Consider the following 110,221-nt stretch of genomic DNA (forward strand, 5'->3'; position numbering starts at 1 on the left):
TGTGCTTTCCTTTACATTACAGAAATATTTCTGGAAGTGTCAGATGAAAACTGATCTTTATCAACACTCAAATCATATTATAAACAAATGTGTTTCCCTTTGTAATATTCATAATCGTACTCTCATTAAACTGTTTAGATTTGCAAGTCAGCATCAGGGTTTTCTTAAAACGGGGCTCACCTAGAGGTTCACACATTGCTCACTTGAGGGGTTTTCCACGGTCAAGCATGGGCCTGAAAAGAGACAAGGATAGGCTCAAAATCATCAGAACAGGGTTTGATTTGCTTATGGAGTGAATTACACAGAAACGACCTTGGACATGGTTTTCTGTTTGAGTTGAAGCACAGATTGTTAATAACCCATCTCACTGTTTAGGGTAGAGTCTTTTAGCTTTGTGCCCCCAAATTACAAATCAAGCCAGTCTTGAGTGGCTAGTAACTCTTGTTTAGTCACTCTGGTTATAGTTTCAAGCTCCTGAGCCACAAACCTTCTTTGTGGAACTCCATGTGGCCTGACCTTCCCACCCCTTCTCCAGGGGGAATGAACCTCTCATAGTGCCACAGTGGGGCCTCCCACCACCCCCAGGCACACACGCACTCCCAGTTTAGTGTTATGGAGATGAGGACATAAGAGGGAATGTGGGGGAGGAGAGGCAGGGACAGACCCTCTATAACCACAGCTTTAAGGAAAGAATTACATTTTACCAAATGTAATTCATTTAGAAAAAGTTAATTTCTATGTTTACCTTTTCTCGGTCTGCCCCCAAGATTCTGGCCATCTTTTAGCAGCCCAAGAGCACTGGGAGGCATATTTCTCTTCCACATCATATCTAGCCCATACGACTTCTCCAGGAAAATGCAGCACTTAAGGGTGGAAACAAATCCTCCACATAGAAAAAGCGAGTCACACTCCAGAGGCTACCTCTGAGTTTGCAATCACACCTTGAGGCCAAGAAGGTCTCAGGCTCTATTTTAATGACCATTGAATTAGTGCTCTCTCAGGATTAAGCATCCAGGAATTTCACCAGAAGGCTGTTTATGCTCACAGCTCACTCAGTTGCCCCAGAACCTCCAAATGATGACGTACAACTATTAAAGCACCAGTTTTCATGCATTTTCCACCAAAGTGTTATAATCTGGTTTTATTAAGAGCAGGAAACCCTTCACGTGCATGCTGTTCTGGTTATTGACCACTAATAAAACCCTTCAGCTGTTCTAAGTATTCCAATATCCTCGGCTATAAAGCAAGCTGAGTTGGCCCATGATACTAAGCAAAGTAGAAATAGATGGGGTAGAAGAATTTGACCTATGAAAACATACAAGGTCTACAGAATACCAAAGTAGCCAGTCTAGTCCAGCACTTCAATTAAGCACCAACAGTGGAGAGCTGCAACCGGTTCCACCAGCTCCCGCGAACCCATTACGTGAGCACATTTCTCCCCATGCCATTCAGTGACATCACATTGATAGCTTGAAACCAGCCACAGGGGGAGTATTTACATTACAGAAATCAGCAAACTCTACAAATCTGGGCATGAACACAAGACACCAACACGTGCTTTACAAGCACACATACAAACAACAACACAAAAAGGTATACAGGAGTGCGAGAGGGAAAAGAGAGTGGGGTATAAAAATAAAAGGACAGGGCTGGGCGGGGTGGCTCACACCTGTAATCCTAGCACTTTGGGAGGCCAAGGCAAGTGGATCACCTAGGTCAGGAGTTCAAGACCAGCCTGACCAACATGGAGAAACCCCATCTCTACTAAAAATACAAAATTAGCCAGGTGTGGTGGCACATGCCTCTAATCCCAGCTACTCAAGAGGCTGAGGCAGGAGAATCGCTTGAACCCAGGAGGCAGAGATTGCGGTGAGCAGAGATCATGCCATTGGACTCCAGCCCAGACAAGAGTGAAACTTCATCTCAGAATGAATGAATAAATAAATTAAATAAATAAAAGGACATACACACCTATATACCCCAGAGAAGGGCCTTACATGGGCCCATGAAGATATGCTGGGGACCAAGGCACATAATTAACTCAACTGTCGGGGAAATTTTTTAAATGAGTGGGGGCAGAGTGTGTGCGACATATACGAACACATACATGCACACGCACACATGCACAAGTTTTTTTTCCTTCATTGAACTAGCCCATTGATGGCACATAATAGCCCTGAGAAATAGCAACTGAGTAATTGACTGAAACACCCTCCTACCCCTCTGTCTCAATGGAGCTGCTTTTCTGTTCTCTCTACAGAATAAATTCTGTAGAGAATAAATTCTGTAGACTCTATTGGCTGGGATTTGAAAACCGTTTCACGCACACAACAATGTACTTATAACAGATACACAGGCTCTCAACTAGGCCAACTGACTTGCCTCCAGAACTTACTGCCTGTAGCCTCCTCCCAAAACACATGTGTAGGGTTCAGGAAAAGAACTTTTCAGAGTGGTGCATGGCATCTAGCCCTCAGCATTCCATCATTTTATGAGCAATAACTTCAAGCCTCTTTTGCAAACAGTCTTCTGCAACCATCCTTTCCTTACAGAGCCTTTGTTATTCAGACATTTAAACTATGTAATGTTCTCAGGTGAGGAGCAGGTAGATGGATGGTAGATTGGTTCTCAAACTCGAGTATGTATCGGAATCACCTGGAGACCTTATTTAACACAGGTTAGTGGGCCCTATTCCAAGACTATCAGTCAGTAGACCTGAGGCAGGGCCTGAGCATTTCCTTTTCTAACAAATTCTCCACAGATGTTGATGTTGTGGGTCTAGGAACCCATACTTTATGAGACAGACTTAGAAATAGGATGCTGCGGAATAGGAACAGCTCCAGTCTCCAACTCCCAGCGTGAGCAACACAGAAGACCGGTGATTTCTGCATTTTCAACTGAGGTACTGGGGTCATCTCACTAGGGAGTGCCGGACAATCGGTGCTGGTCAGCTGCTGCAGCCCGACCAGCGAGAGCTGAAGCAGGGCGAGGCATCGCCTCACCTGGAAGCGCAAGGGGGAAGGGAATCCGTTTTCCTAGTCAGGGGAACTGAGATACACAACACCTGGAAAATTGGGTAACTCCCACCCCAATACTGTGCTTTAAGCAAATAGGCACACCAGGAGAATACATCCCACACCTGGCCGGGAGGGTCCCACGCCCATGGAGCCTCCCTCACTGCTAACACAGCAGTCTGCGGCGATCTATCCGCAAGGCAGCAGCGAGGCTGGGGGAGGGGCGCCCGCCATTGCTGAGTCTTAAGTAGGTAAACAAAGCCGCTGGGAAGCTCAAACTGGGTGGAGCTCACAGCAGCTCAAGGAAGCCTGCCTGTCTCTGTAGACTCCACCTCTGGGGACAGCGCACAGCTGAAGACCAATAGGGGAAGCAGCGGGGGCCGGTGCAGACGCGAACGACTCTGTCTGACAGCTTTGGGGAGAGCCGTGGATCTCCCAACGCGGAGATTGAGAACTGAGAACGGACAGACTGCCTGCTCAGGTGGGTCCCTGACCCCTGAGTAGCCTAACTGGGAGACATCCCCCACTAGGGGCAGTCTGACACCCCACACCTCACACGGTGGAGTACACCCCTGAGAGGAAACTTCCAAAGGAAGAATCAGACAGGTACACTCGCTGTTCAGCAATATTCTATCTTCGGCAACCTCTGCTGCTGATACCCAGGCAAACAGGGTCTGGAGTGGACCTCAAGCAATCTCCAACAGACCAACAGACAGTCCTTCTGACTGTCAGAAGGAAAACTATCAAACAGGAAGGACACCTATACCAAAACCCCATCAGTACGTCACCATCATCAAAGACCAGAGACAGATAAAACCACAAAGATGGGGAAGAAGCAGGGCAGAAAAGCTGGAAATTCAAAAAATAAGAGCACATATCCCCCTGCAAAGGAGCACAGCCCATCGCCAGCAACGGATCAAAGCTGGTCAGAGAATGACTTTGATGAGATCAGAGAAGAAGGCTTCAGTCCATCAAACTTCTCAGAGCTAAAGGAGGAATTACGTACCCAGCACAAAGAAACTAAAAATCTTGAAAAAAGAGTGGAAGAATTGATAGCTAGAATAATTAATGCAGAGAAGATCATAAACGAAATGACAGAGATGAAAACCATGACACGAGAAATACGTGACAAATGCAGAAGCTTCAGTAACCAACTCGATCAACTGGAAGAAAGAGTATCAGCGATTGAAGATCAAATGAATGAAATGAAGCGAGAAGAGAAACCAAAAGAAAAAAGAAGAAAAAGAAATGAACAAAGCCTGCAAGAAGTATGGGATTACGTAAAAAGACCAAATCTACGTCTGATTGGGGTGCCTGAAAGTGAGGGGGAAAATGGAACCAAGTTGGAAAACACTCTTCAGGATATCATCCAGGAGAACTTCCCCAACCTAGCAGGGCAGGCCAACATTCAAATTCAGGAAATACAGAGAACGCCACAAAGATACTCCTCGAGAAGAGCAACTCCAAGACACATAATTGCCAGATTCACCAAAGTTGAAATGAAGGAAAAAATCTTAAGGGCAGCCAGAGAGAAAGGTCGGGTTACCCACAAAGGGAAGCCCATCAGACTAACAGCAGATCTCTCGGCAGAAACTCTACAAGCCAGAAGAGAGTGGGGGCCAATATTCAACATTCTTAAAGAAAAGAATTTTCAACCCAGAATTTCATATCCAGCCAAACTAAGTTTCATAAGTGAAGGAGAAATAAAATCCTTTACAGATAAGCAAATGCTTAGAGATTTTGTCACCACCAGGCCTGCCTTACAAGAGACCCTGAAGGAAGCCCTAAACATGGAAAGGAACAACCGGTACCAGCCATTGCAAAAACATGCCAAAATGTAAAGACCATCGAGGCTAGGAAGAAACTGCATCAACTAACCAGCAAAATAACCAGTTAATATCATAATGGCAGGATCAAGTTCACACATAACAATATTAACCTTAAATGTAAATGGACTAAATGCTCCAATTAAAAGACACAGACTGGCAAACTGGATAAAGAGTCAAGACCCATCAGTCTGCTGTATTCAGGAGACCCATCTCACATGCAGAGACATACATAGGCTCAAAATAAAGGGATGGAGGAAGATCTACCAAGCAAATGGAGAACAAAAAAAAGCAGGGGTTGCAATCCTAGTCTCTGATAAAACAGACTTTAAACCATCAAAGATCAAAAGAGACAAAGAAGGCCATTACATAATGGTAAAGGGATCAATTCAACAGGAAGAGCTAACTCTCCTAAATATATATGCACCCAATACAGGAGCACCCAGATTCATAAAGCAAGTCCTTAGAGACTTACAAAGAGACTTAGACTCCCATACAATAATAATGGGAGACTTCAACACTCCACTGTCAACATTAGACAGATCAACGAGACAGAAAGTTAACAAGGATATCCAGGAATTGAACTCATCTCTGCACCAAGCGGACCTAATAGACATCTATAGAACTCTCCACCCCAAATCAACAGAATATACATTCTTCTCAGCACCACATCGCACTTATTCCAAAATTGACCACATAATTGGAAGTAAAGCACTCCTCAGCAAATGTACAAGAACAGAAATTATAACAAACTGTCTCTCAGACCACAGTGCAATCAAACTAGAACTCAGGACTAAGAAACTCAATCAAAACCGCTCAACTACATGGAAACTGAACAACCTGCTCCTGAATGACTACTGGGTACATAACGAAATGAAAGCAGAAATAAAGATGTTCTTTGAAACCAATGAGAACAAAGATACAACATACCAGAATCTCTGGGACACATTTAAAGCAGTGTGTAGAGGGAAATTTATAGCACTAAATGCCCACAAGAGAAAGCAGGAAAGATCTAAAATTGACACTCTAACATCACAATTAAAAGAACTAGAGAGGCAAGAGCAAACACATTCAAAAGCTAGCAGAAGGCAAGAAATAACTAAGATCAGAGCCGAACTGAAGGAGATAGAGACACAAAAAACCCTCCAAAAAATCAATGAATCCAGGAGTTGGTTTTTTGAAAAGATCAACAAAATTGACAGACCGCTAGCAAGGCTAATAAAGAAGAAAAGAGAGAGGAATCAAATAGACGCAATAAAAAATGATAAAGGGGATATCACCACTGACCCCACAGAAATACAAACAACCATCAGAGAATACTATAAACGCCTCTACGCAAATAAACTAGAAAATCTAGAAGAAATGGATAATTTCCTGGACACTTATAATCCAGCATATAAACAGAACCAAAGACTCTCCCAAGGCTAAACCAGGAAGAAGTTGAATCCCTGAATAGACCAATAGCAGGCTCTGAAATTGAGGCAACAATTAATAGCCTACCCACCAAAAAAAGTCCAGGACCAGATGGATTCACAGCTGAATTCTACCAGAGGTACAAGGAGGAGCTGGTACCATTCCTTCTGAAACTATTCCAATCAATAGAAAAAGAGGGAATCCTCCCTAACTCATTTTATGAGGCCAACATCATCCTGATACCAAAGCCTGGCAGAGACACAACAAAAAAAGAGAATTTTAGACCAATATCCCTGATGAACATCGATGCAAAAATTCTCAATAAAATACTGGCAAACCGGATTCAGCAGCACATCAAAAAGCTTATCCACCATGATCAAGTGGGCTTCATCCCTGGGATGCAAGGCTGGTTCAACATTCGCAAATCAATAAACGTAATCCAGCATATAAACAGAACCAAAGACAAGAACCACATGATTATCTCAATAGATGCAGAAAAGGCTTTTGACAAAATTCAACAGCCCTTCATGCTAAAAACGCTCAATAAATTCGGTATTGATGGAACGTACCTCAAAATAATAAGAGCTATTTATGACAAACCCACAGCTAATATCATAACTGAATGGGCAAAAACTGGAAAAATTCCCTTTGAAAACTGGCACAAGACAGGGATGCCCTCTCTCACCACTCCTATTCAACATAGTGTTGGAAGTTCTGGCTAGGGCAATCAGGCAAGAGAAAGAAATCAAGGGTATCCAGTTAGGAAAAGAAGAAGTCAAATTGTCCCTATTTGCAGATGACATGATTGTATATTTAGAAAACCCCATTGTCTCAGCCCAAAATCTCCTTAAGCTGATAAGCAACTTCAGCAAAGTCTCAGGATACAAAATTAATGTGCAAAAATCACAAGCATTCTTATACACCAGTAACAGACAAGCAGAGAGCCAAATCAGGAATGAACTTCCATTCACAATTGCTTCAAAGAGAATAAAATACCTAGGAATCCAACTTACAAGAGATGTCAAGGACCTCTTCAAGGAGAACTACAAAACACTGCTCAGTGAAATAAAAGAGGACACTAACAAATGGAAGAACATACCATGCTCATGGATAGGAAGAATCAATATCGTGAAAATGGCCATACTGCCCAAGGTTATTTATAGATTCAATGCCATCCCCATCAAGCTACCAATGAGTTTCTTCACAGAATTGGAAAAAACTGCTTTAAAGTTCATATGGAACCAAAAAAGAGCCTGCATTGCCAAGACAATCCTAAGTCAAAAGGACAAAGCTGGAGGCGTCATGCTACCTGACTTCAAACTATACTACAAGGCTACAGTAACCAAAACAGCATGGTACTGGTACCAAAACAGAGCTATAGACCAATGGAACAGAACAGAGTCCTCAGAAATAATACCACACATCTACAGCCATCTGATCTTTGACAAACCTGAGAGAAACAAGAAATGGGGAAAGGATTCCCTATTTAATCAATGGTGCTGGGAAAATTGGCTAGCCATAAGTAGAAAGCTGAAACTGGATCCTTTCCTCACCCCTTATACGAAGATTAATTCAAGATGGATTAGAGACTTAAATGTTAGACCTAATACCATCAAAACCCTAGAAGAAAATCTAGGTAGTACCATTCAGGACATAGGCATGGGCAAGGACTTCATGTCTAAAACACCAAAAGCAACGGCAGCAAAAGCCAAAATTGACAAATGGGATCTCATTAAACTAAAGAGCTTCTGCACAGCAAAAGAAACTACCATCAGAGTGAACAGGCAACCGACAGAATGGGAGAAAATTTTTGCAACCTACTCATCTGACAAAGGGCTAATATCCAGAATCTACAAAGAACTCAAACAAATATACAAGAAAAAAACAAACAACCCCATCAAAAAGTGGGGAAAGGATATAAACAGACATTTCTCAAAAGAAGACATTCATACAGCCAACAGACACATGAAAAAATGCTCATCATCACTCGCCATCAGAGAAATGCAAATCAAAACCACAATGAGATACCATCTCACACCAGTTAGAATGGCAATCATTAAGAAGTCAGGAAACAACAGGTGTTGGAGAGGATGTGGAGAAATAGGAACACTTTTACACTGTTGGTGGGATTGTAAACTAGTTCAACCATTATGGAAAACAGTATGGCAATTCCTTAAGGATCTAGAACTAGATGTACCATATGACCCAGCCATCCCACTACTGGGTATATACCCAAAGGATTATAAATTATTCTACTACAAAGACACATGCACACGTATGTTTATTGCGGCACTATTCACAATAGCAAAGTCTTGGAATCAACCCAAATGTCCATCTGTGACAGACTGGATTAAGAAAATGTGGCACATATACACCATGGAATACTATGCAGCCATAAAAAAGGATGAGTTTGCATCCTTTGTAGGGACATGGATGCAGCTGGAAACCATCATTCTTAGCAAACTATCACAAGAAGAGAAAACCAAACACCACATGTTCTCACTCATAGGTGGGAACTGATCAATGAGATCACTTGGATTTGGAAAGGGGAACATCACACACTGGGGCCTATCATGGGGAGGGGGGAGGAGGGAGGGATTGCACTGGGGAGTTATACATGATATAAATGATGAATTGATGGGTGCTGACGAGTTGATGGGTGCAGCACACCAACATGGCATAAGTATACATATGTAACAAACCTGCACGTTATGCACATGTACCCTAGAACTTAAATAAAAAAAAAAAAAAAAGAAGAAGAAGAAATAGGATGCTGCCTCCACTGATTTCCCTTTCATTGCATATTGTAATTCACTGGTTACAAATCTAAGAATAGACGCACTGGTTGTGCATCTAAGAATCATCTGCAAGGCTTATTAAAACACAAATCCGGCCGGGCGCGGTGGCTCAAGCCTGTAATCCCAGCACTTTGGGTGGCCGAGACGGGCGGATCACGAGGTCAGGAGATCGAGACCATCCTGGCTAACACGGTGAAACCCCGTCTCTACTAAAAAAACTATAAAAAACTAGCCGGGCGACGTGGCGGCGCCTGTAGTCCCAGCTACCCGGGAGGCTGAGGCAGGAGAATGGCGTGAACCCAGGAGGCAGAGCTTGCAGTGAGCTGAGATCCGGCCACAGCACTCCAGCCAGGGTGACAGAGCAAGACTCCGTCTCAAAAAATAAAATAAAATAAAAAATAAAAAAAAAAAACACAAATCCCTGGGCCTCAACCTCAAAGATTTGGATTCACTAGATCTAGGTGGAACCAAAAATCTGTGCTTCTAACAAACTCTCAGCTTATACAGATGTGGCTGGATCCAAGTCCAGAGATCATTGCACAGGTTCTTACTCTTGGCTAGATTAGGATCCTCTGATTCTGATGCCAGGCCCTACCTCAGGCCAATTAAGCCAGCAATGGGCCTGGGCACAGGTAATTTTTTAAAGCTCCTGGGGTGATTCTAACATGCAGCTGGGACGGGGAAACAACTGTGCTGCCTATTTCTTGGGCCCCAACTGTTTCTAATTTGAGTCACTCTTCAGCCCTTTGTTAACCCCCAGTCCCCATCCTCAGTCCCCAGGTGGGTTTGGACCTACCATGGGATGCAGTGAGAAGCACTGGGCACTGAGGCAGGAGGAGCACAGACAGCACAGAGAATCCTCTAAAGTGAAGTTTGTCTCTTTCTCACTGTTGTTGGGGGCTCACCCTGCACCCCAAAGAAGACTAGATAAAAAAAAACCACTAACCAGTAACATCCGGCTCAGTTTGCTGAGCACAAAAGCAAGGTTTTGCTTTGGCCCTAGAAGCCTGCTGAGTGAGTGCCTCCACCCAAAAAAGAGGAGCAGGGGATTGTCCGGAGTTCCTCCGACCATGCTGCTCTCGGTCAGACAGCACAGGCACCCGCAGAGCTGGCTGGAAGTCAGAGGCGTGGCCCCAGTGAGAAGCAGCAGGTGTGCCCTAGCAGGTAGGATGGGGTTAAGGGCTGGCCTGGAATGAGGGCAGAAGGTGGAAGTTGGGGGGAATGGTGATGACAGCAGTTGTTGCAAGGGGGCAAGCCGGCGGGCAGGCAGTGGGCGTAGAAAAGCATCTCCATTGAGACAAGTATACAGGGAGCCCTGTGCAGGCAGACATCTGCAGTCAGGGGTTAAGGAGGTGGAGAAAAGCAGAACATGGAGCCATGTAGAGAGCAGGTACTAGTGGCCAGCTGGTACTGTAACAGGAAGAGGGCAAAAAAAAAAAAAAAATTAGCAGTTTTGGTGGTGGGGGGAGGCTCCACCCCTCTGTGAACTGCCTGGTGGGGCCAGCGCTGGGCTGGGACAGGGATGGGGTAGCTCTCAATCCTTCCCCCAGTACTTGCTTCTGGAGGGGTCAGTCTGGGTCGCTAGGATCCACCTGTCACTTACAGCATGGCCTGAGCAGTAGTTGTAAGGGGTGTCATGGGGTGGGGAGATGGGCAAGTCAGGCAGCAGAGCATTACAAATCCTGGTGCCCAGGCAACAGCCCAGACCAGCTCTATCAGAACCTTAGGGGTGGCCCAGGCCTGGGTGGTTTCCAAAGCTCCTCAGGGGGCCCCCTCAGTAGAAGGTGTGGGGGGCACTGGGTGCTGTGCTGCACTATGCAGGGCTGCAGGGAGAAGATTCTCTAAACAGCTCTCAAGTGGGAGGAGCCCCAGGCAGCATGATTTTGTCAAGTGGAGATTGTCTCTGTCCCTGGGGTCGGAGGAGGCCTGCAACCATGCAGTTCTTAACCTCTGGATCTGGACAAATGTAAGCTCTGCTCTTGGCCCCTCTAAAGACCTGTGAATCCTATTCTGCTCATCTGTGTGTCGTTCTTGTTTTTAAGCTTCCAGAGAGACACTGATGCTTAGCTAGTTTCTAACCCTAGCATACAGCAAGATGGAAAGCTCAGGACACAAGATTAAAGTGACAATCTGGAGGGCAGGACAGGGACTCTGGGCTGTGGCTGGAGGTGGGCCACAAGCCGCCTTCAGGGGCTGACTTCCTGTTCTGCCAGGCCCCACCGTGGCTCCTTGGCCTTAGCCCCAGGTTCTCAGCATGAACAGACTGTGAGCTCCTTGTGAACAGGGATGAATTTTGTACATTCGCCTAACTGGGGCCTCTCTCCCCAGGGGCAGTGAATGAGTGAGTGAGTGACAGACACAGTTATCCTAAAGTAGGTCCTCCAAATTATGTCCAGCAAAAAAGAGGCATTGCCTTCTCTGTTGTTATCTGTCCTCCCATCAGTGTCTCACAAGTCTTAATAGCTTTTGAACAAGTGGACCCATATTTACATTTTGTACTGGGCCCCATGAATTACGTAGCTGGTCCTGCACTGAGCTCCTGGTGGCAACTGGAGCCTGCTCTCCCATGGCTGCAGCATCATAGATCCCCGTGGGCTAGTTCTCTGCTTTCAAGCTCCTTCCTCACTCATGACAGCATGAGAGAGCAACGCAGAACCGCAATACACACAGAGCCTCGCTTGTGAGGTACTCACTTGACAAGCATCCCAGGGAGCAAAGGAAGTGCACCTTCCACCCTGAAGACCCAGCACACCCAGGCTCCATGGTACAGGGACTGGAACAAACCAGAATGGCACCCAGCAACCAAAATATTTGTGGATTTTCCAGCTGGAGCAAAGGAAAGACCCAGACGGACCCCTACTCATAATCAGCTCGTGAAACGCCCTACTGGAGAAAGGCAGAAAGAGCAGCCGGACTTTTCTCCATCCCTGCATACCACCCTGGGGGCTCTTTGAATCAATATTTAGCTGGATTTCACCCAATCACAAGCATGTGTGAGCACGGAGTACCACCATGACTTGGCTTCCTGCCCAACACATCACACCACAACCTGTTGAGTAACCCATCTTCCCCACCACGTTATAATCTCTGAGGGGACAGATTATGTATCTTCATGGCCCCCATCTCCAGGCCTGGCATGCAGCAAATGCTTGATACATATTGACTGACAGATGGATCCCTACTTCAGCATCCCTGTAAACCTGGAACTGATTCCAGGAGGTGTGTACTAAGCGAGGTAACGTTTAACCGAAATGCAGATTCTAGCACCTCCCCTGAACCCCAAGATAATGGGATTCAGTAAGTGATGGGGTATCTGCATTTTTACCTGCATCGCAGTGACTTAAGGCCAATTCTCCTGACTGTCTGAAGAACTGAAGGAGGCAGGTAGAGAGAGGGGGCCTCAGCACAGGAATTTGAGTAGAATTCACGTAGAAGCCCAGGACACAATTGCATGAGTGGCCATGGGTCAGTGGGCAGCTAGCAAATCCAGTCATTGTAAGGCCTTATCCTAGGAAGGCCCTGACGGGGACTGGGGATGGGGGGGTAGGGTCAAGGCAGGTGGCTACCATCTGCCAAGAGCAGCAGCAGACCTGCGGCTGGCTCCATGGCCTCTGTGGTCCATGCCCACCCTCCCTCCTTACCATCACAGCAGTCGCCCAAATGGCCCAGAGAGGAGCTCGTGGGAACCACACTTACTGTTGACACTGGGAGAAAAGAATGGAAATATGATTTGGCATAACTTGAGGGACATATAGTTTGTGCCTTTCACACCCGAAAAACCTCAGTTTACCTCCCTTATGAATGTCTTAGTAGCTTCTGTATTCTTTAAGAAAACTCTGGTTTTTACATAAAATTTAATCTTGACCATATACTTCAACATGTAATTTTATGTTATCTGGTATCATCTGTCACCTGGGTGAAGGGTTTTATCTGCTTAGCAATTTGGGAAACTCTAAGGTCAAAGACCTCATCTTATAATTACTTGAACACAACATATTTTGGAGACCAAACACATTACTGAGCACAGGATATCCTTGCTGCTTGATTCACTCACTATTTGAACTCCTGGTTCTGAGACTGTTATCCGAGAAGAATAAAAGGATGCTGGATGTGCTTCCATGGAGAGACGAAACTGTCTGAGTTTTCTAAGGGCTAAGGCTAGGGAGGAGACAACTCTTCTTCTGAAAGTTTCATAGCTTTAGTTCTTATATTTAGGTCTCTGATCCACTTTGAGTTAATTTTTGTGTATGGTAGTAGAGTCCTCAATCTTCTGCAACTGGATATTCAGTTGTCCCAGCACTATTTATTGAAAATACTATTCTTTTTTGCATATGGGATTGTTTTTCAGAATCTGGAAAAATCTTTAGTTCTCATTCCTCTTGCTCTAAGGTAGTATTTCGGTAACTCATCAGTCAAGGATCTTAATAAATACATATCCAAAAGAAAAAATTTTAAATAAGAAAAAGTCATATGATCCAAGGAGATCCACATACATTAAGCCAAATAAAGTTAAACATCTTTCATACCATTGGCTTCTCAAAGACTTTAATGCCAGTGTGCTTTTAATGAATCACTTATCCTTCTTTTACCAGAGAAGGCTGTGTGTGTATGTGTGTGTGTGTGTGTGCGTGTGTGTGTGTGTCCACATATTAACATCACTAGGAGAATACTTCCAAACACCTCAAGTTTTGGAATCTTCCTTTTGCAAGAATAGACTTACTGACTTGAACACTATTGGGTTGTTTTAATTTCATCTTGGAGAGTTAGGCTAACAGGATGGTTGGGGTGTGTGTGTTTTGTAGAGTTGTCGCTTTTATCTTTAACTTAACCAGGGCAGAGCAGAAATAACACAATAAACTATGAATTCCTCTGGGGTTTTATTTAGAAACTGAATGTAGAAGCCACAATTTTAGTTTGTTTCTGAAGTGCCATTTTTCTTAAACTTAAATATTAACGAGTGTGTTGTTTTGTTTTGCTTTTTGAAAGTGTGGTCCAAGAACCAACTCAATCAGAATCCCTTGGGTGTAGTTAAAAAGCGCAGGTCCCTAAGGCCCCTTCAGACCTAATACTCAGAAACACTGGGGCTGCAGCCCAGACTGCACCCCTCCACCCCAGGATCCCTGGTGATTCCTGTGCACATCGAAGTTTGAAAAGCATGCTTTTCCTTGAAATTAAGAGACAGTGAACCCAGTTATCTGCAAAGAGATAGGGGACAGAGACTGACATGCACCTAGGACCAAGATGGCTCTTTCTGTACCTTTGTTCCTTCCCTTCCTCATCTGCACTGCCCACCTTCTGTGCCCTTTTGCATGCTCACACATCCTCCCTTATGATCAATGGACTTGAGCACACTGCTCACTCCTTGGCTTATGAAACCTTCACGGTGTCAGCAGAGGGCGCCAGAGCCCCTCCAAAAGCCATGGAAGATTCCATTTGCTCCTTGCCCTCCTTTTGCATTCCAGGCTTTTGCATTCTATTCTAGGCATCTAGTTTTCCAGGCTTAGGCCTGTCTCCTGCCTCACTGATTTTCAAAGGGACATTGGAGCTCAGGAGAGTGCACAGCTGCTAAGAAACGCACTGATTATGGGGTCTGGTAATTTATTTACTGCCTCTGAGCCCAAATTTCACATCCTAACAAGGAACTAATTTATTAGCCTGTTATTGTAATTGTAATTCTTTTAATGGTTAAATGAGGTAACAGGTGAATGTGCCCACGAAGATCAGCAGCCCTGTGACTGCCAGCACCCTGCCCCTGCGACCAATGGTGCAAGTGTAAGCATAGACACTGGTAACCCTGCTCCCACCTGCACCCTGCCACAGGTACAAGTGCACACAGGAATGCAGCAGCTCTACTTCTGCTGGTACCCCATAAGCACCCGGCCATGCTGCCACAGGTGCTAGAACACGTGAGTGAGCACAGATCCTGCTGCCACCACCCCAAAGAAGCACTTTGTCTGGCACCACTCATCAGAGGGTTGTGGCCAGTGGACTAGGAACACCTTGACCCCTCTGATGCAGCAGGTTCCCAATCTCAGGGGGCCAGATAACAAAGCTGGGGTCCTGGTACCAGCTCCCCAGAGTTAGAGTCCACCAGGAGTGCTGAGCTGAGCTGTGCCCCTAAAATCTTCCAGAAATGAACCCAGTCAACTGAACCCACCTTATACCACAACAAAACCCCCAAGGGTTTCATAAGAGAAGAGAAAAGGAAAAAAAGAAAAGACAAACAAAAAAACAAAAACGGATTGAACAGACAGCAACTTCAGAGGTTGAAGGGACATCAGCCCACACAGATAAGAAGGGATCAGCACAAGAACTCTGGCAACTCAAAATGCCAGAATGTCTTCTTACCTCCAAATGACCACACAAGTTCCCCAGCAATGGGGCCTAACTGGGCTGAAATGGCTGAAATAACAGAAAAAGAATTCAGATTATGGATAGGAACAGAGGTCACTGACATCCAGGAGAAAGCTGAAACCCAATCCAAAGAATCTAAGGAATATAATAAAACAATACAGGAGATAACATATGAAATGGCATTTTGAGGAGGAACCAAACTGATCTGATAGACATGAAAAACTCACTTCAAGAATTTCATAATATAATCACAAATATTAACAACAGAGTCAACCAAGCTAAGAAAAGAATCTCAGAGCTTGAAGACCAGTTCTACAAAATGGACAAAAATAAAAAACAATAAAGAAGAATAAATAAAACCTCCAAGAAATATGGGATTATGTAAAGAGATCAAATATGCAACTCCCTGGCATCCCTGAAAGAGAGAGAGAGAGACAGCGAGAGAGTGAGAGCGAGCACAGAGCACAAGCAACTTGGAAAACATTTGAGGATATCATCCATGAATATTTTCCCAACCTCACTAGAGAGGCCAACATTCAAATTCAGGAAATGCAGAGAACCCTTGCAAGATACTATACAAGATGACCATCCCTAAGATACAATAGTCATCAGATTCTTCAAGGTCAAAATAAAAAACAAAATGTTAAAGGCAGCTAGAAAGAAGGGGCAGGTCACCTACAAAGGGAATCCCACTAGGCTAACAGTGGCTCTTTCAGCAGAAGCTCTACAAGCCAGAAGCAACTGGGGAGCCTGTATTCAGCATTCTTAAAGAAAATAAATTCCAATCAAGAATTTTACATGCAGTCTAACTAAACTTCATAGGCAAAGGAAAAATAATATCCTTTTAGACAGGCAAATGCTCTTGGAATTCATTACCACCAGACCTGCCTCACAAGAGATCCTTAAGGGAATGCTGAATGTGGAAAGGCCATTACTGGCAACTGCAAAAACACACTTAGGTACTTAGACCATTGACACCATAAAGCAACCACACAATCAAGTCTGCATAATAATCAGCTAATAACAGAATGCCAGGATCAAATCCACACATATCAATATTAATCTTGAATGTAAATAGGCTAAATGTCCCAATTAAAAGGCATAGAGTGGCAAGCTGGATAAAGAAGTAAGACCCAAATATATGCTGTCTTCAAGAGACCCATCTCACATGCAATGGCATTCATAGGTTCAAAGTAAAGGGATAGACAAAAATCTACCAAGCAAACAGAAAATAGAAAAAAGCAGAGGTTGCTATTCTAATTTCAGATAAAATAGTCTTAAAATCAAAACAAATTTTAAAAACACAAAAAACATTACATGATAGTAAAGGGGTTTAATTCAACAAGAAGACCTAACTATCCTAAATAGACATGCACCCAACACAACCACCTAGATTCATAAAGCAAGTTTTTAGAGACCTATGAAGAGACTTAAATAGCTACACAATAATAGTGGGAGACTTCAACATCCCACTGAAAGTATTAGACATACCATCAAGGAAGAAAATGAACAAAGACATTCAGGACCCAATCTCGATACTTGACCAAATGGGCCTAACAGACATCTACAGAACTCTCCACCTCAAAATAACAGAATATGCATTCTCATCTGCACATGGCACATACTCTAAAATCAATCACACAACCAACCATGAAACAATCCTCATCAAATTCAAAAAAATCCAAAATCATACCAAACACATCCTGAGATCACAGAGCAATAAAATAAAAGTCAATAGTAAGGGGCTGGGTGCAGTGGCTTACACCTGTAATCCCAGCACTTTGGGAGGCTGAAGCAGGTGGATCACCAGAGGTCAGGAGTTCAATACCAGCCTGGCCAACATGGTGAAACCCTATCTCTACTACAAATACAAAAATTAGCTGTGTGTGGTGGCACATGCCTGTAGTCCCAGCTACTCAGGAGGCTGAGGCAGGAGAATCACTTGAACCCAGGAGGCAGAGGTTGCAGTGAGCTGAGATCGTGCCACTGCACTCCAGCCTGGGTGACAGAGCAAGACTCCATTTCAAAAATAAATGAACCTACTAAGGAAATTGCTCAAAACCATACAATTACATGAAAATTAAACAACCTGCTCCTAAATGACTAGAGTACACAATAAAATTGAGGCAGAAATCAAGAAATTATTTGAAATTAATGAGAACAAAGATACAACATACCAGAATTTCTGGGACACACCTAAAACAGTGTTAAGAGGAAATTTTATAGCGTTATCCTACATCAAAAAGTTAGATCTCAAATTAACAACCTAATTCACATCTAGAAGGACTAGAGAAACAAGAGCAAACCAAACCCAAATTTACAGAAGACAAGAAATAACTAAAATTAGAGCTGAAATGAAGTAAACTGAGATGTAAAAAACCATACAAAAGGTCAACAAATCCAGGAGTTAGTTATTTGAAAGAATAAATAAGATTAATAGCCTGCTAGCTAGATGAATTAAAAAAAAAGAGAGAAGATCCAAATAAACACAATCAGAAATAACAAAGGGAGATTACCACTGACCCCACAGAAATGCAAAAATAAAACCCTGCAGCAATGGAGGGTTATAAACACTTCTATGCACACAAACTATAAAACATAAAAGAAATGGATAAATCCCTGGAAACATACCACCTCCCAAGATTGAAACAAGAAGAAACTGAATCTCTGAAGAGAACAATAGCAAGTTCTGAAATTGAATCAGTAATAAGAAGCCTGCCAACCAGAAAAAGCCCAGGAACAGAAGGATTCACTGCTGAATTCTACCAGATGTACATAAAAAAGAGCGGGTATCATTCCTACTGAAACTATTCCACAAAAATAAGGAGGAGGGACTCCTCCACAACTCATTCAATGAGGCCAGCATCTTCCTGATAGCAAAACCTGGCAGAGACACAATAAAAAGAGGAAATTTCCAGCCAATATCTTTGATGAACATAAATGCAAAAATACTCAACAAAATACTAGCAAACTGAATCCACCAGCACATCAAAAGGCTAATCCACCATGATCAAGCAGGCTTTATCCCTGAGATGCAAGGTTGGTTCAATATATGCAAATCAATAAATGTGATTCATCACATAAACAGAACTAAAAACAAAATGATCATCTCAATAGATGCAGAAGTCTTTCAATAAAATCCATTATCTCTTCATGTTTAAAATCCTCAACAAACTAAGCATTAAAGAAACTTACCTCAAAATAATAAGAGCCATCTATGACAAACCCACAGCCAACATCATACTAAATAAGCAAAAGCTGGAATAATTCCTTTTGAGAAACAGAGCAAGACAGGGATGCTTCTCACTACTCCTATTCAGCATAGTACTGGAAGTCCTAGCCAGAGCAAATAGGCAAGAAAAAGAAAAGGCATTAATAGAAAAAGAGAAGAATTCAAACTATCTCTGTTTGCAGATGGTATGATTTTATACCTAGAAAACTCCATGGTTGCTGTCCAAAACCTCCTAGATTTGATTTAAAAAAAAAAAAAAAAACTTCAGCAAAGTTTCAGGATACAAAATTTATGTACCAAAGTAGCATTTCTATAAACCAACAATGTCCAAGCCGAGAGCCAAATCAATAATGCAATCCCATTTGCAATAACCACAAAAAGAATAAAATACCTAGGAATACAGTTAACAAGGGAGGTGAAAGATCCTATAGTGAGAATCAAAAACACTCCTCAAAGAAAGCAGAGACGACACAACCAAATGGAAAAATTTTCCGTGCTCATGGATAGGAAGAATCAATATTGTTAGAATTACCATACTGTTCAAAGCAATGTATAGACTCAGTGCTTGTATTTATCTATTCTCACATTTGCTATAAAGAAATACCTGGCCGGGCGTGGTGGCTCAAGCCTGTAATCCCAGCACTTTGGGAGGCCAAGACAGGCGGATCACGAGGTCAGGAGATCGAGACCATCCTGGCTAACACTGTGAAACCCCGTCTCTACTAAAAAATACAAAAACCTAGCCGGGCGAGGTGGTGGGCACCTGTAGTCCCAGCTACTTGGGAGGCTGAGGCAGGAGAATGGCATGAACCCGGGAGGCGGAGCTTGCAGTGAGCTGAGATCCGGCCACTGCACTCCAGCCCGGGCGACAGAGTGAGACTCCGTCTCAAAAAAAAAAAAAAAAAGAAAAGAAATACCTAAGACTGGGTAATTTCTAAAGATAAAAGGGTTTAACTGGCTCACAGTTCTGCAGGCTATACAGGAGGCATGGCAGCATCAGCTTCTGGGTAGGTGTCAAGGAGATTTTACTCATGGCAGAAGGCAAAGCAGGAGCAGACATCTTACATGGCAGAATAAGGACCGAGAGAGAGAGAGAGTGGGGAGGTGTCATGCACTTTTAAACAATCAGATCTCATGAGAACTCACTATTGTGATGACAGCTCCAAGGAGGATGGTATTAAACCATGAGAAACCACCCTCATGATCCAATCACCTTCCACCAGGCCCCACCTCCAACACTGGGGATTACATGTTGAATCATGAGAGTTGGACAGGGACACAGATCCAAATCATATCATTCCATCCCTGGCCCCTCCCAAACCTCATATCCTTCTCATGTTGCAAAACCCCATCATGCCTTCCCAACATTCCTGCAAAGTCTTATTCCAGCATTAACTCAAAAGTCCAAAGTCTCATCTGAGACAAGGCTAGTCCCTTCTGCCTATTAGCCTGGAAATGAAAAACAAATTAGTTACTTCCAAGATACAATGGATATATAGGCATTGGGTAAATATTCCCATTCCAAAAGAGGGAGATCAGTCAAAAGAAAGACGGAATAGGCCTCATGCAATTCTAAAACCCAGCAGGGCAGTCATGGGAAGATTCATCCCTGTGGGCTCACGAGGCAGGTTTATCCCTGTGGATTTGCAGGGTTCAGCCTGCAAGACTGCTCTTAAGGGCTGGTGTTGAGTGCTTGCAGCTTTTCCAGGTACACAGTGCAAGCCTTTGGTGGGTCTACCATTCTGGGGTCTGGAGGATCCTCTTCTCACAGCTTGACTAGGCAGTGCCCCAGGGGGGTCTATGTTGGTGGGGGGGTCCAGCCCCACATTTCCATTCCACACTGCCCTAGCATAGGTTCTCCATGAGGTCTCTGCCCCTGCAACAGGCTTTTCCATACATCTTCTGAAATCTAGGTGGAGGCTCTCAAGCCTCAGCTCTTGCTCTCTGTGCACCCATCACATGTGAAGGCTTAACATCACATGGAAGTCACCAAGGCTTCTGGCTTGTACCCTCTGAAGCAGTGGCCCAAGGTGTACCTGGAGTAGCTGAGATACAGGGTCCAGTGTCCCAAGACTGTGCAGGGCAGCAGGGCCCTGGGACTGGCCCATGAAACCATTCTTTCCTTCTAGGCCTCTGGGCCTGTGATGGGAGGGTCTGCTGCAAAGTTCTCTGAAATGCCTTTGAGGCCTTTTCCCCCATTGTCTTGGCTGTTATCATTTGGTTCCATTTTACTTACGCAAATTTCTGCAGGCTGTTTGAATTCTTCCCCATCAAAATGGGTTTTTCTTTCCTACCACATTGCCAGGCTGAAAATTTTGTGAACTTTTACACTCAGCTTCCCTTTTAAAATATAAGTTCCAGTTTCAGATCATTTATTTGCTCACACATTGAGCATAGGTTATTAGAAGCAGCCAGGCTACTTCTTGAATGCTTTACTACTTGGAAATGTCGTCCCCCAGATAACCTAAATCATCACTCTCAAGTTCAAAGTTTCATAGATCCCTAGAGAAGGATCAAAATGCACCCAGGCTCTTTGCTAAAGCATAGCAAAAGTGACCTTTACTCCAATTGCCAATAAGTTCCTCATTTCCATCTGAGACCTCGGCAGCCTGGACTTCATTGTCCATATCACTCTTAGCATTTCAGTCACAACAATTTAACGAGTCTCTAGAAATTTTCCCTTGTCTTCCTGTCTTCTTTTGAGCCCTCCACACTCTTCCAACCTCTGCCCATTACCCAGTTCCAAAGTCACTTCCACATTTTGAGATATCTTTATAGCAATGCCCCAGTCCTCGGTATCAATTTTCTGGATTAGTTTATTTTCACATTGCAATAAAGAAACACTTGAGACTGGTTAATCTATAAGAAAAGAAGATTAATTGTCTCATGATTCTACAGGCTGTAAAGGAAGCATGGTGGCATCTCCTTCTGAGGAGGCCTCGGGGAGCTTTTACTCATGGCAGAAGGCAAAGTGGGAGCAGATGTCTTACACGGTAGTAGCAGGACCAAGAGAGAGAGAAGGGGAGGTGCCACATAAACAACCAGATCTCATGAAAACTCACTCTCATGATGATGGCACCAGGAGGGGATGGTGTTAAACCATAAGAAACTGCTCCCATGATGCAATCATCTCCCACGAGGCCCCACCTCCAACATTGGGGATTATATTTTAACATGTAAGATGTTGAGATAGGGACACAGATCCAAACCATATGAATGTTATCCCTATCAAACTACCAATGACATTCTTCATAGAATTAGAAAAAAAAGAAACTATTTTAAAACTCGTAAGAACAAAAAAGAGCCCAAATAGCCAAGACAATCCTAAGCAAAAAGAACAAAGCTGGAGACACTGCATTACCCTACTTCAAATACTTTGACCAACTAGCCTTTGGTTACAAGGCTATAGTAACCAAAACAGCATGGTACTGGTACAAAAACAGACACATAGATTGGTGGAAGAGAATAGAGAGCCCAGAAATAATGCTTCACACATACACCATCTGGTCTTTGACAAAAGCCAAAAGTTGACAAAAACAAGAAATGGAGAAAGGACTCCCTATTCAATAAATGGTACTAGGATAAGTAGCTACATGCAGAAGATTGAAACTGGGCCCCTTCCTTTACCGTGTACAAAAATCAATTCAAGATGGATCAAAGACTTAAACGTAAAACCTAAAACTATAAAAACCCTGGAAGATAACCTAGGAAATACCCTTCTGGAAGTAGGCCCTAACAAAGATTTTATGAAAAAGGTGTCAAAAGCAATTGCGACAAAAACAAAAGTTGACAAGTAGGACCTAATTAAACTAAAGATCTTCTGCACAGCAAAAGAAATTACCAAAAGAATAAACAGACAACCCACAGAATGGGAGAAAATATTTGCAAACTATACATCAGACAAAGATCTAATATCCAGAATACATAAGAAACTTAAAAAAATTAACAAGCAAAAAACAACTCTAATAAAAAGTGGGCAAAGGATATGAAGAGACAATTTTCAAAAGACGACCTACACATGACCAACAAGCGTATGAAAAAATGCTCAACATCATTAATCATTAGAGAAATGCACATCAAAACTACAAGAAAATGCTATCTCCCACCAGTCACAATGGCTATTATTAAGTCAAAAAGTAACAGATGCAGGCAGGGTTGCAGGAAAAAGGGAACACCTATACACTGCTGATGGGAATGTAAATTAGCTCAGCCACTGTGGAAAGCAGCAAGGCAATTTCTCAAAAAACTTAAAAAAGAATTACCATTGGACCCAGAAATTCCATTATTGTATACCCAAAAGAATATAAATTATTCTACCAAAAAGACACGTGCACAAATACGTTCATCACTGTACTATACACAACAGCAAACACATGGAATCAATCTAAATGCCCATCAATAGTTGACTGGATAAAGATAATGTGGTGCATATATGCAATGGAATACTATGCAGTCATAAAAAGAAATAAGATCATATCCTTTGCAGCAACATGTATGAAGCTAGAGGCCATTATCTTTCTTTTATTTTTATTTTGAGATGGAGTTTCACTCTTTTTGCCTAGGCTGGAGTCCAATGGCACAATCTCGGCTCACGGCAACCTCTGCCTCCCAGGTTCAAGCAATTCTACTGCCTCAGCCTCCCTAGTAGCTGGGATTACAGGCATGTGCTACCACGCCTGGCTAATTTTTGTATTTTTAGCAGAGACAGGGTTTTCTCCATGTTGGTCAGGCTGGTCTCGAACTCCCAACCTCAGGTGGCCTCAGCCTCCCAGAGTGCTGGGATTACAGGTGTGAGCCACCATGCCCGGCCACTAGAGGCCATTATCTTAAGCAAACCAACACAGGAACAGAAAACCAAATGCTGCATGTTCTCACTTATAAGTGGGAGCTAACCATTGAGTACACATAGACATAAAGAAGAGAACAGACAATGGGGCCTTCTTGAAGGTGGAGAGTGGGAGAAGAGAGAAGATCAAAAAACTACCTACCAAGTACTATGCTTATTACCTGGGTGACAAAATAATCTGTACACCAAACCCCTGTGACACACAATTTACCTATGTAACCTGTACATGTATCCCTGAACCTGAAATAAATTAGAATTTTTTAAAAAATGAGATAACAGAGGTGAAGCTCTTTGATCAGCTCCTGTTACTTTACCATGAGGCAATTATTTGCATTTCTAGAAAACCAGAAACCTTGAATTACAAAAATAATGTTGCAATTTTGTAATTTAAAATAAATTTTAAATTTTATCATTAACAAATTATTAACAAGTCTAAGTTCAGTTATGGCTGTCTTTCATCCATGTACTCAGAATCCTTCCATTTCCTCCATAATTTTTGGTCTTAACCTTGTAATTTTGCTGGCAGCACTAATGGTGAGCAGAAGAGTGCAGGTTACAAAAGAGAGGTCTCCCTCCAACAGATCAGCTCCATTCTCGTGCTTTACGCTCCACTCACTCAGCTTCCTTTCTCTACGTTATGCTCATCCATTTTTAAAGATGTGTAGTTAAAATTTTGTTCCCTGGCCAGGCATGATGGCTCATGGCTATAATCCCAGCACTTTGGGAGGCCAAGGCAGGCGATCACCTGAGGTCAGGAGTTTGAGACCAGCCTGGCCAACATGATAAACCCTGTCTCTACTAAAAATACAAAAAATTAGCTGGGTGTGGTGGCAGGTGCCTGTAGTCCCAGCTACTCAGGGGGCTGAGGCAGGAGAATGGCATGAACCCAGCAGGCGGAGCTTGCAGTGAGCAGAGATCGCGCCACTGCACTCCAGCCTGGGTGACAGAGCGAGACTCCGTCTCAAAAAAAAAAAAAAGTAGCCAGGTGTGGTAGTGGGCGCCTGTAATCCCAGCTACTCAAGAGGCTGAGGCACAAGAATGACTTGAACCTGGAAGGTAGGGGTTGCAGTGAGCCGAGATTGCACCACTTCACTTCAGCCTGGGCAAGAGAGTGAGACTATGTCTCAATAAATAAATAAATAAATGTGTTCCCTAATTAATTGTGCTGTAATTAACACTATGAAAATTTATTCTGTGAAGACAATTATTGTAACAGGTACACTGGTGATGATGGTGGAGGTGGAGCTGGTGGTGGAATTGATGGTGATGGTGGAGTTGGTGGTGGCATTTGTGGTGGTGAAGCTGGTGGTGGCACTGGTAGTGGTGATGGTAGTGGTGATGGAGGTGGTGGTGCTGGAGGTGATAGATTTTCCTACTTAGCATCCCTTAGAGGTTCTACCTGTCTGAAGGATAAAGCCCAAACTCCTGAGCTTGACAGACAAGGTACTTCATGCCCCAGCTGTTGCTTATCTCTTTAGACTCACTTCTCCCCATACACACACACACTCAATCTCACTCACACTTACTCACTAAGCTCTTCCACATTAAATTACTCTCTGAGCCTCAGACCCAATGCATCTTAATTTTATCGTCTTTGTTCATGCTATTCCTGCCATCCCGTTCTTCCCTTTTCCACCAGAAACACACCTATTCAGTCCTTAATACCCAGTTCAAATGTCACCAGCATCTTTTGTAGGGACTTCTCTGATCAAGGCAAAGTTAAGTTTTCTTCCTCAACACTTATGTACACTTCATCTCTAATATTTCTGATCTGGCTCTTAAGAGGCTGGTGAGGTCTCTCTTCTCACCAGAGGTGGCCTTTCGATTGACCTCTCCACTGACCCCTCTAGACTGATCTGAGAACTCTGGCCTACTGCCATCAGGGTAAGCCAGCAGTCACTCCACTACAGGATCGCACACATACTATGAGGTCGAGCAGCAGTACAGGATGTGCTCTGGGCTCAGAAAGCCTGTAACAAGTTGTTTGGTTTTTTATGTTTTTCTTAAAGTATAACATCTATCCAGAAAAGTGAGCAAATCATAAATGTACCACTTAATCAATGAATTTCCCATAAATGAACACACCAATGTAACCAGCATGCAGGTCAAGAAACAGAATATTACCAGCATCCACAAGATTCTCAACAATTATACACAAAAATGCATTTTAACTATTTAAACTTATTGTTAAAAGTTATCAAATTTCAAATACACAAGCAGTTACTAGCTTTTTGAAGACATTTTAGAAGTTACAGAAGCCAAAATGCCACTGAGGAAGTCACTCTAAGGGTCTGGAGATACTGTGTTCCATTCCAAAGAAAAACTCAAGCCCTCAAGTCACCTGAGCCTTGGAGCTGAGCCAGGTGCAGGAGAGGCAGGTACATTATCTAACTGAGTGAAGTTGTTACTGAAACACCAGGGGTTCAGTCTAGGTCCTACTGCTCACCCCACAGAAAGCCAATGACTGAGATGATGTTGCCAAAGAAGAAGGGTTTAATCAGGTGCTGCAGCCAATGCGATGGGAGCTCCATCTCAAATCCATCTCCCACACTGACTAAAAGTAGGGATTTACATAGCAGAAAAGAAATTTAACAATGTGTAAGAAAACAGGAACTAGGGAGCAGCAAGGAAGCAATTATGATAAACAAGGGATTTGACATCTCATTGTCTGGATGCAGCAATCTGTTCCAGAGTTTCAGTTTTTTATACTTTTTCGAGAGACCTGAAGGTCATTTCCTAAAAAAGGAACTCAGATAAAACAAATGTAAGTTTCAATTTTTAAGACAAGGGTCCATTTCTGTTTATCCAAAAAATAAAAATTAAAAAATAACATCTATGTGACGGCTGGGTCAGTTTCAAAACAACTAGAGATGTCTGGAGAACAAGATGACTTCAACTATGAGGACATTCCAAGCAAGGGATAAGGAAAGTGAGGTGGAGAACAACTGTGATTGCCTGCCAACTCTATACTGGTCTCTCTAATAAGGACTTCACGTATGCCATCTCACTGATACCACTGAGAGGGTCGTCCCCCTTTTAAAGAAAAGAGAGAGGTACCAGGACTTGTCCCAAATCTACATATTATGATACTCAGAAGCCCCCAAACCAGGATCTCAATCCATTTGGCTCCCAGTGCATCTTCCTAGAAAGAACAGCACAGGCAAAGACCTGGGATGGGAATAAGGACAATTTGTCCTGGGGCACTTCCCCTGTGAAGGAACTGACACCCTCATGCAACATCCCATTGAGGAGTAATGAGAGTTAAGGATGGAGGGGCGAAGTAATGCCCCATTACATAGGGAGGGTCCTGAAAACAGGTAGAGGAGCTTGATGAAGGGCATCTCTCACTGGCCCCAACCTGCTACTTCACCCTTCCTACCCCTCCATGTGTGATGGTTGAGAAGACTTTGCACATGTATGTGAGATCTTGAGTGTAGTTTTTCTTCTGCATTTCTTCTGCAGATGTCTCGATGTTTCATGTGGGTGTGTTTGGTAGTCCCCCACAGCCCTGGGATTTTCTATGACAGAAAATGTGCTGGCTCTGCTATTGACACATCACCCTGGCCCCCAGCAATACACAGGAGTTTGGAGTGGCACCCTGACCTCCTAGCCTGATGTGCTTACAGGAAAAGCACAAGCCCAGCAGCCCACACGAGGCAGTGGGAAAACAAGCCTGTGTCACTGCTGTGTGTGCACATGGATTCCAACACATTCCTCCTTTATCCCGAGAGGTCCTGTACTCCAGGCAGTAGTGCAGAGCAGCATGTTGCTCACCAGCCCCTCGGCTGAGCTTCAGGGCCCTTCTGTGAGGCCAGCTGACCTGCCCAGGGTCTGCCCCTGCTGTTGAGAGCTGCAGTGTCAGAGGCACCGCATACCGTGAAGTGTGCGGGAGGCTGAACACTTTCCATCACTCCGCGTCTCACCAGCCCTGGACAGCTCACCTCGCCAACCCTGTTTCCTCAGCTTGTAAAAGATGATGCCACATGAAACGATGACGAAGCATCTGCCCGACCCCATTAAAACGGAAGTCCTAAAGGACAGAAATCATAGCTGGCAGAACGAAGCGCAGGGACCTACTGGGGGAAAATGCTGAACATGTCCCGGATGAACAGCTCTGCGCACTCCTCATCCTCCTGCCTTTAACAGCTAACTGGATCTAGTTGCTTCTAGCTGGCTCCAACTGCTTCTAGCTGGTTCTAACTGCTCCCCTATGCCCATGCTCTCACCTTCCCTGTCACTTCTGTGTAAACGATCCCCAAATTCAGTGTCTCCAGCCCTGGATTCTTGCCCAGACCAGAGTCCCACATCTCCAACTGCATCCTGGCCATGTCCACCTGTCTGCCCAGACATCTCAAACTTTGCCACAGAATGGACTCCCTTTGCTCCACTTCCTATTTTCATTTTAACATTGTTATTAAAGCATGATAGATTTAAAGTGCACACATCACAAGTAAACAGCTTGATGAACCTTCATGAATGGACACACTCAGGTAACAAGCACCAGATCAAGCAGCAGAACATTATCAGCATCCCAGAAGTCCCCCAGGGCTCTCTTACAGGGGTGACCAATGGCCTGACTTCTGTCTGTTTTTGAACTTTGTATAAATGACATTATACAGTCTGTTCTCTTCCATGTATGGCTTCTTTTGGTCAACATTGTGAGATTCACTCATACCATTGCATGGAGGTGTGAACCACCCATTCTCTTGCTGTGCAAGTACAGTATTACTTACCCAATCTACTGCTGATGGCAATCAGATTGCTTCCCTTTGGGGGTTATGAGAAGTCCTGCTGTATTGAACTTGATGGTGCATATCTTTTCTTGTGACTATACATATGCATTTCTTTTGTGTAGAGTCCCAAGAAGGAACTGCAGGGCCGTGGAGTATGCATATCTGCTCTCATAGATGCTGCCAGCAGCTTTTTTTGTTTGTTTCTTTTTTTTGAGATGGAGTCTCACTCTGTCACCCAGGCTGGAGTTCAGTGGCGTGATATTGGCTTACTGCAACCTCCACCTCCCTGGTTCAAGTGACTGTCCCGCCTCCGCCTCCCAGGTAGCTGGGATTACAGGCGCCCACCACCACACCCGGCTACTTTTTCTTTTATTTTTAGTAGAGACAGAGTTTCACCATGTTGGCTGGGCTGGTCTCAAACACCTGACTTCAGGTGATCCGCCTGCCCCAGCCTCCCAAAGTGCTGGGATAAGCCACCACGCCTAGCCGGTGCCAGCAGTTTCAAAGTGACCGTATCAATGTACATTTCTACTAGCAGTGTGGGTAACATTTGGCAACTCCACTTCCCTGCCAACACTTGATGCCATTTTTGATTCACCCTTCCATCACCCCCATGCCTAAGGTATTTCTTTTTCCTCCAGAATGATCTCATATTTTCAGCCCTTTCCTCTCAGTACTGTCCTGCTTCAGGAGAGCTCACAGTGAGGCTCCCTGGCAGTGGCCCTCAGGCCACCCCATGGACGGCTCCCAGATAAGCTCCCTAAGTGCTGCTTTCATCCTCACACTGTTCTGTCCACAGAACTTCAATCCCTCCTGTTCTCCAATTACTTCAGAGCTATCTCTGTTCGTCTGGGTTTTGACACTCTGCAAACCCAGTCAATGATCAGGAAGACCTCATCTTTCCTTCGGGCTTCATAATTCCCACGTATCATGTTCCAACGTCATAATCTCTCTTCCAGTAAGTCTCCAGCATCAGCTTGCTTGGCAGGAAAACTGTCTTCTTTGTTAGCAGTTCTGTAAGGAACACCCCCTCCCCTCTAGCTGGAGAGGGTAGTGGTGGCAAAGCCTCAGAGAACTTGTTCCAACACCCTTGTTTTCAGAGAAGCCCCAAGTTGTAAAGAACTTTTTAAAAAATCCTAATGACTTGGCAGGTTTTCATAACTTTCTTAAAGTGGCAACCACCACTTCTTATTTGTTGGTATACTTTATTTGATCTGAAAGCAGGCAGAACTTTGGAGCTACAGTTATCAAGCATCTGCCGCATTCAGGGAGGTTTTATTTTCATTTATTTATTTTGAGATGGAGTCTCGCTCTATTGCCCAGGCTGGAATGCAATGGCACAATCTCGGCTCACTGCAACCTCCACTTCCTAGGTTCAAGCAATTCTCCTGCGTCAGTCCCCTGAGTAGCTGGGATTACAGGTGCCCACCACCATGCCTGGCTAATTTTTGTATTTTTAGTAGAGATGGGGTTTCACCATGTTGGCCAGGCTGGTCTCGAACTCTGGACCTCAGGTGATCCACCTGTCTCGGTCTCCCAAAGCACTGGGATTACAGACGTGAGCTACCGTGCCTGGCCAAGAGAGGTTTTAGACCAGCAGAAAGTGTTTGAAACCTTCCATCATTACAGAGAATCATAGAAATGCATGGAAAATAGAGAGCAGGGAAATGGTGCTTATTTCTCCCATGTTAAGAAGAAAAATCAGACTGCTCTGTGTTTAATGTTTGCTTACAGTTTATTGTAGTTATTATTGACTGTTATATAGTTATTAGAATGTTATGTAGTTATATATAACATGTTATATATTGAATGTTATAACATAGAATGTTGTTATAGTTATTACTTGACTCCTACTTTATATAGGAAACCCCAATGCATTCTAGTTCATATGGCCCATATTATAGAACATAGAGCATAATTTTGCTATTTTAAATGGCATAGGGGTTCATAGTTGCATCTTGTCTTTGATAATGTAGTATTTTTCTTGCCTGTACTTTATTTGATGCTGAGTCCTTTGGTAGGGGCAGTAGGGGCTCCATGCCTGGTCATTATGTCATACAACATGAGGAAGGGAATGTCAGAAGATGCTATCAGTTCTGATGCCTTAGGCAAACAAAAAGGAGCAGTGCTTTTCTTGTGGACATAAGTGGGGACTAGATTTGTAGGCCATGACTGACAACACACACCTTCTAGTCTGATCACAGTCTGTTTACAGCCTCTAAAACAAGCCATGCTTCTCTCGGCTTTTCCTTAAGTCTCTCCCCTGAAGGCTTTTCTCTCTTTTCCTGCCTTCGCTAAATGCTACTCAAATATTAAGGGCCTTATTAGGCTGATCTCTTTAGTAAAGTTCCCTCTGCTTAGACTCTACTGATATTACCCAAACTCTCTTAATCCTAAATCGTGTCTGCCCACAATTTAGCACTTAATTGCATGTCACATAGTATCATTTAGGGGAGACTTAAAATCTGGCAGTTCTTGATTGAACTTGACGGTCATCCTGTCCCTCCCTGGAAGACCACATAATGGGTTCCCTTTTAGCTAATGATACTACAAACCCCTTGTGTGCTAAGGAAGAAGCATTATTCTGCCCCAAGGTCACCACTGATCTTATGCAGCCTTGACTTTCACTGATGCTCCCTGTGTCTTATTGCTGCCCAAGGTGCGAGAACTATCTCACACTTCACACCATTCCCTGGAGTCCTGAGGACTTACCCAGATACTCAGCAGGATGAGAAACTAGGGGTGAACAAATGACAGTTAATTGGAAGGGCATGGCCTGCAGCCTGAGAGAAGGTGCTGAGTTTGGAGAGTAGGAAGGTGGTAAACTGGCCAACCAAGGGATCATGAATTTACAGCTTGTGACCACAATGTAAAGGAGGACCGGTCCCATTCCGCACCTGATCCTTAGGGACCTCAGACCCCTGGGTTTGGCAGCTGGGATTGGGATTGTCCTGTGTCATCCACAATGATCTCTCCCAAAGAGGTCTTGAAGATACAGGCTTCCTTCCTGCTTGCCATCCTCAGAATGCCTCGGGTGTCCCCGGAACTGACCAATCTATGCACTTAGAGCTGAGGCTTGACACTCCCCAGGTTCAGGGCAGTCCTAGAAGCAAGCAAAAGCCTCTCCCCTTGGGGCAGATCTGCAAGGCTGGCATCTTGAGAGCTTCATGCATAAGGCTGATTCACCAGCCACAGGAGCTTTAAGATCCATGTGTGTCCCCAGTAGCAAGGGCATTGACCCTGGGCTACCTGTCCCAGTCATCATTCTGGAGCCCTGATCTGAGGGCTATATTTAGAGGAATTCTACCCCAACTTCCCTGCCAACCTAGAGACACACACACCCTATCTCAGGACCTTACAGGAACTCATCCTAGTCTTCAAAAGTGTCAGAGTCGTTCACCCATTTATTCATCCATATACTCAACAAATAACTATTGTGAATCTTCATGAGCCAGACACTGAACCTGAGGCTCCAGTAGTAAACAAGACCATCCCAGACTCTGCCCTCAGGAAGCTAGCCAGTAAGTGCAGAAGCTCTATAAAGCAAACTCTTGCAAAATCCTGTAATTATGGTGAGAGGAAAGAGAAATATTATGGGAGATGCATGCCAATGGCTGTGGCCTGAAGTTTGACCTTTCCTCCAACAGGGAGTCATAATGGAAGATGCTTACCCACCCTTGTCCTGGGGTAGGAAGGCTAGCAGATGGGATGGCAGTGTCATTTAGAAAATTGCCTTCAATATGTCTATATAATACAGGTTATAGAAAGTATAGTTACACACAGTGTTTTATTTTTTGGCCTTTTGGACAAAGAAGTTTTATGTATACTGGGGTGGCATGGGAGAGAATTATTGCAGGGTCCTGGAATTTACAAAGGTCAAGGAATCCAAGGTGGAAAAACCAGGGCATGGGGCCCACCAAGAAAATGCTTCAAGAAGTTCCCTGAGACCCTGGGATGGGGATTGCTCCTGCAATGCGGTGGGTGTCAGTCCTGTGGGTAGGCAGGATGCAGAGGCCTCTGGCTAGACCACTGGAGGTGTTGCCAGGCTCCGAGGGCTGGAGGAAGTCCTGCCCCTGTGTGTGACAGCATCACCCTCCCATGACATGTGATGATCTCTCATGATAACTGATGGCCTCAAGGCGCCCACCAAACCTATGTGAAGCAACCAGCACCACGCAGAAGGCAGGACCTGATGAAGACTTGATGGAGTTTAATGGGATGACAAGGCTTGGCCTAGAGTGTTGCCTTCCTTTGGTGTGGCCCAGCATGCAACAGCACCCTCCCTGCTGCCAGCTGGAATGCCACCATGACTCACTTGGACTCACCATGGCATCTCCAAACAAGACATTGGAATTTGTAAACTGTCCCCACTCCAGGGGCTGAATTCATGCCTCGTCACCTAAGTCTCAAGGACAGGGATGCTTTAGAGCAGTGCTTTCCAAACAGTAACGTGCACGCAAATCCCCTGGGGACCTACTGAATACAAATTCTGATTCTGAAGGTCTGGGTGGAGCTGAGATGTCTCTAAACAAGTTCCAGGGGATGTCAATGCTGCCAATCCGGGGACCACACTCTGAGTGGCAAGACCTGAAAACATTCACCAAAGTGAGTGAAATTTAACCTGCACTTCTCCTTCCCAAGGGAGGATGATTGGCTCCTCCATCTAGTGCTCACTCAGCAAGCAGTTGTTGAGCCCAGGAACTGAGATAATGGTAACACCATTGATGGAAATCGTGAAGTCAGATACAGGAACTGTTTTAGGAGAAATAATAATAATAATAACTTTTGCTTGAATGCCTGACCTGTTCTATGATCTTGTTTGATACTTACATTTGGAAGGTAGGTATTATTAATCTTCATTAATTTCATAGTGGAATTAGGTTCAAAAAGGTGAAGTGATTTTCCCTGAGGTGTTATTGCTGGCTGGAAATTGAACCTGGTCTATTACACTCCAAAATCTATCTGATCCCACTGTGAAGCTATTCCTTGTTTTGGAGAGTGGGGAATTAGGGTTAAGTAGATTCAACATAGTGGTTCTCAACCTTGCCTGCACATTAGAATCACCAAGAACAATTTAAAACCCTCCACACCCCAAACTCATTACAATAGACTCCTAGGGGAGAGATGCTCTATCCACAATTTTTACAGCTCTCCAGATAGTTCCAATGTTCAGACAAGCCTAAGAATCACTGAGTTAGCCCAACTCTTCTCCTAAGAAGTGAGCAATTGAGAAGCCAATAAATGAAATGGCAACCTTGTCAGAACTAGTATCTCTCCATTCCTTCTCCAGGACTCTTTCCAATAAACTGGCTGAACATAACATGCTGTAGCGAGATGAAGCAGAATGGGAAAGAAAGTAGGATGCAGGAATTTGCCAGGGGAAAATACATAAGGAGCCGAGAATCCAAGCCAACACTGGAGGCAACACACATTTAGGAGCTGAGGAGAAGATTGCAAAAGAGAATTTCACCAAACTAAAATCCTTAACATCAAGAGCAACACTTCTTCATTTAGGAGTCCTCCTGTGCTTGGCATCTCTTACACAATGGATGGATGAGTGAATGGAGGGAATGAGAAAGGTGGTGTAGCTCTAATGGACAAGAAAGTTCAGAAGCCAAGTTGAGTAGGAAACGGGTGTCATACTGGGATTCAGGAAAGGGATGATAACAGGAGAGATGTCTTTACCCAGTGTGAATCTACCGAAGTAAGGAGTACAAGAGTGAATGGCCTCCATGAGGAAGCCATATTGTAAGGTTTTCTGATTAGGATGATTTTTAAATAATAGGATGGAATACACCAAGTAGAGAAATAAATGGAACAATCTGTTTGAAGCAAAAATAAATAAATAAATAAAATGCTTCAGACTACTCTAGTGACCATAATACACCATCTCTTGCCATAATCAAGAGGAAAGGTCAGAGGCCCTACCATCTCCTCAAAGAGAAATCTCAGATAAACAGAACAAAGCTCTGGGTACTACACTGACCGACCACTGGGATGCCCCTGGGTAACTCTTCATCCTTCAAGACTGTCACACATGTTAATTTAAAGTGAATTTCTCCTTTTTTTTTTTGAGATGGAGTCTTGCTCTGTCACCCAGGCTGGAGTGCAGTGGTGGGATCTCGACTCACTGCAACCTCTGCCTCCCAGGTTCATGCCATTCTCCTGCCTCAGCCTCCCGAGTAGCTGGGACTACAGGTGCCTGCCACTACGCCTGGCTAATTTTTTTGTATTTTTAGTAGAGATGGGGTTTCACCACGTTAGCCAGGATGGTCTCGATCTCCTGACCTTGTGATCCACCCGCCTTGGCCTCCCAAAGTGCTGGGATTATAGGCGTGAGTCACATGAATTTCTCCTTTTTAAACATTGAGGATAAAAAGCTATTGAGGACCAAGTGTGGTCCTCGCCCATAATCCCAGCAATTTTGGAGGCTGAGGTGGGAGAGTTGCTTGAGGCCAGGAGTTCAAGATCAGCTTGGGCAACCTAGCAAGACCCCTTGATTGCAAAAAATAAAAATAAAAATAAAGCTATTGAGCAATTGGTTGTGAGACTTACATGGCAGTCAAGTCTCACGGAGGTTCTTTTGACCCCAGGTTTTATAAAAATGTGAGTCAGAAGGAGCCAAAATGCTAAGTGACGTTGGGCATTAGAAGTCCACACAGGGATATTGTTTTACACATCATATCACAATGTGTGTTTAAGTTTCTGCCTGGAATTTTCTATCTCACTCAGCAATGTTTAATTCATTGCCCATGTCGATGTGGGTTTGATTATGAGATCACAGACACATGTCTTCAAAGATGACATCTCCCGAATCATGCCTTAGGTACTCTTCTGTGTGCAGGAAGGACATTTCCTCACCCATCCTTGCTCCCCTGGCCCGCTTTCAGACCCCCACTGACACTTTGGGACTGGCTGGCTGATGTGCCAGTGTGTCATGCTGCTGGGGGCTAGAGAGCTAAGTGACCTACCCAGGAATAAACTCTTTGACTTCACTCACATCAGCACATCCCAGCCACAATGGGCCACAGGACAAAACTAAATATTAGCCCCCAATTTAAATATGTCCCTTGGTCCAGGTGTTGGGAGAAAATAATCAGCAACCTCAGCTGAGTGAGAAAAAGACGGCAGGTAGGGAAAATGGATAAACAATGGGAAACCTGTCTCTCTGTCTATGCCCTATTGCTTCCCACATTGCTATTTCTCCAGGACCCAGAACTGACACCTCAGTTGGGAGAAGGCTCCACCGGTCCCAAGAAGCTGAATTAAAACCTGGCTTCTTGCAGTAGCAGTAACAGAAACAAAGTCAATGCAAACACTTCTCCAACTAAGAGTTACAACAGTGTTCAGAGTTGCCATCTTTTGTTTAAAAGCAGGGGTTTGTGATTAATCAGGAACCCTGCTTTTAGTTCTATCATCATTTATTCATCTGAATTTTGAATGAGAAATGGAAAATGTTGTATTTTTCCAATGCGATACAGAAAGGATAATGGTGCTGTAATGCCTAGCTGATTTTTTTTTTTTAAGTACTAATAAGAGATGTTGCATCCAAAATAAATAAATAAAGTCTTCACTACTGGGTTTTAATCTTGCTTTTCAAGAAAACTTGGAGTCAGGTTTATTCTTTAACAACAGGATACCATGTTAGAGGTACAGGGATTCCCCTCTATGTCTGTAGCATCCCTACAAACTACATTTCTTAGGCCAATGCTATTATAGTGAGAGTTGCCAAGGCTGTGCTCAGTTAAATCATAATACTTCAGTTTACCAGCTCAAGAAGTTGAGGATGCAGTGTGGTCTAGTTTCAAGTCAACTGATGGGACAGGTCATTGAATAGTTTGCCCAGTTTGCCCTTACATTTCTTCTGCCTTTGCCCCACATCCCAGCCTCAGTGATACCAAGAGAAAATAAAGTAGAGGCCAGGGGAATGGGAGGAGGTGTCAGGGCCAAGGGACTTTGAATCACTCTCCAGCTCTTGGCCACCAATTGGTGTAAGGCAGGGAAACAGTAACAGGGAGGATTCCTAACAACCCCCAAAGGTCATTAAATCAGGCTGAGCAGACAAAACTGTGCAGCTGGCAGATACTCAGTCTCCAGTTGAGACAAATGATGAGGAAGGGGCCTGAGCCAGCTGCCACCTCCCCAGTTGCAGAGAGCAGATACACTTTAACACACCTGCCCCAACCCAGCCAGGCCCCTGGTGAGTAACTCAGATCCTGATCTACGCATGGGCAGTTTAATGTTACACATAATTTTCACCTCAAGGGTATGTAATTGGAAAGCACCCACACTCAGGAATTCTACAAGTCATTCTCAAGCTTCTCTGTCCCCTCACCCTCAACAAAGAGAATGGCAAGGACTGCAAGTCAGGAACAGAACATTCCTGTGCAGTGTGTTTTGAGCCCACTGGTGTTTTGGTTTGGTAAATCTTCAGACAAAAAGGTAGTAGATCGATCTGGGTGCCCAGCGAGTCCCATTCGCAATGGTGATGCCAGGCCATCCCACCTCCTCTTCCTGGCCCAATTATCACATCGAGCTCAACTTTCTGAGCTTGCAGCCAGCTTTCCCGTATCTTTCACAGTGAGAGAACAATCCGATCCGTGTGGTTTACCCTCAGCTGAGGGCCTAAGGAAATGCGGCCATGCCAGTCCCCACCCCTCATTTTTCCCAACACTTTACTCTCTCATCTGAGCCTAAAAAGATTGACAAGATTCTCCTACCTGTTTCCCTATTGTTCCTCATTGGGAAATGACTTTTTTGTTAATCTTGAAGAAGCAAAAGGCGCAAGCCTGGGAGGGTGGATGATGCCCCACGTAGTTTAGTGGATGGGATTTGGCATGCTCACCACCATGTCCCTGGTTTTATTCCTGGTCAGGGAAGCCTTTCTTCCTGCCAGGAGTGGTGGCTCATGCCTGTAATCCCAGCACTTTGGGAGGCTGAGGCGGACGGATCACTTGAGGTCAGGAGCTTGAGACCAGCCTGGCCAACATGGTGAAACCCTGTCTCTACTAAAAATACAAAATCAGCCGGGCATGGTGGTGCATGCCTGTAATCTCAGCTACTCAGGAGGCTGAGGCAGGAGAATCCCTTGAACCTGGGAGGTGGAGTTTGCAGTGAGCTAAGATTACACCACTGCACTCCAGCCTGGGCAACAGAGCAAGACTCTATCTTTAAAAAAAAAAAAAAAGAAGAAGAAGAAGAAACAAAAGCTAGCTTCTCAGTGTTCAAAAAAAAAAAAACAAAAATGAAAATTTTTAAAAGCTAAAGGTATTGCTAGACAATATGGCTCCTTGCACAGACACACTAGCACCCTTTTTCTCAAGACATTTTAGTGCCATCTGTAAGAACTTTGTTGCAATAAACACATAAATGTCTAGGACACTAATGGTGACCCCCTTAGGCGTGATGCATTTGTGCAGTGCACAACCTGCACACTCTTACACATTGGCCCATGACACCAGAGACAACATTATGAGCCTTACACTGGTATGATTTTAATTTAAAAGCTGGAAAGGTGACAGGTGGGCATCTGATGAAAGTTGTAGGTAGGGATGGAGACTACCTGGACCCTCTGCTTTGTGAAGGAGGAACAACATCTTTGGATGCTCCCAGCTATTGATCCCCTTTTACTCCTAAAATGGATGGAATAATTTCAGGACTGCATTTAAAGGGAGCTAAAAACTTAGGGACCTCAGTGCCTCCTTTCATCACCCATCATTGTGTTCCCCCAGCAACGGCAGGCGGTGGAGGTTTGAGTGAGACATTTGCATTCTGCGCTGGCTTGGCCCTTGGCTTCACTCTAGGGAATGCCTACCACAAAACGTCCCCTCCAAGTGTCGTTCTGGAAGTTTTGGCTCTCGTCTGGCACCTTTTTGTCTGACTGTTTACCAAACCAAAGAAGTCGGTGGGCTCAGAACACACTGCAAAGGAACATCCTGTTCCAGACTTGCAGTCCTTGCCACTCTCCTTGAGGGGGGTGAGGGGACATAAAAGCATGAGAATGTCTTGTAGAATTCCTCAGTGTGGGCACTACCCAATTACATACTCTTGAGGTGCCAATGATTTGTAACGTTAAACTGCCTATGCGTAGATCAGTATCAAGCAGTAATCAAGTGAAACAGTGCTATAATTTCAGATTAAAACAACACAAATTTAGAAATACCTACGAATGGAAGGTATTGTAGAAAAAAATATGAAAATTGTGTTTTATCCGTAGTTGCATTCTCCTTTCTCCATTTTGTCACCTAGTCCTTATGTCCTCTTACATATATTTGATGAACTGCCTCAAAATCTTTCTGGAAAGAGAGAGGTCCGTTATGAATAAAGAGAGCTACTGGATCCTGACTTCAACATCCTGTACTTTCTGGCTCAGATGGGACTGTGCATCGTAAGGTATATTCAAAACAATAAAATAAAAGACAGTACCAGAACTGTTGCAGAGCTGGGGGGCATGATTTCATGCCCAGTGAGGAATAGAGATGAAAACTGCTTTAAGTGCACAGAAGCCCACTGGGAAATCCAAATAGATTTGGGCAGAGCATGGGGAGGGGGAGGAGAGAGAAAACATCCTAGGGGCAGAAACTCCAAGGAGAAAGTCGTAGAGGAGAGCAGCTTTATGTATGTTCATTTGTGATTGTTCCAGGCAGCGAGATGGAAGGTGCATTCACTTGGTATGGGAACAGAGAGGGGCACCCAAAGAGAAGATAAAAGACCAAAAAAAGGTCTTGGTTTATGTTAGGGCATAAACACTCAGCAAATGACTCTCTGGAAATAATAAAGGAGCTGCTGTAGAAAGAACAGGGAAAAGGTCATTGTATGAAAAATTAGGCTGCTTAAAAGCACCGAGAACACATATATGCATGCAATGAGTACTCAGTTGTCTACAGCAACAGGGTGGCACCAGACCCTGGCATCTCAGGATCCTGCAGTATGAGAATTTGGCAAGCCTTGCATCAGAAAGTTACCTAGTTCACAGTTCTTGAATGAAGTGAATGGTTTCCTCTGTACTCATAACTGCACCCCTTCTGATATCAAAGCAGAGAGCAGCGTGTCCCCTTATTCAAGCCAGGAGGAAGGTTCCATTTGGAAATCCCCAAGGAAAACCAGTGCTGACTGAGAGGGGCAGACATCAGAATGGTGGCACCTCTACATGTTCAGCATGGTGCTTTAAAGATGTCATCCCTCATCACAACATTATAAAGGAAGTAAAGTTACCCCAATTTACACTGAGGAATTTGAGGCTCAGAAACAGTGAGTAACATGCCTAAGGTCATACAGCTTGACAGAGAAAAGCCAGTATTCAAACTCAGGTTTATCTGACTTGGAATTCCATGTGACTTGCGCTGCCTTGTGCATACAATATGGCAAGGCTATATTTCATGACCCCCGCTTAAGGTGTGGCTTTACAAGGACCAGGAAAAAGGCCAGGGAGGGTGGGTGAGTACAGAAGGAGGTGGTTTTTCCAAGAAGACCTGAGACTCACTACACACCCTCAGCCCTGACCAGTGCCACTGAGGCAGAAGGCTGCATGGGTGTCATGTAGAGGCAGCTTCAGGATGAGGTTCATAAATATGCATCATGGCCAAGTTGAGTGAAGGAATTAATGAAAAGCAAACATCCAGGCAGAAGTTGGAAATATTGGACAGCACTAGAGTGGTTAAAAGTACAAAATTTGAAAAAAAAGTATAAAATTTGAGTCAGACTTTGAGCAAGTTATTTAAACTCTGAGCCTCAGTTTGCTCATCTACAAAATGGGGACAATAGTATAATACAGGATTTTTGCGAATGCTCACCCATTTGTGGCAGTTATGATTCTCATTACTATCATTATCATGATTATCTCTATCAGGGACAGTGGCCCATTCACATAAGGAAGTCATGGAGACACTAGTATATTCCTTTCATTCCCAAAACAGGCCACTCACACTGTCTCCTGGTGATTCATTTTTCTCCTTCAGGGAAACCCTAGGAGCTTATTTTCTCCTTATTTTACCAAGGAAAAAATGTTGGAAGGAGACTTGCCTGAACCTCAAAACTCTTATTATAAACCTAGACCTATACACACTCTGCCTGAGCTGCTCAGGAGGCACTTGGAGGAAGGATGTCCCAAGCAGACAAGAACCCTGCGGTCTGGCGGGTGTCCAGCGGGTGGAGCCAGAGAGCTCCCAGCCACGGGCCACCTTGCCCAAGGCTGATAAGTATTATCTGCACATCCAAGCAGGCGGGAGACCCAGACGAAAGAAGACCTATGGCATCTGCATGACTGGTTGCGGGATTATACATATATACGTACATTTTAAATTCTGTGCTCATAAAAGTACATATGAGTTAGACTTTTTGCCATAACAGAACAAGCCACAAAATTGAAATTTAAAAAGAAGGGGTAAGGAGGAGATATTTTAATTCAGTTTTCGATTTCCCTGCTACGGAATGTTTGCTTCCCGACTTTTAAAGAGGCAGCAGAGTATGTCCAAGAATTCTTACCTGGGAAGAGGGATATTCCAGGGAAACACAGACATTTTTGTTTTCTCCTCACTGCGAAAAAGGGCAGCTGACTTTCAGAAAACAACTTGCATGTACCTTGTCTTCCCCACCCTCCCAACAGCCCCTCAGGCCCTTGCTGGAGTCTTACATCTGTGTGGAAGTTGTGTCAAGTCTAAGAAAATTTCACCCCAGGAGCAGTCGCTTAGCTTCCGAGTCCACACAGCAGCAACCTGCCCCGTGGTTTTTAGTTTGACACTGTGTTGATCCTTTCCAGTTGTAAATATTTCCAAAAATATGAGTAGGGGCCAGAGGAAACAGAAGAAAAAGATGTATTTTTGTAGGATTATTGCTGGTCAAAGACCTTGGAATGCTGTGGAAACAGTGGCAAAGCAGTTGGCACCATGTCAAGAACAGAGAGGGGGACATCAGTTACTGAAGCCAGGGGACCAGTTCCTTAGTGTTGCTTTGGCATTGATGCCTGAAGTGGGAGGAGAAAGCCGAGCCTACAAACACACAGAGCAGAGCGGGGCTCTGGGTACATAACTGTTAGGTGCCTCCCTTCAGCACCATCTCCTGAGAAGCACTCTCCCTTGTTGTGGAGCCAGGCAAATCTTTATCAGCCACTGCCTTCTGCTGCTGGGAAGCCATCTAGAGTGGTGTAAGTACCCATCCTCATTTCTCTTCATTTCCAACTATTCATCATTTGGGGCTTGTCTTCACAGTTCTAAGTCTTGCTCTTTTTCTCTTTTTCTTTAGAAGAAAATGTTTTATATCACCAGAATTGATGAGAAGCAGCAAAATCAGAGTTCTGGTAGACTAGAAAGCAATTTACCAAAGCCACAGCTTCTTCCTGGAAGCTCAAAGGCATGCCTTTATTCGTGATTTCTGAAGCGAGGTGCATGCAGCACCTGAGTTGATGTGGAAGCAGGTTTGCAGCGAGGTGTCCACCCAATGTGCTCAATGAGTTTGAGTTAATCAACACCATTAGGAGTTTCAGGCTGTGTTCTTGAAATCATAATTCAGGCTGTGTTCTTGAAATCATAATTCAGGCTGTGTTCTTGAAATAAGTTTGAGACAAGTGTCTATGTGACTCAGAAGAAAAAAGTGGGCCACTGGGAATGGCCCTTTCCAGTGATGGATTTATGTACTCCTCTGCATGTGCTGTCATGCTGAAGGGAATGTTCTTGTGCACCCATCGGGAGAATGAGTCAGTCACAACTGAAGCCACGAATTTGGCAGCTTCCTTGCAGCTGCACTCTCTGGTGTCTGCATTCAAGACTTCTGGGAGTAGTGTTTTCTGAGGAGGGAAGAGTTTTAATCAGGATACAGGAATATCTGACAGCATTTTCTTTGTTTCCAATTACAGCTTTAAAGAAAATTGGGCATCTCCTGCTACTTAAAATCAAAAACTACATAAAATAAAGATTAGAGTAAGTACCAAATAAGTGTCAATGCTGAAAGTCTCTTTATTATGCTAGAGCATGAGTGTTTAAATGCTTTCTTCTATATCCATATCCAATACTTCATATTTTTAAAATAGCTGAAGCATGGAAAATTGAAGACTTCAGGTCTCTCCAATTGCACAAATTTCTAGTACGTGCTGGCAATAGAATGTATTTCATTTTGTGTAATAAAATAGAGGATATTAGTTGAATTGAAATCTTGATATTGCCTTGTATTAAAAATGCTAAGCACTGCTTCATTTTACTAGTGACCAGGGACATGAAAAGTGCTTTTTGACTTCTGCTGGAAAGCTCTTCAGGTGCAGCTTCCAGGATATTCTTGGGATGTTAACTTCAGCACACACAAGCCTTGCTGTAGACGTGTCAGCTTTGAGGCACAGGGAGACATTTGTCAGAGAGTAACCACTTCTGACAAGAGCATAGAGTGAAACTGGGGATAGCAGAGCTCTTTGTGGTTGTTCAACCCCCACCTCAAGATGAGTTCAAAGTGACCGTGAAGACAGTCTGTGCCCACCACATCGCTGAGTCCTAGCCCCCACTGCATACTCCAGCACACAGAAACTGCTGCATCACTTGTTTGTCGACTTGAACAGAACCTTGGGTGGCATTAATGTGCCTGGCTCGACTGAAAAATTGAGAACCAGAGCTGACCTATTCTGTAAGACCCACTCTGCCTGCCATGTGCTGAGTGAATCTGGATGGTGCCCACTCTGAACCTCGGTTTTCTCTTATATAAAATGAAGGTTTGAACTATGTAGTCTCTAAAATCCTACCTAGCTCTCAAATTTCCCTATCTCTTGGTTCTAGGAAAATATTGATGTGGACCTCAAGGAAGGGGTTCTCCAAGGTGTGTGATATTGGTGGTAGGGGAAAGGCAGGAGCCAGGCAGGGGCAGAAGGGGGAAGGCGTCTACACTGAGAGAATGTGACAACCCCTGTTTGTCTCTTTTTTCACTTCTTCATTCTTTCTTATTTCTTTGTTTTTAGCTTTATATAACATGAGATCCCTACCACTGGGTTTCTTAACCATTTGTTCTTTATCAAATAAAAATATTCATAATGCAACATGCAGGCACATCAGTGTGGTGCAGAACTAGCCAGCTAGTTCACCATAGGTAAATACACACACATGCATGTACATACACAATTTTTACCTGAGACATGTCAGAAGTATTTCCCAAAACTGGATTTTTCCAAGTCACTCTGGTAAAGGGTAGGTTTTCAGGTTTCAGGCCAAGTCAGTAGAAGAAAGTAAAAATAGAATAAACAACAGGGGGAGAAAAAGAGAAATACCACACACACAACTGTTTTGGAACTTCTGGAAAAAGAGTGATATTCTTGGATGCAATGGAAGTTTTAAAAAGGAAAAAGAATATTTATAAAAAGCTGCCACACTTGTGGAATTCAACTAAAAACTGTTTATTATTAACAAAGTGATGTTCAAAATGTAAGAGTTCTTGGCCTGGCATGATGACTTATGCCTATAATCCCAGTGCTTTGGGAGGCTGAGGTGGGAGGATCGCTTCAGGCCACGAATTCAAAACCAGCCTGGACAATACAATGAGACTTTGTCTCTGCAAAAAGGAAAATAAAATAAAATAAAATAAATTGGATGTGGTAGCACAGAAAAAGAACAAAAAAAAAAAAACACCATTTAAGAGTCTCTTAAAGTAGGCTTGTGAATGCATACAAAGCGTGGCTATTATCTTACTACAGAAAACAGAGCCCACATCATGTATCCTTCCCACATTTCATAAACAAGGCCAGGGGAACCTGCTGTGGGACAACCTGTTGCTTTGGTGTTGGTCCTCAAGATGCAGCCCTCACAATCTGCCCCCAAACATGCCAGAACGTGAACCCCCTCCTCCCCCTCTGGAAGAGGCGGCTTCAGATCCAACAGCAGAGACACGCAGCAGAACAAAATCTGGTCATTGGTCCCTGTGTAGGATGACTTCCTTTTTTTTTTTTTTAAGCAAAGTAAATGAACATTTAATTTCCATAGTCAGCTGGTTGTGTCTCCGCCCACTGAGAGCACTTTGGTGAAAGCAAAGTCCTCCTTCTCTGTTAGAGGTCTCCCGTGTGGGGTCACATCTTCCTTCACCAGGAACCCACTGGGCACGCTCCAGCCCCGCTCAGCTTGCCTTTTGCGTGGTCGTTAGAGCTAGGGCACACGTCATGCTGATTCACATATTTTTGCCCTTTGTCATGTATTGAGAAAAAATAAGGATGAATGGACGGTCTTTGATTGGCGGCGCTGGTGACGCCCGTCATGGTCCTGTTTGGAAGGACCCTTTTGGAACTAAAGCTGGCGAAGCAGCGCGCAGAGGCATCACCCGGCTAAACTTGGCCCTGGCAGATGGGTCGCAGGAACAGGTACGCTTCCTTCGTGCAGCCTCTGGCTCGGGGGACCCGGGAGCCTGCTCCAAAGTCTGCTGTATCTTTTCTGGGCAGATCCTGGGAATTGGGTTTGGCTGTGAGCTGAGTCAAAGGCACAGGGATCTTGGTCCAAAAAGTCCGACAGTGCTCACCTTGATTTAGAGACTGTACCATTGAGGCGAGTTTTGACAGCCAAGGAAAAGCTGGGGGAGAAGTCACCTGGAGTTTTACATTTACCCTGCGTCTATTTTATTAGAGTGCCTTTTATTTATTGTCCCTTTTTCTTAGTTGAAATTAATGGCCTACTTCACTGGGGCTAAGATGTTTGAATATCAGCAGAAGGTCCTGGCTCCATAGCCTTGCCTTGTCTTTCCAGTTAGGATGTGTGGACTCTTAAAGTTCCCTAAGAAATGCAAATATTCTAGCATGGCAAAATTCTAGGGCAAACTACAACTGTAAGTTATGGATTTCTCCTAAGTGGTGCTCACTCCTGACTTCTGGAGCAAGTAGTCAGGGCTCCTAGGGGTTCCAGAAGGGTTAAGCAGTTCAGAATAAATGGTTCCTGGGGACTCCAAAATAGCAGCAACTGTCTGCTCAGGTCATGAGAAGAACCCTCTCTGCAGAACATCCTAGCCCTACAACCCATCCCAATTATGTTGAAATTAGTTTCACAAATGGCAATAAGTCTCCCATATGTTGGGCTGTCGATTTGGAGAAAACTAGTTTAATCTTTACTTAACTTTGGGTGGCTCAACAGGAGACTCAGGCCATTCAGGTTCTCAATCACGTCTAGCCAGTTATATTATCAGGTTTCAAATCTGTATCTCCAAAATCTGAGATGATGGGATATTTCAAGCCCTCTAGAACAAATATATGCTGAGAATTTTGAGAACATGAATTTGTTTATTCTGAAATAGCCCATGTTCCTGCTTTGGGAGTTGATGGAAAATGCTGCTTGTTTTCATTTGATGCCACCACCTTAGGGTTTTATAGATTCAGTTCCAGAAACTCAAGGCAGTTATATCTTTGGGCTGCTTGTCCTTGCCTGAGCTGAAGCCTAATGCCTCCCATAAGTTGGTATGGCTTTGAAAATGGGTCACTGCAGTGTTTCTTTGGTCATGTCTTATGTGCCTGTGGCTTCAACATTCCACAATTATGCCTTCCAGGCTCTGATGATTTTGGCATTTCCCTGCTTCCCAATTGACCTGGCTGTGCTGTTGACTGTTCTTGCACACTCAAGGTGGTTTTGCCATTGGCTTCCTCCCTCAGCCTGCCTCTGGGATTATGCCACTGGTATTCTTGTGTATCTACCATCAGCACAATGAAATCATTTTTGTCTTCAAGGTACCAAATTCTGGTGATATTGGTGCTTTCTTGCAGATACTTACCATGACAAGTGAATGGTCCCATAGTGAACACAGTCATGGTTATAGTGTTCATATGTTCCAGAGACATGTTTCCTATAATTATGCCCTGTACATTTTTCTATCATACAATCCTTAGATTACAACTCCTTGGTTTTCAACAGCTTTGTCCAATTCCATCTTTCCCAGTTTCTCTATCTTGGTGAAATATCCTTCTTGCCTGGTTTTACACATTTAAATAACAAATTCCAAAAGTAAAGAGTATCTGAGACAGTCACATGACATAAGGACAAATTCAAGCAATCTTGGACTTGCAGAGGGTTGACATGAGGCCATGTCAACTCACACAATTTTTAAACATTCTTCCCTTTCAATATTTTAAAAACAAAACTTTTTTGTAAAATAAAAATTTAAAAAGGCTACCTGTCTTGGCAAGTAGCTGATCAGCCCGCATTCGTGAGCAGGCCATTCTATAACCTGATTTCTTACTCCTTAAATGACAGCATGGAGCTAAGCACTTAATTTTAGCTCTTTCTACATGATTTGACTCATTCTGTTGACATTAACTGTTTTTCAGTCTTCTCAACTAGACTGAGCTCCTTAAGTGCAGGAAATACATGCTCAGTAAATGTTTATTGGACCAGACACTGAACCTTATGAAATTAAAGACCAGAACATTTCCATGGTAGCATTAGAGACACTGATGGCAAAGGTACAGTGGGATTTGGGTTTGGATAATAAGCTCTGTGGTGGTGTTTCAGGAGGAAAACGGTGCTCTCTTAGTTCTATGGAACACAGTGGTCCAGATCTTCTACTGTAACCAGGCCCAAGGCTGGCTAATCCAGAGGGTTCTGCCTTAGGGATACTTATAAGCTCTGTCCTTCCTTCAAGGAGCCAGAGGAAGAGACGGCCATGGAGGACAGCCCCACTATGGTTAGAGTGGACAGGGGTGAAAACCAGGTTTCACTATGTCAAGGGAGAAGGTGCTTCCCCAAAGCTCTTGGCTACGTCACCGGCGATATGAAAGAACTTGCCAACTGGCTTAAAGGTATTTATCCTTTCATCTTTTGGAGAGGCAGGAGAAGTAGCTTTGGGGAAAATGGTTTCCTGGTACTTCTACTTCTATCTTTAGTCATATTCTCCAACTTTTTATAGATCTCTTTACTCACCATATTTTTTTTACTTTTTATCTTTTAACCTGCAAACCTCTCCACCTTTTTTTTATTCTTATGGAGAGAGTAGCCAGGGCCCAGCTCATATTAGAAGACACCTGGCTTCATCTTGTAGTTTCAGTACTTAAAACTTAAATTTTACTATTGGTAATTCATTCCTTTGGCTTCAGAGTTTGTGCCTATAAGCATGATAAATAAGTGCATTAGATGCTTTCAGGAGCTTAGATTCTAGGAGGGGCAGTGTGGGTCGAACATACAGTAGACAGATGCTTTCAGGGATCTGGGTGCCACTAAAGTGACAATGGGTTCAGAGAGAAATATTAAAGAAATATCAAAAATGTTTCACTTCCAGGAGGTTTTGCCGATTTTGCTCAGGGTGGGCCTGTGGTTGAGGAGTATCACTTGGCTGCTTCGTTAGCTCTGCTTTACCTCATCCCTTCCAGACAAACCTGTGGTACTCCAGTTCATTGACTGGATTCTTCGGGGCATATCCCAAGTGGTGTTCGTCAACAACCCCATCAGTGGAATCCTGATTCTGGTGGGACTTCTTTTTCAGAACCCCTGGTGGGCTCTCACTGGCTGGCTGGGAACAGTGGTCTCCACTCTGATGGCCCTCTTGCTCAGCCAGGACAGGTAGGTATACCCTTTCAAGCCTTCTCAGCTCCCTTCTAAGACACAGGGGCTGACAAGTTACTATGGGCAGCAGTGATAAAATCACATCCTTCCCAGAAGAAACAACCTTTAGTCCACAGAACTCTTTATATTTGTTTTTAGTCAGAGGTCAGGGAATCAGTTACAGTCTCTTACTCTTGATATCTGAATAAGTGGCTGGTCTAAATGATGCCAGATTCTTGTGGCATTACATCCTAACCAGGACTAAGCTGTAAGTAATTCCCTGGAGAGGAAGAGACGGCCATGGAGGACAGCCCCACTATGGTTAGAGTGGACAGGGGTGAAAACCAGGTTTCACCATGTCAAGGGAGAAGGTGCTTCCCCATAGCTCTTGGCTATGTCACCGGCGATATGAAAGAACTTGCCAACTGGCTTAAAGGTATTTATCCTTTCATCTTTTGGAGAGGCAGGAGAAGTAGCTTTGGGGGAAATGGTTTCCTGGTACTTCTACTTCTATCTTTAGTCATATTCTCCAACTTTTTATAGATCTCTTTACTCACTATTTTTTTTTACTTTTTTTTTTTTTTTTTTTTTTTTTTTGAGACGGAGTCTCGCTCTGTCGCCCGGGCTGGAGTGCAGTGGCCGGATCTCAGCTCACTGCAAGCTCCGCCTCCCAGGTTTATGCCATTCTCCTGCCTCAGCCTCCCGAGTAGCTGGGACTACAGACGCCTGCCACCTCGCCCGGCTAGCTTTTTGTATTTTTCAGTAGAGACGGGGTTTCACCGTGTTAGCCAGGATGGTCTCGATCTCCTGACCTCGTGATCTGCCCGTCTCGGCCTCCCAAAGTGCTGGGATTACAGGCTTGAGCCACCGTGCCCGGCCTACTTTTTATCTTTTAACCTGCAAACCTCTCTACCTTTTTTTTTTCTTATGGAGACAGTAGGGATCTTTTTAAAGAAGATCTGAAGGGATCTTCTTTAATGATTGATAAAATTATTTGTCATCAGCATTCTATTTGGGGAAAAAGTGCATATGAATTCAGGAAAAGTTTTAGTGGCTTAATAACACCTTTATATCTTGCTGCCATGATGAGTTTAGCAAACTCATTCTTCATAGACAGTGCAAAGGTCAGCTCAGCTCCTGGAGAAAAGAATTACCAAAGATCACCTCAGCTCCTGGAGGAAAGACTTACCATAAATTCCAATTAAGTGGATTCTGACTTAAGAAGCCTTAGTGGGTGTTCTGATATATTCATTAGATTAGAAATAGCATGTATTTTATTAATTGATCTGTCATTGAAGAAGTGATGAGCTGACTCTCACCAGGGTAGCAGACAGCTCCCCACTGACCAGTTCCTTCGGGGAGGGAACCAGTATTCTAGGTGTCTGGGATCAATGCATACTCCCAAGGGTGGTCATTACACAACTAAGCTCTTGTAACACTCACTGCAAATTGCCTAAAGAGGTCCATGGGGAGAGAGTTAGCAAATGCTCCACTTTTCCATCAATTTCAGAGTCTGATTTGCTCCCCGTAGAAGAGGATTTTATAGCCTAGGTTAAACTCTATTCCAATGCTTGCCAAGAAAGTCTTCTCAGTTTGGGGAAAGAGTCTAGAATTGGGCCATATTGAATATTCCTTTATTATTTTGCTCCAATGCAATATGATCAACTCATTTTTTATCTGATATCATTTAGAAGACAAGTCATATTTTATATGTGTTAGTTTCAAATGTTTTACTTTCCTTGGTCTGAAAAGACTGCATTAAAATGGCAATCCTCTGTTTTAAGTAAATATATATCTTCCTGTGGCTTTAACTATGGCATTCCACAACTTGTAGATGTGGCCATTAATTTTCCACTGATCAAACTCAAGCATTAACATCTCCAAGTCAGTTGTTGAGAGGACAAGTCTGCATAGCTCTCCATTGTCATGTGTAGTCCCAGTTTCTGGGTTGCACCATTGCAAATTGCATCACCTCCCATTTGCCCTCAAGGATTATTTAAGGGAGACAAAGAACTTTTGAATAGGGAATCCCACCTCTAATGTTCATCCGATTAATGTATGTGACATCCTCTTGCCTGTTGCAATGGTGCCTCCTGGCCCAGTTAGAAACAAGTCAAGAAGCAGCTGTCATGCTATCCCTTACCAGCCCCTGCAGTGTGGCTCATTGGCTGTAGCACCTCCTGTTCAAGCCCAGCATTAGGCCTCACCCACTCACTTCACCATCTTTACTCCCCTGTCCCCCTATAGACATCACCCTTGAGTAACAGGCCCTTGGGAAGTGGATCCTGTGCCTTTCATGGTGCCAGACACTGCCAACTCTGAGTTGTAGGAGTCCTGGTGTGTCAGGTCAATCAATGTAGGTACCCATCAACAGTGGATTATATAAAGAATATGTGGTACATATACACCATGAACTACTACATAGCCATAAAAACGATTGAAATCATGTCCTTTGCAGCAACGTGGGTGCATCTGGAGGCCAATATCCTAAGTGAATTAACGTAGTAACAGAAAATCAAATACTGCACATTTTCACTTATAATTAGGAGCTAAACACTGGGTAAACATGGACACAGAAATAGTAGACAACTGGGACTCCAACAGAGGAGAGGATGGGAAACAAGAGTTGAAAAGCTACCTATCAGGTACTTTGTTCACTATTTGGGTGACGGATTCAATAGAAGCCCAAACCTCAGTCAGCATCATGCAATATATCTGTGTAACAAACCTGCACATGTACCCCTTCAATCTAAAGAAGGAGAAGATGGGAAAGAAATGAGATTGAATACTAAGCAAAAAGTACCCTCAGAAAGAATTGGGTGCTCAACAAGCACATAATTAAATGGGGGTACTTCTCCAAGTAAGAGAAAAGCAATCATTCTTCTTTGCAATAACTTTGAAATGTATGTTTGGAGACAACAAAATAGAAGTATCAGAACACAAAAATGTATACTAAGCTGGAAGATTAATGTTAAGATCAAAGACACTAGAAAGTGAATTTACATTTCGGGAATCTCTCTCACCAAGAAATCAAACTTAGGCAACAGTTTCATATGCTAAAAGTGCTATTCAAGTTAGAGGCTCTTGATTTAAAAGAATAACTTTCCAAAGGAAAGGCTAAAATAGAGCAGATTGCCTTGCTAAACTCCCCTTTCCTCTCAGCCGCTGTAGACCTGTCTTTAACCGTGACACCTGTAGAGGGAGTCATTCTCTATCATGGGTCCCCAACCCCTGCACTGGAGACAGGTACCAGTCTGTGGCCTGTCTGTGGGAACTGGGCCGCACAGCAGGTGAGCGGTGGGTGAGGAGCATTACCACCTGAGCTCTGCCTCCTGTCAGATCAGCAGCAGCATTAGATTCTCATAGGAGTGTGAACCCCATTATGAACTGCGCATGCAAGGGATCTAGGTTGCTCACTCCTTATAAGAATCTAATGCCTGATAATCTGAGGTGGAACAGTTTCATCCTGAAATCATCCCCTATTCCCCATCCATGGAAAATGGTCTTCCATGAAACCTGTCCCTGGGGCCAATAAGGTTGGGGACCGCTGATCTAAATGCACATTTATATTTTTATCTATGTATATTTCACTTCATGTCTTTAATAGTTTTTGTACGATGCTTACATAGACTTTGAGATACATTTCCAAATATAATCTCATGTCTTAATATGAATATAATCTGGAAGTTACTAGTGTTATGTATGTGCAAGTGCAACCGAAGCCCACCCAGGAAATGTCCATGCTGTGTCTCTTGCCCCGCAGGTCATTAATAGCATCTGGGCTCTATGGCTACAATGCCACCCTGGTGGGAATACTCATGGCTCTCTTTTCGGACAGGGGAGACTATTTCTGGTGGCTGTTACTCCCTGTATGTGCTATGTCCATGACTTGGTAAGTTACCATTGGTTTTCAAAATGCCTTTTTAAAAAAACATGGCAGGAGGAGGGAATGGGATTTGTTATATGGGCATAGAGTTTCAGTTTTGCAAGATAAACAATATTCTCTGAATGGATCGTGGTGATGGTTGCACAACAATGTGATTGTCCTTACTGTCACTGAGCTGCACACTTAAAAATGGTTAGCCAGGTGCAGTGGTTCTTGCTTGTCATCCAAACTATTCAGAAGGCTGAGGGGGAAGGATCACTTGAACCCAGGAGTTAGGTGCTGCAGTAAGCTATGATTACATCACTGCACTCCAGTTCCTAGAACCTCCTTGCTTGGGCTAAGTAAAAAGAAAGAGGAGGAGGAGGAGGAGGAGGAGAAGGAGCAGCAGCATCAGGAGGGAGAGCGGGAGGGGGAGGAGGGGAAGGGGGAGGGGGGAGGGGGAGAAGGGGGAGGGGGAGGGGAAGGGGAGGGGGGAGGAGAAGGGGAAGAGGGGGAGGGGAAGAGGGGGAGGGGAAGAGGGGGAGGGGAAGAGGGGGAGGGGAAGAGGGGGAGGGGGAGGGGGAAGGGGAAGGGGCAGGGGGAGGGGGGAGTGGGGTGGGGGAGGGGCCAGTGAGAGGAGGGGAGGGGGAGGGGGGAGGAGGGGTGGGGGAGGACTCGGGAGGGGAGGGGGCAGGGGAAGGAGGGGGGGGCAGGGGAGGAGGGGGAGGGGCAGGGGAGGAGGGGAGGGGCAGGGGAGGAGGGGGAGGAGGGGGAGGAGGAATAGCAGGAGGAGGAAGAGAAGGAAGAGGAGCAGGAGAAGGATAAACAGTAAAACTGTAAATTTAAAATTGGATTCCAGTAGATTCTGTCTATTGGAAATAGAAACAACCATTTTAAAAGATGTATATTTCCTTACAACCAGTTATTTGGCCTTTTTTATGATCTGGCTACATATCCACCAATATCTCTCAACCAGAGGTTCTCAACCATGGCTGCACATTGACACTTCTGTGGGGAGCGGAAAACAGTGCTGCAATGAACATAAAAATGCAGGTGTCTTTTTGGTAGAAACACACTGATGCACATGGCCCCCATACACCTGACTCCTCCCTCCCAAGACTCTACTGTAGCTCCCTTCTACAATCCAGGAAAATGGGAGTTCTGGTGTTTAAGTGATGGCTCTTTGATTGGGTCAAGTGAGAACCTACGAGGGACCTGGAGACCATGCAGCCCAGTCCCCCAGTTTATAGGCTCAGAGACTGAGGAGATGCACCTTGCCTAGGTCATGCAATTTATCAACAGCTCAAGGACGCACACTCTGCCCCTCCGACTGTGAGATCCTTTTCCTCCAGCTCACACTACCTGCATCCTTGAACGATGGTTTTTTCCAAAAATAAGTATATTAAAGAAATGATATATGCCAAATTAGGATCACGGTCGCCTCTAGTGGGGAGGGAGTGACATAAGAGCAAGCAGAGGGACGAAGGGGACTTCAACTATGTAGACAATATTTTATTTTGTATATCATTAGTACTTCAAAAATATTTTTTAAATCTCAATATATAGCTCACTCTGAGCAACCCCAGAGTAGAATTTTTCAAAGGCCAAATAAGCTGAGAGTTGACTTTTTTACTTTATGTAGTATTTACTGTCTCTATAATAGAATTTATCCCAAGTTTTCTTTCTGTGGCAAATTTGCCAACACAACATGTAAGGGGCCTATTGGCAGGTGAAATAAAGCCCCTCCAGAATATAGTGATTCCATGTATCAGCCTGATTTGTCACATACACATTCTTCTGCTCTGTTCTTTTTTTAGCCCAATTTTCTCAAGCGCATTGAATTCCATGCTCAGCAAATGGGACCTCCCTGTCTTCACCCTCCCTTTCAACATGGCGTTGTCAATGTACCTTTCAGCCACAGGACATTACAATCCGTTCTTTCCAGGCAAATTGGTCACACCTGTAACTACAGCTCCAAATATCTCCTGGTCTGACCTCAGTGCCCTGGAGGTAAGACACTGGCTTCTCATATTCCCCCTGGCTCTGCAAGATACGCAATGGCCTCTGGTCAATTGTCCACAGGTGTCAGAGTCCCCTAGATGCTCAGGACTATGGTGGCCTTTCTGCCTTCATCTTGCCATTTAAAGCATTTGTTCTACTCCAGAACATTAGGGTCTAAGGGATTTTTTTAAATTACTATTTAGCCAAGCTAATTTTTCTGCCTTTTCCCCTAAACATCTATAGTGCTAACCCCAGAGTACAGTTCCACTGGGAGTCACTCCATCGTAAGCTTGGAGGTGGGTGATGGGAGCCAGCCCTTAAGGCATGTGGCCTCCAGCCTGGTTTTAAATCTTCCACAGTCTACTCCCTCCAATCAAAAAACTGGATGCTTACTCTTAGAGTTTATGACAGAACCTCTCTATTCTGCTTTTCCTTATGGCATAGCTCATAGAACATCTACAATAATTTAGGGTTCCCAAGCTTTGGTAGGCATCAGAATCACCTGGGGAGTTCTCAATACCCAAACAGGCTTCATCTCAGACGCTCTAAATCATAATTTCTAAGGGTGGGGACTGGAACCTGTTTTAACAAACTCCCCAAATTGTGATGCGGGCCAGAGTTTGAGAACCTCTGTATTAACGGATGAATCCTATGTATCTCTTTCAAGATGACCATAAAGAGATCTCGTATTTTTTAAAACCTGACTAACCCAAATCAAATTCCAGCTCTTCCTGTTGGTGTGTAATAAATATGTTTAAGGTTTCTGGACTATCAAGAACAAGAGAACACCTGAAATTAGAAGAAAACCAAAGAAACAAACAAAAAAACAAAGCACATTACCTTTTTAATGTGCTCTCCCACTGTCAGGTTATGAAACGCCCTTTTCTGTCTTCTTTGTTGAGTGATCAAAACACATGAGGAGCTCAAGTCACCTTCTCTTTAGCTTCTTGCCAGAAAATTAAAGGAAGCACTTGGAAATAATTCAGAAGGAAAAATCAAAGATTCATTAGAACTACCCATGAAAAATAACAGTATAAAATAGCATTAATCTATCTAGAACTGCACGAACACAGGAGCCACTAGCCCCACGTGGCTATATAAATTTAGATATAGTATCGTTAAAAATTGAGTTCCTCAACCTCTCTAGCCACATCTCAAGTGACTGATAGCCACATGTGGCTAGGACCGTGTTAAACATCACAGATACAGACTATTCCATCATCTCAGAAAGTTCTCCTGCACAGTGCTGATCTGGGGCAGGAGAAGCCTTGTCCTTCTCCTCACCCTGAATGACCAGTCCATCATCAGCACCAACCCCAACCCTATGGCTACCGGACAGAGAGTTCTGCAGTCAAATCCGGAAAAACAAATAAAAAGGGTATGCTGTCTTTGCCAAGTTCCCTGGTCTAGAAATAGCAAAATGTTTAGACATGAAGACCCAGCATGGGCTAGAAGAATTGAGTCCATGTTAGGGTAGAGTCCAACTCACACTATGGTCTGGTGCCCAACCAGAAGTTCAGCTGTAAAGAATGATCATTTGTTAGGTTCAGTCAAATCTTATTCACTCCTGAGAACTGCAATTCTGTGAACAGAATAACTAAATTCAGGCCTCAGCCAGAAAGTAGAATTGTGACTTTTCCATGTATTTTTGTGTTTTGAGACCCGCTTGACAGTTGTTCATAACTAGAATAAGCTAAAGATACCTTGGTTTAAATGAATACATGTTCCACTTAATGACAGAAAAGAAAATTCACAAACTTGCTAATAATTGCTTCTAAATTGTGGATAAGACAACCTGAGTTTGGGTCTCTGGCCTTAGCATAAGCATCCAAATTGTATAGTGATAATCTCTCTATTGAACAAAGGGATGCATGAATAGATTAGATCACCCTCAGCACTGGTGGACATTTGAAAGCAAAAGAAGTATCAGCTGTGGTTCCTGCCATCCCCAGTGGGAGCATGGCAGATCCTCACAGCCAGGAGCAGTGAGTGCCACCACACTGAGACCTTATCAGTGACCCAGGCCAAGTGTCAGTGCAAGCAGGAGAGCCCATGAGCACAGGGGGATCTTTGAGAAGGCATGTGTGGCATGCACCAGGGAAGGGCTGGTGTGTCTCTGGGGATAAAGCTGAAGAATGACTGGGATTTTTCTGTAATCAAGGAGAGGGAATTTTAAAAGGTAGTAACACTGTTCTTGAAAGAGATAAGGTATATCCAGTGTAAAATTATATTGGAGTTTGTGGGTGTCCTGTGGGTTTCTGTTCAGTTGTTTTGGTGGCATTTTAAAAAAAAAAATTTCTTTTGCAGTTATTGAAATCTATACCAGTGGGAGTTGGTCAGATATATGGCTGTGATAATCCATGGACAGGGGGCATTTTCCTGGGAGCCATCCTACTCTCCTCCCCACTCATGTGCCTGCATGCTGCAATCGGATCATTGCTGGGCATAGCAGCAGGTGAGCACAAGAGCCCTTACCAAACATTGAGTACCTCCCCCATCCCGTGCATTGCCTCAGGCATCTTCTGTGCTCCAGATGTTTCTTGAGATCCTGGCTTCCTAGGGACCAATGTGAGTTCCTGGGATGCTTCCTGCTAACCTCCAATCCCACCCTCAGTCTCCTTCCAAACATCCTGCCTTTAGTCCCGAGCTCTGACCCCTCCTGTCTTGTCTAACAGGACTCAGTCTTTCAGCCCCATTTGAGGACATCTACTTTGGACTCTGGGGTTTCAACAGCTCTCTGGCCTGCATTGCAATGGGAGGAATGTTCATGGCGCTCACCTGGCAAACCCACCTCCTGGCTCTTGGCTGCGGTGAGTCTCCCACACCCCTGGGGGAGGGCTGCTCATGACTACAGGATCTCATTCAAGGACAAGCAGTAAAAACGGACTGCGTGAAAACTCAGGGCCAGGGTTCTGGCTTGAGCCCACTTGCTAAATGTGTGAACAGGAAAAGTGACGTCCCCTGAGAGCATTAAAGTCACATCTGCCTACCTCTCTGATGACTGTGAAGGCAGGAGCCTATTGAGACATATTAACATCCTAAAATACGGATGCTTGGGAGGATAGAAAAAAAAATCCCAGTTATTCCTCAGCTTTATCCCCAGAGATACACCAGCCCTTCCCTGACGCATGTCACACATGCCTTCTCAAAGCTCCCCCATGCTCATGAGCTCTCCTGCTTGCACTGACACTTGGCCTTGGCCACTGATAAGCTCCCAGCGTCGTGCCACTCTCTGCTTCTGGCTGTGAGGATCTGCCATGCCTCCCACTGGGGATGGCAGGGACCACAGCTGACACTACTTTTGCTTTCAACTGACTTGTCCTGCGTTCTTCAAACTAGTTATTTGACCCAAGAAACTAAAGGGAAAAAACTCCAGCTAAATACAAAGCAATGTCCCCTGGTGAATCAGGGTTGATTACATTTACCCCTTTGAACATCACAGTAACCCAGCCATTCTAAGACTTGAGAATGCATCAGAATCACCTGAAAGACTTGTTAAAACACAAATCACTGGGCCCCCCCTCCTCAGTCTGATTCACTGTTAGAGGTAGGGGAAAGAATTTTTTTTTAATTTTTCTGAAAAAGTCTCATTCTGAGCCAAGATAGCGCCACTGCACTTCAGACTGGGCAACAGAGCAAAACTTCATCTAAAAAACAAAAACGGGTCTCATTATGTTGCCCAGGCTGGAGTGCAGTGTTGTGAACACAGCTCACTGCAGCCTCAGCCTCCCAAGTAAAGTAGCTAGGACCACAGGCATGCCACCATGCCTGGTTAATTTTTTGTTTTTTACAGAAACGGGGTCTCCCTATGTTGCCCAGACTGATCTCAAATTCCTGGGCTCAAGCAATCCTCCCACCTCCACCTTCCAAAGTGCTGGGATTACAGGAGTGAGCCACCACTCCGGCAGAATTTCCACTTCTAACAAGTTCTCAGGAGGTGCTAATGCTGTTGCTCTCGAGACCACATTTCAAGAACTGCTGTATTAATCCTTTCTGACTCCCGGTGTTCTAGCCAGACTCAGCCTGTCAGAGGAAGAAGGCATCCTGAGACCTCCACTCCATCCTTCTTACTTTACTGTTGGGGTCCCGAGGCCAGAGAGACTAAGGAATGTGCTGCAGGGAATCTGGACAGTGATGGGTAAATCCACACCCAGAACCCACACTTACCATCCACTTCCAGAGTTATCCCACTGCACGCCTCTGCTTCCCTTTTGTAGCATTCAGGCCCTCATGGCAATCTCTTAGGTGAAAACAGATTGCATGTGATTTGAATCTGAAAAGCTAATAGATGTCCCAGGTGGATTGTGAGTGGCAGCTCACTCACCTATAGCCTCTGGCATCCCTAATTCAATCAAAGTGTAAGCATTTAAGATAATGTTCTAGAGTGGAGAGAATGAGATTCACTTGGGAACAAAGAGGAGGAGGGACAGTGTAATATGGAGAAATTATTTCTAATCTAGTGGAAATATATGTCTAGAGTCAGTTTATCACCAATCAAGCCAGGATATTTAAACAGTTATGAAAACGGTGGGCCACGTATAAGGCAGGGTTTAGAATAGATTTCTGCACGGGCAGAAAATGGGATGGTACCAAGGGTTTCTAAAGACCCATTCCATTTTGATTTGATGCTATAGCAAGAGTATATACATAACTCAGGTTGCTGGGTGTAGCCATATAGATGTCACTTTTGTCAAGTTATTTACTATTACTCAGCTATTTAACCTAACAGTTATGTTGAAATGTTGTGCTCCTTCTCTGAATTTGTTCACGAGCTTAGGATAAAGGAGAGGGTTACGGACAGGTGCTGTAGCCATCTGAGTTCAGCTGTGTTAGAATGTTTCTCTTACAACCTTTCAGCTTTATTCTGAGATTGATTAGGAGTTTCCACCTGAGTTCAGCTGGGTTAGACTGTTTATCCTACAACCTTTCAGCTTTACTCTGAGATTGGTTAGGGGTTTCAAACCTTTATTTGGGATGCATACCTTTACTTTTCTGGAGGCAGTAGCCATAAATATGTATTAAACACACATGATACAATTAAGACAGTACCAGGAAGAGCAAGGAGTTTAGAAGCTTTAGGATCCATGCAGTTCCTGCACACAGAGTGTTACAGTAGAGGGCAGAAGCCAGGCAAGAGAGGGAGCCCAAGAGGACCATGCAATCTGTGTGGGAGAAGAAGGAGAAGTCCACAGTACAGGATTCTCCAGGGGGCCATTTTCATTCAGAATTATCACAAAGTGCCTCCTGGAGAAGGGGGTTTTTCCATAAATGCTAGAAAATAAGAGGAGGAATTCTGTTTGGTGGAAAGGGTGGTGCAGGCCAGCATGGGGACAGCCTGAGCACGTCCTTCAAGATCAAGGAGAAGGCATTTTGAGAGCTCAGGAGATGGCAATGAGATTTTTGTTTTTCCAGGTTTTTTTTGTTCTTGTTGTTGTTGTTTGTCTTGTTTTGTTTTTTGTGTTTTTTTTTTTTTTTTTTTTTTTTAGACAGAGTCTCGCTCTGTCACCAGGCTGGAATGCAGTGGCACAATCTTGGCCCACTGCAACCTCCAACACCCTAGTTTAAGCGATTCTCCTGTCTCAGCCTCCCAAGTAGCTGGGCTTACAGGCACGCACCACTATGCCCAGCTAAATTTTGTATTTTTGGTAGAGATGGGGTTTCACCATGTTGGCCAGGATGATCTCGATCTTCTGACCTCGTGATTTGTCCACCTCGGCCTCCCAAAGTGCTGGGATTACAGGCATGAGCCACCGCACCTGGCGGGTGCTGAGTTTTTTTTGTTTTATGCTGTTGTTGTTGTTGTTGTTGTTTGAGATGGATTCTTCCTCTGTAGCCCAGGCTGGCATGCAATGGCATGATCTCAGCTCACTGCAACCTCTGCCTCCCGGGTCCTGGTTCAAGCAATTCTCCTGCCTCAGCCTCCCAAGTAGCTGGGATTACAGGCACGCACCACCATACCTAGTTAAATTTTTTTGTATTTTTAGTAGAGGTGGGGTTTCACCATGTTGGCCAGGCTGGTCTTGAACTCCTGACCTCATGATCTGCCTGCCTTGGCCTCCCAAAGTGCTGGGATTACAGGCATGAGCCACCGCGCCAGGCTGGTGATGAGGTTTTGACAGACCATGGAGAAGGATGAAGCCAAAGTTCTCGACATGTGTTTCCCCAAAGTGGGAATATCTTTGATATTTTCTCAATTATAGAAGCAGCACAGGTTTATTGTATAAAACAAAACAAAAATGTAATCTGTATAGAAATGTATGAAACAGAAAGTGGAAATACTCCATTTTACTCCCTAGAGAGGGCTTTTTTGCCCGCTTCTTGTAAGGACCCTTGTGATTACACTGAGTCCATTCAGTAGTCTAGGAAACTCTCTCCATCTCAAGGTCTTTAACTTAATCACAGCTGCTACTAATTCCCTTTTGCCATGTGAGGTCACATATTCTCAGGTTCTGAGGTTTAAGATGTGGACATCTTTGGAAACCATTATTCTTCCTACCACACTCACTTTCCTTTGGATAGATACTCTTTTTTTTTCACTGGTGTAGCATAATGGTTGAGGCAGTCTACTGAGCTAGTTATGGAGCTCAGACTCTGGTGCCAGACAGCCTGGATTCAATTCCAGCAGCTCTGCTACTTACTAGCATATTTATTTGCTTATGAATGTAAGCAAATTATAAGTAATTTGCTTTTCTATGCCTCAGTTTCCTCATCTTAGAAAATGGAAGTTACCATATTTAATTCATACAATTGTTCTGATGATTAAATTAGTTAATGCATGTCCGAAACTCATAGAACAAATAGCGTCTAGCACTCGGTAAGCGCTATTTAAAAGTCTGGAAAAAAGTTTTTCTGGTGGCTTTGCATAACTTATTAAGAATCAGGCTTGTTTATTTTCTCCTGTCAATTTCTTAAGTTTATTAACACCTGTATCTTCTCCCCAAATATGACGGATACACGAACCTGCCTTTACTTCCTCTGAGAAGGCCCACCCCTAACAACTAGTAAAACCATTGATACTATATAGAATTTTTATTTTGGATTCATTGTAAGTATAAGTTTTTGTTTTGGGTACTTGCTTATTTAGGCAACTGTAAACTTTATTAACTGCTTATTCACTCTGACTTAGTTCATATTAACCTTCTGTACTTTTTTTTTTTTTTTAAGAAAAAAGTCTCACTCTGTTCCCAGACTGGAGTGCAGTGGCACAATCTCAGCTCACTGCAGCCTCCACCTCCTGGGTTCAAGCAATTCCTATGCCTCAGACTCCCAAGTAGTTGGGATTACAGACATGCGCCACCATGCCCAGCTGATTTTTTGTATTTTTTGTAGTGACAGGTTTTTGCAATATTGGCCAGGCTGGTTTCGAACTCCTGACCTCAAGTGATCTTCCTACCTCGGCCTCCCAAAGTGCTGGGATTACTGCTGGATTACTTCTTCAGAGATGGTTTGCAAAGAGAGTTTTGTTTTCTTTAAAGAGGGTTTGCAAAGAGATCTTGTATGCTGGAGAACATCTTCATTTTACCTTCATTTAAATTTTAGTTTAGCTGGCTACAAACTCAAGATTTAACATTTTTTTCTCAATATTTTGAAAATTGTCTTCAAAGACTACTCCATTGTCTTCTTATACCCAAAACTGCTACTAAGATGTCTGAAAAGAAACTAATTCTTGTTAAAGTTGATTTCATTTTTTCTCTCTGGACTCTCTGAATTTTCTCTTTGCATATGAGATATATATGTGGTTTTATTTCACTATTATCTGTCTAGATGTAGCTTTTTTTTTTTTTTATGCTACTAGGTACTCAAATCCTCTCAATGTGAGCCCTCATCTCTTCCTTTAATTCTGAGAACATCATCATTTTTTACTTTGTCAAATCTTTTCCATTTTTCCCCTCTCCTTCTGTAATTTCTAGTATTTGAGTGTAATACTTTATGCTATTTTTTCATAACTCTTGACTTTTTCTTAATATTTTCCATCTCTTTATCTTTTCATGAGGCCCTCAGTTCAGTTGATTGGCCTGATCATTCTTTGGCTCTGTACATTGTGCTGATCACATCATTCATTGAGTTCTTCATTTCTGGTTTATTAATTAAGTTTTATTGGCTGGGCGTGGTGGCTCACACCTGTAATCCCAGTACTTTGGGAGGCCAAGGGGGGCAGATCACAAGGTCAAGAGATTGAGACCATCCTGGCTAACATGGTGAAACCCCATCTCTACTAAAAATACAAAAATTAGCTGGGTATGGTGGCACACACCTGTAGTCCCAACTACTCAGGAGACTGAGGCAGGAGAATCGCTTGAAACCGGGAGGTGGAGGTTGCAGTAAGCCGAGATCGCGCCACTGCACTCCAGCCTGGGTGACAGAGCGAGACTCTGTCTCAAAAAAAAAAAAAAAAAAAAAAAAATATATATATATATATATATATATCGACTGTAGGTTGTTCAGTTTGTCGTCCTTCTTTTATGGTATTGCTCTCCTGGGATGTCCCCTTTCCTTGTCCTGGGAGCTCATGTTTCCCTCAGGATATCAGCTGTTTGGGTGAGTCTCTGGGCAGAGATGGAAGCCCAGGCTGGAGCTGCATTTTTCCTGGTGCATCTAATGAAAAAGGGGGGCCCATGCTGCAGGGTATAGAACCTCCACTGCTCAAGGCCATGGAGATGGTGACTGTGTAGACACTTTATATGATAAGTGCCCTCTTGCTGGGGGAATTTCAGATTACTTCTAGTTTGAAACCATTACAAACAGTTCTGCAATGAATATTTTTGGCACAAATGTCCTTGTGTACTTTGTACAAGCATTTCTGTAAGAAGATTCACCTTCTTTTGAAGAAGGTAAATTGATGGGTTAAACGGAATGCCAATTTTTATTTCAATGGATGCCAACTTCATCTCCAAAAGAGCCATACCAGTTTCCACTGCTGCCAGCAGTGTGTGAGAGTGCCCACTGGGCTCCCACAGGGTACAATCAGACTTTTAAATCTCTGTGCATGGATTTTTGAGACAGATCTCCAGCCCCCCTTGGAAAGCGAATCTCACATGTAAAATGCCACACCAAGTTTCAGCTTGTCCACATCACCCTGATACTGCCAAACAAAAGACCAACCCTGTCAGCCAAGGTAAATAAGTAACAGACATTTATTACAGAGCTGTTTTTTTATTCGTCCCCAATGGCTTTTACAAGCAAGTGGACTCAGGAAACTCTGACAGAACCTGGCACTGCTGTCTTTCTGGCCTCTAAGCCAGAGCAACTGCATGGCCAGAGAATATCTCAATGTTGTTTTATCAGTGGAGACTGTAAACACATTGTGTATCTCTTCCAAATGGTTGGGTTATCACAGTGGGACTCACCCATTGGAAGGGACACTATCCAGGAGGAGCTAAAATCCAGTTTCCCCTTCAGTACTCAAGGGCCTTTTCTTCCCTCAGCTACCAAGAACGCTGTCAGGGTCATTGCCTACAAACTGATGATGTTGTGCAGAATTGCCCCTCTACTGTAAGACTTTCCCAGTCCTACTTGGCGAGTCTTAATTGACATACCTACCATTAAATAATCTATCACTTTTACTATGGAGAGAAAAGCAACTTTGAATTAGAGATCACTTCAAAGCAACATAACAGTATGAGATGTAAACGTGCCAAAAGTGAGCCTTAGAAGTGTAATGGATATTTTAAAAAGAGAGAAGGCAATAAGGCCTCATGTGCTCAGGGGTGGTGTTGTAGCAGAGGGGGCACTCAAGAGTTCAGGGACAGAGGACCCCAGTGCTTAGCAGAGGGCCAGTGAATAGTTGTTGAATTAATTGATTAAACTTTAACAATGAATGAAATTGGTGTAACCGAGGAGAGAAACCCTTCTAAGCCAAGCCGTGAGCACCCTTCTGCTCAGAGCAGTCCCATGGTGAAAGAGATGCATTTACAGCTGTATTTATGGAAATACAAGCTCTCATTTGAGATTCATTGCCTCCCAGTAAGGCAGATCTTCAAAATGCCTTTTTTACAGATGGTGAAACTAGATTCCAAGACATTCAGTGATTTGTTATACAACAAATAAAATGGCAGAGCTGGGATTTGAAACCAGTACTGTTTCCAAAGACCAGCCCTTCCCACTAGTGTGAGACAATTCATACATGAAAGAATTTGATATGCTATTGAATAAGAAACACCAGGATAAAAAGACAAAATATTGGTAAAAGGACAGAAGTCTATGGTAAAGTAAATGAGGATCACAGAGCTCCCCCACCACTGGCGACCATGTCCTGCCACATCCCCACACACCAAGATAGCTGATGTGATTTCTCACCAGACATGGAGACAAGATGGTGAGTGTGTCTAATGGTGAGCTCTGGTGGCCCAAGTGGCTAGGTGGCCATTATATGAAGGTCATTCTTCAGGCTATCCCCATGAAACCTGAGGGCTTCCCTGAGCCTCCGTGAGTCTTCTCTTCAACCAAAACTGAGGAATAGATAATTATCTGGTTGAGATCTTTGCATTAGTTGTTTTACATTGAAAGTCACCCATGGCCGAGCGCAGTGGCTCAAGCCTGTAATCCCAGCACTTTGGGAGGCCGAGACGGGCGGATCACGAGGTCAAGAGATCGAGACCATCCTGGCTAACATGGTGAAACCCTGTCTCTGTCTCTACTAAAAAATACAAAAAAAACTAGCCGGGCGAGGTGGCGGGCACCTGTAGTCCCAGCTACTCGGGAGGCTGAGGCAGGAAAATGACGTAAACCCGGGAGGCGGAGCTTGCAGTGAGCTGAGATCCTGCCACTGCACTCCAGCCTGGGCGACAGAGCGAGACTCTGTCTCAAAAAAAATAAATAAATAAATAAGACATTTATTCATTGATTTTAATGGTATTGGAGAAGATGTTATCAAGGGGAGGAATCCCAAGTTTGTGTTCAGTTCCTGCTGTTCCCTGAGTTCTTTCCTTCTTTCTTTCCTTCTTATTTTGTAAACATGGTTTTGTTTTGGTTTTTAGTACACATGCTGCCAAAGCAAGCACTATGATTTTTTGTAGCTTTGAATCCTATTCATTAATATGAGAATCCTAGATGCTATCTCAAGAAACATTCATAGGTTTCATTTTAATTCAGCTATGCTTGGATAAAACATCAGAGAAATTTATTTGCCATAGAAAGCCTTTCCCTTAAGTATTAGCAATAACAACAAAATAGTAACCATAAAACAACTACCTTTATTGAACACTTACTGTGTGCTAAACACATGCATTATTTCCTTTCATCCTCACACCAACACCATGAAAGAGATATTCCTCTTACTTCCATTGTACAGGTGAGGAAATGGAGGCTTAAAACAGAGCCCGTGGAGCTCCTAAGTGGTGGAGTCAGGATTTGAATACAGGACTGCTGACTTTAGACTCATGCTTGTAATCAGCGCACTGTGCATTCCAGGTGATTTATATTGGAAGGCAGCCTTTCCTGTGATTAAAAGTGCATCTACCAAGCATTGTTCTTTCTCTCTCTCTCTCTTTTTTTTTTTTTTCTGTAGCCCTGTTCACGGCCTATCTTGGAGTCGGCATGGCAAACGTTATGGCTAGGGTGAGTGTGCTTTAGTCTCACTTTTCATTTGCGTAATTGACCAGCTTATGACTATATGGGAAATGCTCCTGAAGTCCACTGGGCTGGCATCCAGTGGCAGGATCCACGATCGTGAGAAGCACTGCCCTATCTTCTGCTGGAACTCCCTGGCCTTTCTTTCAGCATCACAGCAAACTTTAGTCCAAACCACAATCACCCAGTATGTTACAAATATCAGATTGCTTGGTTTAAAAAAAATGAAACTTAGGTTGTATAACATATTATCAAGTTCAGAGTCTAACTCTGAGTGATAAGAAGTTGACTTTGGGATACCTTTTACTTAAACAGAAAGCCAGATATTCCATTGCAGGTGATGCAGGGCCAGTTTCTGATAGCTCAGTCCATGTTGATGTCATCATGGCTGCTAAGGAGTCAAGGCAGTATCTAGCCCTCTTGGCAACAGCATGGAGATTTTATCTGGGAGGGTCCTTAAAGAGACACAGTATCTTTCTGGTATAAAGCCAAAGTCCCATTACAGGCATGCATGATGGAGAGTACATCAGAGCACACGGGACCCTCCACATGTCAACAAAGAAGGTTCACGGGCATCAGTCCCCTCCACATGTCAACAAAGAAGGTTCACAGGCATCAGTCCATGGACTCAAATGAGCAAGCTGCATACCAGAGTCAGCTAGGAAGATGGGAAAATATGGAGCCTTAGGCCCTGTGTCCTTTGTTATTTCTAATAGAGTAGATCTTGTACGATGCTTGAATATCCATGTTTTTTTTTAACTCCCCCAGATGATTCTGATGTGCAGTCAAGTTAGGGTACCTCTACACTCCATCACACCCCAGGGAGGTCCATGCATCAGGCCAGAGCTAACCAATGGTGTATGCTCAGAATTGTGTGAGTTTCCATAGGCAGCACAAAGAGGACCTACCCTCAAGGAACTTAGAGTCTATTTGGGAGACAGAATGGAAAGAAATAAAGCAAGTCAAGTCTAAGATCTAGACCAGGCATAAGTCAAGGTCAGAGAGGTCACTGTGGGTTGGACTAATCAGAGAAGGCCTTGTGGACGTGAAGAGTGGTCAGGGGCCATTTGCAGTTTGCAAGTGTCATCTCTGTTTGTCAAATGTCCTCTTGGCACATCTGGTGCAGGAAGTCTGAATATATGAGAGGGAGAGAAAGACATACATACAAGATAGAGACATAAGTGGCTGCCCTAAAGAATAGATGTCAACATTCCAACAGCTCAGTGCCCTGAGATTATACACTCAGTCTCCACGTGCATGCACAGAATCCAGAGCAATGCCCCCAGTGGTTCATCCCCTTGGGCTGAGTGCAAGTAGAGGGGGATGCTTTGTGTAGTTCAGCTGTCAGATGGGATCTGAAAGGAGCGTGTGACTTTCTCTTCTTCCCCAGATTGGATTGCCAGCTTGTACCTGGCCCTTTTGTTTGGCCACGCTATTGTTCCTCATGATGACCACAAAAAATTCCAGCATCTACAAGATGCCCCTCAGTAAAGTTACTTATCCTGAAGAAAACCGCATCTTCTACCTGCAAGCCAGGAAAAGAGTGGTGGAAAGTCCTTTATGAGAACAAGCCCCATCTGTAGCCATGGTCACAAGTCCTTTCTGCCTGACTGCTCCAGCTGACTTCCAGGGTCTCAGCAAACTGCTGTTTTTCATGAGTATCAACTTTCATACGAACGCATCTATGATCTGTTCTTATGCTCATTTTGTATTTTCCTTTCAACTCCAGGAATATCCTCAAGCATATGAGAGCCACATCCAGGTGATGTGCTCTGGTATGGAATTTGAAACCCGAATGGGGCCTTGGGACTAAGACTGGAATGTATATAAAGTCAAAGTGCTCCAACAGAAGGAGGAAGTGAATACAAACTATTAGTATTTATTGATATCGTTGGTGTTTAGCTGGCTCGATGATGTTAGCAGTATTAAAAATCAAACCCCATAAACCAACTAAGCCTTATGGAACTCACAGTCACAAAATCGAAGTTAATCCAGAATTCTGTGATAAGCAGTTTGGCTTTTTTTAAATCAATGCAAGTTACACATTATAGCCAGAGTCAATATCACAGAGGTGCAAGCTGACAGCTGAGCTCGGTCCCCACTTTCTACAAACAATGGCCTGCACCCTATGCCATGTGTGTGTGACATTCTCTCATGGGACATAGTTGGGGTTTTTCAGACTGACAGGACTGCAAGAGGAAGAAAGGAATTTTGTCAATCAAAATTATTCTGTATTGCAACTTTTCTCAGAGATTGCAAAGGATTTTTTAGGTAGAGATTACTTTTCCTTATGAAAAATGATCTGTTTTAAATGGGATAAAATAGGAGAAGTTCCTGGCTTAACCTGTTCTTACATATTAAAGAAAAGTTACATACTGGATTTATGAAATACTCAGCTTAGGTATTTTTACTTTAATCCCTAAATTGATTTTGTAAATGACACAAATGCATAGAATTGTTACCAACCTCCAAAGGGCTCTTTAAAATCATTTGAGGATGTCTTATAAAGACTGAAGGCAAAGGTCCGATTGCTTATGGGTGTTATTTTTATCACTTGTTGAATTTCTTAATTTAAAAAAGCTCATTATTTTCTGCACACTCACACTCTCTCAGAAACCAGTGGCATTTGAACCACCAAAAAGAAATGAAGGGCTGAGTGCGGTGGCTCACGCCTATAATCCCAGCACTTTGGGGAGCCCAGGCGGGCAGATTGCCTGAACCCAGGAGTTCAAGACCAGCCTGGGCAGCATGGCGAAACCCTATATCTACAAAAAATACAAAAATTAGCCAGGCATGGTAGCGGGCACCTGTAGTTCCAGCTACTTGGGAGGCTGAGGTGGGAAAATGGCTTGAGCCCAGGAGGCCAAAGTTGCAGTGAGCTGAGATCGCACCACTGCACTCCACCCTGGGCGACAGAGTGAGACTGTGTCTCTCTCAAAAAAAAAAATATATATATACAGGTAAGGATTCCCGTTTTCCTCTCTTTAATTTAAAAGTTACCAGTTCCGTAAAGGCTCCGTAACCAAACATGTTGAAGACAGCAACAGAAGTCACGTTCAGGGACTGGGCACAGTGGCTCACACCTGTAATCCCAGCACTTTGGGAGATGGAGGCAAAAGGATTTCTTGAGCCCAGGAGTTCAAGACCAGCTTGGGCAACATATCAAGACTCTATCTCTTAAAAAATAAAAATAATAACATTAGCCAGTTGTGGCAGCACACATCCGCACCAGTTACTCAGGAGGCTGAGGTGGAAAAATCGCTTGTATACAGAAGTTCGAGGCTGCGGTGAGTTACGATCATGTCACTGCACTCCAGCCTGTGTGACAGAGAAAGACCCTATCTCTAAAATAAATAATAATAATGAATTAATTAATTTTAAAAAGAAGTCATGTTCATTTACCTTCCACTTCAGTATGTATGGTGCAGTAGTTTGGAGGTTGGAAAGTGAAACGTCGGAATCCTGAAGATTTTTTCCACTTCCAGTTTGCAGTGCTCAGTGCACCATATACAGCTTGCCGAATGAATAAACAGAAATAGGGAAGTAAACCTACAAATATTTTAGGGAGAAGCTCACTTCTTCCTTTTCTCAGGAAACCAAGCAAGCAAACATTGTTCCAATTTTAAAATCCTGTGACCAAAGCCTTTGAAACTATGAATTTGTAACTGGCATAGGTTTATGGATATTGCTGTGGAGAAGCTCAATTTTCAGTGTTTGAACTGAACCCTTTCTTGTTAGGGAATGTGTGAAAGAAGAATTGGGGGGGTGGAAAAGAAAACAAGCATAACCAAAGATCATCAGCAGTGAAGAATCTAGGCTGTGGCTGAGTGAACCAGAGGCCTCTAAAATGCACCCAAGTTGATCTTCAGAACGGGGATCTACCATGCAGGATCTTCTTGTGCTCACACAAATCTGTAATTAGGAACATTGTACATTGTTGAATTTAAATGATATTAATTTTCTCAAGCTATTTTTGTTACTATTATCCTAAAAATAAGTATTTGCAGAGAGCACTTATACTTTTTCCTAATGTCTGTATAACAAATTTCTATGCAAGTACATGAATAAATTATGCTCACAGCTCAGTTTTGTATAATGTGCCATTGATAGCCATCATGTATATGAACAATCACAAGCATAAGTCGGTATTGCTTATGTTGCATATGCTAGGATCTTTATTCCTTCCTTACACTTGGTAATAGCACCAGATGTATAGTTGAGTAAACCCTTTTCAATTTCAGATTGACAGGCCCATCCCCTTGGGTATCCTCTCAACTATCCATTGTTCTTTCAACTCGGGGATGAGAATGAATAACTGAGGACAGTTGTTCAGAACATGCTCCTAACACTTTGACATCAATATCCCGAGAGCCACTTCCATTCATTCCCAGACAGGTCCTGGGCACCCCCATCAGGGCTGACCCTGGGCCACGGCATGCCTCAGGGGTCAGCTCTCTAGAACAAGCCACTTGTCAGAATGTTATCCCTTGAGGCCGAAGCTACAGCCATGCTTGTCTCCGCCACAGAAGCACTTCTCTTCTACCTCCTTTCACCAAGGTTGGCAGATTTGAAAGAAAATATGGTAAGAAGGGAAATTTACTTCAACAAGTTTGAATGATAAGTTTCAAAGCAGCCCTAAAAGGAAACCAAAAAAGGCACAATGAGGTCTCCCTATTAAAGTGTCCTCTGTCATAACATTCTCCTACCTATGGTTTCAAGGTAAATTCAAATAAATTTTCCAGAGTGATCTGGGCATTCTATGTCTTCTTTTATCTGGGGGAGAAACGACAGGTTGTGAGGCTCTTATGCTAAAGACACTCTATCCTTTAGGAGCTACAGGGGCCAACTTGCCTGTTACCCATGATACATGATTAGCATGGAATATGTCAAGATCAAAGCCAAGTTTTCCAAGAAACCAGGAATTTCTAAGGAAGCTTCTTATAAACAACTTTGCAAGAATATTTTTGTGGTTAGTAAACATAACATTTCATGCACAGGACTGTTTTCAGCCTTTCTCCTTATCTAACTAGTTCCTTCCAAAAGGCTTCATTCTTTAGTTTCATCTTCTTGAATCTACATTGACAAGCCCCAGACCATTAGGAGGGCTGATAGCTTCCAGGCTGTAGAGTTCCACTTGCTAAAACAGTCAACAGTGCAAATCCTGAAGGAATTTAAGGCTTAATAAATGAATATGGTAAATAATAGACTTTTAGAGAATGAAATATACTTACAGTCTGCTTTCACAGCTCTTCATTAAACTATAAAGTAGATGCTGTAGATCAGACCAGACATGTGCAAAGTCACCTAAAACAGAAAATTGCTCCCAGGGCTGACCTAACCTTATTTAATATTAACCTGGTAGGTGTGAACTTATCTAAAGCAAGCTTAGGTCCACCTAATGGGGTAGCAAGTCAACCACTGAGGCTCAGGAGAAGAAGAAAACCTAGGAAGGGGGTCTTCAGTATTGGAACTTGGGATGGGACAGCCACAGGTGTCAAGGGTGAGCTCTGTGGTGGAAATGGCACTGGGGTATTATGGTTTAGTAAACTGAACTATGTAGACCAAGCAATTAATGCTCCTTGTCCAATCCTGTACTCACAAGCTATTTGGCTTCCTATGTAGACTTGTCTTACAGGGTAAAAACACATGTGTCCACACTGATGAGCTTCTCTGATCCTTGATAGTTACATTTCTCATTTTAGTTGATAATTCTAATTTTTATACATAAATCTTCTAAAATTTTATTTACCAAACTTTATATGTCACCAATCACACACCCTCCCCATGGTGTTCCAAAAAAGTTAAGTTTCTGAGGCCCCAAAGGTCAATAGGGTAAGGGGTGGGTAGTTAGGGAAGGCCTCCCTGAGGAAGGGAGGTTTAGGTAGAAATCTAAGGAATAGGCAGGAGGTGGAGGAAGGTGGAACGTGAAGGGAGCGGTACCCTTGGCAAAGGCAACCTTATGGATAAAGGCCTTAAGACAAGGAGATTGGTGCTTTCAAGGAGTGAAAAGATTGCTGTGGCTGGATTATGGTGAATGAAAGGGCACTGGAGTGAATTCAGCAAACCAACTGGGAGGCCATTGCAGTAGTGTAGGAGAGAAGTAATGGTGGCTTGGACTCCAGTGGTGATGGAGAGACGTTCATGGATATGAGAGACAGGAGACAGAATCACCAGAACTCTGTGATGAGTTGATTTGCAGGGTGAGGGAGGGGGAGGTGTCAAGGATGGCTTCCTGATTTCTAGACTGGGCCACAAGGTGATGGTGGTGCCACACCATCGATGGAGCACTGAGGGGTCACTTCTCCTCTCATACTACATACTCTTCCTCACCAATCCCATCCTTCTCATGCTTCAATCCAGACATTATCTTCAACTCCCTATAGGGACTGTTTCAAAAGCACTTCCTCAAACTCAACATATCCAGGACAAAACTCATCTTCTTCAACTATTCTTCTCTCCCTCCCATGTTGACTCATGGAGAAAGGTAGCACCCTCCACCCAACTGGGAAAGCCAGAAACAGGATGCCATCCTTGACCTCATTCTCTTACCTCCAGGAAATAGATACCCAAGTGCTGAGGGTTCCACCTCCTTGATAGCCCCCATTCATTCATTTATTGAATGGCTATTTACTACATAACAGGAACTGTGACTACGATAGTGAATCAGACAGCCATGGTCTCTTTCCTCACAAAAACTTTATGAGGTGAAATGACAAGTAAAGGAGTAATATAATATAGTGCAGTGATGATGATGAGTAAGAGACAGCCAGGTGACAAGGTTGAGGGAAGAATATGCTAGTGACCTCTTTCTTCTAAAAAACAAAGACAAGAATATATCATTAATTATCAGGCATCCATACAAGTTAGGATGCCTTTGCCCGCAAGTAACAAAATACCTGACAAAAAATGGTTAAAACAGCAGGAATTTCATTCCTAAAAGTAGGAAGTTCCAGATTTGCTACTCCATGATGTCAAAAAGAGTGCAGTGTCTTTCCATCTTCCTCATCATTCTCAGCATCCTCAGAAGGCTCCACTTTCATCCTAGAGCTTGTAGCCTCATAGTTACAACATGGCTGCCCGGGTTACAAACATCACAACCACATCAAGAAGAAGGGGGGCAAATAGAGTTGCAAGAGGGCCATTCTCTCATGTTTCTCTTCTTTATAATGGATGGAAATCTTTCTTATAAGCTCCTCCAAAATAATTTCACTTGTATCTTTTTGGGAGAACTGGGTTGTATGGCCATTCATGGCTGCCTAAAAGTCTGAGAAAGTATGTATCTGGTATGCGGCTTCTCTTGTAACAGGTGAACTCTGCCATACTGGAGCAAAAGCAAGAGGAATGGCAATTGGACAGGCAGCCAACATGGCTGCTACGGTGGTATATAGTACCACCACATAGCATATAGTTCCTATGTGCCCCCACGAGAGAAACACAGTGACAGGTTAAACTGTCTATTGTGGGATTCACAAAGGGGTTTGGAACAGAAATCTAGACCAAGACCTTTTGCACAAGAGATTCTTTGTGGAATACTTGCTGGAATATTCCCAGAGTATTTTGGGATACCCCAGACTCACACAAGCTTGTATAACCTCTAACTAACAAGATTCTAAGCAAAGGATGAGACGTGATCATGCTCAGGCAAGGAAAACAGGGTCAATTCATGTTCTAATTAGTTCTCTTGATCTAACAGTTAAGGCTTCTAAATCATTCCATGTCGGAAGCCCCACTGGAAATAGTTAAGGGTCAATTCAGTTACAGTTCAATGAAGTACTGAAAACAAGTGTCTAACATTTTCTGGTTCATGGTTTCAAATAAATTTCAAATAAACAATGAGGAAGACAGTTTCCTGTTTGGGTTGGGTCCATTAGATCCTAGCCCATCAAAGCTTTGAATTATATTGCAATGACATGCAAGGACTAGAGGGGGAAGAACTGAAGCGCAAAGGAAAGTTGGCACAGTGCCAGGAAACCTGGCTAAAATTAAGTCCCTCAGTCCAAAGGAAACAATGGCAGCTAGGACATGAGTCAATGATCCAAGTGCAAGTGCATTTGGGGGCTACAAGAGCACACACAAGCAGGCCATGGAACTGGCCAACCCAACAAGAAGGTCTTTCCACATTCTGAGACCCCCCCCCCCCCCCGCACTGTTGGCCTCTCAACAAGAGGGTAGATCTGTACTATTAAATATAGTAGCCACTATCCACGGTGTAGCACTTGGAGTGAAGCTGGTCCAAACTGAGATGTGTTCTACATGTAAATTGCACACTGGGTTCCAAACACTTAAAACAAAAGAGGAAAAAGTATCTCAATAATTGTCTATATTAAATTTTGACATGAAATAAAATACATTGTTAAAATTAATTTCACCTTTTTAAATACATTTTTAAGATGGCCACTTTTGAAAATCTAAAATTATACAAATAACTTGCATTTGTGGCTCACATTGTACTTCTATTCAACAGCACTGGGCTAGACAGTGCCCCAGCCCTGGGTTCTTAGTGGTTTACAAAGTCTCCATAGCAACTTAGATGACACTGAGCTGTTGGAACTCAAACTTCTGGAGAATTCATTCATTCCTCCTCCAGAAATAATGCATGCTAAAGAAGCCCTTCTTCTGTCATGTTGTGGAGACAGAGCTTACTGATTCTGGGGTCTCTATCTCAAATTCATCAGTTCAAAGATTCCTAAGGTCAATTTCAGGTAAAATTGTATACTTTTCCAGGAGGGCTAAGTACTGTGCGCCCTGAGGATTATCTTAAAATAATCATTTCTTAAGTCATTTCTTAAAATAATCATATCATGGCTACAGAGTGAGGAGACTGGTTTTCCTGCATGTGATATTAAGTTATTCTGAAGGCAGTACCTAAAGAACAGCCTCAGAAACACTTGGCCCTCAGACAGTACCACTGGGACCAACAGGCTGCCTCTCCATGTGTCCATGTGCAGGATAACTCTAACCTGAATGTACAAGTGCTCACCAGTCATAAGCTATGAAAAAAGCAAAGTACCTGGATATAAGGCAATAGGGAATAGTGGGGACGGTAGCCAATTGAAGACTGCATGCCTCCACCTAAAAGCATTCACACACTATGCTAACCAAACAAAGCACATTTGGGAGATGGATTTCTTTCGTGGGCTCCATTTTGCAAGTTCTATTTCCAGGCAGCTCTTATGAATGCTCTACAATGCTTCACAGCCAGGGGTATTTATCAGGCCTAAGGGCCTTTGAAAAAAGTTCAGTTATTCCCATCTCTTCTTAGACGTCTTGAATCTGAATTTCTAAAGGTACTACAGATGATTCGAAATGTGAAAGGAAAATAAATCTCGAGACCCCAAAATCATTAAGCCAAAGGGAAAAGTTAAGCTGGGAACTGGTTCACGCAAAACTGCCTCCCCTTTGGTTCCTAAATCAGATGGCTATAAGATGAAAAGCTACACACCACCCTCATATTTTGCCCACAGGGAAATCCCTAATGAACTCCAAGATCTTTATTCTGAAGTGTTTCTGTTAAAATTCACCATGGCAGCCAGGCGCAGTGGCTCACACCTGTAATCCCAGCACTTTGGGAGGCCAAGGCGGGTGGATCACAAGATCAGGAGATCTAAGACCATCCTGGCTAACATAGTGAAACCCCTTCTCTACTGAAAATACAAAAAATTAGCTGGGTGTGGTGGTACGCACCTGTAGTCCCAGCTACTCGGGAGGCTGAGACAGGAAAATTGAACCTGGGAGGCGGAGGTTGCAGTGAGCCAAGATTGCCCCACTGTACTCCAACCTGGAAACCTGGACGACAGAACGAGACTCCCTCTCAAAAAAAAAAAAAAAAAAAAAAAAGAAAATTAACCATGGCAATGTAAATGGTAACTTTACAGGTGCAACAACCCCTCTTTCCACCTGATACAGATGCATATCTGATTGTTCCACCCTCCCCACCACCCCCGCCCCAGCTGTCTGTTATCTTATGTAAAAGTGCAGATTCCCTGCATTTCCCCTCTCCCATTTGGCCATCTTATGTAAAAATACAGATTTACTGAGCTAGACAAAGGCATGAATATTTTCTCCTTACCCTCCTCTTGCTCAAAAATTGTGTGCTTCTCAATATCCCGCCCTTTCCCCTTTAAATTTGGAGCCCTCAAAATCATCTTTGGAGAAAAGCATAGACCTGTCACCCAGGTGTGCATCCTTAACTTTGGCAAATAAACCTCCTAAAATGATGGAGACTTGTCTTATTGTTTTTCTCGATTGACATAATGGGCCCTCCTACATAAAAGCCACTGCACATTCAGAAAATTCAGAATCCCCTGGAGGCTGGAGTAAATGAGGATGGCTTCCTGGAGGAGGTGCGACTCTGGCCTCATTCTGACACATTCCCTCCCTGGCTCACCTAGACTTGGCTTTAGGAGCTCATCTGGGTTCCCCCTGGACCCCCAACCATGCCCTTTCCAGAACCACTGCTAGAGTCCAAGGAAATGATGCTCTTACCAAGGGGCCATGTTGTGGTGGGGCCTAAGATCCATAGTTCAGGCAGTGTATACAGAAGGCAGCCAGAGCAGAAGGGAGTGGCCATGGCACAGAATCTATTTTCTTTAAATGCTCAAAGCTTATGTATGTCAAGTCAGCCCATAATAGCCATCTCTTCCCATTTTGCTCGCGCCCCACACTGACACAGCAAAGGCAATGTCATGGCATTTCTCTTAATCACCCTCATGGTCTGCCGTGTGCTTACTCCTTTTCAACTGTAAGGATAACCTAGAAATATATAATCATATTTTACATAAATACAGAACTGCCTAAAGAAGCAGCTAATATTGTGATTCCCCTGGCCCTGCCCCCACCACTTCCTGCCTCCAACTCCCCACCCACTATGTGAGGAAAGCTTACGCTTCTCTTCCCTTCTTCTGGGGACCTCCTTTCACTGCCACACCAGTCCCACTTGCCCTACCTCTGACCAACACCAACATTCCTCATGGATAGCGCCCATCACCTACAGCTCTGCCTCTCACTGCCAGTCACAGGGCCCTGAAAGCTCTGAGCCACAAGTCCAATGGTAGCCTAAGGACCCCCTTCCTCCACACCTCAAATCAACCACCACTGTCTGCTCATCCTAGGAACCTCCAAATTCAGGCCCTTTCGACCCTCAGGACTCCAGATTATTCTTCCCTATACCCACATCTAGGAATGACCCACTGCTGATTCACACCAGTGCAGACATTCAAATTATTAAACTATTGAGTTCTTTTGCACACTTTGTGGTAGGTAAGTAGTCACTGCCCTGAGCCCTGTCACCTGAGCCTCTCTATAACCTTCAGGAATTTCTCCACAATCCAGCAACTAAAGGGTTAACACAAAGCACAGCTAAGAGCTCCAGCAATAGTTCTGACTGGTCAGTTCCCTTGCCTTACCAGGTGATTAAGGTTTTAAATGTCACCCTGGCACCACATGGCAGACAGATTTTGTATGCCTAAATCTGTTGTAATTTAATGCAAATCATCATTTATTTTGAGGCTGCAAGAAGGGGATCTAAGGACTCTGGACTCAGTGTAAGGTGCATGAGGGCATGCAAACACCTGGCATCAGGATCATACAGTCACACCCACATCAAGCCAACATCTGCATAACGCAACTGAAAGGCAGCAAAACTGGTCCCCTAAGATGCCTTCACCAGCAGCCCACCATGGAGCCTAACATTTCTCCTCTCATTCCCTGAATTTTCAGGGAGAGAAGCAACACAGTAAGATCTCAGATATCAACACCCTAATTGAATTAGTTTTACCTGGTCTTTTCCCACCTAATAGCAAGAGAAAGTCCTGGCTGGTGCGGTGGGTCATGCCTGTAATCTCAGCACTTGAATGCAGGGATGAATCACTTGAGGTCAGGAGTTTGAGACGAGCCTGGCCAACACAGCAAAACCCCGTCTCTCCTAAACATACATAATTAGCCGGGCATGGTGGTGGGCACCTGTAATCCCAGCTACTCAGGAGGCTCAAGCAGGAGAATCGCTTGAACCTGGGAGGCGGAGGCTGCAGTGAGCCAAGATCACACCACTGCACTTTAGCCTGGGCGACAGAGCGAGACTCCATCTCAAAAAAAAAAAAAAAAAAAGAGAGAGAGAGAGAAAATCCTATAGCAAAAAGACTCTAGAAAGATTAGTTTTTATGGGAAATCCAAGGAAGGTGGCCATCCAGAACTAGGGCCGTATCAAGCGAAGGAAAGGAATGAGGCGTAATGGGGTGTACAAGAGGAAACCCAGGACAATGCATCATTAAAGTCGTATTCCCCTGAACATACTGCATTGAAGAGACAAGCCAGTCAGCAAAGATTTGACTCTTTAGTCAAATGAGGTGTGAGCCTAGGCTTCCCTCCTCCATGCCATTTACAATGTGGTTACTTCCTCTCATAATCTTCAAATCCTGGCTTGCCTGCTCTAATGGCCATTTGTTGTTTTTGTCTTCCCTGCATGCTTCCCACCTTCTTCTAGTAACAGCACCTCCCCTTCCTTAAGGGATCTGCTCCTTCCCCATCCATGGGGGTCCTTTGAGGCTGCTGGCCTCAGTACCATACTCCCAAACGCAGTGGAGTCAGTGACTCAGGTGTAATCAATCAAGGTACCTCAATCCCCTGGCCATGGGGATGGACCCAAGGGTCAGCCACCTAACCCAAACTGAGCCAGTAAGATTCTTCCTTGCAGGAATTTGAAATCTAAGTACACAGACATCCAGGATGAAGGGAAATTAAGGCTGGGTCTGACAATAGTGCTGTAAGAGAAAGGCCACGAGATACGCATAACCATCCTGGTTTCTTTCCCTCCCAAGCCCAGGTTACTATTACCTTGATGCAATAACAACATCAGCTAACACCCAGCCCCATATCTTTCCAATAAACTCAATTGGTACTTAAGTTAGAATCTGTTTGTATCATTTCAAGCACAACCAAAATTGATACAGAATGTTACAACTGACATCTCTAGAAGATGGAATAGGCAGAGTCAAGAAGGGGTGGGGATCTGACAGTTCTTGCTACACGGTTAAATGATTACCTGATATATATTGTGATCCAAACTATGTGTAACCACGGCTAAAGCATTAGAAAAGGCTTGGTAGGAAAATGTCAGGATATTAGAGAGCTCTGACTGATCATTTTAGCTTAGACTAAAGCAGGATGCATGGACATGTTGGGGTTGCCTCTTTCTGCTTTAGCTAATGCTCCAAGAACTCGGGGGGTGAAAGATTGAGCTTCCTGCCTGTGCAGGTTATTAAGTTATTATCTCCCAGTTCTAAGCCCACCCTTCTACACTTTGATCTGTGATGGCAGGGCTGAGACTCTGCAACCCACTGTTTTCTTTCTTTTCTTTCTTTCTCTCTCTCTCTCTCTCCCTCTCTCTCTCTCTCTCTCTTTCTGATGGAGTCTCACTCTGTTACCCAGGCTGGAATGCAGTGGCACAATCTTGGGTCACTGTAACCTCTGCCTCCCAGGCTCAAGTGATTCTCCTGCCTCAGCCTCCTGAGTAGCTGGGATGATTACATGTGTGCACCACCATGCCCGCCTAATTTTTCATATTTTTAGTAGAGACAGGGTTTCACCATGTTGGCCAGGCTGGTGTCAAACTCCTGACCTCAGGTGATCCACTCGCCTCGGCCTCCCAAAGTGCTGGGATTACAGGCATGAGCCACCATGCCTGGCTTTTTTTTTTTTTCTTTTAAGACAGAGTCTCACTCTGTCACCCAGGCTGGAATGCATGGACGCAATCTCGGCTCACTGTAGCCTCCACCTCTGGGGTTCAAGTGATTCTTCTGCCTCAGCCTCCCTAGTAGCTGGGATTACAGGCGTCCACCACATTTTTGTAGTTTTAGTAGATATGGGTTTTCGCCATGTTGGTCAGGCTGGTCTTGAACTCCTGACCTCAGGTGATCCACCCGCTTCGGTCTCCCAGAGTGCTGAGATTACAGGCGTTAGCCACAATGCCCAGCCCAACCCACTGTTTTCCTTTACCTGTTGGATTCTGCCAATAGGGTGAAATACAGGCAGAATGGAGGGAAGAGGGATTTGCCCATTTCAGCAGTAGTTTCCAGCTCCTTGTCACTTTCCCACAACCTGACCCATCAGGTCCCCTTAAAGGGTTCAGCACCGCTGAGTCATTCCTTCCTCAATGAGTTCTGTCCCTGGCCCTAATTAAAATTAATGTCCTGACTAAGAAGTGGCTACCTGGGAGGATTAAAAGAAATGGGGAAGTCTGATCCCAAGCACCTTCTGTTATCAATGTTTTCTTTCTCAAAAAAAAAAAAAAATACTAGCAATTCCTGGCCATGATTAGGCGTCACTCACTTGGGAATACCTGGGGACAGAGACCGTACTGACCTTATACCTATGCAAGAAGGGCCCTATACTGACCCCTCAATGCTTTAAAATGTCCCAGTCTGACCTCCTTTGTCCCTGTGGACAAGGAGCGCATGGGGCCAAGAGGTTATGTCCACCTGGAGCCTGACACTCTCTTCTAGACCATGCTCCAAGCACCTGGGACCACAGAATGCCCTTCCCAAATGGCCTAGAGCTTGCTGTCTGGGCCCATGAGGCCTCCTTCCCTGAGTTCTCCTTCTAAAAGGGCATTGGGTCTCCAGGTTACACACCCCTTAGCCTGAGGTGCTACTAAGAGATGCTGGTGGAGGCTGGGGGATGAACGGAGCTTGGACCTGCCCACTGAGTTGTCCATATGCTTGCATGGGGACCCACTGAGCAGAACAGAGTCCAGTGGAAAGAGAAGATGAGGTAGGCAAGGGACTTCTTTTTGTGTTGTTGCCCCAGCCTCACACAGAGGCTCAGAGAGGGCCTCACAGGAAGTAAGTTCCAGGCCCTGGATCCAAAGCAAGGGCCAACAGGACCATTAAGGTGAGATCTAAGGAAATGAGCAAAGAGACAGAACTGCAAGACTGGGCACAGACTCAACCAGTGAAATGGGTGAGAGTTTTATGAGGCTGTATTGCCAGATAAACCTTAAGCTGAACATATAGGCGCTTATGATTGTCAACCCCAAGCACCAGAGCCCATGCCAGAAGGGAGAGGGCCTCAAGGCAGGGCAACCCCAGCAGCAAAATCTTCCCAGGTGCTCCTCAGGAGTGTCCAGGGTGAGCCCTGGATGGGAGACCCTAGCAACAGGGAAGCCATACTGGTTGACCACAGACTCACCCACAACCAGGTCATGAGTCAGGAAACATGTCTGCCTGCTTACTCACTATTCCTGACAAGGAGGACACACTGTGCTCTGTGCCAGGGGCTGTCACCTCCTGTTCCCTTTCCCCTTTTTAAAAATGGAAGTTTTTATTATCTTGCTTCTCCTCCATCACGGTTTCTATATTGGGTGCACCGGGGTGACATGCTTATCTCTTTGTCAGATCCAGTGGAGGGAGAAATAGTCACGGTTGTCTCCCGGAAGAAGGAGGTATGAACAATGCGGTGTTATTTTAAGCAGAAATATCTTTGAGATCGTGCGTGTGTGAAGAAGGTTGCATGTGAGTTGGGCAGCAAAGTAGTGTTCCCTGTGCCCATCTCCCACCCCTGGCCCTTCTAGTCTCAACCCTTAACCGCAGAGGAAGGGCATGAGCCAGGCTGGAACAATCACTGCACTTTACCTCGACTACAGTGACTGACTCAGGATGGTCTTATCACAGCAGCTGCCAATCTCAGTGCTTCTGGGTGGAGCTGGTGGGAATTAATGCCTTTCTGTTTTTTGTTTGTTTGTTTGTTTTGTTTTGTTTTTTGAGATGCAGTCTCACTCACTCTATCACCCAGATTGAAGTACAGTGGTGTGATCTCAGCTCACTGCAACCTCCACCTCCCAGGTTCAAGCAATTCTCTTGCCTCAGCTTCTTGAGTAGCTGGGATTACAGGTGTGCGCCACCACACCACCCTAATTTTTGTACTTTCAGTAGAGATGGGGTTTCACCACGTTGGCCAGGCTGGTCTCAAACTCCTGACCTCAGGTGACCTGCCCACCTCATGCCTTTCCTTCTGGACCCACCTGTTGCCATGTGAGTCCAAGGCTGTGTCAGGGGTCGTGTTCCCCTTTATGTGGAGAAAGGCCATGTGGAGTAGGAGAGAATTAGACAAAACAAATACAGCATTCTGCCCAGGAGGTATTTCTTAAGGTTGTTGAATTATCTGGTTCCTATATCTCTTGGAGATGAAGGTTCACATGTCAACATACACTTCCCACCTGTGTGAGTCTTCCCACCCCCAACCTTGATCATGTCATTCCTCACCTCACTTCCTTCCTACTCCACTTCCAATCTGGAAAGGCCCCTCTTCTCCTGTCCACCCAACTAATGGCTACCTCGCCCACCAAAGTACACTTCAAGCCCCACCTCCTCTCTGAAGCCTCCACTGCCCGCTCAGGTGACTTTCTTCTACCATTCACAGATGGTAACATGTGTGTATCATTCCTACCTAAAATGCTGGAGAATGGTGTGTTAACTCTTCCTATGGTATTTGTTTTCTCAACACTATCTTTAAGTTCCTGGAGTGCAGAAAGTGTGTGCTGTCCATGTTTGATTGCCCCACATACCTAATAAAAGACAATGTGGATGGAAGACCCATGATCAATACACTGAATCAATTAAAGAGACAGGGCATGACATTGTTCAAGCAGCTGTTAATAATAATAACTAAAAAATTAATTGCTATTTTAAGCCTGTCTTAAACTGCAGAGAACAAGACAGACCCAGGGATGAGCTACAAGCTTCAAGACTCGGATAATTCAACAACCTTAAGAAATACCTCCTGGGCAGAATGCTGTATTTGTTTGGAAGCTTGGAAGACTCTGAGCCTGAGAACCCTCAGGAGGGCGGAACTGTTGGGTTGTGGGCAGCCGGGAAGGGTTTCCCGGACACTCTTAGCTGGGCAGGCAGAAACAGGGGAAGGAGAAGAGCGGCGCACTGGGCTGCCGGACACTGGGTTCCTTGCAAAGGGACGTTAGGCCACCGTCCCTAACATCACCCCAAGCCCCAGCCTTCTCAGGAAAGTCGCTTATGAAGCTATGACTCAACTGCTGCAGTGCTTGGGCCCACGCTTCGCAGCGTGGGATCAGCGGCAGGGTGGGGCGGTACAAGGAAGCTGTGCGAAGCGGAAGGGGCGACCTCAGACCAGCAAACTTACCCGCCTGGCGGGTCTTATGGCTGAGTCACCGTGGCGGCGCAGCAGCTCGGGCCCCGTTCTCCCGGGCTGGGGTGGTCACCTCTGCAAAGCAGGGTTTCTGAGCCGTGATCGGGTCTTGCCCACGGGCATATCGGGAAACGCCTGCTGCACTCCCTGCCTGAAAATCCACTCTTGAAAATGCACTCCCTTAGGTTAAAACGCTGCCTTTCTTAAGGACCTTCTTTAAAAGTAAATCCTAATATAAGTTGGTGCAACCAATTTCCTTCCCTTACAGACGCTGAAAGCAGAGCACTGAAGGGGTGAGATTCTTGAAGGGGAGGGAGGGAGGTAAGGCTACGTATGATTCTGGAAGGGACAGCTCCACTGTGAGGGGCTTAGGGGAAGGAGGGTGTCAGCTCTGGTTGCTTGGCGAGTTTGCCCTATTTCAACTGACGACTTTCGTTAATGAATTTCACCTCTAGGGCTCAGTGGTTTATCTGAAAGAAAAGGCTGGACTAGAGCAGTGGTTCTCAAAGTGGTCCCCAGACCAGCAACATCAGCGTCACCTGGGACCTCGTTGGAAATGAAAACTATAGGCCAGTCCTAGATCTACTGAATCAGAAACTCAGCGGAGAGCCCAGGAATGTCTTTCAACAGCCCTCCAAGTGTTTCTGATTCATGCTCTAGTTTGGTGACAAACGACTAAATGATCTGGCGAGTCCCTTGCAGAGAAGAGAGCTGATACTTTTTAATATGGCTCATGAGGCCATACAAGGCCCTCGCTGACCTGGTCCTCGTGTAACTGTCCAGTCTCTTACGGCAACAGTCTTTCTCATCTACATAAGACTGATAAAACTTTCTCTAAAGAGATTTCCTCTTTGAAATCCAGCCTTACATATGCTGCTCTTCCTGACATAGCCTTTTTCTTCCATTACTATCTCCTATTTGTCCTTCAAGACTTGTTTTGTGATTACCTCTTCCAGGAAGGCCACCTCACACCTCCCAAGGTCAGGTGTCTCCCTTCTGTGTTCCTGTAGCACCTTATGAATCTGTTATATTCGTTTACCACCTTTATCAAGTCACACACCAGACTGGAGTGAGGTATGGGCAGAAACTTGTACTTCTGCACATTCAGTGTCTGACACAATGTTAGCCACTACAGTATGTCCTCAGTAATCATCAATGCATGAGTAAATGAATGGATGACTTGAATCCTTTTGTCAACCGAGGGCTCAGATAATGGCTTTCTGGTTCTTTTTGATCTCTAATCATTGATAATTTAATGCTTTTCATGTTACCCCAATGATTGATCAATGCTTATTACTGTTAGTAATTCTTTTTTTTTTTTTTTTTTGGGGGGGGGGGACGGAGTTTCACTCTTGTCGCCCAGACTGGAGTGTGATGGCCTGATCTCGGCTCACTGCAACCTCCACCTACCAGGTTCAAGCAATTGTCCTGCCTCAGCCTCCGGAGTAGCTGGGATTGCAGGCATCCACTACCCTGCTCAGCTAAATTTTTATATTTTTAGTAGAGACAGGGTTTCACCGTGTTGGCCAGGCTGGTCTCGAACTCCTGACCTCAAATGATCCACCCACCTCAATCTCCCAAAGTGCTGGGATTAGTCACCATGCCCAGCACATGTTAGTAATTCTTTATAGTACATTACATAATACAAATTATTTCATCTCTATTAGCCCATTTCAACTTCTCATCAACCTTATGAGTTACAGTAGGTATTGTTTTAATCATTTTAACAGCTGCAAAACAACTCACAGATATTAAATGGCTTTCCATGGTTACCTATTTCTGTAAAAATTATTTACACAGAGTACAAATAAAACACAAAGTGTCTTCTTGGCAACGTATAGTGATAGACACATAGGAGATAAAAAAGTTCTTAAAGACATTACCCTTATCCTCAAGGAACCTCTATTTTAGGAAAAATAAATCATATTCTCCAAATAGCCACAATATAATAAGTGTATAATAAATCCAGTCTTGAGTGAGTCATTCCATCAAGGATCTAGGAGTTTGGTGGACAGAGGAACTGTGGGTGGCAGAGTAGTTAGGGGAAACATGACTGGGGCAGAGGTGGAAATTGCATGATGACTGGACAGAAAAGGATGTGAATAGATATGAGAAGAAAGCCTCCCAGGAGCAGAGAACAGACTAATAAATGAACAGAGACTGGAACAATCTGCACAGGGGCAGTGAATAGGTCTAATAGCTGTAGCAGATAGCAGAGATGCTGTGAAGGGGACCGGTGAAAGTCAAAAATAGAACTGGTGGTGGCACTACATATGCCACTGAAGGTGGGCTTGCTGGGAGGATGTTTCCCACTTTTATTTTGCTAGTAGTGGCCGCTCTTGAAATTGCAACATACATCGTTGATTTATTAAACATTAATGTTAACTCTTAACTTTTCCCTCCTCCCAGACAATGCAAGGACCTTAGAACACTTTAACTCCATTACCCACCTCCTGACTTGCTATTGTTATCATGGATCTTGAGTATTTTAAACCCCTCTAGTCATTATTATTTTCATTTTGTATAATCAGTATTCATTTATATTTACCTGTGTTGTTTCCATTTTCATTCCTCTTCAATTTTTCCTTCATCTCCAAGCTTTCATCTGGGATCATTTTCTCTTTACCCAAAGAATATCTGTCAGAATTTCCTTTAGTGCAGGTCTCTTGGTGGCAGCGTCTTTCAGTTTTTATTTCACTGACATTTTTTAAATCATCATTACTGGAGAATATTTTTACTGTGTGTAGAATTCTAGATTGGCCAAATTGAAAATGTCCTTCTACTATATTCTTATATGAGTTATCATTTTTGAGAAAGGCCGCTGTCATTCTTTTTGCTCTTGGAGATGAGGGTCTCACTGTGTTGCCCAGGTTAAGAGTGCTATGGCTAGTCACAGGTGCAATCATAGCTCACTGCAGCCTCGAACTCCTGGCCTCAAGCAATCCTCCCACCCACCTCAGCCTCTTGAGTAGCTAGGACTACAGGCAGGCACCACTGTACCTGGTTTACCACCATTCTAACTGTTGCTTCTGTCTGTTGTCACTTTGCTTTTAAATTTTTTCTCTTTGATTTTGGTCTTCTGAAATTGAACTATGATATGTCTAGGTATGAGTACATTTTATTTATGCTGCTTGGGATTCATAGGACTTTTATCTGTTTGGGAGAATTCTCAAACATTATCTTTTCAAATGTTCTCTCTCTTCTCTCCTTTGGGGACCCCATTTGAATATGCACGCATTTAGTATATATTCTGATCAAACTGCATATGTCTCTGACTCTTCTGAATTTTTCATGCTTTTTCCTGAGCTAAGTCTAGATAGTTGCTTTTGACCTTTCTCCTAGTTATTTCATCAACTGTATTTATTTGCTGCTAAATACATCATTGAGATGTTGATTTTGATTATTATATTTTTAATTAGAGTGTTTCTGGAGGTTCTCTATCAAATGTGGACAATTACTTTTTATAACTTCCAATTTCCAATTCTTGTCAACAAATTTCAAGTTTGGACTTTACTTTTTTTGTTTGTTTGTTTGTTTGTTGAGACGGAGTCTCGCTATGTTGCCCAGGCTGCAGTGCAATGGTGCCATCTCACGTCACTGCAACCTTTGCTTCCTGGGTTCAAGCAGTTCTCCTGCCTCAGCTGCCTGAGTAACTGGGATTACAGACACCTGCCACCACACCTGGCTAATTTTTGTATTTTTAGTAGAGACAGGGGTTTCACCATACTGACCAGGTTGGTCTCGAACTCCCAATCTCGGGCGATCCACCCACCTCAGCCTCCCAAAGTGCTGGGATTACAGGTGTGAGCCACCACACTCGGCCAGGCCTTTGTTTTCTTGAGTATATTATAATGTTGCTTTAGATTCTGTGCATGGTAATCCCACTGTCAAGAATGACCATGAATATCTTTCTGTTACTTCTTGTTTGTGCTGATCTTTGAATGTTGTCTTCATTCCTTATTTGCTTGGTTATTTATTACTATGTGTTGAACATTATGTTTGAAAAAGTATCTTTAGAAATAATGTGAGACTTAGGATGATATCTTCTTCTGGACATGATTTTCAGTTTCTATGCCAGGCATTTAGGGGCACTAGTAATCCAACCAAGATTGCTTCAATTCAAAGTCAAAGCTTCAAATTTTTTGAGCCACTCAGATGACTAAGGCTAGAATCTATGTGAACTTTAATTCCAGTTTACCTTAGTCTGACAGTGCAGCTCTTTGGGGCCCCAACTCTGAGTATCAAGTAGTTTACCAGGGTCTCCACCATGGAAAAGAAAGAAAGCAGTAGATTTGAACTTATGGGCACCTAGCCACCCACAGTTTTCAAAAACATGACTCATCTCTCAGCCTTCTTTTTAGATAAGCCAGTGCCCTCTGGGCAAATGCCAAGCTTGTCCCTCTAGAGCTTCATCTTCTTCTAGATCTTGGCTTGCTTCCTCACTATCCTATTAGTTTTTGATATTTTAGGGAAAATTTTTTAAATGTTTTCTCTGAATTTGTTAGTTGTTTTCAGAGGGAAGATTGGCCCATATTAGCTAGTCTGCCTCTATTAGAAGCAGAAGTCTGATATAGACTTTGGATAGAAATGAGAATCAGCAATTTTTAAGAATAGAGGGACATGGCCGGGTACAGTGGCTTACACCTGTCATCCCAGCACTTTGGGAGGCCAAGGCAGGCAGATCACGAGTTCAGGAGATCAAGACCATCCTGGCTAATGTGGTGAAACCCTGTCTCTACTAAAAATACAACAACAACAACAACAAAAAATTAGCGGGGCATGGTGGCAGGTGCCTGTAGTCCCAGCTACTCGGGAGGCTGAGGCAGGAGAATCACTTGAACTTGGGAAGGGGCAGTTGCAGTGAGCCGAGGTCACTGAACCCAGGAGACAGAGCTTGCAGTGAGCTCAGATCACACCACTGCACTCCAGCCTGGGCGACAGAGGGAGACTCTGCCTCAAAAGAGAAAAAAAAAAAAGGAGAAGAATAGAGGGACATTAGCAGATAAATGAATCAGAAAGTGGTGTGTATGATAATTTGAGGGGGCTGTTGCAGGGGTCAGTAGAGAGATAAGAACAGAATAAGATTCTTTTTATTGGTTCCCTGGCTTCAGCCAGCATAAATGATCAAATAATTTATTGCGCTAATGCTCAGATTGGTACTTCTAATCCCAGTTAAACCCATGGAATTTCAAAAACAGGCAGTATTGTTTAACTTACTTAGTTGTTTCCTTGTTGGGAAGCCTTTGATTCCAACTGCAAACTCTGCCAAGAGAAAAGAGAAACCTAAACCACTGATGAATTAACCCCTACTCTAGGAGCACTGAACCATTGTCCCTGCTCTCAGAGAACTGCCTGGAGCCATGCCGGGGCAGGGGCTGAGTTCAGGGAATCAAGGCTGCACTGCTGAGACAAACACCAGTCAAGGTGCATTGCCCTCTGCTGTGGTCAGGGCTATAGGTGCTGGAGCTTGTGAATAGGGATGACGGCAGACCCTGCTGATTGGGCAGCATAGTACCCATCCTCTACCTCCTTTACCTTTACTTCTTTCCATTAGAGAGGCTGCAGTAGCTAAATATTCACTCTCCCAATATCCCTGTAGCATAGAGTGGTCATGTGATACAGTTCTGACCAATGAGATGTAATCAGAAGTTTGGCAGGAAAGTTCTGGGAAAGTTTTAGCTTTGCTAATAAGAGACAGATGGGGCTGGCACTAATCCTGGTATTGATCCTAGACTTGAATGCAGATGTGACACTTAGAGTTAAAGCAGCCTTTTCATGGCCATGAGGAGACATGTAGGAGGGAAAGGCCCAGAAAATCTCCAAGACACCAGCCCTAACATTGCTTTTCTCTTATGTGAGAAAAAGAAACCACTCTTGTTTCAAGCTACTGTGGGTAGGCTTTCTATAATTTGCAAATAAAAACACTCCTAACTGACGCAGGGAGATTCCTAATGTCAGGACTCAGCACCTGAAAATCATCTTTGGCTTTAGGATTAAAAACTTGATTAAACAGCAAATATTGACCAAACTTCTTGTAAAGCCAGCACTGAGCTAGGTGGCACTATGGAAATCACCGAGGTAGCAGGCACTGAAGGCATTCACAGCCTAATTAAGAGGTAGAATTTAATACAAATGAAATCTCATGACCATGATCAAATGTTAGAAAAGCCTTTAAGATGATCTAGTGGTTTTGGACAGGTGTTGGCCATGATACCATCCCAACACCATACAGAGACTCAATGTGTACAACATAAAATCTGCTTCATTTTAAGAAACCTGTGCAATTGGCCCCTCCATATGTTTGATGATTTGTGGCTGAAAATTTCTGAGTAGCACTGCCATTGATTTGACAGCTGAGAAAACTGGGGTCTCCATGGCAGAAAGGAAGCAACTTATTCTAGGAGATGTAACAGGTTTGCCATGGTGCTGAATGAAATCTACATCTCTAGGACCATTTTCAAGGTTGTTTCCTTCCAAACAGTGATCAAAAGAAGGGAGTGGATTATTACATGGTAAACTGGAAAGCAGCAGCAATAATTGGTACAGGAGACCAAAGAAAGGAGAAATTAGCATGACCAGAATTAACCAAAGCAAGCTTCATGGAAGAGGTGGAACTTAAATGAGGTCATGAAAGTTGGATAAACTCAAAATGGATCAGTGGTTCCATTGGCCCCCAGGGGACATTTGGCAATGTCTAGAAATATTTTTGGATGTCACAACCTGGGATGGGGGGTAGCATTTAGTAGGCAGAAGCCAGTGATGCTGCTTAAAGTCCTACAATGTGCAGAAAAGTTCCCCACAACAAAGCATTATCCAGCCCAAAATGTCCCAGTGGTGTCCAAGTTGAGAAACCCTGGAATACAGGGAAAGAAGGCCAGGCAGAGGGAATGTATACAAATGCAGAGGTATACATAAGCAATGAGTTCCTTGAGAACAGAGACTGTGTATCCCAACACACATCAGTGGCTGCCTGGTGGGTAGTTATTTGCTGGATGAATGAATAAACACTGTTCGTCTTTGAATTCTACCCTAGTACTTTGGCAGCAAAGAACTTTGCTCAGAATAAGAAAAGCAATCAGCCTCATCAATACTTCTTTTCCTGATTTCCCCTGCCTCATCTGTTCCTCATCCCAAGTCTTTAAGAAAGGAAGGGAGTACCTCTTATTCATCCTTCTAAATTCATTTACATTCTTACACCCAGGTTTCTCTCAATACTCACCAAACCCCTTTGCTACCTGGGTCTCAGGAACAAGAGAAGATACCAGCCCTCACCCTTACTGAGCAGGCAGATGACAGGTGCCAGGGAACTGTGTGTTCTTTTGTACTCATAACAGCTTTAGGGGACTTCCAGCCTCATAGCCCAACCTCCCAGCTCCCACACTTGTAAGTGGAGGAAGGGAGGGAGAGTGGGTTTGTGGTCCTCCTGGTGCCAGTATGTTTCCAAGACGAAACTTAAGGCCCCAGAGAGTCCCACCCTCTTCTAGAGGGCTCTTTCAGGTAAATAATAGGTGCCCTGTGGGCCCAGATCCACTGAAGATTGTTAATGCATATCCTGGTAGGAGATGGTTCCTTGAAATCTAATTGCTTCCAAGACCTTAATACCACCCATTTTATTGTGTACAAAGAATGCTCAGGACAGCAAATGTGAACATGGGCAAGCCCATACCTCAAGGCATCTGGCTCAGGAAACAGTGTGTTCAGGAGACAGCAAAGGATTAAACAACCACCAGGGCATCCATAGGCAGGACTCTCTGTCTGTGGCCTGCTGCACCCCAATTCCTTATGATCCCCACTCCTACTCCTCACTCAGCCCTGTTCCTTTACCTCTTATCCAAACACTTCTGTAAGATGTCCTATCAGTCACTGACCCCTCAGTTCTAGTACAGCTCCAAGGGAGTATATTGTCCTATCTCTGGTTCTAGAGAAAAAGTTCATCCTTCCTAAAATGAGTTTTAGGCTCTGGGTCACAGGAGAGGGTGGGACTTTGTTTAGTGCTTATGACAATGCTTACTTGAGGGAATTCTTCCCTGGATTCCTGAGATTCCTGGGTATTACTGCCTTCTTCATGGAAGCAGAACCCTGACTCTTTCAGATCGACTTACTCCCATTCCTCAGATCCGAGCAGTGTCAGATATGAGAGGCTACATAACTTGTTCTGGGTCAGGGAACTAAGTGCCCAAAACAGTAGTTCAATCCAGACCTGCTCCACCCCAGAGACTGAGACTGTAATACTCCTAAACTAGAGGAATGGGAAGCAGCACCAAAGGGCACAAAAATGTGCCCATGTATGAAAATCTATTAAGCTGAAAAGGCTGTTATTTCAGTGAGGGTACAAGTAAAAACAGATATGCACTCATGCTAGAAATGCACACACAAACACATCCACAGCCAGATCAAAAGCATGGAATTCCTCCCTTAACAGACCTAAAGTAAATGAAGATGCATCAAGCTAGCAGATAGAGATGGGAAAGAGGCCTCCCCAAGAAGTCAAGTTCTGCTAAAGTTGTAGTGCCTAATAAGGTATTGTCTTGCCTCTCTATCATTTAAGTCGGAAAACAGAGGCAATAACAAGAGGAAGTGGTATGGTTTCTCGGTGTTTGTATCTGAGTAAAAAGAAAGAACCAACCAGAGCCATGAAAGTGACATCCCTGGGGAGGCAGTGATTTCTCACCTACTGTTGAAAGTAGATTTTATTTATTTATTTATTTATTTGAGATAGAGTCCCACTCTGTCGTCCAGGCTGGAGTGCAGTGGCGCGTTCTCGGCTCATTGCAACCTCCGCCTCCCGGGTTCAAGCGATTTTCTTGCCTCAGCCTCCCAAGTAGCTGGGATTACAGGGGTGTGCCATGATGCCTAGTTAATTTTTGTAATTTTAGTAGAGACAGGGGTTTTACCATGTTGGCCAGGCTGGTCTCGAACTCCTGACCTCAAGTGAGTCAGCCTCCCAAAGTGCTGGGGTTATAGGCATGAGCCACTACATCCAGCCTGGAAGTGGATTTTAAAATACCATAGACCAGATATGTATAGAAAAAAAAAGAGAAAACTACGTATAAAAATATTAACAATATTTTCCTTTGAATGTAGAGATTATATTATTATTTTACATTTTTTCTCTTTGTTCATTTATTTTTATCTTTATTTAGAGACAGAATCTGGCTCTGTCACCATCCTGGAGTGCAGTGACATGATCGTAGCTCACTGCAGCCTCAAATTCCTGGGCTCAAGCAATCCTCCTGCCTTGGCCTCCCAAGTAGCTAGGACTACAAGGCACACACCACCAGGACCAGCCATCTTTTGGCCATTTCTGGATTTTCATGGGTTTTTGTTGTTGTTGTTGTTGTTCATACTAAACAGAGATTGCTTTTATGATTACATATATATGTATGCTTCAAAATTAATAATACATGAACAAATCCACAAAATGAAAGAGCTTTGAAAGTTGAGATAGAAAATTCTAAGAATAGCATAGACATATCCAAAGTTCAGAGTGAACAGGACTTATGAAAACTGCTAAAGACCCCAGAGAGGCCAGTAAAGTTGTGCTCAGACAGAGCAGAGAATCAAGGAAGGGGAAGACCCGTGGCCTGAAAAGCAGGCTCCAATGTTGAGGACTGACAAAGCGAAATCAGAACTCAGCAACATCTCTCTCTGAACACCTTGTCTCCACCACAGGAAACTGTCCTCAAGTTGGAAAGGGCCCAATAGACACCACCATGAATTCCAGCCTAATATGGATTTTAATGAGGACTCTTGGATGCAAGTAACATAAACCCAACTGCTATCAGCTAACAGAGAGGAAGGAGGGGGTTCTGGAAAGAAGAGTGATTGGTGTCACTCTCTGAATCAGAAGAACTGCAGGATGTGGGCTCCTGGCCAGAAAGAGCCTCGGTGAGTCTCGGCGCAGTTAGGACACTGCCTGTCTCTCTCCATCTTCCTATGTCACTATTGCACTATTTTGTCCTTTCCCTCCCATTTGCTTTCTCTCGATCTTTCTTATCTCTGCTTGTCTCCCTAGGCTTCCATCTTCAGGGCAGGAAGATGACCACCTGCAGCCCAGCAAACCCAGGAGAGAAAGAATTTCTCTCTTCCAGTGTCTCTAGACCAATCCCAGGAAAGGGGTCTGACCATACTTCAGTTTCCACAGTTAGAACCAATCACTATCGCCTAGAATTTGGGTTCTACAATTAGCCGGGCCCCTCCCTTGGGCCATGTACTGGGACTAATATCCATACTCAGGAGAAAGAACCAGAGAGCCCCTAGGTACTCTCAGTTTGTCTCCAGGCTCAAATATTTTGCACCCTATCATTTTAAAATAAATGTCTTAAGTATCATCAGATTTATCAACAGTAATATTTGGTAAATTATGGAAAATAGGACATATTTGAAAAGGAAACATACATTTATTTAAAGGGGACAAGGAGTGTTTTGAAAGACCCTCTGAAAAATCCCAAACATAGGCCTGAGTACCCAGATGCTTCCATGCAAATCTTTTTTCCTTCTCAATGGAAGCAAATTTGGATTAATAGTAGTAACTGTTTATTGTACTTAAATAAGGAACACCAAGGCCTTTGTATACCTTCCATGGAATTGGTTGCATATGTGCCCCCGGGAACAGTTAGTAGAGGGGCAGTGCTGGCCTTAGGTAAGGCCCTGGACAAGCCTCTACTGTCTACCCTATGATGGAGTGAGCTCCTTTGATATCTGAGAACATTCTAATGGCTGGCAACCCTCATGGAAGGACAGAGGTCACGGCAGCAATATTTGGTATTATAACGGAAAGAGGGGGTGGTACAGGGCATATGAGCTTTTGTACCAGTTGTAGCTCTTGCCAATAATAAAAATCAACTCTGGCTAACTTAGGCAAAAAAGGAACATATTGGTAGATCAGCCAGGTGCAGTGGCTCATGCCTGTAATCCCAGCACTTTGCAAGACCGAGGCAGGCAGATCACTTGAGGCCAGGAGTTCGAGACCAGCCTGGCTAACATGGTGAAATCCCATCTGTACTAAAAATACAAAAACTAGCCAGGCATGATGGTGGGTGCCTTGTAATCCTGGCTACTCAGGAGGCTGAGGCAGGAGAATCACTTGAACCCAGGAGGCAGAGGTCGCAGTGAGGTGATATCATGCCATTGCACTCCAGCCTGGGCAACAGAGTGAGACCCTGTATCAAAAAAAAAAAAAAAAAAAAAATACATATTGGTAGATCATAGAAATGACTGGAATGCCGGGGAACTAGGCTTGGAAGGCAAACCAGGGAGGCTGGGCAGAAAGTCATACAACCGGTACAGCCACAAGGGGCAGCCTAGTTGGGAGGGCGCTGCTGGCACTGTTGGTTCCACTGGACTGTTGCTGCCACTGTCTCTGGACTCTTGTCTCTACCTTTACTGATCAGTAACCTATAACTTGTCCCTGCAAATTGCATTTTCCTTCTAGGCTCAGAGTCCAGGTGGGATCCTCCAACAGCCCAGACTTAGTCATGAACCCACCCTAAGCTGCCAAAGGCACAGAGAGAAGCTGGCCCTTTGCAGATGCCATATTGGGAAGGGACACCTCCCACCAAGTTGCACAAACTGGGGAATTCTCCCAAATAGAGATGAGACTGAGACAGCTGAAAACAAAACAAAACACCACAGGCAAACTATGTGTGTCTTCAAAATCTGCAGGGCTGGATTGCTTCGGCAGAGTTCCTAAGGGCAGAGCTGAGACTGGGGGGAGGAGATTTCAATTCAGATGGAGGAAAAACTCCCTCAGGCTGAGAACTGCCTGGAGGTAGTTCCTGAAGGGCAGCCCATCCGCACCTCAACTTGCTGACACAGTTCAGAACAGAGTTTCTTGCACTCAGCAAGGCCTTCAAACCCTATCTCTTCTTGCATCTCCTTGTTAGAGCATAAGCTTCCCTGAGAGAGAGGACCAACGTTTATTTATTTTTGTGTCCCACAGTGTGTACTACACACTGAGAGAAATTGAACAAAAGTTGGCCACATAAAAATAAGCAGCACATAAAAATATGCTACATGATGGCAGGTCAGATTTTCCAATCATGTAGCTGGCAAGATGCTCAGCAAAAGACCTTCCATACAGCACAACTAAAAATGTTGCCAGGAACGGTGGTTCATACCTGTAATCCCAGCACTTCGGGAGGCCGAGGCTGGCAGATCATGAGGTCAGGAGTTTGAGACCAGTCTGACCAACATGGTGAAACCCCTTCTCTACTAAAAATACAAAAATTAGCCAGGCGTGGTGGTGCACGCCTGTAATCCCTGCTACTCAGGAGGCTGAGGCAGGAAAATCGCTTGAAACCAGGAGGTGGAGGTTGCAGTGGGCAGAGATTGCACCATTGCACTCCAGCCTGGGTGGCAGAGTGAGATCCTGTCTCAAATAAATAAATAAATGAATGTTGGATTTTTAAAAAGATGTGTATGAGCCAGTGGGAAAGGAAGAGAATTCCACAGAGGCTAGAAAGATTTTTAAAATGCAATCCAGTAGGTTAAGAACACACTGGAAGTCGAGAGCATGACACATACTTGTAGTCCCAGATACTGGAGAGGCCAAGGTGAGAGGATGGATTGAGCTCAGGAGATCAAAGCTGGCATGAACTATGATCACACCTGTGAATAGCTACCGCAGCCAGCCTGGGTACAAACATAGACTTGCAAGACATGGCCTGTATGAGAAGAAAAAGACCTCACGAAAGCAGCAAAAGAAGCACAAGAACAGAATGAAGAAAGTCAGGGACACTGCAAAGACCAATATTGGTGCTGGCAAAAAGCCAAAGGAGTAAAGATGCTATAGTGACATCATCTGCAGACATCATGTGGATTTTTGATGAGCAGATTAATAAACTAAAAGCTTTCATGTGAAAAATTTAAAAATTTAAAAAAATTTTAAGCAGTAATTCAATTCAGCAGAAAGAGAATAAGCTAATATATGGTGGTGGTGCTGCTGCTGCTGCTGCTGCAATTATCTGGAAGAAAATAAAAATGAACACATATGTCTTATACTATATATTTTTAACCCCACTTGAATTGAAATGTTGACTATTAAAAGTAAATATGGTATAGGCTGGCTAGCTTCTGACTTTTCCTCTTTCTGAGCACTGAGAAAGACATTTCCCAGCCTCTCTTCCAGTTTGGTTGAGGTTCCATGGGGCTGGGTTCCATGCAATGGAATATAGGAGGAAGTAACAGAGAACACAAAAAAATCCCTTGAGTAGTTGTCCTCTCTCTTGCTCCCTCTTCCTCTTCTGCAGTGACTGTGGGAGTCACATGTTGAAGATCCATCACAAATGGAAGGGATCTGGGTCCCCAACTCATTGCTCGGGGTTGACTGTCCCACACCTGATAAGACTGATTGAAAACTAAGCCTTTCTTGTGCTGGCCACTGAGGCTTTGGAGTTGTTTGTTACCTTAAGTAGTGGTCATTCCTGTATTACAGAAATGCAATAAAAAATCTCACAAAGAGAATCTGGTAGACAATATGTTATTGACTGAGTGTTTGTGTACCACCTCCAAATTCGTGTGTTAAAGCACCAACCCCAAGTGTAATGGCAGCAGGAGGTGGGGCCTTTGGGAGGTGATTAGGGTCAGATGAGGCCATGAGGGTGAGGCCTTCATGATTAGATTAATGTCTTTATAAGAAGAGGAAGAGACACCAGAGCACTGATGAGCTCTCTCATTCCCTCACTCACTTTCTCCCTCTTTCTCTCTCTCTTACTTTGTCTCTGCTATGTGAGGACACAGCAAGAAGGTGGCCATCTGAAAACCAAGAAGAGAGTCCTCACGAGAAACTGAAATTGCCAGCACCTTGATCTTGGACATCCCAGCCTCCAGAATGGTGAGAAATAAATTTCTGATGTTTAATCTACCCAGTCTACAGTGTTTTGTAATGACAAACCAAGCAGACTAAGACCTGATATATATGAAATAGCAGAGAAGGCCTTCATAACCAAGACTGAGAACTTAGAAGCTATTAAAAAAAAACAGATGGGAAAGGAAAAAAAAAAAAAAGATGGGCATATTTTGACCATTAAAAATTACAAAGAAAACAAGAACCTTTTGTACAGTAAAAGGTTCCATAAACAAACTACAGTTGTCCCTTAGTGTATGCAGGGGATTGGTTTCAGGACCCCCTCTTATACCAAAAGTCAGTCCTGCAGAACTGGCATATATAAAAAGTTGGCCCTTTGTATATGGAATTTTTGCATCCCATAAGTACTGTATTTTCGATCCACTTTTGATTGAAAAAAATCTGCATATAAGTGGACTCATGCAGTTAAACCCCATATTATTCAAGGGCCAACTGTACAGTAATGCAGTTGTCCAAAGGAAAATATTTATAATGCAGATGATATAAAGTTAGTTCTTAAAACATGCAAACAGCTCCTACAAGTGTGACAAGAAAAAGACAATCATCACAAAGAAAAGTGGACAAATCAAATTATTTAAAAACCCATAGAGGAGCAAACCCAAAAAGCCAGCAAACATGCTCAGATTCACTCACAGACACGGAAATAAATGTGACATAGTTACACAACATCATCGTATGCCCTTCTGATGAGAAAAGAAAATTAACACTTAAAACTCCTATTGCTGGTATGGATGTAGAGAAATATGTGGCATTTTCCTGTATTATAGTGGAAAAGTGACATATTAGAATCATTTTAGATAGCCAACTGGGGCTTTCACTAAAATTAAAACTATATGGCCAGGCGTGGTGGCTCATGCCTGTAATCCCAGCACTTTGGGAGGCCGAGATGGGTGGATCACCTGAGGTCAAGAGATTGAGACCAGCCTGGCCAACATGGTGAAACCCCATCTCTACTAAAAACATGAAAATTAGCAGGGCGTGGTGACAGGCACCTATAATCCCAGCTACTGGAGAGGCTGAGGCAGGAGAATCGCTTAAACTCAGGAGGCAGAAGTTGCAGTGAGCCAAGATTGCGCCACTGCACTCTAGTGTGGGTGACAGAACAAGACTCCATCTCAAAACAACAAACAAACAAAACAAAACAAAAACTGTATATGCCCTTTGGCCTAACAATTACACTTCTGGGAATCCATCTTATAAAAATAAAATTGCCAGTATTTGAGGATATATGTGTGAGGGTGTTTCTTACAGGATTGTTCATAGTGAGGGAAAATGAAAACAAATGAAATTACCATTAATAGACACATAGCTAAATAAATGTGGGTACACCCACACCATGGATTATTATGCCATTATTTAAAAGAATGAATAAGACATAACGAATGGCTTAAAGAAGTCTTCAGCAAACATCATTGAGTAAGAAAACCAAACCACAGTCAAATGTTCATAACTCGATCCATTTTAATAAGTTAATCACTTCAAAATGCTGTATATGTAAATGTTTGTATGTACATATATATGCTTGTATTATATGTATACATATCTATTACATATATACACATGTATATGACATGAAGAAATATGGCAGAGTGAATAGTTGTAAACGTGGTTCACCTGAGGTTGGGGGCAGGATGATGACGTGGAAGGAGTGAAACTGCCATTGCAGAATTATAGCTGAGACAGTGAAAGAGATCTGACCTAACCAACCCCATCTTGCTTCTCATCTCCAAACTGTCCTTGTTCATTCCTGGGCATAGGCTGAACTAACTTTGGGAAGAACTTAGTTTATAGTTTAAAGTTTAAAACAAAGACAGTAACAGCCCTTTCCCAGAACAAACCCCCTTCTTGCCTGGGGGCTAGACTGGCTTTGTAGGACTAACAAATTAGCTACAAGATTAGAAATTATGGTTTAGCCACAATGAGATACCATCTCATGCCAGTTATAATGACAGTCATTAAAAAGTCAGGAAACAACAGATGCTGGAGAGGATGTGGAGAAATAGGAACACTTTTACACTGTTGGTGGGACTGTAAACTAGTTCAACCATTGTGGAAGACAGTGTGGCGATTCCTCAAGGATCTAGAACTAGAAATACCATTTGACCTAGCGATCCCATTACTGGGTATATACCTAAAGGATTATAAATCCTGCTACTATAAAGACATATGCACATGTGTGTTTATTGTGGCACCATTCACAATAGCAAAGACTTGGAACCAACCCAAATGTCCATCAGTGATAGACTGGATTAAGAAAATGTGGCACATATACACCATGGAATATTATGCAGCCATAAAAAAGATTGAGTTCATGTCCTTTGCAGGGACATGGATGAAGCTGGAAACTATCATTCTCAGCAAACTATCACAGGGAGAGAAAACCAAACACCGCATGTTCTCACTCATAGGCGGGAATTGAACAATGAGATCACTTGGACACAAGGTGGGGAACATCACACACCAGGGCTTGTCGTGGGGTGGGGGACTGGGGGAGGGATAGCATTAGGAGAAATACCTAATGTAAATGATGAGTTGATGGGTGCAGCAAACCAACATGGTACATGTATACCTACGTAACAAAATTGCATGTTGTACACATGTATCCTAGAAGTTAAAACATAATAAAAAGAAAGAAAGAAAGAAATTATGGTTTAGGAGTCATGAAGATGGAGGCTGCAAGATTCTGACCCTCCCTAAACTGCTCCCAAAATCAATCAGTGCCTGACATATTTTGCAGATGCTGCACTTGATGGATTAGCTGGTACTACCACCCAGATCGATAAACTGGCTCATCTCATCTTGTGGCCCCCACCCAGGAACTGACTCAGTACAAGAGGACAGCTTCGGTTTCCCATGATTTCATCTCCAACCCAACCAATCAGCACTCTCGACACACAGGACTTCCCCCACCCACCAAATTATCTTTAAAAACTCTGATTCCCAAATGTTCGGGGAGACTGATTTGAGTAGTAATGAAACTCTGATCTCCTCCACAGCCTGCTCTCTGTGTGAATTACTCTTTCTCTATTGCAATTCCCCTGTCTTGATAAGTCAGCTCTGTCTAGGCAGCAGGCAAGACACAGCCCAGCTGTTACAGGAGGAAGGGAACCACTGGGTGGTTACAGGAGGAAGGGAAAAAAGGAGGAATAAAGAGCAAATCAAAAAAACAATAAAGGGGGAAAATTGTACACAGACGAGTGTATATACAATCATATTTTTGCAGCTATTAAACTTGTGTTTGCAGGAAGTTAGATATCCAAGGATATTAAGTTGAAAGTGTCTTGTTTTTCAGAGCAGTAGAGCAGCTACACTATCTCAATTCAGGGAAACCCAGTACTGAGGGCCCTGCAGCCTAGACCAGGTAATCGGGATAGAAATTTTGGAAAGTTTTGGAAAGTCTCTGCCTACATCAGAAGCATAACAAGACCTGTCCTTCCAGCGGCACAGCCTTGAGCCACCACCTGTTGGCCTCCATCTATGTGGCAGGTGACCCAAATGTTAGAGCCAAAACCACAACGGAAACCAAAATCCAGAAAACCTCACCAGGTCCCACTTCCCCTGACTCCCAAATGACTCTCAAACTCTTAGAAATTCAACCCTCAGCATTCAGCCACAAGTCCCTGCCTCTTTTTTTAAAAAAATCCTGTAGTGTGTGGCAAGAGCACAGGTCTCAGGAGCCAGCCAACATCTCTGACTCTCACCACCTGTGTGCTCTTGGGCAAGTTCCTATCTCTGAGCCTCTGCTTTTTCATTTATACAACTGGAATGGGGAATATTGAAATCTGTCAGGGTTGCATTACTCATGCAAAACACTCGGAATGAAGTTGAAATTTACTACAGATTTGTTGATTCTCATGTGATCATTAATCGCGTCATTGTTTTGGGGACAGGCTCAGGAGACTGAGCCTGATGGGAGGTCAGGGAGATGTGTGACTTTCCTTGTGATTACAGCAACAGAAGGGTTTTTCCAGCTTGCAAATCACCTCTCAAAATAACCTGAATTTCCCCCAAGGGCTGGTGGGAATGTAAGCTGATAAAAACTTTGGGGAAATAGTGAGGTGGAAGAGAGTAACTGGCTTAAGAACTACAGGGCAGAGGAATGGAGGTTGAGACTCAGCCTCCTAGGCTTAGGGGAAACCTGTCCTGGTCATCACACTCCTGAAAGTCTGTCCTAAAGGACTTGTGCACCAAAATGTTCATTTCAGATTTACTTATAATAACTTAAAAGTAAGGTAGAGTTAGAAACAACTCAAATATAAAAAAATAAGCAGATTTGTTAAGCAAAATAAGCATATACTTTTGGCAGGTTGTCATGCAGCCATTGAAAATGATGCTTACAGAGTTTTAATGTCATGGGAAAGTTCTACTGACATGGAGTTAAGTTTTTAAAGTAGTATAAACAGGACAGCTGAATGTGTGGTGCATACCTATAATCTCAGCTACTCAGGAGGCTGAGGCAGGAGGATCCCTTGAGCCAGGAATTCAAGACTAGCCTGGGCAACAGAGTAAGACTCTCACAAAAAGAAAAAAAAGTAGTATACACTATTTTATCTCAGGTATAAAAGAAAAAAATAGACGAAAAATACAGTAGGTAGTAAGTTCATAGACAGTTTTCATCAACCTCTTTATCACTTTTTTGATTTCTACAATGGGCATGCAACACCATGATGGCTGGGGAGGAAAAAGCTAAAAATAAAAAAGTCAAAAATTAAAACAAAAGCTAGTTTTGTTGATCCATAACTGCACATTGTGGTTGGAGGTGCCAGCTCTTGATGAATTTGCAGTCCTCACACTCTCGATATTGGAGCTTCTTCCTCCTGTGCTGCCTTCTCTGCCTGGGGAGAGCTGTGTCTCTCAGCTAGGCCAGCCAGGGAATCATATGGGGACCCTGAACATTCCATCCCATCAGGCTGTGCACAGGACTGGCTGCATCTGAGATCAAACAATGTTCAAAGAAAGTTCAGACTCCAGCACTCCAGTTAGGGCAAGTCTCTTAGAAGGTGAGAGTCTTAATACCTGTTTGGAAGGAGGGAACACTTTTTGCGGGAAATTCAGGTAAGCATTTTTAAAAGAGGTGGTGTATAGACTCCAAAGCATCCTTCCCCTACTTTCTTAAGCTTTTTGTTTTGTGTTTGGACTTTTGTTTTTTGAATGGGGGGTTGTTTTTTGGGATGTTTTTGTTTTTGTTTTTTTTTGAGACAAAGTCTCACTCTGTCACCCAGGTTGGAGTGCAATGGTGTAATCTCAGCTTACTGCAACCTCTGCCTCCCGGTTCAATCAGTTCTCGTGCCTTAGCCTCCAGAGGAGCTGGGATTACAGGTGCATGCTACCACACCTGGCTAATTTTTGTAGTTTTAGTAGAGACGAGGTTTCACCATGTTGGCCAGGCTGTTCTTGAACTCATGACCTCAAGTGATCTGCCCGCTTCGGCCTCCCAAAGTGCTAGGATTACAGGCGTGAACCACCGCATCTGGCCCTGTGTGTTTGTTTTTTGAGGCAGGGTCTCATTATGTTGTCCAGGCTGGTCTCGAACTCCTGAGCTCAAGCAATCCTCCTCCCATGGCCTCCCCAGTAGCTGGCTTTTAAACATTTGATGGAGGGTGCTGGTGAGCAAAACTCAACAGTTATGAAACAGGAAACCAGCAAGAAAAGGACCTGCCCAAACTTGGAGGAGGTGGTGCCAGGGAAGAGGGGATGGCACTGAGCTCAGTCTGCAACCCAGAATTTGTGACAATTCCATGACACATCCTCTTGTCATTCCTGTCAGTTTTATTCATTCCCCTCCCTCCCTTCCATTCCTTTCCCTGCCTTTAATCCCCCTGCTCCTCCCCTTCTCCTACTCCCTTAATCACTTAGAGTCCCACTCGCAGGAGGAAGGGGTACAAGAAAGTGCATTTCTCCTCCCAAAGTTTGCTGTCTGCAGTTGAAGCCACTTAGTTCACAGGAAGGAAGGCCAACGGGCGGGAGTTCAGATGGCAGCTGCAGCCACCAGGGGACGGCTTTGGCATCCACCGCCTTCAGGTCTCTCCTGGAAGGCAGGAGCAGTGCCCACCCTAGGGAGGGCTGAGCTTTATCACACTCTCTGAGGGCTCTCTGGGTCCTGCCTCATCAGCTCTGATGGCAGAAGGGTTGACAGGGGGCAGCAAGGTTGGTTTTGGCCTGTGGCACCTCACCCTGCTGTGTCCACTCCCTCCTGCGCGCAGGCCCTCCCGTCTTGCCTCCTGTTCCCTGTGATCCTCTCTTGGTGGGGTGCTGATGTGGTGGAGTGGCCCTTCCTTGGAGACTCCCCAGAACAATCCAAGTCCCCAACACTCTCCAGTCAGGGAAGGCTGAAGCAACAACAAATGCTGGCACTGATCTTTATGACTCAGGTCCAGGCTGGGCACAGGGGCTCACGTCTGTAATCCCAGCACTTTGGGAGGCCAAGGCAGGTGGATCATTTGAGGTCAGGAGTTCAATACAAGCCTGGCCAACATGGCCAAACCCTGTCTCTAATAAAATACAAAAATTAGCCAGGCATGGTGGCGTGCACCTGTTGTTCCAGCTATTCAGGTGGCTGAGGCAGGAGATTCTCTTGGACCTGGGAGGCAGATATTACAGTGAGCTGAGACCACACCACTGCACTCCACGCTGGGTGACAGAGCAAGACTCCATTTCAAAAAAAAAAAAATCTCTGGTCCTTTCCAGCTACTGCCAAACATCCAACCCCATCCCAGTGCCCAGAGAAGGGAGGAGGTGGGTACTAAGCCCAGCAGGGCCCAATTGTGCCCAATACCTTTCCCCACTCTGTCCTAGTGCCTCCCCTCGCCTTCCACCCTACCGTCACTCTGCATGACTGAATGACTTAATTCAAATTGCGTTTATTTGCTCATTTCTAATCACATCCTAAGATCTCATGCTCTCTTGATGGTAAATAAAAGTGAACAGAAAATGTCTTCTAATGACCTGGTAAATCAAGTTTATTCCTTTCCCCAATCAGGGTCAATTTGCTCTAAATCTATTCAAGTCAGAACCAAGCATTAGTAGGTGGCCTGACCACATGGCCACTTCCCCCAGTTTCTTAAGGCATAGTGAGTCACTAACAAAGGCCAGCTTAGCCCTTCATGAGTCAGTATGTCCTGTTTGTGTACACAGTCATTACTTTCTTTATAGGAAAAAAAAGGAGGTGGTGGCAGGGGTGCTTGTCTATAGATGGACTGGGCATTGTAATTTGAAAAGCATTGAGAAAAGTCCCCATCTCCAAAAACATTATCAGCCTTACATAGTATCTGAAAACTTACCATTTGAGACATTTCTCAGAGCAATGATCCTTTAAAGAATATGTGATGAGGCCAGAAGAGCCATTTTACTATGTGACAGTCAGTACAACTCAGTGGCTAGGAATCAGGATCTAGATCGAGTTCCACTTCTGGTATGGCTGAGTAAATGCTTACTGTACTCAGCTTCCTGCCAATAACAACTATAAACTCAGGGGTTGTGATAGGACAAAATCTATCTGAAGACCCTGGAGAGTATACAAGAGCAAGCAGGCTCCAGAGGGAAGTTAACACTTGGAAGAAAGGATTAGTATGAGGTTATTCTCCTGTTTTTACCACTTTTGGCCTGAGGGTCAGCTGCAGTCACTGTTCTGAGGGGCAGCTAAAACTGAGAGGAAACTCACCATCTTTCTTGCCTGAAGAACTGGCAGATAGAGTTTGAGGGCAATCCCAGCTGCTAGAAAGTGAGGGAGAATCCTCAAAAGGAGAGAGCCAGAGACAGAAAACCCCAAATTCCATGTATAAAGTCTGCCCCAATTTTTGCCTGACCCCCAACCACCCATGTACAGGAGAGATTGTAAGCACCCTATCTAAGGGTGAAAGAACAGAAAACAGATATGAGGGGCCACTCAAAAAAACAGAATTTGCAGTTTGAACCCTACCAAGTTTATTTCTTATTAAAACAAAAAATTCAAAACTCTTTGAAAGAATACAACTGAATCCAGTCTCCACAATAGGACATTCACAATGTCCAGAGTACAATCCAAAATTTCCTGACATATTGATAGACAGGAAAATGTGATGCATTCTCAGGAGTAAATAAAATAGGCAAAAGTCAAGCTCAAGATGACACAGATATTGAAATTAGCAGAAATTTATTTTAAAATGGCAATTCTTACTATACTAAATGACATAAGGAAAATGTGCTTATAGTGATTAAAACATAGTAAGTATCATCACATAGAGACACCTAAAATTATAATCAAATGGAAATTCTATAATTAAAAAATACAATATCTAACTTTAAAACAGTAACTGGATGGGGCTTAACAAAATTTTTTAAAACAGATGAAAGAGTAGGTGAATCTAAAGAGATATCAACAGAAAATATCCAAACTGAAAGACAGAGATAAAAATGATAGTACCTGAAGGACGGTATTGAAAGGTCTAACATACATACAATTGAACTCCTAGAAGAACAGAGGAAATGGGGTAGAAAAAATTATTTGAATAAATAATGGCCAAAAATCCATTGCCAAATTTGGCAAACCACATAAATTTACAACTAAGAAGCTCAGCAAATCCCAATCAAGTTAAATAAAAGAAAACCATATCTAGGCACATTAGAGTCAAATGAATGATGAAGTGTCAAAAGCATGCAGAGAAAAACAGCACATTACACAGAGGGGAATAATGAGTCAAATGACTGCTGATTTATTATATCAGAAACAATGGAGGCCAACACAGTGAACCAACATTCTCAAAGCACTAAAAGCAAAAAAGATCTGTCATCCCAGAATTTAATATCTGGCCAAAATATCTATCAAATATGAAAGCAGAATAAAGACTTTCCAAATAAAAGAAAATGAAGAGAATTGATCACTAGCAGACCTTTATTATAAGAAATGCTAAAGAAAGTTCTTTATCTGAAGATAAATGATATCAAATGAAAATATGGATCTTGGCCGGGAGCAGTGGCTCAAGCCTGTAATCCCAGCACTTTGGGAGGCCGAGACAGGCAGATCATGAGGTCAGAAGATCAAGACCATCCTGGCTAACACGGTGAAACCCCGTCTCTACTAAAAAAAAAATTCAAAAAACTAGCCGGGCGAGGTGGTGGGCGCCTGTAGTCCCAGCTACTCGGGAGGCTGAGGCAGGAGAATGGCGTGAACCCGGGAGGCGGAGCTTGCAGTGAGCTGAGATCCGGCCACTGCACTCCAGCCTGGGCGGCAGAGCGAGACTCTGTCTCAAAAAAAAAAAAAAAAAAAAAAAAAAAGAAAATATGGATCTTTAGAAAGACAAAAAGAACATCAAAACTAGCAAACAGAAAAGACTGCTTTTCCAGTCTAATTCCTTTCCAATATATATCACTATTCAAGGCAAAAACTATGACCTTGCATTGTAGGATGTGTAATGTATACAAATGTCATGTGGCAATCATAACACAAAGGAAATGCTGGGGGCAGGTATAAGAGGACCTACATGATTGCAAGGTTAGTATATTTTATGCAAAGTGGGACAATGTAAACTCAAATTAGATTACAAAAAGTTAAGAATGTATATCATGATTCTTACAGCGGCCACTGGGTAAAAAAATACAATAATATATAGAAAAAACATTAACGTAAGTTAAACTGGAATTCTAAAACATGTCCAAATAATAATTTTTAAAGGCACTAAATGCAATATGGTACCCTAGATTGGCTCCTGGAACAGGCAAAAAAGGTTATTTATGACGAAACAAGGAAACGAATAAAGTCTGACACTTAATTAATAGTACTGTACTAATGTTGGTTTCTTAGTTGTGACGAATATACCATGATAAGGTAAGATGTTAACTTCAGCAGAAACTGGGTAAGAGGTATACAGGAACTCTCTGTACTGTTTTTGCAACTTTTATGTAAATCTAAATTTTTTTCTTTTAAAAAGAGCTTCTTTTGTTAAAAAAACAATAAAAGACAAGAAAGAAGGAACAGAAGAACAAAAATCAGAGGGGGCAAAAAAGAAAAGAAATAAAATGGTGTATCCAAATATAATCATCATAATAATTATATTAAATATTAATTGGCCAAAAATTCCAATTAGCTAAAAAAAAAAAAAGAAAAGAAAAAGTAGAGCTTATTGTAATGGCTTAAAAACAAAAGTAAGATTTAAAGAAATGCTGTGAATGGGACCCACCTTGAATATAATTACACAGATAGATTGAAAGTAAATAGATGCAAAAGTATATACAATACCATGCCAGAAAAAGCCGGATCATTCAAGACAGAAGTATTACCAAAGATTAAGAGGAATATTTCACAATGATTCAAATGTCATCGGGAAAACATAACAGTCTTGTATGTGCATGTGCCTATAACAGAGCTTTAAAATACATGAAACAAAAATTGATAGAACTAAGGGAAGATATGTACAATTCTACAACTATAGATTTTTGTACAGTGTTGAAGATTTTAGCATCTTCTCTCAGCATTTGATAGAAAAATTAAGATAAAAATTCAGGAAACATAGATGACCTGAATAATGCTTTTTTAAAACTACCTTTTTTATTTATAAGATGGAAATAAAAATAAACTCTCTGTTTGAAATTGCTATAAGGATTAAACCAGCAAATAGTTTAGTCCAGTCTGGGCACATTGTAAATCCACTATAGTTATTGGTTATTATTAGCTACTTATCTGGGAAGGGAAAATTTATCAGTCCAATAGTATCCCATTGCCAGGGATTAGTTTGCCAAATTAGTTAGTTTGGGTGTAGTGAAGAGCAGATACTTCAAGAGCTGAATATAAAGGAAAACTATTTTGTTTTTGTTTTTATTTATTTATTTATTTATTTTTTTGAGACAGAGTCTCGCTCTGTCACCCGGGCTGGAGTGCAGTGGCCGGATCTCAGCTCACTGCAAGTTCCGCCTCCCCAGTTTACGCCATTCTCCTGCCTCAGCCTCCCGAGTAGCTGGGACTACAGGCGCACACCACCTCGCCCGGCTAGTTTTTTTTTTGTATTTTTTTTTTTTTTTTTTTAGTAGAGACGGGGTTTCACCATGTTAGCCAGGATGGTCTCGATCTCCTGACCTCGTGATCCGCCTGTCTCGGCCTCCCAAAGTGCTGGGATTACAGGCTTGAGCCACCGCGCCCGGCCAGGAAAACTATTTTTACCATAAATTAATATATTCTGATAACAGAAAAATGAAAACAGTGTAAAAGAATAGAAAGATAAGGGGATCATGGTAGGTGGGAGGCAGGACTAGATTGCAGTTCTGACTCGGACGGACAGAGCCACATGTGAAGGCTCGCATCATGAATTTTTGCTCCAGAATGACTGCAGGAATAAATCAGGAAACCTCACAGGACCCCCAGACCCTCTGAAGGAAGCACATTGTTCCTGCAGGACCCGGGAGACACACCAAATATGCTGAGTGCCCAAACTGTAGAAGTGGGAAAGGGATATTGTCTGTTCCTGAACACACCCCCTCGCCCACCAACTGGGGAAACTGAAGGTCTAGAATACAGGAGAAGACTCTGACCTTACCTGGAGCCAAGTCAATTTAGAGAGCCGAGCAAAATACAGGGGAAAAGGAAGTCGTGGGGAAAGACCTGTGAGCTCACTGGGTCCCCTAGCAAGCCATTTCTGCCTGGCCTCACAGGGATCCTTCTGGAGGGCAGCCATAGGCACTGGGAAAAGGCCACAGGGAGAAGGAAATCTCCAGTTGAAATCTGAAACAATTTGAACTGGTGGAGAACTTTCCTGGTCAGAACTCAGGGGAAGTCATGAATCTGGTGTGCAGACTCCACAGGCAGGGGAAGAAGGAAAAACATACTTGCTACAGCAGCTGGGAGGCAGGTATCCTGGGGCAAGTCCTCAGCCCTGCTCCCCCAGTTGCCTGGAAACAGACTCAGTGCTGTTGGGAGGCAGGGGCACAGTAAAAGTGAGACCAGTCCTTCGGATTTTGTGGGAGCTGGGTGAGACCTGTGACTGCCGGCTTTCCCCCGGCATGACACAGTAAAGACAGCCATAATCCTTGAAGGAACATAACTCCATTGACCTGGGAGCCTCATCCCCATCCCCCACAGTAGATGCAGCAAGGCCTGCCCAAGGAGAGTCTGTGCTTAGACATGCCTAGCCCTGCCCCCACACAATAATCCTTCCCTACCCACCCTGGTAATTGAAGACAAAGGGCATATACTCTTGAGAGTTCTAGGGCCCTGCCCATCACTTATTCTTCCCCATACTACTGCAGCTGATGCTCTCTGGAAAGTGCCACCTCCTGGCAGGAGGCCAACCAGCACAAAAATACTACATTAAACCACCAAAGCTAAGAACCCTCACAGAGTCCATTTCACCTCCTCGCCACCTCCACCAGAACAGGTGCTGGTATCCACAGCTGAGAGACCCACAGGTGGTTCACATCACCGGACTCTGTGCAGAAAACCCCCAACACCAGCCCAGAGCCTGGTAGACTTACTGGGTTGCAAAATCCTAAAGAGAGAAAACAATCACTACAGCTCGTCTCTCAGGAAGCCACATCCATAGGAAAAGGGGGAGAGTTCTACATCAAGGGAACACCCCGTGGGACAAAAAATATCTGAACAACAGCCTTCAGCTGTAGACCTTCCCTCAGACAGAACCTACCCAAATGAGAAGGAACCAGAAAACAAATTCTGGTAATATGGCAAAACAAGGTTAACACCCCCAAAAAATCACACTAGCTCACCAGCAATGGATTCAAACCAAGAAGAAGTCCCTGATTTACCTGAAAAAGAATTCAGGAGGTTAGTTATTAAGCTAATCAGGGAGGCACCAGAGAAATGCAAAGCCCAGTGTAAGGAAATCAAAAAAAGATACAAGAAGTGAAGGGAGAAATATTCAGTGAAATAGATAACATAAATAAAAAACAGTAGAAACTTCAGGAAACAATGGACACACTTATAGAAATGCAAAATGCTCTGGAAAGTCTCAGCAATAGAATCGAACAAGTAGAAGAAAGAAATTCAGAGTTCAAAGACAAGGTCTTCAAATTAACCCAATCTAACAAAGACAAAGAAAAAAGAATAAGAAAATGTGAACAAAGCCTCCAAGCAGTCTGGGATTATGTTAAATGATCAAACCTAGAATAATCAGTGTTCCTGAGGAAGAACAGACATTTAAAAGTTTGGAAAACCTATTTGGGGGAATAATCGAGGAAAACTTCCCCAGACTTGCTAAAGATCTAGACATCCAAATACAAGAAACACAAAGAACACCTGGGAAATTCATCACAAAAAGATCATCACCTATGCATTGTCATCAGGTTATCTAAAGTTAAGATGAAACAAATAATCTTAAGAGCTGTGAGACAAAACCACCAGGTAAGCTATAAAGGAAAACCTATCGGATTAACAGCAGATTTCTCAGCAGAAACCCTACAAGCTAGAAGGGATTGGGGGTCTATCTTCAGCCTCCTCCAACAAAACAATTATCAACCAACAATTTTGTATCCAGTGAAACTAAGCTTCATATACAAAGAAAAGATACAGTCTTTTTCAAACAAACAAATGCTGAGAGACTTTGCCATTACCAAGCCACCACTATAAGAACTGCTAAAAGGAGTTCTAAATCTTGAAACAAATCTTGGAAACACATCAAAACAGAACCTCTTTAAAGCATAAACACCACAGGACCTATAAAACAAAACTACAATTTAAAAAATAAAAACAAAAAAACAAGGTATACAGGCAACAAATAGCACGATGAATGGAATGGTACCTCATATGTCAATACTAACATTGAGTGTAAATGGCCTAAATGCTCCACTTAAAAGACACAGAATTGCAGAGTAGATAAGAATTCACCAACCACTATCTGCTGCCTTCAGGAGACTCATCTAACACATAAGCACTCACATAAACTTAAGATAAAGGGGTGGAAAAAGACATTTCATGCAAATTGACACCAAAAGTGAGCAGGAGTAGCTATTCTTACATCAGACAAAACAAACTTTAAAGCGAGAGCAGTTTAAAAAGACAGGGACATTATTTAATGATAAAAGGCCTCATCCAACAGGAAAATATCACAATCCTAAACATATATGCATCTAACACTGGAGTTCCCAAATGTATAAAACAA

General features: G+C 43.6%; 1 protein-coding gene and 2 long non-coding RNA genes across 13 annotated transcripts; 2 read left to right on the plus strand and 1 right to left on the minus strand.

Moving 5' to 3' along the window:
- The first annotated feature begins 41,210 nt into the window (after nucleotides 1-41,210).
- SLC14A1 (solute carrier family 14 member 1 (Kidd blood group)) lies at nucleotides 41,211-69,207 on the plus strand. Of its 10 annotated transcripts, none has more exons than XM_030926108.1 (11): nucleotides 41,235-41,357; nucleotides 42,066-42,129; nucleotides 44,377-44,534; nucleotides 46,793-46,949; nucleotides 47,517-47,706; nucleotides 51,452-51,580; nucleotides 53,371-53,563; nucleotides 55,862-56,009; nucleotides 56,230-56,364; nucleotides 65,061-65,110; nucleotides 66,852-69,207. In XM_030926108.1, the coding sequence occupies exons 3-11, from the start codon at nucleotides 44,388-44,390 to the stop codon at nucleotides 66,933-66,935; spliced, it is 1,233 nt and encodes a 410-aa protein (XP_030781968.1). In that variant the 5' UTR covers nucleotides 41,235-41,357; nucleotides 42,066-42,129; nucleotides 44,377-44,387; the 3' UTR covers nucleotides 66,936-69,207. The 10 variants fall into 10 exon arrangements, with proteins under 10 accessions (XP_010381866.1, XP_030781968.1, XP_030781967.1 ...); XM_030926107.1 differs by lacking the exon at nucleotides 66,852-69,207 and adding an exon at nucleotides 65,628-65,962 and having other exon boundaries at nucleotides 51,527-51,580; XM_030926105.1 differs by lacking the exon at nucleotides 66,852-69,207 and adding an exon at nucleotides 65,628-65,959.
- On the minus strand, nucleotides 54,415-89,554 carry LOC115895513. Of its 2 annotated transcripts, none has more exons than XR_004055711.1 (3): nucleotides 89,496-89,527; nucleotides 87,494-87,538; nucleotides 54,415-54,524 (listed from the first exon to the last, which is right to left on the minus strand). It is a non-coding gene; the product is annotated as an uncharacterized LOC115895513 (long non-coding RNA). The 2 variants fall into 2 exon arrangements; XR_004055712.1 differs by lacking the exon at nucleotides 54,415-54,524 and adding an exon at nucleotides 84,823-84,896 and having other exon boundaries at nucleotides 89,496-89,554.
- Nucleotides 89,555-91,958: 2,404 nt separating this feature from the next.
- LOC115895450 lies at nucleotides 91,959-99,237 on the plus strand. Its single transcript, XR_004055617.1, has 3 exons — nucleotides 91,959-92,164; nucleotides 96,017-96,110; nucleotides 98,881-99,237. It is a non-coding gene; the product is annotated as an uncharacterized LOC115895450 (long non-coding RNA).
- The last annotated feature ends 10,984 nt before the right edge of the window (nucleotides 99,238-110,221 follow it).

This window comes from Rhinopithecus roxellana, chromosome 21 (genome assembly GCF_007565055.1).
Source record: "Rhinopithecus roxellana isolate Shanxi Qingling chromosome 21, ASM756505v1, whole genome shotgun sequence".
Classification (NCBI taxonomy): Eukaryota; Metazoa; Chordata; class Mammalia; order Primates; family Cercopithecidae; genus Rhinopithecus; species Rhinopithecus roxellana.

Excerpts from the sequence above, each read along its gene's own strand:
- SLC14A1 (XM_030926105.1), top strand. The coding sequence starts at position 44,388 with ATGAATGGACGGTCTTTGATTGGCGGCGCTGGTGACGCCCGTCATGGT. Across the intron at positions 47,707-51,451 it reads CTCTTGCTCAGCCAGGACAG|GTCATTAATAGCATCTGGGC; the intron begins GTAGGTATACCC and ends CTTGCCCCGCAG. Across the intron at positions 65,111-65,627 it reads TGGCAAACGTTATGGCTAGG|GCATGCATGATGGAGAGTAC; the intron begins GTGAGTGTGCTT and ends GTCCCATTACAG.